The 134,185-nt window shown below is 43.9% G+C and overlaps 3 protein-coding genes across 15 annotated transcripts in view; 1 reads left to right on the top strand and 2 right to left on the bottom strand.

Annotated features, from left to right (window-relative positions):
- Window positions 1-3,078: 3,078 nt before the first annotated feature.
- PRDX6 (peroxiredoxin 6) lies at window positions 3,079-16,287 on the top strand. The gene is made up of 5 exons (XM_002714992.4): window positions 3,079-3,279; window positions 7,607-7,763; window positions 11,994-12,140; window positions 13,211-13,357; window positions 14,634-16,287. Exons 1-5 carry the CDS (start codon window positions 3,185-3,187, stop codon window positions 14,760-14,762), a joined length of 675 nt encoding a protein of 224 aa, XP_002715038.1. The 5' UTR covers window positions 3,079-3,184; the 3' UTR covers window positions 14,763-16,287.
- Window positions 15,430-101,416, bottom strand: SLC9C2 (solute carrier family 9 member C2 (putative)). Of its 8 annotated transcripts, none has more exons than XM_051856934.2 (28): window positions 100,339-101,416; window positions 99,082-99,286; window positions 97,132-97,232; window positions 94,594-94,722; window positions 87,293-87,458; window positions 83,634-83,750; window positions 81,742-81,903; window positions 78,923-79,022; window positions 76,464-76,607; window positions 68,106-68,274; window positions 66,237-66,318; window positions 62,580-62,746; window positions 61,886-61,999; window positions 58,174-58,271; window positions 56,680-56,799; window positions 55,739-55,937; window positions 54,514-54,702; window positions 50,218-50,367; window positions 45,580-45,631; window positions 43,214-43,362; window positions 39,383-39,508; window positions 33,672-33,770; window positions 29,159-29,326; window positions 27,257-27,388; window positions 24,793-24,978; window positions 22,128-22,212; window positions 19,456-19,518; window positions 15,430-18,513 (listed from the first exon to the last, which is right to left on the bottom strand). In XM_051856934.2, the coding sequence occupies exons 2-27, from the start codon at window positions 99,206-99,208 to the stop codon at window positions 19,475-19,477; spliced, it is 3,375 nt and encodes a 1,124-aa protein (XP_051712894.1). In that variant the 5' UTR covers window positions 99,209-99,286; window positions 100,339-101,416; the 3' UTR covers window positions 15,430-18,513; window positions 19,456-19,474. The 8 variants fall into 8 exon arrangements, with proteins under 8 accessions (XP_051712894.1, XP_017201107.1, XP_051712898.1 ...); XM_017345618.3 differs by having other exon boundaries at window positions 99,082-99,289; XM_051856938.2 differs by lacking the exon at window positions 100,339-101,416 and adding an exon at window positions 97,947-98,121 and having other exon boundaries at window positions 99,082-99,220.
- A 4,900-nt stretch (window positions 101,417-106,316) lies between these two features.
- Window positions 106,317-134,185, bottom strand: part of ANKRD45 (ankyrin repeat domain 45) — a 79,610-nt gene continuing 51,741 nt past the window's right edge. For all 6 annotated transcript variants that reach the window (XM_070077134.1, XM_070077137.1, XM_070077138.1 and 3 more), the window contains 3 exons: window positions 126,979-127,073; window positions 124,702-124,840; window positions 106,317-110,407 (listed from right to left, as the gene is read on the bottom strand). In XM_070077134.1, the coding sequence (XP_069933235.1) occupies window positions 110,376-110,407; window positions 124,702-124,840; window positions 126,979-127,073 (266 nt within the window). In that variant the 3' untranslated portion in view covers window positions 106,317-110,375. The remainder of the gene's footprint in view (window positions 110,408-124,701; window positions 124,841-126,978; window positions 127,074-134,185) is intronic.

The following is a 134,185-nucleotide window of genomic DNA, read 5'->3' on the forward strand; positions in this document are numbered from 1 at the left end:
AAGACGGAGGAATCCTTCCTTCCTGTCCCTCGGAGATAATCCTGAGGACGCCAGGGCTCTCTGCCACCCTTTAAGCCTGAACGTGTCTTCTGACACCAGAGGCCTCTAAGCCCTCTTCAGGGTAAATCCCTTCCCAGCCTAGCTCTCCTTCCCACACTCAGGTTTCCCCTGGAATGTCTCTGCTGCCCTCCTCCCTTCCCTTCCCCAGAGCACCTCTCACGAGCCCCTTGGAAAAACAGCCTTAAATTTTCTCCTCTGGAATGAGGCTCAGTCCATGGGGCATGTCAGAAGTTAAACTCCGACCTTGGGTATAGGCTGGAGGTTAAATTCAATTATCTACCAGGGCGAGTCAGCACAGCCTTCTCCAAACTTTGCTTATTAAATACAGAGCATATTTTACAAATATGCCCTATCCAGTTTTTCCTTAAAATACCTGGGCCATTAATCCACCTTTCACTTTCACAATTTTGACTGAAATAGGGGTGCAAGAACTAAGTGGTTCATTTTCCTAATTCTACTGTAACATCACTAAGAGATCTTCTGAATAACGGAAACACACTCTAAGAAGGCTGCTATCCGCCCACTCTTTGCCAGTGGGACACAGATCTTCTGACACATTTTGTGAAAAATCATGTTTTAAAATGCTGATGGAGGGGCCAGCACTGTGGCAAAGTGGGTAAAGCCTTTACCTGTGACTGTGGCATCTCATCTGGGTGCCAGCTTTTGTCCTGGCTGCTCCACTGCCACCCCAGCTCCCTGCTCATGGCCTGGGAAAAGCGGTGGATGATGGCCAACATACTTAGGCCCCTGCCACCCAGGTGGGAGACCTGGATGAAGCTCCTGGCTCCCGCCTGGCCCAGCCCTGGCTATTGTGGCCACCTGGAGAGTGAACCAGGAAATGGAGGATCTCTCTGTCTCTCTCTCTATATATAACTCTGCCTTTCAAATACATAAATAATCTTTTTTAAATGTTGGCAGATAATGTGAAAGAATTTAAAATGCTACAACAGCTAAAGCAATCAAGGTTGTAGAGTGCAGATCCATTGCCTGCATGTAGAATCTGGTACTATAAATTCCAACAGGTGTTCATCCTGTTTTATTATAGTTGCATACTTTAGAGAAGGCAGGTCAGAGATCAGTAATTTGTCAGAGATCAGTAATCTGTTTCCACATTCATTCTTCATATTTATAGTGGATCATGTTTTCTAGTCTAAATCCACAACACATTATCAGTAAGGCCTTAAAGTCAAACTACCCTTCTCTTCTACTTCCTTTCTCCCCAACAAAAAGAGTTAAAACAGTGCATTTAAAACCAAAACATAGGGGCCAACACTGTGACGAAGGGGTACAGCCGCCACCTGCACTGCCGGCATCCCACATGGGCGTCGATTCATATCCTGGCTGCTCCACTTCTGATCCAGCTCTCTACTGTGGCCTGGGAAAGCAGTAGAAGATGACCCAAGTCCTTGGGCGCCTGCACCCGTGTGGGAGACCCCGAAGAAGCTCCTGGCTCCTGGCTTTGGATCGGCGCAGTTCCGGCCGTTGCGACCAACTGGGGAGTGAACCATTGGGCAGAAGACCTCTCTCTCTGCCTCTCTTCTCTCTCTGTGTAACTCTTTCAAATAAATAAATAAATCTTTTTTTAAAAACGTGGAGATTAGATTAGCTTTACAGAGTTTTCTAGAGTGGCTACCAATTTTACCAGTCATCTTACTGCAAGTCCTTGTTGTGAGGAGAACTAAGTATAAATTATACAGAAACACATCACTACACTGAAAACTCAGATCACAGCATTTGACTCCGTACTCTACCCACTGCCATCTTAACCCTGCCACGCCCCACCCAGAGGACTGTCCATCTCTGAACCCTAACCATTTGCATCACATCCCCTCTCCCTACCAACATTCAGCACAGTCTATCCTAACTGCATGTAAATCTGCGGCTGGCGCAGCCCACACATACCAGGAAAGCAACAGTGGCTGCATAGACCATGCTCACCACCCAAACACTAACAGCACTTCCAGAGCGCACACTGAGTAGCTGATCTGCACTCTCCCGGAAGCGTTCCCAGACCACCCACCCAATCCAAAGTCGCTCTGCAGCCACTAACTTACTTTCCTTCTCTAAATAGGCCTGCTGCGGTCTAACACCGTCCTGTCGGATCATGTATCCTTCGCCATCGTCCCCCCGCCTGGTACACAAGCACGCGTGGCACTGATACAGTAATAAGTGAATCTGAATCCCCCGTCCCCTGGGGAACAGAAGCGACCTGCACACGGTGCTCTACATTTCACATTGCGCTTTCAGGACACGCGTGCGGCGTGACTGTCTAAGGGTTCCTAAGGTGGGCGGGCAAAGGCTGAACAAAAACGGAAGTCTGGTTCCGTGGGACTTCGTACGGGAATTTCTGCTGCAATGAGAAAGCCACTTCCTCCAGCACTCGACCCCGGTGTGGCCACTTCCTCAGCCGCAGACGCGGCCGTGCGGGCTCGCGGGCGCGCAGGACTGAGGCGCCTCCGCCAGCCGTGCGGCGGCAGCGGACGGCAGCGCGCGCGGCGACTCCCCTACTTCGGCTGTCCGCCTCCTTTCACCCCCGAACCCGAACCGCCTCGCGGAGTCTAACCTGGCGCACCCCGCAGCCTCCAGGGGGCGGCGTTACCCCAGGCCCGCGTCACGGAGAGACCGGCGCCCGCGTCCGGCGGTTCTCACAGGGCGGGAGGCCGAGAGGCTGCCGGGCGCCCCGCCCCCCGCCCCGCCCCTCGCCCTCGGGCCCCGCCCAGGCCCCACACCCTCGGCCCTCGGACCCGCCCCTCGCCCTCGGGCCCCGCCCAGGCCCCACACCCTCGGCCCTCGGACCCGCCCCTCGCCCCGCCCCTCGCCCTCGGGCCCCGCCCAGGCCCTACACCCTCGGCCCTCGGACCCGCCCCTCGCCCTCGGGCCCCGCTCAGGCCCCACACCCTCGGCCCTCGGACCCGCCCCTCGCCCCGCCCCTCGCCCTCGGGCCCCGCTCAGGCCCCACACCCTCGGCACTCGGGCCCCGCCCGGGCCCCGCCCCGGGCCCCGCCCCTCTCCCACCAGGCCCCGCCCGCCCCGCCGGGCGCGCGCCGCGCCAGTCCGCCGAGCCGCCGGCTGGTTGCTGCCGCAGTCGCGCCTACGCTGTCCCTCCCGCTCCGCCGCTGCCGCCATGCCCGGAGGTCTGCTTCTCGGGGACGAGGCGCCCAACTTCGAGGCCAACACCACCATCGGCCGCATCCGTTTCCACGACTTTCTGGGAGACTCGTAAGTGGCCGCGTCGTCCGGTCCCGCCGGGGCCCGAGGCGCCTGCCTTATTCGGTGCCGGCCACCGGTTCCCGCACGTGCCTCTCGCCCTGCGGCCCCGCGTCGGCCGAGCGCAGGTGGGGGCCGGCCGCCCTCCGGTCACCTTGCCTGGGTCCCTGACCCCTCTCGGCCGCCAGTCGGGCTAACCAGGCTAAAGCGGGGGCAGGGGTGGGGGTGGGAACGCAACTGGGTTCCGCAGGCCCTGGGAACGCCAGGTTTCGTGTGGTTGAATTCCGTTTAGTAACCCGTGCGGGGGGCGGAGGCCGGGCGACCTCGGCGGTCACTGCCTGGGACTGGTGCCCGGGGCCGCACCACCCTCCTCCCCTCCCTCCGGCCTGGAATTTGCTCCCTGGGGAAAGAGGGTGGCCAGGGCCAAAGTCAGAGGACGGAGCTGCGGGCTGCAGGTTCGGGAGGGGCCCGCCCTCGCCTGAGAGTTCTCCTTGTTGCAGTGGTATTTGCAGGCTCCTGGGCCCCAGAGGAGAACCGTAGAGCCGCGAGCTGCCCAGAACACCTCCGCTGGCCAAGATAAAATTTGGCAACAGCTCTAGGGAGGAGCCAGAAACAGCCAGGCTGTGTGTAGCTGTGTCCTTGGTTCCAGAACTTGCAACACCTTCTGAGCGGAGAGCTGAGGTCTTCAGCTGCAGTGGCCTGTTCGCGCCCGGGGAGGGCCTTGCAGGCCGTGGGACGCGTGCACCTCCCCCCATGGAGACCCTTTTGTCTCCCTCTCTCGCTTCTGCCCTCTCTGACTGCCCTGCTAAGGTCTTCAGCTGCAGTGGCCTGTTCGCGCCCAGGGAGGGCCTTGCAGGCCACGGGACGCGTGCACCTCCCCCCGTAGAGACCCTTTTGTCTCCCTCTCTCGCTTCTGCCCTCTCTGACTGCCCTGCCTCCTCTCTGGCATCCAGCACGTGTGATAGCCAGCGTGGTGACCCAGTGTCTGGCCTGGTGGTCGCAGCATCATGATCGGGAGTTAATGGGTGTTGCTCTTGTTTTACAGCCAACTTTAAGTTGCCTGGTGTTCATCAGGAGCATTCCAGACACTTTGGGTAGGAGGTGTCTTCCCGTGGTGTTATGAGGCGTGCAGTCCTCCCAGCCTGTACCCTTTTTAGATACAGTAGCCAGAGACTCACCGGGGAGAGGCAGAGGAAGAAGTTAATGGTTGGACACGGCTGTGCTGAGAACCTGGGAGAGATTTTGTGTGTGTGTGTGTGTGTGGCTACACAGTAATTTTTTTAAAGGTTTATTTATTTTACTTGAAAGAATTGCAGAGGGAGGGATAGACAGAGAGAGGGATCTTCCATCTGCTGGTACAATCCTCAAATAGCCACAGCAGCCAGGGCTGGGCCAGGCTGAAGCCAGAAGCCTCTTACTCCATCTGGGTCTCCCACGTGGGTGCAGAGGCCCAAGAACTTGGGCCATCTTCCACTGCTTTCGCTGGCACATTAGCAGGGAAGTGGAGCAGCAGGGACTCCAACCTGCATCCCCCACTCACTGCAGATGGCAGCTTACTTAACTCACTGTGCCGCAGGAGAGATTGTTATACAACGGGCCCACACTATCCCTAAGCCCCTTCAGCCCAGCCACTGAGCAGCAGAAAAGTAAGCTTTGTCAGAGGAGTGGGATAGAAAGCCACTGAGAAATGAAATATTCAGATCTTGAAGGCAGGAAAAGACTTAACAAATAGAGCTTATGGCCAATGTCGTATTCAGAATCCAGGTATTAGTATTTCTCCCCAACCCTATGGAATCTTCAGAATGTGTTTTCTCCCCTACAACTCTCTCCTCCATGAAGTGAGGTTTGTCTAGATTAAAGGTAAATATGAAAGCTATTTACTGTAGCAACACTGTCAGTATTTAAGCTAACCATCCTTTTCCATTATTGTTTGTTGGCTTCTGGCTCTGTTTAGCTTTAATTGAAAGTGGTACCTTCTCAGGGAGCCACCAGTAAGAAGATGAGAAAAATATCCATGGGGCCAGCATTGTGGCATAGTGGGTAAAGCCATCGCCTACAGCGCTGGCATCCCATATGGGCACTGGTTCAAGTCCTGGCTGCTCCACTTCCTATCAAGCTCTTTGCTATGGCCTGGGAAAGCAGTGGGAGACCCCAAAGAAGCTCCTGGCTTCAAATCAGCTCAGCTCTGGCTGTTGTGGCCATTTGGGGAGTGAACCAGCAAATGGAAGACCTCCTCTCTCTCTGCCTCTGCCTATCTGTAACTCTGCCTTTCAATAAATAAATAAATCTTAAAGAAAAGAAAGAAAATAGGACATGTTTTTAGAAAATCCACATCTGTAATCAGATATGCAAGTCTGCCTATGATTAGACATGTTTCCTGTGCCACCTGGAAGAGATGTGAGCCATTTATAGCATTATAATATACAAATTTTTTACCTCTAATTTTTCTAAACTCTCTGATCTCAAGTCAGACTGTCATTTCTTTTTTTCTTTTTTTTTTTTCTTTTTTTTTTTTTTTTTTTGAGATTTACTTAGTTATTTGAAAGAACTAGAGAGGAAGAGACAGATCTTTCATCTGCTAGTTCACTCCCCTAATGGCCTAGGGACCTACTCCATACATAGCAATTGGAGAGAACCTAAGGATTTCAGGTGCTGCATCTAATGAGTTTATTGAGCCTTAACACTGCTTCTGTAGAAGGAACTACATCTTCACCAAACAGAACATACTTGGGGGGGGGGGGGGGATTTCTGGGGCTTAGTAAGCAGGAAATGTTTTCTTTAAGGAGTAATCCTTTTGTCTTGAAAATGTGAAAGGAAGGAAATGGGTAAATGTGATCGAATTACTCTCAATAGCAGCAGTCAGAAAACTTAGGAGGAAAGAAGCAGGCCAAGGGAAGGCATTGCTGGAGTTTAGCCTGTTTCTAGGCATGTGGCAGGCCGGAGTCTCGCCTTCTGAGGAAGGAGGGGATGCAAAGTGACTTCAAACCAGTGCCTGAGCGTGATTAAGCAACAGGGACTCTGCTGACCCACCAAGAAGCGAAGACTTTTCTAACTTATTACCCCTCTAACAAACTGCCTGTTCCATTTTTTTTTTTTCCTACTTTGGGAGACTTTATCTCGTAAATCTCATGTGACCCTGACTTAAGTTCTTTGCCATAGAATCTAAGGCCTACATTGTACTCACAGCTAGCTTATTTATTTCAAAAAATATATGCCCTTCTGTGGCTCTTTATTAGGAAGTAAACATAACACACTTCTGCCGTTCCTGCCCTAGCACTTCCATCCTGTTTGAAAGTATGGCTTTCTCTTCCTGAACCCTGGGGAGTTGAGCGACAGGTGGAGGTGGGAAGGAGGTGCCCTTGTATCTGTGTTTTTCTTTGTACCCTGGAAAATTTGTCAGACTTTGCAGGGGTCAGCTTAGCATCTAGGCTAAATTTAGTAATTACTAGTTTAGGGTGCTCCCTTGATGTTTTAAACTGATGAGAGTATGGAGAACTGAGTGTTAAATTTTCCTTTTCAGTTGAAAGAGTACTTTGTTCCCAGGGAGAAGGAAATGGGCCTCAGAGTTTCCTGGTGACTCAACTCAAAATGTGCTCCGAATTTGTGCAGGTTTAACCTCAAGGCAATGATGGTTTAGAGATCAGTACTTACCTACGCATCTGTAGTTGTAGAGTCTACATTGTAGCCTCCAGTTTTGTACCTGCCAGGAACTGCAGCTGAACAAGAGGTAGATAAAACTAAGTGCTATTGTTTCGTCAGGGTGCAAACACTGAGTGTCCCGTTTGGCAGATTAGTACATTTGGCAAAAGATTTTATATCCCCTCATTTCAAAGGAGCCAAGTGTCAGCTTGCGTTTTACTTACAAATCGAGGCTAGGTCCTTATTTAGTTCAGGTTACATAATCTGTTTATTGTTGCAGTCAGACATGTGCTTGGATGACACATTCCTTGTTGGAGCTGAACATCAGGGTCTTTGGTAGAAAAAAGCAGACAAAAGGATAAGAAGAAATAGAAAGTTATTTCACCAAGCTGTTAGCTTGGGTAGCACAGATTTTATTAGCTAACAGGAGTCAGAGCGGTACTATAGCTATTAAAAGACAACACCCTAAAATTAGTCTTTTTAAATAGCATCTTGAATTTTCATAATCTTTGAATTGAGCTCTAAACATAGGCTTTGTTGGCGGCGAGAAGATTATAAAGCATCGCCTAAGTAAATATCTTCTTAAGCATTCATTTAAGAAAGAAAACTTTATTTTTGGGGTGAGGGGCTAGAAATTGCAGGTTTTCATTCTACCTGATGTTGGTAACTCTTCATTCAGCTGTGCCCTTCTTCATTTCAGATGGGGCATCCTCTTCTCCCACCCTCGGGACTTCACCCCAGTTTGCACCACGGAACTCGGCCGAGCTGCAAAGCTGGCACCAGAATTTGCCAAGAGGAATGTGAAGTTGATCGCCCTGTCCGTAGACAGCGTTGAGGACCATCTTGCCTGGAGCAAGGTAGCGTACTGTGCTGTGTGAAACATGTATCTGGTCTTCTTCCCATTCCTTATGGAATCTTCAGAGTCCTGCAGGTCTTTTTGTATGCTAAGGAGTTGATTGCTGGCTGCTAGCCCTTAGGTAGCTTCAGCACTGGGGCTGATCGCCCTAAAGACTAAGGTAGGATTCGTGTTTGTAATGAAGCCTCCATAAAAACTCAAAGAAATTGGATTTGAGGAGCTTCGGGGAAGCTGAACATGAGAAGTTCCTGGAGAGGACATGGGAGCTCCACACCCTTCTCCCATACCTTGACCTATGCATCTCTTCATCCCTATTCTTTGTAATAGCCTTCCTAACAAACCAGTAAATATGGTTCTCTGGGTTCCGTGAGCCACTATAGCATATTAATCAAACACAAGGAAGGGGTCATGGGAATACCAGTTTATAGCTGGTTGTTCAAAAACACTAGGAAAGCTACCTGGAACTTGGCGATTGTCATCAGAGGTAGGGACAGTCCTACAGGACTGAGCCCTCAAACTGCGGGATGTGACACTGTCCCCAGGTGGACAGTGTGAGAATTTGACTGAATTAGATGACACCCAGGTGATGTCTGCTGTGGACTTGATAATTGTTGTTGGGGCAAACTCCCCACACAGTACAGTTACAAATTGGGCTAATTGCAAATAAGCTTGTTTGTGAGGTAACGGTAGAGATAGATCTTGGGTTTGCAGTTCACTGATTATTTGAAGGTCTGGCTGGGAGTACACGGTGACCTCAGCATTGCTAAATGGCCAGTCCTCAGCTGTCGTCTTTCTTAGCCTTCCAGAACATTCAGCCCAGCTAATGGCTCTGAGTCCTGAAGGTTTCCTCCATGACCTCCAGAACACCACAGCCTAGCTGCTCCCTCTCGGGCTTACACTGATCCTTCATCTGTTTCCTAAGTTACTCTGAAGTTGGACTGGATTTATTTCTTAGACCTCTTCTCTTGTCTCTGCCCTGTTTCCCTTACTGAGCTCATCCACTCCCATATCTTAATGCCATCTAGACATCACGAGTCTCACATCTCCATCTCCAGGCTAGACCTCCGAGTTCCAGGTTGGTTTAGCCACTGACCCCTCAGCATTCTCCCTGGGATGTCCCGCCATCCCAGACCACACAAGTCTCAAACCAGGCCTCATTCTTAACCCCAGAGTCCTGATCAGCTAACACTAGCCTCACTTTTGTAGCGCTCAGTCAAAAAATCCAAGGAGCCACTCTTAACTCTTTTTCCTGTCACATTTCTGGTTTATCTGCGAACTTGTTGACTGTACCTTAAAAATAGATCAGGAATTGTATCTGGAAGACTCACTTCCCAGAAACATTGGTGTGGCTGGCCTTGAAGTCTCAATTCAAGTGGCAGCTCATAAAGCCTTCTTGTCCAACCACTTCTAAAGTGATAGCACCCCTTCAGGTTCCATGTCCCCTCCCCTTTGCGTCCTCACCAGCTGACTTACTGTGTGTGTTGTGTTGCTTCCTTTGTTGATTGGGTTCTCCCCCGAGCATGTGGGCTCAGCAGGAGCAGATGCTCCTGTTTTGTGCCCTGTTGGAACACTGCTCAGTGCTTAGTAGACCTTAGGCAGTCAGTCAGTGTTTATGGAATGAGCTGAAGGAATTATCTACTTTCCACCTAAGGATTTACTTTGACAGTCAATTTGATGGTGTAAACTTACCTTGAAAACTTCATTTTAAGGACATTGCTACCAAGTGTTACTAAGTAATGGTAGCTACCTTTTGAGGAATGTTTACTGTGTACAAGGCACTATGTCAAGTACATGCAAATGAGTAACAGATGCAGTACTGTTTGGTGAGTTGATGCCCTGAGGCCGGATCCCATGGCCATGCCATACCTCTTAACCCTAGATGTCTGAGATTAGAAGAATGTTGTAGGAGAGAAGGGAAGAGCCGCTACCCATCTTGAGGTGGATTTGTATTCAGTCTTCACTTGGAAGTGAGTGGAATCCAGCAGTTGCAGCGTCGCCACGCTCAGTTTCTCTTTAGATTCTTTCAGAGCCCTGTAAGCCAGGTTTATCATTTCTGCTTCCGTTTTCATGGATGAATTTTTTCTTTTTTTCACTCAGAAAGTTGGAGGGGTTTGCTCAGCATTGTCCAGCTAGAAAATGATGGTGATGTCATTTGAACCTTGATGTCATCTGATACTAGATGATGAAGACTGGGGATTTGCCTGATTTAGGATAGAATAAAGCTAAAGCTTTATTGGTGTTCGGAGCAAAGTTCTTTGGTGATTTTGGGCGTAACACAGTGCCTGTTTATGCCGGTGGCAGGGTGGAGAATTACTGCATGGCAGTAATTAAGATGACAGCTCCTTGCAGGAAAACTTTGTAGCCTGTTATATAATGCCTTTCGAAGTATAGGAGCATACGGAGGTTCATTTTACCTGGTGAACTTCAGCCTTAGAGGTTTTAAAATTGTGATTGTGTCAAATAGAAAACAAGTCCTCACTATCAGAAGCAGTGGCCCAACTTTGACATACAGCTAGTTATGTAGAAAATCTCATGGTGCCGCTAGGGTGAAATCATGTCACTTGCTGTTTAGTTATGGTGGCATAATACACAGCCAGTAACAGCAGAAGCAAAGTTCACATCCTGAATTTACCTGTCGAAATGTGGTGTCCATTTTGAATCCACTTTCCTCTTATCACATCTCTGCTAAGAAGTCCACGGAGGTCTCATATCTTCTGCCATCAACCCCCTGCTTCACTTTCACGGCTCAATGGGAATAATAAACCATATTGCAACTTTATTTTTATTTCTTTATTTATTTACTTGAAAGTCGGAATTACACAGAGAGAGAAGGAGAGGCGAGAGAGAGGTCTTCCATCCACTGGTTCACTCCCCAGTTGGCTGCAACAGCCGGAGCTGCACCTGTCCGAAGCCAGGAGCTTCTTCCCTGTCTTCCATGTGGGTTCAAGGGCCCAAGCACTTGGGCCGTCTTCTACAGCTTTCCCAGACCACATCAAGAGCTGGACTGGAAGAGGAGCAGCCAGGACTCAAACCAGCGCCCATATGGGATGCCGGCACTGCCGGCGGCACTGCTTTACCCACTCCGCCACAGCGCTGGTCCCCGTATTGCAACTTTAAATTGCCTTTTCTTTTACTTCTTGAAACTCCCAGCCAAGTTTCTCACTTTTCTATAATCGTTAATGTACAAACTTGTCTATGTGGCTTATTAATCATGTTCCTCCTCCCAAAACACCTTCCTTTTCCCCATGAAAAGTTATACAGATTCCCTCAAAGGCCCCAGGGGAAGTGCTGCCTTCTCTCGGAGCCAGTACTAACTCAGCAGCTCTACAGATCTGGGGATGTTGGTACACTAGTGTTGGCAGTCTTGCACTTACACATTACAGCCCGGTATTTCCTGCTGCTTCACAGGGGAATTATGGGATCAGATTAGGAGATCTTTTGAAAGCAGGAGCCATTTCTTACTCCTCTGCAGTCCATGTGTGCCTGCTGAGGTGTTTAGTCCACATCTGTGCTGATCACATAATGAACCTGGGTTACACACAAGCCTGCAACAGAGGCTTCCAGGGACAGCAGTGGAGGAAAGACATTTTGCTAGGAGAAGTCCATCATTCTCCTTTGTTTCAGACTTGAATTGCCTTGTCTTCTTTTGGATTTCACCGGGTATGAGTTTAGCTCTGCCTTTTCATCCAGTTAACTTTATACTTGTCCTTAAAGTACATATTCAATTAAATGGGTTTGCTTTGAATATTGTGATGGTGTTTTGTTGCTTTTTAATTTCTCAGTGTCTTCCTTTGGTTTACTGTCTGAGTCAGGGTGCTGTTGAAGCAAGGATAACATCTACAGAATTTTCTTTGCACACTGCCATATATCTACATGTGATGGACTTAATGAGCCCATTGTTTCTGATATTTTTAACAGTATTTGGGCACCCAGAGCTACCTTGTATTGGCATCTTACTCTGTATTATTCAGCTCTTCAAAGCAGGAAGAGCAAGTGTAATTTAAGAGAAGTGGGTGCGACAAGGACTTTGGGCCATGCTTATAATTTCAGCACTCTACCCTACCCTAATTCCTGCCAGTGAATGGTTGGGACAGGGAGCGTTTGGTTTCTTACTAAAATTGCTCAGAAAGAATTGTTGCAATTATTGTCCACTTCTCTGTCTTGGAAGGCATTAGCTGATGAAACTGAGAGGATGCATCAGGCTTAGATTTCTCTTCCCCCTGCATTCCAGGATATCAATGCTTACAATGGAGATGAGCCCACAGAAAAGCTGCCTTTTCCCATCATTGACGATAAGAATCGGGACCTTGCCATCCTGCTGGGCATGCTGGACCCAGCAGAGAGGGATGAGAAGAACATGCCTGTGACAGCTCGTGTGGTGAGTCACTGACGTCTGTTGTGGTCGGTATGACCTGATTAGGCTGACATCTGTGTCAGTACTGGGATCAACGGGAGGAAGCAGGGGAACGGCTACAGTTATGAACTAAATGTTAGAATGATGATATCACTGACTTTCTGTGACACTGGTGCAAAGTAGCTAAAATTTCAGCAAAATCTTTTTTTTAAAAGATTTATTTATTTGTTTGTTTGAAAGGCAGAGTTACAGAGAAAGAAGGAGAGACAGAGATTTTCTATCCACTGGTTCACTCCCCAAATTGCCGTAACAGCCAGAGCTGGGGTAGACCAAAGCCAGGAGTCTGGAACTCCAGTCAGGTCTCCCACGTGGGTGGCAGGTGCCCAAGCACTTGGGCCGTCCTCCAGTGCTTTCCCGGGCCCATTAGCAGGGAGCTGCATGGGAAGTGGAGCAGCTGGGACTTCAGCAAGTGCAGATAGCAGCTTAACCCACTGCACCACAGTGCCCGCCCCTCAGCCAGATTTTTAAGCTGCATGATGTAGAGCTCTGGAAATTCAACAGAAAAATAAGCAGTTTATCCTAAGACATTATCCAAAAGTGAGAATCCTTTTCCATAGCTCTCCTGATAGCCTGCTCTTCAAAGTGATGGGCCATTTCCTTCCGCATGAGACAGCTGTTTTGAATTCTTATTTATTCTATCTTCTACCTCCTGGAGAACAAACCGAGGCTGTCAGTAAAGTACAACCACTTGAGAACTGGTATCAGTTCCCATTCCAATTTACTTTTATGGTAAGACTCCCTGGTTTACGTGCTATCTTCTCTGGGCCTTGCCTAGATGAAATTTAAATTATCAGTGTTTCTTACTGGGACAGCCAGAGCCAAATGAGGTTCCCTTTCAAGTTTAGAAAAATAACATGGAGAAGAAAGTGATCTTTATTCCAGCTGCCCCATTAGCAGTTCGGCGTGTCCTTCTAGATGGTTGCTCTTGCTTTTACACCCCTGGACGTTTTTAATGACTGCAGAGCTTTCCTAAGAGGTTTTACTCTCAGAACAATCCAAGAACATGTACTGGATTTGCCCTGGTGTGCTTGCAGGTGTTCGTCTTCGGGCCTGATAAGAAACTGAAGTTGTCTATCCTCTACCCGGCCACCACTGGCAGGAACTTTGATGAGATTCTGAGAGTAGTGAAGTCTCTCCAGCTGACAGCAGAAAAGAGAGTCGCCACCCCCGTGGATTGGAAGGTAAAAGTGTCAACAGGGCAGGTCCCCAGCCAGCCTGGACGGCCAAAGGGCTGTCCTCCGAGTGGCGGGCTGCAGGGTAGGTGTGAGCTGGGGCTCTGCCTCTGGCGCCGACGTCCATTGGGAGGACCTTTCCATTTTCAAAGTCTTTAAGCCTTCCGTGTAAAATGCAAACTCTCTGTATTGCCTTCTCACTCTTACATAATTCGGACAAATTATGCTGTTTGAATGATTCTTTTTCGTTTTGTTACAAATGCATTTATCGGACCCTTCCCAGACAGCAAACCAGAGTTGACCACTTTTGCTAAGTCGTGGCTGGGAAGCTATTGGGGTAATAGTGTCATGAAGCATTCCATTTCTCTTAAGCTTCAGTCGTCTTAAACTTGCGTAGGAGTCTCCAAAACCTGCTCGTAACTTTCAATCCCTAGGATTCCTGCAAGTAGGTAGGACAGGAGTCTCCTATCACACGTTGTCTTAATGGTTTTTAAATATCTCAACCTGAATATCAGGTTTTATTGTTTTGTTTTGTTCTTTCTTCTGGCCGGCAAATCCTTTAAAATCTGTGTCCATTAATTAAATCGATGCTTACTGAACCCAGACAAAGGGTACTGGGGAGGTGCAGTGAACAAAAAAAGTACAAAAACATCTTGAAATCCATGCATAGTTTTTTCAATGCACTCATTGTCTGCCCTTCTAGAACTTAGGTTCTGGGGTGGAGACAGATAGCAAACAAGTTTGTAGTCTACTGAACAGAGGTAACAGGTGCTACAGAGAGTTAGGGCAGATAGGGCCAGGAGTGGGAGAGGTGGTTTTGAATTTGGCTGGGGAGGAAGGCCTTTCTCTCAAGGGACCTTTGAGAAGGTCGTAGAGGGAAAGGTGACTGATGCATATTTAAGGGAAGAGCTCCACAGGGAGGAGCACCAAGATAGCAAGGAGCTTTCTGTAAAAATGGACTTGCACGTTAGAAAGCTTGAAGGAAGGCCTGAGCCTGGACAGGCAATGGCAGGAGATGGAGTGAAGAGATGAGAAGGGAGTAAGGCAGGGTTTGCAGGCTGTGATATGGACTGAGAATTAAAATTTGAAGTATGGCAGCAAGCCGTTACTGAGTTTCAAACAGGACCGTTTCAAAGACTCACTTGTGAACACAGATTCCTCGGGGAAAATAAAGAACACTAGATTCTCCTCACTAGCACCTATAGCTGCTTTTCTGAAGTTGACTGTTAGACCTTTAAGCTTCACTGTCAGATTGCATCTGGACACTCTCAATGTCTTTCAACAGGATGGAGACAGTGTGATGGTCCTTCCAACCATCCCTGAAGAGGAAGCCAAAACACTCTTTCCCAAAGGAGTCTTCACCAAAGAGCTCCCATCCGGCAAGAAGTACCTCCGCTACACTCCCCAGCCTTAAGTCTCCGAGAGGTCGGGGCTGAAGCGGCGCGTGGAGCACAGTGAGCCAGAGGATGCCAGCTGCCAATCATGTTTTCCTAGAACAGTTCCGCGAGAACATTCTGGTTGAATCACGCCTGGATCTTTAGGTTGCAATACTACCGGCTTATTAAATGGAAATGGCATAAGCGTTTCTTGGGATTCTTTACTCTGTGCCCTCACCAGCATTCTGTCCTGTCCACAGACGTCTGTGCTGTCTGCAGGCTGGCTCTCTGGGAAAGAGCAGTCTGTGTCTAAGACTCAAATCTTGGTGAATCTGCAGTTTTGATTAATGAGGTAGTACCCATTGACGGTTGGGAAAGCTTGCTCCGCTTTATCGTAGAATGACTGCCAGTTTTCTTAGCTGTCCTCACTGAATCCTCTTTTCTACTAACCAGTTTTGGAGAGAAGCAGAACTTGAGGTTCAACTTTCTCTGTAAATATCTAAGTGTATTGCCTGGAACTCAAAAACTAGGAACTTAACCCGGAAGTTCTTTAATCATTGTTTTGATAACAACTGGGATGGCTGTGAGAGGAACTTTATTTCCATACTTTTCTAGTAGATAATGTGAAGGAGGAGGAGCAGGGGGAGGGTCTTCAAATATTTTGCTATTTTTAAAACATGGGATTAATTTCCACCACAGGGGGAGGCTCCCCACATGCCAGGGACGTGTCCCAGAGTGCAGCCAAGACAGATGCCATGTGCCTTCCACACAGATTGTTTCCCTAGGCTGGCCTGCTCTCTCATGACATGCACGCGAAAGGGCTCCTTTTAGAGAGAGGAGAGGATGGCTGAAAGTGTTTCCATGTAGAGTCATTCTTGCGGTGGGTCACTATTTTCTGAATTTTGCATTTTGGAGATCAGCAAATAAAATCCTTTGTTAAAACGGGATCAGAGAATTCTGTTGTCACACGTCGAAGCACTACTTTAGACTTGTGTCCTGAAGAGCAGAGGTGTCCTTACTAGGACTGGCATGAGTACTTTATTCTCCAAAGACAGAGATCTGTGATCGATTTCACACAGTGAAGATGGAGTGGCCGCTGAAGAACATGTGAGTGCACCACATTTTCTTGGCCTTCCTCGTTACATCCCTCATACCCTAACCTGGGCCCTAGAGTCCTGGTTTTGGGATCTCTGGTATGAAGACCTCTCCTCACCTAATACCTTACTGAGATTGCTGGCTTTAAGAAAACCTTGGGGCAGGCATTCGGACACTGCAGCCAACACACCACTTGGGTTGTCTACATCCCATATCTGAATGCCTGGGTTCAAGTCCTGGCTCCCACTCTTTGGATCCAGCTTCCTGCAGATATGCACCTGGGAGGCAGCAAATGGATCAACTACTTGGATCCTTGCCACCTGTGTGGGAGACCCGATTAGGCTCTGTGTTCCTGTCTTTGACTTGGCCCAGCCCTGACTGTTGTAGGCATCTGGGGAGTAAACCAACGATGGAAAGTCTCTCTGTCTCTCTGCCTTTCAGATAAATCAATAAAACTGTAAACTGCTACCTTGTGCCTCAAGTACAGTTTTGTTTTGTGTTTAAAAGAATGGGCCTTGGGGCAGGCACTGTGGCTCAGTGGGTTAACGCCCTGGCCTGCAGCTCTGGCATCCCATGTGAGTGCCAGTTCGAGACCTGGCTGCTCCACTTCCCATCTGGCTCTATGCTATGGCCTGGGAAAGCAGAAGATGGCCCAGGCCCCTGCACCGTGTGGGAGACCTGGAAGAAGCTCCTGGCTTCAGATCGGCGAAGCTCCGGCCATTGCAGCCATCTGGGGAGTGAACCATCAGATGGAGGACCTCTCTCTGCCTCTCCTCTCTCTGTGTAACTCTGACTTTCAAATAAATAAGTACATCTTAAAAAAAAATAAAAGAATGGGCCTAAAGGGCCTTAAGCCTATCCCAGACAACTTTTTACTTAAGAAAAATTAGGGGCTGTCATTGTGGTGTAGTGGGTTAAGCCACCACCTGCAATGCCTTCACCCCACCTGGGTGCAATTCAAGTCCTGGCTGCTCCACTATGACCTCCCTGCTAATGGCCTGGGAAAGCAGTGGAGGATGGCCCCAGTGTTGGGGCCCCTGCACCCATGTGGGAGACCCAGAAGAAGCTTCCGGCTCCTGGCTTAAGCCTGGTCCAGCCCTGGCCAATGTGGCCATTTGTGGAGTGAACCAGCAGATGGAAGACCCCTCTTTATCCCTTTCTCTGTTGCTCTTGCAAAAAAATAAACCTTGAAAGAACAAAGCCCTATGTCTCTGGCACTGGCATCACATTCCTGCAGTGAGCAGCCATGGCTGATGCTTGTGCTCCAAGGACCGCTCTGAGACTACTGCCCTAATAAGCTGCTTATCCACAAAGTTCCTAGTAAATACTTGAAGCTTGACTTCTATTCTTTTTTTAAAGATTTACTTATTTGAAAGGCAGAGCGCCAGGGAAAGGGAGAAGCACGGAGAGTGCCATCCACTGTGTAGAGGGGTTGAATGGGAAGGTGAAGATAGCAAGTTCCCACACCTTTAAGCCCTTCCGCCCTTATCTCTCTGTGCGCCCACATCTCCATCTAGGGGACTAGGGGCGTGGCCAGGCACAGCTGCCTGCGGGTGTGTGGGTGTACGTGGCTATCTGTGGATGTGTGTCCAGCCACCACCGTGGACACAAAGGCAGATCTCTCCTGTGGCCCCGCCACCGTTGTGGGCAAATGGCTGTTCCTTGTGCATTCCTCACCACCCCTGAGGAAAGGAGATACAAATCCACAAACGGCTCCAAGTTCTTCTCAGATCTGTTGGAACCCAAACCTGTTTGTCCCGGGCCCTAAGCCCCAGGCATGCACGTTGGTTCACTCCCCAAATGCTTGCAGTGGCTGAGGGTGGGCCAGGCTGAAGCCAGGAGCCTGGAACTCCACCAGGGTCTCCCATACTGGGTGGGTGGCAGGGGCCCATGGACTTGGGCCATTTTCCACTTTCTCAAGGACAGTAACTGGGAGCTAGATGAGAAGCAGAGCAGCCAGAACTCAATCTGGCGCTCCGGTACAAGATGCCTGTGATGCCACGACGGCCTCTCCTCATGCTCTTACCTCTGGTACAGTGTTTCCTTAAAGCATGAGTATTCTTTCAAAGCCTTATGGAAATGAAAGAATAAATGATTTTAAGCTGAATAAGCCATAAAATTCAATGTTATTTAACTTTTTTTAAAAAGCACTGTAGGATGTAAGAATGTTAATTTTTCCTAAACTTTGCTTTCAGTAACTCAAATCATGGAACATAGTTCTATCCTTCAATATTTAGTAAATTGGGCTGGAAGAATAACTATACTCTGAAAGATATGAGGGAGGGAGTAATTATAGCCATTTCACAAATAAAAGTCACATATCTTGTACTTTAGACAGTAATATTTTCATCGTCAACACATTTGATAACGTACTCTTAGATAACTTGCTCTCTATAGAAATAGCGTGTCTTTTGGTAGGCCATAAATTTTGGGGCACCTTACATTATCTTCAAGAACTTTTGAACACTTCAAGTATAATGCAACTGGTAAAAAAAAAATCAGTTTTTTTACGGCCATTTATCTATTAGTTGTAAAATACATGCAGCAATAAATGTTCCAACAGCTTCTAAGTAAACTCCTTGCCAGATAATCCTTCAGCATTTGAGCCAGGATGTTAATCCGTTCTTAAACTTGACTCCACATGTCATATTAGTATGATCAATCCTCTCTTCAAAAGTGATATCCAGTTTCCAACTACAAAAGAAAGCCAAAAGTAAAATATCAGACTGTGAGCATTACAGGAGAAACTTCTAACCCATCTAATGGAAACAGGAAACTTACTACAAAGTTTCCATTTTATTATCTGGGACATCCTTCATTAAAAGATCTTGCATATTCGAGGTCTTGAGTGATCTCTTAATTGCAGGTGTATCTACACTGTTGTCTTGTGAAGGGGCACTACATTAATGAGTAATCTATCAAAGACACGCTGAAGGAAAAGAGAATTTAATTAACTTTACGACTCATTACAGAGTAACTGGAAACTGTTTTTGTAAATCAGAATGAGAACTTTTTAAATAAGGGGGCCTGGAAAAAGTAACAAGCAGGAAGCTCTTCTGCTCCTAATTAGGTTTCCCACTTGTGAAAGAGGATCCCTGTGAGAGAGGAGAGGATGACCGTAGGACTACTGCCTATGGATCTTTACTTCTTGAAATCAGTCTCAGGGGAACGAAGTGAAGCAAGGCAGAATCACATCTATCGAAAGTCACTTCGGTGATCCAGCATCCCATATGAGTGCTCTGCTTCTGGTCCAGCTCCCTGCTAATGCACTTGAGAAAGCATCAGAAGGTGGCCCAAGTGCTTGGACACCTGCACCCGTCTGGAAGACCCAGATGAAGTCCTGGCTCCTGACTTCTGCCTGGCCCAGCCTTGGCCCTTGTGACCATTTGGGGAGGGAACCAGTGGATGGAAGATCTCTCCTACCTCTGCCTCTCCCTCTCTGTAACTGCCTTTCAAATAAATAAATCTTTTTTTTTTTTTTAATCAATTAGGGAAGCTTTATATCCTGTGTGTCCAAGTTAATGAGTTTCAGCCAGGAGCCTCTTTTCTCACCACTGGAGTTTTGCTATCTGACCTCACAATTTGTTTTAGCTGTGTAGTATAATATTCACGGGGAGGGAAAGCTAATCAGGTTACCTCATATTTCCTCTTGCAGTTACTTTCTCTCCCTTGTCATTCGAAGACCAGTGTTGGCTGAAGCTAACCATATTCATGCAATGAACAGAAAAAGCTAAATTAGAACTTTAAGAGTAAAAGCAGCAGGAGAATATTTCAAAATCTCACTTTGCTTTCTCCCCTTGCCCCTCTCCCTTTCAAAGGGGCTCTCGACTTTGTAGCAGAAGTCTGATAGACCAATTCAAATGCAAATCAGCAAGTCACAGAAACAACACAAGTGGGTGGCTTACAGACAAGAGGATGCCTTGTGGAGAGCGACTGCTCCCTCTGGAAACCAGCTGATGTCCTGCTTTAATTTTTACCACGTACCTCAATGAGAGCTGAGTACTGGCAGACTTTCTCATTTTTTGTGAAGACCTGTATTCAATTATTTGTTTATTCATTCATTTGAAAGCCAGAGAGGGAATCTGCGACCCACGGAGCCAGGGTTGGGCCAGGCTGAAACAAGGAGCCAGAACACAGTCCAGATGGCCCATATCAATGGCAGCGGCCCAACTACTTGACACGCTTGTCCCAGTCCCAGGGTGTGAATTAGCTGGAAGATCAGGAGTGGCGCTGGGTCTCACACCCAGGCACTCAGAGGGGATGCAGGCCTCCCAGAAAGTATCTTGACTGCTATGCCAAACAAATCATTTTTAAAATGTGAAACTTCTATAGGTTTCTACTTAGTAACTAATTTAAAAAAAGTTTTTTAAAGAAAACACCTAAGGGTGCCAAACCTAGAGTGCTGGTCGGATACAGTCCATGGGCCTATTGTTTGTGACTTTTGTCTCAAACCCACCGGGGAGCACAGAGTGATGTGTTTCCATCTCAGTGGTTCCAGAGGGCTGATCGAGGGAGGCCTATGATCCCTACTTCCTGGCAGTGCTTAAGATCTCGGGCTCAGCAGCCCCCAGGGTGTTGAGGGGGCAACAGTAGGCCCGAGCTTCCAGGCTTGCCAGACTCCTGTGCCCCAGGAGTGGTTCCCAAGCAGTGGAGAAACGGATCTGAAGAGACTGTGCGGGTTGACTAAGGGCCATCTCAGTGCTAGCCAACGTGGGCACAAAGTGACCCAGGCACACAGGACCCAGAACTGGGGACGGCAGGTGAACGAGCCAAAAGAATGTCTGAAGCTGGGACAAGGGTTTGGCACAGTGGTTAAGATAGCACTTGGGACACCCACATCCCGTATCAGAGGGCCAATTCCAGCTTCCTACTAAGGTACACCCTGGAAGGCAGTGCTGATGGCTCAAGTACTTGGATTCCTGTCACTTACATGGGAGACTCAGCTTGAGTTCCCTGTTCCTGGTTTCAGGATGGCCCAGCTACACTATTGTGTCTGTCTCTGCCTTTCAAATAAAAAGTAAATAAACAAAAATTTCAAAAGTATATATTAAGTAAAAGAATATCAAAGGTTTAAATTGTTAGTAGGGGAAAAAAAGTTACTGATCGAAGGTCTTGTCTCTCCTTCCCACAGGGCAGAAACTTTGGTTCACCAGCCAATTAGCACTTAACACAGTCCCCAGCACACAGCGGGGTTTCGTTTTATAACAATAACACTGGGCTGGCGCTGTGGCATCATGGGCTAAGCCTCCACCTGTGGCTCCGGCATTCCATATGGATGTTCATGTCCTGGCTGCTCCTCTTCCCATCCAGCTCCTGATAGTATGCCTGGGAAAGCAGTGAAAGATGGCCCAAGTGCTTGGGCCCCTGCCACCCACAACGGAGACCTGGATGGAGTTCCTGGCTCCTGGCTTCAGCCTGGTCCAGCCCTCTCTCTTTCTGTCTTTCCCTTTCTCTCTGTATCTCTGACTTTCAAATAAATAAAATATTTTTTTAAAAAAATTATACAAATGGGAGAGAGTAATATAAAGCATTAATTAAATCACACTTCATATACCCAATTTAAAATCATGTAATCTTGTCCCCATATTAACAGTTCCGTAAGAATTCCATAGTATCTAACCGCTGGGGTCACATGAGCTATGAACAGCTGATTAGAGTTGCAAAGCAAAGCAACTCTGTGTTGAAGCTGCAGAAGCTGGGCGTGGTAAGGTAGGGCTGCTGGTCATTCAACGGGAGGTCTTGAGTGCGCTTTCTCTAGAGCAAGGGCTTCCTGTCCAGTCTCAGCAGCGTATGCACAACTAGGGGCTACTGTGTTTAGTGACTCTCAAAGTGCACCCAAAGCAAGGCGGTTGACTATGACCATGGCTTGGAATTCTCAATGACCTTGGGCCAAGTTCCATATTCTCTTCAGTTGCTGAGAGCAAACCAGTTCCCCACATCAGCATCCACTGTGGGAAAGTCTGTCCCCCACTCCCCACCTCCCACATTCCTGCATTGCTTCCAACAGCACTCAGTGGCTCCGGCCTACCACGTCAAGAACAGAGCATCTGACAGAAGCTGCTCCCTCTGTCAAGGGTATGAAGGGAGGGACATGGGGGAGGAAGGAGCCAGGATCTCAGTGTCTGGCAGCCTCTGATCTGATCTCTGAACTCCCGAAAGCAGTGTGGCTGCCAGGCCGGCCTGGGGATGAAGACCAATGAGAAACCCACACGGGGCCTCACAAATCACTTTCTAGGGATGAAATGAACTTAACATGTGTCGGAGTTCCTTCTCAGTGGTTTTCCTACCACTCAAGTGCTACCCCTTACCCCTGAATTTGGAGTCATTTTCATTTTTGTCAGGATCAGATGCCAGGATTATCAGCACTTTGCTTAAATCTGAAGTTCCCTGAACCTAAAGAGAATACATCACAATTAGTCAAGATAATATTCTTTGATTCTTAAAGTGGATGCTTCCCAATCTTTCCAAAGAGGATAAGAAATAAACCAAAACCATGCGCTAAGTCTCCAACCTAAGCTCTACCATTTTAATCAGAGACCCTCAGAGATGTTGTTTTAAGAAATCTTGGCCCAGTAAATTGTCTTTTGCATATTTAGAGACACCAGAAAGGAAACTTCTAAACTTACCTGTAATTGGACTAAAAATTCTCACTTTGGAAATCAGGGAATCCCCAGCATCCCATGATTGCTTTTACTCCAGCACTGCTGCGCAAGGGCCCAGGGACAGCACGCCCAGCATGGCAGGACTTTCTTAGAGCTTCCCCCCACGTGCCACAAAGTCTGCCTCTCAGAACACAAGTAGCAGCAAGTGAAAATTATTACTGTCATTTCTAGAGCCACACAATGCCATTTATCCTCACAATAACCTGATGAGACAGTCGCTTCCATTATCCCCATCTAATTAAGGATTTGTGGAAACTGAGGACCAGAAGAGTTAAGCAATTACTCTGAGCTCACGCACCTGGTGGGTACAGGGGTCAAGTTTTCAATCCAAGTATACCTGACCCTGAACCTCTCTTAACAACTAAACTGTTGCTACTGCTCCTAGTGATCACTTATCTCTACTTACTGTTTCAAAACTAAAGGGATTTTCAGTTGCTAAAAACATTTAAATTACTTTCATTCTCTTAATTACTGAAAGGTACCAAATAAGAATGTGGTAAAAGGGGCAGATACAGTTTTTAAGCTTAAGAACTTCCTCTGGACAACAATTTTTGCTTAATTAGGGTCAGTGTGGTGGCACAGTGGGTTAAGAGACACCTGCATTCCTGCATCCAGCCCTCCACCTGCCCTGTGGTCCAACAGCAGGAGGGCGGGCCTTGCGTCTGCCCTGTAAGTGCAACCACACCCAAGTGTTCACACCTCCCCTGCCCTTACAGAAGCAGGAGATGACCAGGCCCGGCCTGGAGCCCACCATCAGCTGTCACCACCTTTGTGGCAACAGAGGGAGGGAGCTCCTGCTTGACTCCCTTCTAATCAGCAGGGCAGATGTTTCCAGAGCCATGCTGAGTTCAGCATCGCTGCCTTGCTGTGAACTGGGAGACACGCACTGCATCCCCTCCTGCAGGGCACCCCCTCCTGCAGGGCACCCCAATCTGCACAGTACCCCCTCCTGCACAGTACCCCCTCCTGCACAGCACCCCCTCCTGCACTGCGCCCCTCCTGCACAGTACCCCCTCCTGCACAGCACCCCCTCCTGCACAGTACCCCCTCCTGCACTGTACCCCCTCGTATACAGTACCCCTCCTGCACAGTACCCCTCCTGCACAGTACCCCCTCCTGCACAACACCCCTCCTGCACAGTACCCCTCCTGCACAGTACCCCCTCCTGCACAGCACCCCTCCTGCACAGTACCCCTCCTGCACTGCACCCCCTCCTGCACAGTACCCCCTCCTGCACAGTACCCCACCTGCACAGTACCCCCTCCTGAATAGTACCACTCCTGTACAGTACACCCTCCTGCACAGTACCCCTCCTACACTGCACCCCTCCTGCACAGTACCCCCTCCTGCACAGTACCCCTCCTGCACAGTACCCCCTCCTGCACAGCACCCCCTCCTGCACAGTACCCCTCCTGCACAGTACCCCTCCTGCACAGTACCCCCTCCTGCACAGTACCCCTCCTGCACAGTACCCTCTCCTGCACAGTACCGCTCCTGTACAGTACCCCCTCCTGCACAGTACCCCTCCAGCACGGCACCCCTCCTGCACTGCACCCCCTCCTGCACAGTACCCCTCCTGCACAGTACCCCCTCCTGCACAGTACCCCCTCCTGCACAACACCCCTCCTGCACAGTACCGCTCCTGTACAGTACCCCCTCCTGCACAGTACCCCTCCAGCACGGCACCCCTCCTGCACTGCACCCCCTCCTGCACAGTACCCCTCCTGCACAGTACCCCTCCTGCACAGTACCCCCTCCTGCACAGCCCTGCATCGGGACACATGGCCTGGGTAGCAGAGGGCAGACTCTGGCCCTCTGTTCCCTGGTCACACCCTTATGTAAGGCACCTGCACAGTACACAGAAATCCTAAGAACATATTTTTTACCTCTCTAATAAGGACAGCTAAGAACTGCAGATTTTTTCCAGGTTAAGTTTCTTTTTAAGAGGACCAGTTGAGGTTTGTCTTTTGTTTTGTTTTGTTTTTGTATTCTTATTTTATTCACTATATCTATTATCTCTGTATTTTTATTCTTTTAAAATTTGTTATATATTTAAAGATTGTAGTTGACATATAATTGTGTGTATAATGGCATACAGGGCAACATTTCAAATCATGAACACCATGTGTAATGATAAGGTCAGCGTGACGGGCTTATCTTTTACCTCGAATATGTATCATTTCCTTGTGCTGGGAGCATCCAGAACTCTCTCTACTGGCTACTTTAAATATATGATTGCTACCAGTTGAGTTGTAAAGTCACCTGTGGGGCAACATGGAAACAGACAACGACCACAAAGGATCTTCCTTACCTGCTCACAGGTTTTTGGTATGATGTAAGGTGCGAAATATGGCTCCTCTGTCTTAGTATTGATTACACTGCCATACACAATAATAACAAATTTCATGGTCACGTTATTGATAGCCAGTTCATTATAGCTCGATAAAGTCTCCACATATGCATGATTGTGCAGCACACACTTCTGAAACTTCAAGTCCTATAAAAAATTCACTAAATCACACAAACTGACACAGAGTTCCTAGAAGAAAGCATATTCATCCCTCTGCTGTTATTTGAGGCAAGCAAAAGGCACAAGAACCCTGGTACCAATAGACAGATGCAGTTAGAGTTCCGGATGGCCCCTGACTAGTGTCTGAATTCAAAGTTTCGTATTGTCGTTATTTGGTGACACTGGACAGGGCTGCTCAGCCGGACTTACAAGCTCCCGGTCAGCTGCAGCTTGTCGGTCAGCACCCCCTTGTTAGAAACCTATTAGCACAAGAGCCAGAATCTTCAAGATTTCTGGGTTTTACCCAGCCATAAGCAAACGTCCCACTTGACAAGTGAACAAGCAACAACAAAAAGCCAAAGCAAAATAAAGCACAGAACTGAGTGTGAGCCATACTCTGAGGTTCAGGAAGGTGGTCACCTACAAGGCAAGAAGGTAGAACACATTCCTACAGCGCTCGGCCAGAACCAGGCCTAGCCACACCTCGATTTCACATTTCCAGCCTCCCAAACTGTGAGACAGTATATTTGTGTTGCTTAAGTGTGTGGCACTTCTTGACAGCAGCACTGCCAACTGTGACGCCGAAGCTTGGAGATCAGGTCAATGACAGGAACCTTCTGGACAGTGTGCACTGGCAAATGGTACCAGTCCAATCTGAACATCTCAAGCCCCAAGGAGCACACAGCTCTGTGAACCAGCCCTTAGATGTCCGCCAGGGACAAGCAAATCAAACACCTACTTGTTCAAGGCACCAATACAGCTGGGGCACCAACCTCATAAGAAATTGGCAACGTGTGTAGAAATTTGCAGCCAGAAAATCCTACTGAAAATAACCTGCTCTGGGGGCAGCATTGTGGCCCCGTGAGTTAGGCCACTGCCTGCAATGCTAGCATCCATATTGGAGTGATGGTTCAAGTCCTGACAACTCTGCTTCTGATCCAGCTTCCTGCTAACGTGCCTGGGAAGGCAGCAGAAGATGATTCAAGTATTTGGGCTCCGGCCATGCATGTGGGAAATAAAGATGGAGTTCCTGATTCCTGGCTCTGGCCTGTTCCAAATCTCTATTTAAAAAAGTAACTTGCTGGGGCCAGCGCTGTGGCGCAGTGGGTTAACGCCCTGGCCTGAAGCGCCGGCATCCCATATGGGCACCGGTTCGAGACCTGGCTGCTCCACTTCCTGTCCGGCTCTCTGCTATGGCCCAGGATAGCAGTAGAAGATGGCCCAAGTCCTTGGGCCCTTGCACCCATGTGGGAGACCTGGAAGAAGCTCCTGGCTCCTGGCTTTGGATCGGCGAAGCTCCGGAAGTTGCGGCCATCTGGAGAGTGAACCATGGGATGGAAGACCTCTTTCTCTCTCTCTGCCTCTCTTCTCTCTGTGTAACTCTGACTTTCAAATAAATAAATAAATCTTTTTTTTTAAAAAAGTAACTTGTTTTGGTTTGTAAATGCCTGTACCTTTTGAGTTCTACGATTTAGAGGAGGGTGGGCAGACAGCATAACCTTATCAGTGCTTGGGTATTCTAAAAATTCCTAACTGGCAATTCTCTGATGGAAAAGACGCGAAAGAAATAAACCAGCCCTTCAAGTAGAGATTCTCTGGGAAGTAAAATTTGGGATAGGTGGTTATTATCATTTTTAATGTTTTACATCTGTCTTTGCTCATTCATATAATGAATATGTGTTGCTCATGAATTTTAACATTGTAAAGGACATTGACTTTATTGCTGTGTCAAATCTGACTCCATTGGTCCTAATTCTCTCCTCTGAGTCTCATATCAGATTCTAAATTTACATGAAGGATACAAATATGAGATTGTAAATTGTGGCAGATCAGAGACAGACTCGACCCACTACCTTTTGGAGGGAAAGTTCCTAGAAGAGGCTCAGATTAAAGATTTTGAAAAGGCAAGAGATTTATATCACTGTAGGAAAAGTACATGACAATAAATACCAGACCGGTGTTCATAAAGCCACTCTGATTAATGCTGTGCTTGGCTCTTGGGAACTGCCTATTTAATATCTGCTGAATTGGCTTCCTTTTAATTTGTAGGGATGACAGCAGGTAGCTTGAGAAAATTAGCTGTGCCAAGAAGATTGACAACCTGGAGGAAGCCAGGGCAAGATAGAGCTGTTAAAATTCCAGCAACCCCATTTTAGAGAAATAAAACATAAGCTTTTTGTTGTTTGAAAAATATGAAATGCATTTTGTGAAAAATACAGAAAATAAAGAACCTAAAAGGCATTCATATTTTAATCACGTAACTAACCTCATCCACCAGACTTGATTCAAAATACTGACAGGCAGTATCAAGAGCAAGCTTTAGCCATATTTTATATTCCAGGGATGGCCAGAAGACATCAAAGCCTTCATATAAATCCTCCAGGGAGATGAAAAAGGCCTGAAACGACAAGATGCCAGGTCACAACCAGCTGGGTCTGGAGCTCAGTTACAAGACCATCCAAAAATAGGATGCCTGCCTTACCCCAGAAAGAACTGACCATCAGTCTACATAATTATCACACTCCATTGTTTCAACACATTGGGCTGTGGAATGGTGGGTTGCTCTGTATTAGATGGTCAAATTTGTGGTCTAATTGGAGCTAAACTCAATAGACCAGGAAAATTCCTATCAGTCCATGCATATTATGAAGGGAATGACTCAGGAACCCAAGATTCAGGAACTAAGATATACAAATATATCTCTTTTCTGTCGCAGTAGGTGAAGTGGGCTCATCCACACCGTCTCCAGAGACAAACTGCTTACCTGAATAAGGAAGACTGTTCCTTCAGATTTCAAGTTAAATAAACTGTAATGACTGCAATTCAGTCTTCCGACTAAAAGCGAGCCTTCTATCCTCTCCCAGAAACAACACTGTGCTAAACTGGCAAAGCACAATCCCTCTGCGCCACACACCCCTAAGACTCCAGATCCCAATCCCTCTGCGCCACACACCCCTAAGACTCCAGATCCCAGTCCCTCTGCGCCACACACCCCTAAGACTCCAGATCCCAGTCCCTCTGCGCCACACACCCCTAAGACTCCAGATCCCAATCCCTCTGCGCCACACACCCCTAAGACTCCAGATCCTGCTGTGCTGCATCCAGCAGCCTCCAAAGAGGGAGGACCCTTTGTAGCAGCAACTCTGGCTCACTTCTGTTCGAATTCTCCACAGCTAGGACAATGTCAGACCACTTACTGTCCAATAGATAACTTCTTACTTGGTGTGAAAATAGAAGAAAAGAACTTTAAAAACAAATATTCTTCAAACACTCGGTCCCCATAACGGTAGTCATTTACTGAGCATCTGTGCAGAGTGCCAGACACAGATATTGTCATGCCCTTGATGACACCAAGAGGGAGGTATTCTCCCTACTGCATAAATAAGGACATTAAGACTTGAAGAGGGGGCCGGCGCCGCGGCTCACTAGGCTAATCCTCCGCCTGCGGTGCCAGTACCCGGGGTTCTAGTCCCAGTCGGGGTGCCAGATTCTGTCCCGGTTGCCCCTCTTCCAGTCCAGCTCTCTGCTGTGGCCAGGGAGTGCAGTGGAGGATGGCCCAAGTGCTTGGGCCCTGCACCCCATGGGAGACCAGGAGAAGCACCTGGCTCCTGCCATCGGATCAGCGTGGTGCGCCAGCCGAGGCGGCCATTGGGGGTGAACCAATGGAAAAGGAAGACCTTTCTCTCTGTCTCTCTCTCACACTGTCCACTCTGCCTGTTAAAAAAAAAAAAAAAAAGACTTGAAGAGGCTCAAATAATTTGCTCCACATCCCACAGCCATGGTATGGGAGAGCTGGCATGCGAGACACTGAACCTGCCTTTTCTTAGCTGGTTCACAGGCTAAAATAATGGAAACAGAGTTGAAAGATACGTCGCTTTTGGTGCAACTAATTTTGAAATTCATGCACATGAGAGGTCTTCAAAATGTTCACAGAAAATGTGAGTCATGAAAAAATATGCATGAATTTCAATATATATATTTGCACCCAAATAAACATCTTTTAATTTCATTTTTCTAGACCGTTTGAAGTACCCTTGTACACTGCCTCCCTATAGCTGGTTAGGTGACAGAATAAGATATCAGGACCAAAAGGAAGAACAGACGCTGACATTCCTTATTTACTTGAGGACAAATTAACTAACAACCCATAACAGAAGCACCTTCTTACCTGTAAAATCGTTTCGCAGATGGCAGTATATTCAATTTCACGCTTCAGCAGACAGCTCAGCTCTCCCAGCACATCCCCACTGGTACAGTACTCGGTAAACAGGGTTTTGGACTCCCTATCAGGCCTCAGGCTACTGTCTATTCCAAAGGTAGGAGATGAACTGTGCAGCTGCAGAGGGGAGAGTATGTGCAAAAGTAAATAAAAACTTTGAAGCTTTCTGATCAAACCATAGGCCCTTCCATTATTCCTTACAGTGGAAGGCAGAGATCCTACCATGGGCGAAGCAGAATAAACCTGCACAGAAATCACGTTTCTTTCACATTTCAGTTCCCCAGGGCAAGGTCTTTTTGTTTTTATTTTAAGATTTATTTATCGATTTGAGAGACAGAGTTACAGAGGGAGGAACAGAAAGGTCCTTATCCGCTGGTTCTACTTCCCAAATGACCCCAATGGCCAGAGCTGGGCCAATCCAAAGCCAGGAGTCAGGAACTTGCTCTGGGTCTCTTTGTGGGTGCAAGGGCCCAAGCATCTGGGCCATCCTCCACTGCTTTCCCAGGCACATTAGCAGGGAGCTGGTGGGAAGCGGAGCAGTGGGATTCAAACTGGTGTGTGCATATGGGATGCAGGCGCTGCAGACAAAGGCTGAACCTACTAAACCACAGCGCTGGCCCCCAGGGCAGGGTCATGCTTTCAATCTTTACTTTTGTAGATAAGCCCTATTTACAACTCTTGACTTAAATCTTTCCTAGGTAAAAGTCCCATCTTAATTAGCAATTGCAGCCCACAGCCAATGGGATTGTCCTCTCTGAGCCCATTAGAACTTCTTACTATAAAGGGTTCATGCCTCCAGCAGAAAGTAACATTTTATTGCATGGGCAGATAACACAAACTAACATGTTTCCTAAACCAAGTTAGAATTTCAGTAAAATCCTTGTCTCCTTTTAAAATGGTTAAGAGTAACTACCATGAAATAGCAACAGAAAAAGTTCAAAGGTTAACACAGAATGATTGAATTACTTCAGGAAGAGAACTGGTAGACATCAGTGAAGAAAGATGAGAGAGATCCAATTTTAGAGGAATTGAAGGACTCAAGCAAAAGGATCACAGAATTTTCTGGAAAGCTTAGTTATGGAGATCAAAGAGAATGGTGGTCAAAACGGCAACAGGAAGCAAATGACCATGGAAGAAGTTACTGTGAAAAACTGCATCCTCTTCTAGCACTTACCGCTCAGACTTCTCACTTTCTAAAACAAACTGGAGGGGAGGCAGCATCGTGGGTGTAGAGGGCAAAGCCGCCACCTGCAGTGCCAGCATCCCATAGGGAACCCCTTCATGTACTGGCTGCTCCACTTTCCATCGTACTCCCTGCTAACGGCCTGGGGAAAGCAGCAGGAGATGGCCCAAGTGTGTGGGCCCCTGTCAGCTTTGTGGGTGACCCGGAAGAAGCTCCTGGCTCCTGGCTCGTGGCTTCAGCCTGACCCAGGGCTGGCTATTACAGCTATCTGGGGAGTGAATTAGCAGATGGAAGATTACTCTCTCTGTTTCGCCTTCTCTCTATAACTCTTTCAAATAAATCTTTAAAAAAAAAATTTATGTGAAAAGCAGAGAGAGAAAAACAGACAGACAGACAGACAGGTTTTTCCATCCATTGGCTTACTTTCCAAAGACTTGCAATAGCCAGGGCTAGGCCAGGCCAAAGCCAGGAACCAGGAACTCCACCCAGGTTTCCCATAGTGGGATTAGGAATGCAAGTATATGAGCCATTGCCTGATGTCCACCAGGGTCTGCAACAGGAACCTGGAACCAGGAGCAGGCACTCTGATGTGGGACATGGGTGTCCCAAACGGCATCATTACAGCTGCACCAAAGACCCATCTCGATGCAGACTTTTCAACGCATTCATGCTTCCCAAAGACTGCAGTTTTTTTAAAAACGGAGGCGGGCATTGTGGCCTGGCAGGCTAAGCCACAATTTGAGACACAGGCATTCCGTATTGGAGTGCTCATTGAGTCTCAGCTACTCTGCTTCTGATCCAGCTTCCTGCTAAGATGTCCCAAGTACTTTGGCACCTCTCACCCATGTGAGAGATCAGGATGGAGTTTCTGGCTCCTGGCTTTGGCCTGACCCAGCCCCAGCTGGTGTAGGCATTTGGAGAGTGGATCAGTGGATGGAAGATAGCTCTCTCTCTGTTAGTCACTCTGCCTTCCAAATAAATAATTTTTTTAAAGATTTATTTTATTTATTTGAAAGTCAGAATTACACAGAGAGAGGAGACAGAGACAGAGAGAAAGAGAGGTCTTCCATCCGTTGGTTCACTCCCCAGATGGCCACAACAGCCGGAGCTGTGCCAATCCAAAGCTGGGAGCCAGGAGCTTCCTCCGGGTCTCCCACGTGGGTGCAGGGGCCCAAGGACTTGGTCCATCTTCCACTGCTTTCCCAGGCCATAGCAGAGAGCTGGATTGGAAGAGGAGCAGCTGGAACTGGAACTGGCGCCCATATGGGATGCCGGCGCTTCAGGCCAGGGCCTTAACCTACTGTGCCACAGCGCTGGCCCCCCAAATAAATAATTTTTAAAAAATGTTTTTAAGTGACCATAATTCTGACTGCAGTTTGAAGCACCTTGAGCAATAAAGATGTCTCTATAGCAAACCAAGAAAAGATGACATTGGAAGCAGGCAGCATTCTAAAGAAGACCCTCCAAGAGTGCAGTCCACTACGCAAGCCAGCACTAATCCAGGTACTGCCAGGTACTGCTGTGAAGGGTTTGCATACGGATTGAGGCTACTAGTGAGCTGGCCTTAAACCAGCCATCTTGGATTGTCCTGGCAGGCCCAGTGTGATCACATGACCCCTCGAGAGAAGAAGTGAAAAGCAGAAGAGTCTGCTTTAGGATGCAGCTCTGTGACGTGAGGGCCACAAGCAAGGACCAGAGAGGGGCTCTAGGAGCTCACAGTGGGCCCCAGAGGAAGCCTCCCAAGAAGCAGGGCTGCTGTCCTGCTGGAAGGAGCTAGAATCTCAAGACTCCTTTGAAGAGTCTGGAAATGGATTCCGCCCCCAAGGCGTCCAGCAGTCAGTCTTACCTTTAAAAAATTATTTATGTATTTATTTATATGAAAGGAACAGTCTATATACCGTTTTAAGAAAACACTGATACTTCCCACCCTTCCTCCCTTCCTGCCTTGCTCCCACCCTCTCACCTCCTTCCTTGCTTATTTCTCTTTTAATTTCTAATTTCTCTTTCAATTTACTTTATAATCATAAGCTTAATCTTCTACTAAATGAGGAGCTCAACAGGTAGTAAACAGAAGAACTATTGTTCCTCAGGAGTATAGACCAGGGCTATAAACAATAATCTATTTTCAAGATGCCAACTTCACTCCTAGACATTACTTTTTCTGGTACTCTATAGATTAGTTACCACAAACCAGAGGAAAACATATAGTATTTGTCTTTTTAGGACTGGTTTGTTTCACTAAGCATAATTTCTCATGAACTTCTAGAAGTACTCTTGTACACTTTATATATATATATACACAAATATATAAAGGTAATTTTATACAATATTTCTAGTGTACTTACATTCTGACCTACAGAACTGTAAGATACTAAATCTAAGCCATTAAATTTGCGGTCATTTGTTATGGGATCAATAGAATACTAATATAATCTTTTTGTCTGTTTTGTCAATCCCATGTCTTGAATGAACAGTGCCTGCTACATGGTAGCAACAAAGTAAGTATTTGTTGAAAGAAAAAATAAAAATTACTGAGGACAGTTCCAGATACCTATTAAGTGTTATATTGTGTTAGTGTTACACCTATTTTAATAGTTTATTTCCATGGTATTTTCATTCTCAAACCAGGAAGCCAACAATAAGGGTTTGTCACTTATGACTATCATCTAGGAGTAAGGAATTATTTGGATCATAAACTGGGGCTCACCCATATTTTAAGCTATTAAATTACTCGCCTCCTTACAAAGGAGTCTTGTCCCTACTACTTTGCTGGAACCAGGAGCTGGAGCCAGGAATCAAATCTGGGCACTTTGATGTGGAATGTGGGCATCTTAATTGGCATTTTAACCAGCATCTGAACCACCAGGCTAGACATCTGCTCCAAAGGTTGAATTTGGGATCATCATCCCATTTGACCCCTCTGAGGATCTGACTTTGCAGCCTGCCTCCTCATTCTTGAGCTCTCATTTCCTTTAGATAATTTAACCCACATCAAGTACTGGTTTCCCATCTGAACGTCCTGAAGAACACTGCTTCCTCCCAGGACTTCTGTAAGGACTAAGTCATGCTGACGGCAGCATTTTGTAAATAGGAAACACATTCCAGAGGTCGGATGTTACTATCTCTTAGCTTCAGTGCTCACTTGGAGCAGAGATGGTTTCATTGGGAAAAGAGATCATGTTAAAAAAAAAATTAAACCTTTTCAGTTCCCAAACTTATCCTTATGTTACGGTCGCACATTTCAAATACATTTTAGGTAAAGAATGAGCAGTCCCTTACACTTGCCATTCCTGAAATAATTAAGTAGATTCCTTGCGGCATTTCACCTTCTCTGCAGATGACATCTCCGTAGTCAAAATACGCAAGTTTGGTTCTTTCCTGAGTGGAAAACAAGGAGGGGCGTGGGGAGGGGGTAAAAGGAGGGTCAGCACAAAAGCTTCATTGTATTCTTTTCTAAGTAGAAGTAAGTTTTTAAAGCTAAAGATGGCTTCCAAGTAGCCTAAACACACAAACTATATTCTTGGTTTGTTGATGAGTTCTAGCATGCTGTGCCCCATCACCGTTTAGGAATAAACAAACTGTAGATGGTGATTAGTGTCCAGCACAATAACTGATAGAAACACTCGATGAATGCTTACAGTGGGGCCAGCGCCGTGCACAGCGCATTAAGCTATGACTCTTGATGCCGGCAATCCATGTTTGAGCACTGGTTTTAGCACCAGCTGCTCCTTTTCCTATACAGCTTCCTGCTAATGTGCCTGGGAAAGCAGCAGAAGATGGTCCAACTATTTGGCCCCTACCACCCATGAGGGCAACCAGAATGGAAATTCATGGCTCCTCCTGGCTTCAGCCTGGCCCAGCACTGGCCACTGAAGCTGTCTGGGGAGTGAACCAGAGGATGGAAGATCTTTGTCTCTCCCTCTCTCTCTGTAACTCTGCCTTTAAAAAGAGAATCCTAAAACAAAATAAATGCTTACGGGAAGAATAAGCAAATTAATGAATGTAAACTTTTTTTTTTTTTTTTTGAGTACCCCTCTGGACCTGGGCTATAATGGTAAGCTAAATAAACCCCCTGCCTACAGAAGAACTTCTAGTTAGGAAGGGTCAATATTTACAACAAAGTGTGACAATTATTACAAAAGAGACAGAGGCAGGGTATTGTGGAAAAATGCAGAAAAGCCACAGAACCCTGTCTTGGTTGTTCAGTGAAGTCTTTACAGTAGGAGGGACAGCTAAGCTGAGGCCTGATAGAAGAACACCAGGTTAGCCAGGGTAAGATAGCTGAAGACCATTCAGGGCGGGAGATTCCGAATACGCAGACCCAGAAGCAAATAGAGACCTGCAGGTGGGGTAGCTGCAAAAGGTTCCATGTGTCTCAGGTAAGAAGGGATAGAGAACAGGCATGAGTTATCCGTCAGACATCAGTCGGCACAGGGCCTAGGATTCCTGTACTTTAATGGATCACGATGTTTTAAATTCTGTTGAAATCAGAAGGCAGGGTGCAGGAACACTGAGTATTTGGTGTGGCAGTCAGATGCCACTTGTGACACCCGGATTCCACGTTGGAGTGCAATGGTCCACGGCCTTGTCCACTCCCATTTCAGCTTCCTGCTGATGCGCAAACTGGGAGGGAGCAGGTGATGACTCGGGTACTTGGGTTCCTGCCACCCACCTGGGAGATCTGGATTGAGTTCCTGGCTTTGACCTGGCCAGTCTCAGCTTATGCAGGCAGCTGGAGAGTGAACTAGGGGATGGAAGATAACACTGTGTGTCTGTCTGTCTGTCCATGTCTCTCTGCCTTTTAAGTAAATATAAATAAATAAGTAAATCTTAGTAGAAAAAAAGAAAATAATAAAAAATGCAAAAGCAGAAGCAGAAAAAAGAACTTTTAGGGAGAAAAAATATTTCAGTATATATAATGCTGATATAGTCATCTTTGTACTAACACAGTCATAAAATACATATTTTTTGCAGGTTTTTTTTTTTTTTATGGAGGAAGAGGCCCACAAAGGCAAAACTGACAAGGAACCTCAAGAGCCATGAAGCAGTTCTGATGGCGGCAGGTCTGGAGGGGTGAGCCAGGGCCAAGTCTGGAAGGGTCCTGGAGGCCTACTAAAGAGTTTGGGCTCTTCTAAAAATGAGACAGGAGCCACTCAAGGGTTTTTAACAGGAAAATTATGGTGACTAAATTGCATTTGTAAAAGATGTGCAGGAAACATATTTCTAAATTTTCCATGAAGGATATCTCTGATTACAGGGAAGAGAAAAAATAGCTCTCTTTTCCCTTTAAAAAAAAAATGGGGGCGGGGCTGGCACTGTGGCATAACAGATAAAGCTGCTGCCTGTGGTGCTGGCATCCCATATGGACACCAGTTCAAGTCCCAGCTGCTCCACTTCCAATCCAGCTCCCTGCTAATGAGCCTGGGAAAGCAGTGGAGGATGGCCCAAGTCCTTGGGACCCTGCATTCACACAGAAGACCCAAAAGAAGCTGAGCCAGTAGATGGAAGATCTCTCTGTCTCTCCCTCTCTTCTTCTGTAACTCTGCCTTTTAAATACATAGACAAATATTTAAAATATTTACTTATTTATAAGAGACAGAGTGCTTTCATCTGCTGTCTCACTTTCCAAATGCCTGCAGTGGCCGGGGTTGGACCAGGCTGAAGCCAGGAGCCACAAACTCAATCCAGGTCTCCCACACGGCTAACAGGGACCCAACCACTTGAGCCATCACAGGTTTCCCAGGCTCTGCACTGACAGGAAGCCAGAGTCAGGAGCCAGAGCCAAGTATCAAACCTTATATTCCAATGTGGGACATAAGCAGGCCAACCAGCACCTTAACCTATAGACCAAACACCCACCCCAGTTTTCACTTTGTGTACTTCTGAACTGAGCAGTGTTGAAATGATCATAGGTAATGTCACAATTTCTTTTCAAAGGCTCACCAAAGGCCAAATATCTCACTTATGTATTATTCAAGTTTAATTTTCTGTCATATTCTTCCCACTTATCTTTATAAACTTACATTTTATTTAACTACACTATTTGAGGGATGAAAGAAGGAACAAGTAGAAAAAAATTAACATCAAAATTATTCCTTGTAGTTGTTATGGAGACCAATCTGGAAATTATAGTCTACTATAACATGAGAATAATACCTGTGTATTCCCAATTCATCATAGTCTTCACCCTAGTGAAGTCTCGTTTAATGTCTATCAAAAACCAGTATATTAAGGAAAAAGATGATTTGAGCGAGGGTACGACTTGAAGAGGGTCGTGGAGTCAAGTCTAACAATTTTGCATGGATAATGGCAGTAGCATTTTAAAACCAAACCCACAAACTTGTGGCACAACAAGTCTATGGATGTGTTGTGCTTAGCCTGTATTTAAAACACTTTTAAACTTGTTCTAAAATTTGCCAATGGGTTGCCAAATTATAAAAATCTAGAAATCTCACGTAGTTCATATTTATGGCTTCTCCTGAAAAAAGGATCTGGCCTCTGCTTTACTAGTATAATAGCTGACTTTACTTGATCTCTCAGCCTCATTTCACATGGTTTCATTTTCTCCCTCTTAAATACTACCTTGACTCCTGGGACACCACTCTCATTAGGTCCCTCTTACCTAACATACTCTTCCACAATTCTTTTGGATGAATCTTCATCTCCCCACCACTGGAAGTTGAACAGCCCAGGACTCAATTCTTGGTTGTCTCTCCTCTACCTACGCTCATTCCTTAAAGTATCTCATCAAATTTCATGGCGTTAATATTATTCTAATGTTGACAACTCCAAAATGTCAGTCTCTGGTCTTGGGATTTCACCTGAATTCCACACCAATATTCAACTGCCTACTCAACACCTCTACTTGGATGTTAGTAGCTTTCTCACACTTAATTTATTCAAAATCAAAGATTTCCTCTCCTGCCAGCATATAAATTTTTCTGTTTCCCATTTTAGTAAAGAGTAACGCCAGACTATGTTGGATGGAAATCACAGAAGTCATACTTTCCCTCCCTTTCTCTCTCTTTCTCTCTCTCTCTCTCTCTCTCTCCCTCAGCATCTACTAGCTGTGTGTTCACAAATAAATCAAGAGTCGGCCTCTTTTCACCTCTCTCACTAGTTCAAGCCACCATTTTTTCTTGCCTCATGATTGGTTTTCTTGACTTGCTCTTGACCCCTTATAGGCAATTCTTAACACAGCAGCGGAGTGATCATTTTAAAATCTAAGTTAGGACTTGTCACTTCTCTGCTCAACACTATCACTTTCCATTCAACTCAGAGTAAACACCGAAGTCCTTACAACTCAGAGTAAACACCAAAGTCCTTACAATGGCCCACACAGTTGTACACATTCAGGCTCTCCATAACTCATCTGGCTTCATCTCCTCCATCATTGCACCTGCCATGGGACCTCTGTCATGCTCCTTGGACACACCAGGTAGCCCCCATCTCAGGGCCTTGCACTTGCTATGCCATTTGCCTGAATGCTCCCCTCCAAGACATCTACGTGGCTCTCCCTCACTTTTTCCAGATCTCTCTTCAAATGGCATCTTTTCGAGCAGCCTCCCATGACCACCATATGTAAAATGGTTGCCCACCATGTTCTCTTCTCTCACCCTATTTTTCTCCACAGCACTTAACACCGTTTTGGCAGACTACATATTTATGTGTTGGTGCATTTATTGTCCATCTATGTCCATGTAATACAAGGTCCGTGAATGTAGGGACTTCATCTATATTGTTCACTGTCATATTCCAAAACCTAGAACAGTCTGGTACACAGAGGATATTCAATAGCCATGTCTTGAAAGAGTTCAAATTTCTTTAGCACTACCCAGCAGACTTTAGACAGAGCATGAACACTTGAATATATCACAATCCTTACTATTCCCTGTTATACTATACTCAGTTGGTTTTATTTTTATATTATCTGCCCAACTGGTATAGTATTTATATTAGTTTGTTAATATTTGCTTCAGAGGCAGAGATACACACACAGAGGACAGTGGAAGGTTGGGGAGGGTAGGAGGGAAAGAGAGACAGAGAGAGTGCCCCAGCTACTGGATCACGTCCCAACAGCTTGAAATAGCCAGGACTGGGCCAGGTCGAAGCTGGGAGTCAAGAACTCAATCTAGGTCCACCTGTGGGTGGCAGGTACCCAGCTACTTGAGTTATAGACTGCTGCATCCCAGGGCACAAATTAGCAACAAACTGGTGTCAGGAGCAGAGCCAGAGCTGCGCCTCCAACCCAGGTGCTCTGATATCAGACGCAAGCATATTTTTTATTTTTTTGACAGGCAGAGTGGACAGTGAGAGAGACAGAGAGAAAGGTCTTCCTTTGCCGTTGGTTCACCCTCCAATGGCCACCGCGCTGCGGCTGGCGCACCGCGCTGATCCGATGGCAGGAGCCAGGTACTTATCCTGGTCTCCCATGGGGTGCAGGGCCCAAGCACTTGGGCCATCCTCTACTGCACTCCTTGGCTACAGCAGAGAGCTGGCCTGGAAGAGGAGCAACCGGGACAGAATCCGGCACCCCGACCAGGACTAGAACCCGGTGTGCTGGCGCCGCTAGGCGGAGGATTAGCCTAGTGAGCTGCGGCGCCGGCCCAAGATGCAAGCATCTTAACCGCTGGGCAGATGCCTACCTCCTGTGTGGGAATTTAAAGTGAGACCTTGCCCTGAGGACTGTGTTTTCCAGAGTATGCATCTAGAAATTCAGAACAGAATGGGGTTATCAACAATTAGGAAACCCAGATAGTTCATCCTAAGAAGATACGCCACTCTGAAAAGCTACCTTTGCTGATGGACTCAATGAGAACTGCTTTCGCTCTGGGCTTGGCCAGGCCTCTGTTCTGCTTTACCCTGCATTGACCAGTACAGGGTTTGTTCTTGGATGTGCTTTTCTGCCAGTCTTGGTTTAAGGAAGAGGAATAGCTGGAAAATAATAGTTAGCATCAAGCCTGAACCTGAGTGGAAGACTGACTCTTTACCTTGAAGAACTCAATGAGAACATCTTTATTTTCCAACCAAATGATGTTAGGAAGGTATTTGTCAGGAGTAGGGGGTGGGATTGCCATTGGAAAGTTATTCAGTGCTTTTATTTTTGTAAGAAGGACCTAAAAACAAGCAATCAAAATAATAGTGATTAGATTCTGTAACAGCAAGGGGCACAACTTCTGTTGTGCAAATTTAACCTTGATTTTTGACTTGTACTTCTCTCACCCTATACAAAATATCCTCTTACCCTTTTTGTCCCTATTCTCTCCTTATTACTATTTTCAGTGATTTATTCACTATAGTGAACCCATCATCTTAATAATCCAATTAACACTGTATCTACATTGTTATAATCTAAAATTTTCTAAAATTCATAGTTGATTGCTACATGATTAATACCACGTTCTCTCAGTTTCTTACAAGTGTGTGGTGTACTTCACTAACTTCTCCTAATTTTGGAGGATATGGCCTAGAGGCCTCTAAGGAGCCCTTCTCTGGCTTCTCTGGAGAGGTAATGAAAATCACTTTGTCTCCCTTATTCCCACGGCAGCGCCTACATCTCCTCATTGGGGAACTCATTACATTGCAGTACTGTCCTTACTTACATGCCTCCCCCTCCTTATTCTGCAACTTGGTGGTTGGATGAATCAATGACTAAATGAAAGAACAAGGGGGAGTCCAAGGACTTTGGAGTCAGCGTTGTATTCCTTCAGTGTCCCAACCACCTTAGCATCAGGGCACTTAGTCAGAATCTAACCTCCATTTATTGAATTGATTGAATAGACTTTCCTATCTCCTTAGACCTGGGTTAGAGAATTATAGCCTTTAGCTGACAACTAGGCAAAATTCACAGGCATTCAATAGGTAACTGTTGAATGACTGATTTATGTATTACCATCCTAAACAAACCTATATTAAAGAAGTAAGTCTCTCTCTTCATAAGAGCTATTATTTACTTATGTTAACTAAGGAGCCTCAAACATTTGATTGTTTCATATTGTCTTCAAAGCGATGAATGAACAATAAATAGAATAGAAAGCACAACATGCTTAGAGCTGTAACTTGAAGAATAATGTAAAGTAACTCTTCCTTCCCTCGACAGAGATTAAGGAGAAGCTATTATCCATGTGTAGTCCTTTCCTGTGATGTTATAGAGACTAAAGAGATAGGACCTTAAAGGAGAAAGCGGACCTATCCCATGTCTACTTCAGTTATTGGAGTCAGGGAGAGGGAACCACGCCATGTAACGATCGGTGTAGAGTGGATGGCGGTCCTCGGCTGGGGGCTGGCAGTGCCAAGGAAGCACGCATAGCATCCGGAACAGCACAGCAGTGAGCAGCACACACGGATCAGGGAACCAGAGCTTCCACTTTCACTATATGCTAGAATCAGAGCCCAGGATGGCAGGAGAAAGAACACAAGTATTTCACAGACATCCCAGGTTGTGTATGTGATCGAGTGGCGGGATGTCACGTGGCTTTCTCCCCGACACACTCCTAAATTTTGGCCAATACATTTATAATTTATCACAAGCTCATTTATTAGTCAACCAATTTGGGCATTTCCACGGTTCCTACCTCTCAGAACTGCCCCCTCTCCGACTCCCACTAAAACACACACACACACACAAACACACTCACACAGGTCCATCCCTTCTCCACATACACACACACACACACACACAGGTTGGTCCCTTCACACACACACACACAGTTAGTCCCTTCTCCACACACACACACAGAGGTTGGTCCCTTCTCCACACACACACACACACACACAGATTGGTCCCTTCTCCACACACACACACACACACAGGTTGGTCCCTTCACACACACACACACACAGTTAGTCCCTTCTCCACACACACACACACAGGTTGGTCCCTTCACACACACACACACACACACACACAGTTAGTCCCTTCTCCACACACACACACAGGTTGGTCCCTTCACACACACACACACACACACACACACACAGGTTGGTCCCTTCACCACACACACACACACACACACACACAGGTTGGTCCCTTCACACACACACACACACACACACACAGGTTGGTCCCTTCACCACACACACACACACAGAGGTTGGTCCCTTCTCCACACACACACACACACACACACACACAGGTTGGTCCCTTCTCCACACACACACACACGCACAGGTTGGTCCCTTCCTCACAATGCTAATATTATGAGTCTCCCTCTCTCTTGCAGAGTTACTGAGATGGGGCAGTACATGTTCCATACTGGACAGAGAAACAGGAAAATCTAATTAATGAGTGCAGAGAGGGAGCCAATCTGAGATTCGACATTGGGCAATTGCTATGGTTTGGATGTGGTTAAATGCCTCCCCCAGAGCTTTGTGTGTTGAAATTTAATCCCCATCCTGAGGAATTAAGAGGGTGGAATTTGAATCCAATTGTAGTGCTTAGAGGTGGGGCCTTTGGGAGTGGATGAGGATTAAGGTCATTAGGGTGGAGCCCATGATTGGATTAGTGACAGCATAAAACAAAAAGGGAAAAAGACCAGAAGAGACACACACATATGCCCCATCCCTTGCCATGTGATGGCCTCACTACGTTAGCACTCTGCTAACAAATGACCATTACCAGACATGGGCCCTAGACCTTGTACCTCCAGAAATATGAGCCACTATTACCTTCTCCTTAAAACCTACCCAAGTCTGTAAAACGTGTTCATAGCAACGGAACAAAAACAAAAGCAGCAACCGTGATAGGAAGCAGGAGTCTGGAGAGCTCTCTCTAGGTCTTTGTCCAAGCCATTTCCTGACGTAATGTGGCCTGTACGTGGGCTCTGCAAGACTTATGTGTCTTTTTAATAAGTCCCCCAACCATATTTCTTTATTAAACTTTGCTCGGTCGGTGCCGTGGCTCACTAGGCTAATCCTCCCCCTGCAGCGCTGGCACCCCAGGTTCTAGTCCCGATCAGGGCGCCGGTTCTGTCCCAGTTGCTCCTCTTCCAGTCCAGCTCTCTGCTGTGGCCCGGGAGGGCAGCAGAGGATGGCCCACATGCTTGGGTCCCTGCACCCACATAGGAGACCAGGAGGAAGCACCCGGCTCCTGGCTTCGGATTGGCACAGCACCAGCCGTAGCGGCCATTTGGGGAGTCAGAAGGAAGACCTTTCTCTCTGTCTCTCACTGTCTATAACTCTACCTGTCAAATAAAAAAAATTTCTTCAATTGTTCTCTGTTGATCGCATAGTTTTTTTATTATTTTTTTTTTATTTTTTTGACAGGCAGAGTTAGACGGTGGGCGAGAGAGAGACAGAAAGGTCTTCCTTTTTCCGTTGGTTCACCACCCAATGGCTGCTACGGCCGGCGCTCTGTGGCCGGCGCACCGTGCCAATCCAAAGCCAAGAGCCAGGTGCTTCTTCATGGTCTCCCATGCGGGTGCAGGGCCCAAGGACTTGGGCCATCCTCCACTGCACTCCCTGGCCACAGCAGAGAGCTGGCCTGGAAGAGGGGCAACCGGGATAGAATCCGGTGCCCCTACCGGGACTAGAACTAGGGGTGCCGGCGCCACAGGCAGGGGATTAGCCTATTGAGCCGCAGCGCCAGCCGATTGCATAGTTTTGACTAATGGAATGCACCAGATAATATTGGCATTGGTGGCCACTGGCATTAATAAAGACTACAGGCAGTTAATTAGACTAATTAATTAATTAGAGAAATTAGACTGCTGGTAAACTGTTCTTTTCCAATCTCCCTCACTCATTACACTTTGTTAAACTTACAGTGCAGGTTTGGGTGTTGTGCTGATGGAATCAGGCAAAATGGGAAGTTACTTTATTACCTTATTCATCTCGATACCCTCGTGTTTATCGATAATGCCTCTTGACCAAAGAAAGGTGAGATTCTTCAGAGCCTTAGCAATCACATTCCGAATTGCCTGCTTAGTCTTCAAAGCAATGACAACATCACGACCTTCATGCTCTATGAGTCCTAAAGCAAATAAAAGTAAGTAGGCAACCAGTACAATAACCACAATAACAACTAAGAGTTGTATAGTTAGTTCATAATTTCCAAAGTACTTATACAACTTCCTTTTCATGCTAGCTGCACCTTGAACTTGTAAGGCCAGTGGAACTAGAATTATTTTCATTTCCATTTTATGGATGTGAGAATTGAAAACAGGCTTTCTCCCACCAGCTAAGAGAAAAATCACTTTCTCTCCCTTGATTCCATGGCATGTCCTACATATCTCTATGGTAGAAGTAATTTCATTATAGAAGTTTTTATTTAGCTGTCTCATCCTCATACTACGTGATTTTCGTTGGCTGGATGAATAAGTAACTAAATGAAAGGGTGAGAGTGTCCCTGGACTTCGGCAAGTGGGTCTGAGATTAAGCTGCAAACACTTCCCATTTTAGTAAACACACAGTCACAGTCTGGACCGTGAGTCAAGGTGAAAGCTGCCGTCTGTTTTTTAAACAGTTTTTTAAATCCCAACTGTGAGCAAAATGCATCACAAATGGAAAGCATTTGCTCACCCATTTTTTTTTTTTAGCTGAAATGAATTGGAACAAGAGTCAGGACAGGAATCAGAGGAAGGTTCAGAGGATACAGGGCCCCTCCGGTAATGTGGGGAATTCCTTACCCTAGCTGGGAGAGCAGCCTGGGCTAGTAAGCAAGTTTGACAATGAAGGAGACATACAGAATTGTGTTGATTAGTCAGAAGAGCAGGCTGTGGTGTCAAGGCCACTTAGAAAGTCAAGCGGCCTGAGTTGTCTGTGACCACTCTCCGGAGTCCGGGGAAAACAAACATGTCCCCTGTGAGTGTTTGATGCTTTGCATATAAAAACTCCTAGCGCAAGATAGGAGTGGAACTCCCTTCTCCCTCCTGGCTGTATTCACTAGCGTCTCGTCTCTTTTCCAACAAACTCTTTTTGCTAAAATCACCTTCTCATGTGTTCATCTGGTTAATAATTTCGTTGCAGACAGAGCAAGTGCCCAGGGTTCATCTCAGCTGTAACAAGCTGACCAGTCAAGTTAAGGATAGCATTGATCGACACTGTGGGTTTCAGTGCCAGATACACCTGGCTTAGGGACCTGGCTCACTCCTCACCAGCTATAAAGCCCCAGGCAAGTTAGCTTCTCTAAGCCTCAGCTTCATCACCTGTAAAATGAAGCTGATAATCACATTTGCCTTGTAAGAGTAATTATAAGGAATTAAATGAAGAAGTGCCTACGAAGCACTTGACAGTTCCTGGTGTAATAACCATTCAATACCAGTTGCAGTAACCATATGGAAAAAGGCTCTCTCTTTCACAGGACTTTGCGTGAGAACGTTGTCATATTCCATACTTGTCTAAAACATCATGTACAGCAGCAGTTCACAGGCCTCTACTCCCTAAAAGCACAGAAATACAGGTCTGCCAATATGTAAACTGTGACGACAAGTCCTGGGTTCTCTCAGTGCCAAATCAGCCTGACCTGTTGTCACCAACTTCCATGCTTGTTCGTTAGACCTCGTTCTTTCCACTTTGACTGGGAAAGCAGGATCCCCGGCAATCTACGTGGCATTTTACAACGTGATGATACATACAAAGTGACTTCACTTTATTCCTTTTCTGATAATGCCCACTTACCAATGACATAGGTATGCTGGGCCCTCAACCAGATACCTAGCTTGGAGTGAAAGCCTGGCCCATCACTCCCGTAGTAGGAGAGCAGATCCGGGAAGCTTTCCATTCAATCCTTGGCCTTCTGTTTGAAGTAGAGTAGCTAGGTGCGCGAGATATAACATCCCTTACAGCCTACCTCCCAGGAGATGTTGGAAAAAAACCCTTTGTCTAGGGTAATCTTCACATCTTTTTCCTTAAATCTTAAGAAACCCGACCTTGCCACCTTAACTCTGTCCATACTCCTCCCGTCCTGTTCCTGCTTCTGTGTTCCCATAGCGACTAACAGGCCTCCTCCAACTTTCTCCAGTTATCTACTGACACGCTCATACACTCCATCAGACTCTGCATTTTTTAACCATTCCTGTATACCCATCTTTGTTTTCCCAAATATGGTCCATTGTATGTGTTCACTAAATGATTGCTGATTGAATGAATTGAGTGAGCGAATGAGTGAACGAAAGCAAGAACTTGTATTTCTTTGGTTAAATTATAAGATAGCAAGGTGTGATTTCTAGAAATTAGATACTCCACCTACCTAGTTCTTTCACAGCATCTCGTTTGTTGGTTTCCAAAATTTCATATAATTTCTGTAAGAAATAAAAAATTCTGTGAATTTTTTTTTATCACATCTGTTGCATTTCAGACCCTAAATACCCTAAATTCTAAGGGGGGGGGGAAGGGGAGAAATATGCTAGAGGAAATCTCACTTAGTTTAATTTAGGAGAGCTACTTGGCTCAATTCTGCTATTTCCCCCGTACTCATACTCAAATTGCAATGAATATTGTGCAGTGAACAGTCTGCATAACTACTGTGTCTAACAGTTCTCAGAAAAGATTACCATGTACTGCACTGTACACCCAGAGGAATTCTCATAGGAAGATCCTGAAACGGGGTGAACCAGCTGAGCAGCTATCGAGGAACCAGACTTTTGAGAGCACAAAAACAAGTGGAATAATGAAAAAATCCAGTGCCAATTAGTTGATGCTTCCTTCTGATAATTCCTTGTGTAACTGAAGAAATAACTCCATTGCAGGGCTAATTTCTGTTCAATCGATTACATGACATATTTGTCAAATTCCTCCTACAACCCAGGCAGTATTCTTCATAAAGCTTACTCTTAAATTACTCTTTCTGGAACGTGTGCTTGGCCACACCAATAGCTCTAGGACAAGCAACTGACTGTTCCCTGGGTTAGCAAGTAAGATGTCTGAAACTCTGCACCCAAATCATGTATGATATAGTGCTATTTACTGGAAACAGCTGGCTTGTTATCTAAAGTTTAAGCAAACTCAAGTTTTTGTTGGTTTGGTTTGGTTTAGAAGAAAATCAGATGTAATAAATCCCTCTTTTGAATATCAGAATGTAGTATATAATTTTTATTAAGTTGCTTTTTCTCACTTAATAACATTGAATCAGTATTGAGAAGATGCCAAATTATTAGCCTGCTCTAACATACTGTAGTCCAGCCCTGCTTGAATAGGCGCATACATAGAGCTGGCCGCACATCCTACAAAACCGGACTTACAGCCACATGGTAAGACGCTCTGGGATGACCATGCACAAGAGAACATGGGAACTGATTCCTACGAACAGTATAAGCGTAGGAGCATGAACACGTACTCACTTCTCTAAAGGAAAGCTGCCACAGGCCAGTTTTCAGACCCCCACCACTTTCAGAATAACTAACATCTCAAAAACCCGATTCAACTATTTTTGAAGACTCTATCACAAATTCCAAAAGGATGTCAGGCATTTACCCTAGAAGTTAAGATGCCTGGGTTCCATATCAAAGTACTTGGATTCTACACTCAGCACAACTCCAGACTCCGATTTCCTGCCAGTGCAGATCGTGGGAGGCAGGGATGACGGCTCAGGTACCTGAGTTCCTACCACTTACGGGGGAGACCTGGAGTGAGTTCTCAGCTCCTTGCTTCAGCTTGATCCAGTTCTAACCACTGTCAGCATTTGGGAGCGGAACAGCAGAGGAGCATTCTCTCACTCATTAGCTTGCTCGCTCTCTCTCTCTCTCTCTGCTAAGAGTCTGAGATAGCTCATTCTCATCACGCAAAAAAGGCTCCTGAAGACATAACCTCCAACCCATCCATGGCTTTATGTGTACACACACAGCATCACTATTATCTAGGGTTTAAAATCACCATCAGATTAAAAATCAGGAATCTCGTTCGGGCTGAGCAAAAATTCCTTTCAATTATTGATACTGTTTAGTTTAGATCTCATCTATACACATTGTAAAATGCAGGAGAAAACCATGATGTAAGGAGTTATTGAAGAAGCATTTCAAAATGGAACTAAGAGATCGTTAGGGGATTAGCATTTAGACACATCACAAGCTGCTGCCTGGGATATGAACTCTTGAACTGGACCAAGTTTAACAAGAGCCATCGGTAGCCTTTAATGAATGCTATACCCACAACTGTCACAAATGAACTTTACATTGAGAGATGGCCATCTGGGGACTGAACCAGCAGATGGAAGATCTGTTTCCTTCTCTGTGTCTCCCTCTCTCTGTCACTCTTCCTTTCAAATAAACAAAATAAGTCTTTAAATTGATTGAAAAAAATGAAATCATAATCAAAATAACCAACCACTGGGAAGAAAAAACAGAATGAAATACAGGAATGTGGGACACAAATAAGAGAACAAACCCCAATGAAGTATAAGGAGAGTCAAGATAATATACTAATTTTTTAAATAAAAGAAAAAAAATTGCTCTATAAAGAAACAATCCAATGTTTTAAGATCAAAAAGTATTTGTCAAAAAAAAAGTAAAGGTAGTTAACAGCAGAATGAATACAGTTCCAGACTGAATTAGCAACCTGGAAGATCAAGTTGAGGGAATCTCACAGCAAAGGGCAAAGAGTTAAAAGCTATGAGAAAAATAAATAAATAAAAGTTATGAGAAAAGTTAACAAATACTAAGTCAGAAATTCCAAAATTTGTTTAAAAGGGTGGCAAAAGGAGAAAACACAACAAAAGAGACAAAATGAAGAAATAATACAAGAAAGATGGTCATCTGCAGAGTAGACGCTGACAAGTGCTGCATGGATAACTTATTTTTAATCTCATCTAGACATATCCCAATGAGATTTAAGAACTCCAAAGATAAAGAGAAAATCCTAAAAGCCTCCAAAGAGAGAAAAAAAACACCTGCAAAATCAAAAGTGAAATTAGACTTTGATGAAAAATGCTGAAGACAGAATGACAATATCTTCCAGTTCTGAACAAAAAAACATGGTTTTTGAGAGTCAAAGTATTAATTACAAGAACAAAATAAAAGCAATTTTGGACATATAAGCCCATGAAGAGGTGATACACATAGTCTAGCATAATGCAATGGAAAGTTGTAAACAGAGGTTCACATGGGATTCAGGGAAGAGTGGCTAAGGAATATGATTAAGCGAAGACAGAAAAGGTACTTCTTAATCCATTTACTTTTTTCTTTACAAGAATCTCAGGCTGTAAACTTTTAATGACATTGGGTCATTTTCCCTTTGTCAGAGGTGAGTCAAATGATAGGTTATACATTGAATATATATATATAGTCATAAAAAAGGATTTTTTGTTTTTCCATGTATAGTCATTTATTAAAAGGAGTGAAGATTTAATTATATTTACAAAACAGAATATGCAAATATTATAAACCTTTTCCCTGATAAAATAATAGCTCCAAAAGGTTTAAACAGAGAGAAAAAGAAATGTACCCGCATGGGAGACTGGAAGCCTGCTCTCTGCTATTGCCTGGGGAAGCAGTAGAAGATGGCCCAAGTCCTTGGGCCCCTGCACCCACGTGGGAGACCTGGAAGAAGCTCCTGTCTCCTGGCTCCTGGCTTTGGCCTGGCCCAGCCATGACCATTGCAGCCATTTGGGGAGTGAACCAGCAAATGAAGATTCCTCTCTCTCTCTCTCTCTCTCTCTCTCTGCCTCTGCCTCTCCTTCTCTGTAGCTCTGACTTGCAAACAAAAAATATTAAGTACAGATACATATTTTGAAATAATTGTGGAAGCAGTAGAGTAATTTGATACAGGAATGATTACTAGAAACTGTATCTGGGTAATGGTAAAGAGATGGGGAGAATACTTATACTTACTTTATTATGTATTTCCACATTGTAAATTATGAGTAATATTTTTAAAAAATTATTTATTTACTTATTTGAAAGGCAGAGTGAAAGAGAAAGAGAGAGGGAGATACACACACACACACACACACAAACACAATTTTCCATCTGCTGGTTTATAATGGCCAGGGCTGTATCAGCCTGAAACCCAGAGCCAGGAATTCCATCCTGATCTCCCACGTGGGTGGCAGGAGCCAAACACTAGGGCCATCTTCTGCTGCCTTCCTATTAGCAGGCAGCTGAATCAGAAGCACACCAGCCAGGACTCCAACAGGCACTCTGATATGGGATGTCAGCATAGCAGGCGGCAGCTTAACCCACTGTGCCACGCCATCCACTATGAGCATTTTTTGCTTTTTCTATGTTCTTGCCTATATGTACAGTTATAATAGACCTTACAATTTAGACCATGTGGAGCCATTGAATATTCTTCATCAGAAAATAGATGTGAAATTTAAAATGGCACACTTAGAAATATCACTAAATTGCCAAGAGTGGCCTGGAGAGGATGACTGCACCAGACAGCCCAGTTAGGAAATCACTCACTCGACCTCCAAACTCCCATTTGGTGCTTATTGGATACTGCCTGGACATGTGCAGGGGCTTGAGTCATAAATAAGTCATACTACCTACCACTCCGCGGTGCCAGGACTTAAAATTTTCTATTCCTTTCCACTTAAGATCTATCTTCTCTATCTTCTTTGAAGCCTTGTTCAAGTCTCAGCTCCAGAATAAAGCCTTTTCCAAGTGTCCTATCTTTCAGAGAGTGTTACAGAGACAAGTGGAGTCTCCTCTTTATTCTGCACTCAGAAAATGAATCAGGTATGTTCTGCTATGAAGATAATGAGTTCTGTGATAATAACTGAAATGTAAAGACCAGAAACCTCTCTGCAATACCTTGTGTAGCCTGATAAACAACCAAATCCCCTTCAGCTGGTGGAATGTGTCTGTCCGGGAGAAATGGCCTTAAAAGAAATTAATGCACCCAAGTGTGTTGGTGTGTTTTCCCCAAACGGCTGGCGCTTGCTTCTCACCTGGTATATAGATTCGCGGCCAGAAATTTGTTTTACTAGAAGTTTGGCATCTTCCTGACTTTTGACATATCCTTTTGTAATATTATACATCAGACTGAGGCGCTTCTTGACCTGCACTTCTGCTATCTTTATCAGCACTGGTATTATTACCTGAAATAATAGGGAGTGAAAAAGACTTTAAATTTGATGAGGACAAGTACCTTCCAGGGCAGAGGTTCTCTCCAGCCTAGCAGAAGCAGAATCCTGAAACTCTTAGAGAAGCAAACGCAGGGCCTCAGCTGAGAGCCACAGAGCCGGACACTCTGGGTGGGGCCCAGCAAACAGTGTTCCAACAAGTCCTCCAGGCGACCCCCTGCATACTCAAGTCTGAAATCCGCCTTCTCAAAAAGGTAAAAGTGGATGCATAACTGCTGGTAGCTGTCAGGGATGTACAGGGTAAGTTTGCTGCTCTGCGTTTTCCTTCATTCTTGGTACCCGAGATTTCAGGCGGCAGGAGCCTGGGTCACGCTGACCTAACAGAAGGCATCATCTCTGGCCGCAGTTTCACCACTTGTAAGAGGAGGCACTTAGGGATATGTGCGGTCTTTGTTAGCACTCAACTTGACTGATCATACACTGAGGCAAGCTGTTACAGGGACTTCAGAGTGAGATTTTAAATGTAAACATCCCTGGAGTCAAGCACCAGTTCCCCTGGCCACAGGCTCAGTGAACGTGATCAGTAACTTAGTGACTTTGAGGCCTCAGTTTGCTCTTGTGTGAAAAGGGGATAATCCTAAATACTAGAACCCCAGTGGTGCTGCTCCACAACTCACAGTCACACAGATGGGGCCTCCCATTGGGACAGATGGCCAGGGACTGAGTGAAAATGCAGAAAAGATGGAAAAAAATAGCATCCTAGTGAAGGGATTAGAAGGGCAGAGAGAGATTCTTTGAGCCTTTTTTTGATTATGAAACTTTGGGCGAAGTGTATGATATTAAAGAAGTTTTCATTTTCCACTGACACCCACAGAGCTGTCCCCTGTGACAACTGAAGGCCTCCAGTATTCTTCCAAGCTTTCTAATGCAGATTTATTTCCTTTTTTTTTTTTAAGATTTATTTACTTATTTGAAAGGCAGAGTTACAGAGAGGCACAGGCAGAGGCAGAGAGGAAGAAAGCGGTCTTCCATCCTCTGGTTCACTCCCCAATTGGCCACAACAGCCGGAGCTGGGCTCATATGAAGCCAGGAGCCAGGAGCTTCTTCCGGGTCTCCCATGCGGGTGCAGGGGCCCAAGCACTTGGGCCATCTTCTACTGCTTTCCCAGGCCACAGCAGAGAGCTGGATGGGAAGTGGGGCAGCCAGGACTTGAACTGGCACCCATATGGGATCTGGCACTGCAGGCAGTGGCTTTACCTGCTACACCACAGTACCGGCCCTGATTTGTTTCTTTTGAAAGCCAAATTGTGCTGAGATTGGCTCTCAAGGCACCTAACTTTATATAGCAATGACATTTACCACACATGACTGTTGTAATAATTTAACTAAACAATATATGTAAAGTGCTTTGCACAGTTCCTGAAAAACAAGAAGTGCTCAGTAAAAAAGCTAACCATCATGGGACAGCAGGAACGCACACATCCCATATCCAGTGCCTTGGTTAAAGTCCTCTTCTGATTCTGGCTTACTGCTAATGCACACCCTGTAAGGCCGCGGGTGCTAGCTAAGTTCTTAGATCCCTGACACCCACATGAGAGACCCAGATTGAGTTCATGGCTCCTGGCGTCAGCCTGGCCCAGCTCACTGGCGCTGGCTGTTGTAATACGCATTTAGGGATGTACCAGCAGATGGGTGATCTCTCACTCCTCTCTCTTCTCTCTCCCTGCCTTTCAAATAAAAATAAATAAGCAGGGGCCGGTGTTGTGGCGTAGTGGGTAATGCCACTGCTTGCAGTGCAGGCATCCCATATGGGTGCCGGTTTGAGTCCCGGCTGCTCCACTTCCGATCCAGCTCTCTGCTATCGCCTGGGAAAGCAGAAGAAGATGTCCTAAGTCCTTGGGCTCTTGCACCCAAATGGGAGACCCGGAAGAAGCTCCTGACTCCTGGCTTCGGATCAGCGCAGCTCTGGCTGTTGCAGCCAATTGGGGAGTAAACCAGAGGATGGAAGACCTTTCTCTCTCTGCCTCTCCTTCTCTCTCTGTGTAACTCTGCCTTTCAAATAAACAAACCTTTAAAAAAATAAATAAGCAAACAGATAATTTTAAAGCTAGCCATCATAACATATTAAACCGTGAGTACATTTCATTGAGATTTGATATTTGTCAGAAAATGTTAGACAGAAGGGGCAACTGCAGGCCATACCCTAAATGAACTAGATTTCCACGATAATGTATCTTGAAGTCTTCATTTCATTTTAAATACTTTTGACAAAGTATTACCTCTAAGGTAATTATTTTACATTCTTCTGCATCAGATCTCTGCATAAAAGCTGATTATCTAAGAAACGTCCACCTTTCATTTCAAGTCATAACCTCAAGTCCACATCCTGACTCCTAGAGTAGTTTGTATTGTGGTACAGTTACATCCTACACTGGCACTTCATGCTAAACACTTAGAGAACAAAAATCATATAGAATAAAACTCTCCCCTGTGCAGTAATTCTTACAAACACTAAAAGTACATAACGCTAATATAGAATAAAGGAAAGAACAGAAAAGAAAATTTACAAAAACAGTTGCCCATTCAAACAATTCTACCTTAAAAATAACTTTAAGAAAAAGATAACAATTAATGGGCAGGTGTTTGGTGCAGTGTTTTTAGGAAGTTGGTTGAGAATGCCTGCATCAGATATCAGGCTGTTCAAGTTCTGGCTACTCCAGTTTCCATGCAGCTTCCTGCTAATGCTCACTCTGAGAGGCAGCAGGTTATGGTTCAAGTAATTGGGTTCCTGCCACCTACACTGAGAGCTGGACTGGGTTCCTGGCCCCTGGGTTTGGTCTGGTCCAGCCCTGGATGTTTGGGGCATTTGGTGAGTGAACAAGCAAATGGAAGATCTCCCTCCTCCCTACCCTGTGTGTGTGTGTGTGTGTGTGTGTGTCTTTCAAATAAAATGAAAAAAAAAATTTAAGCAAATATCTGGGTCCCTGCCACCCATGTGGACGACTCAGACTGGCCCAGCTCTCTGCTACTGTGGACTTTTGAGTGAACCAACAGATAGACAATTTCCCTTCTCTCTCTCTCTCTCTCTCTCTCTCTCTCTCTCGATGTGTGGGTATGTGTGTGTCTTTAAAATACAATGAAAATAAATATTAAATGCCTTTTAAAAACAAAGATAATTTTCTCAGAAAATGGGAACTAGGGGGAAGACTTTTATGTATCTATTTAGCCATCAGGGCTTACAGGCTTTTTTTAATGTTAACTTAATATAACTTCAACATATACTAGTAGACTTATTTCATATAATAAGAACTAAGTAAGAAATGGGATTTTGATTCTGTACGGTTTTTGTCTTATAAGCTGAGTTTGCTGTGAAGTGATCAAGTTAGATGTAATTGCATTATAATACAAACCACTATAGGGTTCAGAATATATAATGAGACTTATTTAATATAATAAGAATTAAACAGCAGGAAAACAGACTGGCAAATAAAGCCACCTGAAGCTCCTATTTTAAAAGCATGTAATCAGATATTGCAGATCATCTGGAAAGACAGAAAGGAGGCATAAGAGTTGAGACTGAAAGTATAAAAGTCGACCTTTAAATCAAACCCAAAGACACAGAAAGAAGAAATAGTAATCACTGTGAAGATTGAAGGCCACACGCAAATTAACTTCCATAGACCAAATACAGTGTGAGTATGAGGCTGCAGAGAACATATTTTTGTTTCTGCACAATTCAGCTATGAACACATTTTACTTTTTTCTGGGGCTCCCTGCTCCTAGTGGCACCAAGATTTTTTCCCATTTCTTGACTAGGTCCTGTTCTAGAGTCATAGGTTACATCAGTGACCAAAGCCAACATCCCTATCTCATGTTGAATGCATACAGCATATGGAGAACAGGTGGTAAGGACGATGGGAAGAGACATAAAGCAGAGCAGGTGGAGAGGAAGCAGGCGGGTGGGAGGAGAACTGGGAATGCAAAGGTGGACTGCTATGTCACAGTGGTCAGGGAAGACCTCTTTGACACGGTGAGACTGGCACACTGACTCGAAGGAGGTGGGGGTGTGAGCCCAGCAGGCATCAGGTGAGTGTTCAACTTTTCTTAACTCATTTAACAATGAAGAACACAATCCCAATATTTAAAACTCTGAAGTCTTACCTTGAAGATAGGTAGAAATCTAATTATTCTTAAAAATCCTATCATTACTGTAAACTGAATAAGAAGCAAATTGTCTGGTCTCAGTCTGACAAAGTATATACAAATTATATCTGCAATTCCAACAACTATGATGAGGAATTCCAGAATATTCCAATGTTGTTTAAAATATTTCTTTTTCATAATTATTATCTGTTTAGAAAACAAACAGAATATGTTATTTAATAGCACCTGAACAGTGACATGGGAGGGGATATTTTAAAATTAACATTGAAGTCCTAACTACAAATGAGCCATATTCTGAAAGTAAGTTGTGCTTTAAGTTACTCATTTGGGATCCCCAAAAGATTCTTTTCAATCTCCAACATCAAAAAATATATAATGTTATTCAATATATATCATGTATAATAAAGCTGGAATGCCCAAAAACAAGCATTGGAATACAGCAGTAAACAGGTTCATTATGGGGCCGGCGTCCTGGCTCACTTGGCTAATCCTCTGCCTGTGGCGCCGGCATCCCATATGGGCGCCAGATTCTAGTCCCGGGTGCTCCTCTTCCAGTCCAGCTCTCTGCTGTGGCCCGGGAAGGCAGTGGAGGATGGCCCAAGTGCTTGGGCCCTGCACCCCATGGGAGACCAGGAGAAGCACCTGGCTGCTGGCTTCGGATCGGCGCAGCACCAGCCATAGCGGCCATTTGGGGAGTGAACCAACGGAAAGAAGACCTTTCTCTCTGTCTCTCTCTCTCACTGTCTAACTCTGCCTATTAAAAAAAAAACAAACCAGGTTCATTATAATACCACTAATAACAAAGGATGAAAATAGCAGTACTAATAAATCATCTTTGAAGCATTGGTCCTGAGAGGTGTTCTCACAGCACAACCAGGACCCTGCAAACCAATTTGTTTCCACTCAGTTACTTGTATCTTGCATCACTGCAGAAAACACCTGAGGGCAACCTCCATGTCTGGGTTTTCAATTCTCTTCCACCTGACACTTGAGCTGCACTCTACTCTTACCGATATTTACCTGATGTCCAAACTATGACTATGATATTCCGATTTCGCTTTTAAACTCAGAAAATTCAAAAAGGCTACCAACATTCCAGTATCTCATCAATTATCATGGCAAATGACTTCTGGTATCAAGTTGTCCCAATAATAGTAATCAAAATGCATTAAAACTATCTAAATAAATCTTTTGACAGGATACATTTCTACCTAAACAGTACCTTCAGTGAAGACTCTAATATATATAAAAACATATAATAGTAGTTTAATGACATCAGTGCTGATACATTTAACTCTCTTGCCATTGGCCACAGATGTATTATTAGAGGGTACATATACATTAATGTTACAATATGTCCTGCATATTCAAATTCTTCCGAAAATACAATGTGATATACAAAAATCAGGAATTTATTACTCCTGAAAAAAATAAGATCAAATAAAATGTCAGTCCACACTTAAAAGTATAACAATTAAATAGTTGAACATCTGTTTAAACATACTATTAAAATTCATCTGACGAAGACTGTGTATAATACAAAACAACAGATAAGCAAAAGTCAAAAATCATTTTCTATACATAAAAGTCATGATGGAAAAGGATAAAAATATTACTCATTAATCTGTATCATAAATAGGGAGCACTTTTTAAAAGCAAGGCTGTGTACATAGGAAACCATGCAAAGACTGATCAGTCAGGGAGCTGGCACTGTGGCACAGCAGGTTAAACCACTGCTTGCAATTCCAGTATCCCATATCAGAGTGCCAGGTCTAGTCCTGACTGCTCTGCTTCCCATCCTTCCATGGAGGAGATAAACAGAGATAGGTCTAGTCCACCAGTTAGATTTGTCTCATCCTTACTCCCAGAAGAAAATGCAAGCAGCCCAGTATACATCGATCCTAGGACGCAGCAACTTCAAACTTGAAGGATTATAACATCAACATCCTTTTCTTCTTGCTGTTCACTCTCTAACGTGGATGTCAATGAAGCTGCTAAAACAGAATGCAGGAAGAGAAGCAGCACTCCATTCACCTAACAATCTGTAAGAGTCAGCCATAATACTCGTCTATGTTTAACAAGGAAAATCAGGGCAATCTATTCTGACAACGTAGAAATGGCAATATTTTAAGAATATTGCTATGAAAGTTTCACAATACTTACCCAGGTAGAAAATATGGTGTCCTTTCTTTGTGATATTCCAAGTAGGTTAACATGTTTTTAAACTTCATAAGCCAACTTCTAGCTCTTACATAAGTTGAAACATCATAAATACTCATGAATCTAACAGAGAAAAATATACATAGGCATTATAATAAAAAATCAAGTGCTACACTTTGGTAAATATAAAAGAGGAATTTATAATAGATATACATTTGATAAGAACTAAATAGTCTCAGTCAGTACCAAGCCTCAGCATCCACCTAGCAGCCACCATGGTCACACTTCCAGCGGGAGACTTCTGCTGTGCCTGTTCCTGGAGCCATTCCTGACCTGAGATGGACCATAACTAAAGCTTTTCCAGACGAGTTCTCTGGGGTTCAAAATCAAACTTCCATTCGTAATGTCTTGCCTAACGCAATGTCCTACCCTTCCCAAACTTCATCCCAGGGACAGGTGAGAAAGCGCCCATGCAGATTACCAGGTGGTTGAAAAGTTAACCATCAGGCCGGCATTGCGGCTCACTAGGCTAATCCTCCGCCCGTGGCGCCGGCACCCTGGGTTCTAGTCCCAGTCGGGGCACCGGATTCTGTCCTGGTTGCCCCTCTTCCAGGCCAGCTCTCTGCTGTGGCCCGGGAGTGCAGTGGAGGATGGCCCAAGTGCTTGGGCCCTGCACCCCATGGGAGACCAGGAGAAGCACCTGGCTCCTGCCATCGGATCAGCGTGGTGCGCCGACCGCAACACGCCAGCCGCGGCGGCCATTGAGGGTGAACCAACGTCAAAGGAAGACCTTTCTCTCTGTCTCTCTCTCTCACTGTCCACTCTGCCTGTCAAAAATAAAAGGAAGGAAGGAAGGAAGGAAGGAAGGAAGGAAGGAAGGAAGGAAGGAAGGAAGGAAGGAAGGAAGGAAGAAAGAAAAAAGAAAAGTTAACCATCAGCCAGCAAATATCTCCCATCGCTGCTGCCCCGGTGACTGTGGCTACATGTTGATACATCCCCAAGGCACCGGACTTTTTCCACCCACTTCATTGCACCTATTAGCATCAGCAGTTGGGTCAATCACTTCAGAGCCAGCTGCACCCCAGAGAGCAGCCTGATGACAGGCTCCAATCTTCTGCACCTCCTCTATCCAGTAATTTAGTGAATACAATAGAAAGACAAAATAATTATAATAGAAATTGAAGTTACCTGATTACATCATAAGTAATATAGGACACTGAATAATATACGTTCTCTTATCTGATCACATTGCAATTAGAACGTCCTCCAGAATCCACTAATTTCACCAAGATTATAAAACTGCAGGAGTGGGGGATGTGGAAAAGTAAAATACAAAGTAGATGGCTGGCTGGCTGGCTGGCTGGATGCATCGACAGACGGATGTGGGTAAGTGAAATAATAGATTGATAAATGCGGGGATTGCATGCTCAGTTGGTCCATTCGTTATCACATATCTTTCACTTTGGGAAACACCCATTACAGAAGAGTTACACTTACTTTCCTTGGATGGGACAGTAGCTTTTCGTTGCACCAATTAATATCCGGGCCGCCTCTGTTCCAAGGATCCCATCATTACACTGTTTTTCAAAGCTACTCTAAATGTACAGTTTTAAATGAAAAATACAAAGGATTAAAACACAAATGGATGACCTCTTTTAACCTTTACACTTTTATTATTGAACTGAATATGTGAAAATATATTGTTACCAAAAGAATTCTATAGCAGGAAATAAATTTCATTTAATTCAAATATTTAATGTATGATTATTTTTTACAAAGCATGGTACTGGATATTATAGATACAAAGGTTCCTAGGATCAAGAAGCTCAGAGTTTGGGGCCAGCACAGCATAGCAGGTAAAGCCACAGTCAAGAGTACTGGCATCCCATAGGGGTGCCAGTTCAAGTCTCAGCTGCTCTACTTCCCATCCAGCTCCCTGCTAGTGGCCCGGGAAAGCAAAAGAAGATAGCTCAAGTGCTTGAGCCCCTGCACCTGTGAGGGAGACCCTGAAAAAGCTCCTGGCTCCTGGCTTCAGCTTGGCCCAGTCATAGCTGTTGTGGCCATTTGGGGAGTGAACCAGCAGATGGAAGCTCGCTCTCTCTCTCTCTCTTTCTCTAGCTCTCTCTCGATAACTCTGCCTTTCAAATAAATAGAATAAATCTTTTAAAAAAGAAGCAGCATCTCAAAAGCTACCAAACTAAAAGCATTTTCTTCATTAATGCCAAACATCATCAGTAGCATCATGTTTCTACAGCACACAGAGAGTGGAAAGTATTCACTCAAATGTGACTAAGCATCTCTGCACACAAGGGCTTCTCAGAAGAGAAAGATGGCCTGGATTCTTGCATCACTTCCTCCTCAAAATAGGAGAAAAGTTACCTTTGGGGTGCCACTGATGCTAACCTCAGAGAGGAATATTACTCCCTGCTTAAATTTTCTTCCTCACATGTTGACTGTGGACTCTTGCCCTCCATTATTTATAAATGTTGTCTCCAACCTCCACTGCATTTAGCGTATTTTCCAAAGTGTTATAATTCTAGAGAATTCATGCCACCTATACCTCAAGGCCCTGGTCATCCATTCACCAGTTTCTTCCCCAGACATAGAAAGAGTATCTGCCCCTAGCATCTCTGACAAAGTGTATGCAGACTCTGAAACTGCCTTCCAAAGCATACGGGGCAGTGACCAAGCTGTCCTTATCCTGAGGACCAGTGGGGCACTTGGTGGGTTTCTCCACTTTGTAAACCTCCAAGATGGCCCTGGATGCCCGCAATGGAAGAAAGGAACATCGCAGAGGTTCAGCCCTGAGGCGTACTCATGAATGAATTATTATTATGCTTACAGTGACTCTAGGCCTGCACAACTAGACGTAGTTCTGGCTCAAGGAAAGTGTGATTAACTACTATGATGGAATGTTTGTCTATTTCTTAACTCGTCCTTTAAGCAAATATGTATTTAATGTCTACTCTGTTTCAAGCCCCGTGCAAGGACAATGGAAGTACAATCCAAGGCTGAAGGAGCTCGCAGTCGAGCGGGCAGGCGTGTTAGACACATGCAGCTAGCAAACAGTGTGGGAACTGGAAGAGGATGAAACAAGCACACCAGAGCACTGATCGAGCCTGCCGTGGAGACGAGTCAGAGGGGAGCTTTTAAGGAGATGAAACTTGAGCTCGTTTGGAAGGAGCACTGTGGTGGCCCAGAGGAAGGACAGAGGTGGAGAAGCAGAGATGGAGAAGGAGGCAGACTTTAAAATGAACACATATCCCATCTATGAGACATGAATTTATGAAGACGCATTTTATCATCAAGTCAGCATTTGATGTTACTAAGAAATCATTAATTTTAGGTGTAATATTTATATTTTACTGTGCCTTTTAAAATATTTTAGACCTGGCCAGTGTCGCGGCTCACTAGGTTAATCCTCCCCCTTGCGGCGCCGGCACACCAGGTTCTAGTCCCGGTTGGGGCACTAGATTCTGTCCCGGTTGCTCCTCTTCCAGGCCAGCTCTCTGCTGTGGCCAGGGAGTGCAGTGGAGGATGGCCCAGGTGCTTGGGCCCTGCACCCCATGGGAGACCAGGAGAAGCACCTGGCTCCTGCCATCGGATCATCGTGATGTGCCGGCCGTGGAGGCCATTGGAGGGTGAACCAACGGCAAAGGAAGACCTTTCTCTCTGTCTCATCTCTCACTGTCCACTCTGCCTGTCAAAAAAATATTTTAGACCTTAGAGAAGCACAGTGAAATATTTACCCATGAAATGACATTTAGGATTTGTTTCAAAATGGAGGTGGGGGAGTCAATGGGGAAATGTATGCACAGGGCAAGGCTGGAGAAGTGTGGATGTTTCCAAGGCTGAGTAACAGGTGTGTGGAGTTCACTGAACTCTTCTGTACACTTTTGTGTATGTTACAAATTCTTCCTAACAAATAAGGTTTTTTTAAAAAAATATTTATTTATTTATTCTTTTATTTGAAAGGCAGAGTGTTGGAGAGAATTGGAGGGACAGACAGAGAGAAGACAGGGACAGATTGAAGCCAGGAGACTGGGACTCCATTCTGGTTTCCTACCTTGGGTGGCAGAGGCCCAAGCACTTTGGTCATCATCCATTGCCTTCCCAAGTGAATTAGCAGGAAACTGGATTAGAAGCGGAGCAGCTGAGACTCAAACTGGCACTCCAATATGGGATACCAGCATTGCAAGTGGTAGCTTAATCCTTTGAACCACAATGCCAGCTCCTTAACAATATAATTTTTTAACAGCACAGCTACTTTTATTTTAAAAAATATGTATTTATTTATTTATTTGAAAGGCAGACTTACACAGAGGCAGAGGCAGAGAAAGAGAGAGGTCTTCCATCCGCTGATTCACTCCCCAAGTGGCCACAATGGCCAGGAACAGGGCCAATCCCAAGCCAGGAGCCAGGAGCTTCCTCCAGGTCTCCTACATGGCTGCAGGGGCCCAAAGATGTGGGCCATCTTCTAGTGCTTTCCCAGGCCATAGCAGAGAGCTGGATCAGAAGTGCAGCAGCCGGGACTCAAACCAGATCCCATATGGGATGCTGGCGCTGGAGGCAGCGGCTTTACCCACTATGCCACAGTGCCAGCCCCCAACAATATATTTTAAAAAGAAAGTAAAAAAGAAGAGCTATGGATATGGAAAGTATCTTATATACTTGTTATTGTGAATTATACTTGTTCTATTAGAACATAAACCCAATTGAAAATGTCCAATTTGATAAGTTGATTGAAACTTGTTTTACTTAGAATTCTTTCTGTTTATATCAGAATATTTAAATATTAGTATTACAACATTTTAAGAGAATTTCTGATTCTCCAAGCTCATCTTACTTTCTGCATTTCTAAGAATTCATTAAGAGCTTGAGAGAATTTTCTTTCCAAAAGTTTGACTCAAATATGTTAAATTTATAAAAGAAATTTCAAATATTTGAAGGTACTTAATTATCAAAGTACGCAAATGGCACCAAATATTATTCTAAGGACCCTCAAAAGTAACTGCTAAGATTTGCTAGACTTAGGATAATAAGATTTGTCACTTAAATCCTTTATTTTTTAGCTTTAATAAATCAAATATTCATTTTAGTAACCAATAGACTACCAGAACATGAAAAATGTTTTCTAGAAATCATATGTAAGGATTAATGGTGCTGAAAGATAAAAAGTTTCAAAGCAGATTAATTGAGCAGTACCAACCATTTGTATTATGGCTACATGCAACCTGGCTTCTTCTATCAGAACTTCATCTGTTGGAGACTCCTCTCGCTCTTTTCCATCTTTCGAAACACGGGAAAACTGATCATTATCAGACTGGATTTTAAAACATAAAAAGATAAAGCATTTAATTAAAAATATTGGGAGTCAGTGAGCATTACCTTCAATAAGGATTCCACAAGCTGAAAGGATAGGCTATGTGTGACTTGGATAATGTTTCACATATAAGAAACGCTGCTTTCCATTGTAGCAAATTACTTTGTATTGATTTGGAGAGATTTAGAAGCCAAATTCTTCTCCAGCCCTGTCTATGTTGGGCAGTTCTCTGAAGCAGCCCATGTTTTCTGCTGCTTACTTACATATACAGGGAGAGCTATCTCAGGACTTCAACCTACCGGAAACATGTTGGCAAAGGCCATTGGTTGATACACAACCAGCCAGTTAGTAAAAACACCCATTCTCTTGATATTTGACAAATAATGCTGGATCGCCAAGACCACCTCTTCTGAGACATAATTCAAAGAAAAGTCATTTCACCCAGATAGCAAAGCTAGCAAATATCTCCCCTGTTTTCTGACATTTGGCTGACAGAATCAGGGTCTTTATAACAGACTGAAGCAAGAGAGGCAGACCAGGGAGAGAAAGGAATAGCACTTTTTGCCAGGTATCAACTCACGGGAGTCACGTATTCCATCCTTGTTTTTTCTTCCACTAAGACCCAGTTAACACTTGTCAAAATTTTTTCTGTTTTAAACAGAGTGATTGTGTTCTGAATGATGTCCTGTATGTGCTGAAAGGCATTCTGCATGGCCATCTGTCTCGGGAGGGAGATAGCACACAGACCTGTGACAAAGACAGCAGGGAATTGAGAGTGCTGTGCAGACCCCTGGGAAACAAACAACACTGCACAATTATGGAGTGAAAACAGCCCAAACTGAGCGCTCAAACCTAACATTTTGCCCCAGAATTTTCCAAAAACTCACCCAAATATCTCCTTCCTTTTGGTTGTAAAACAGCTTTATCAGATTTAACTGCTAAAGACATGACTACTTCAAGGCACCTAAGCAGAATTTCTCAGTCTAAGCAGCTACCCTTATCTTCTATAGTAGAAGGGCTGTGGAAACTATACAAATCACACCCCCAGAATCTGACTGGCCTCAGAATTCGCATTTTAACAAGTTCTCCAACTGTTTCTGATATTTAATAAACTTTAAAGGGCACTGTACTAGGCGTTCCTCAAATTCAACATCCCTGTTTCCTGGCCATCAAATGTACATGTCTAAGATGTGTGGCAACTTCGTATTCTCTTCTTTGAGGCATGAATTTAAGTCATGGCCATGAGGCCTGCTGAATTTCACTAGTGAGTGACCCTGGCCTCCTCACTTACAATCTCGTCTCATACAGGTGCTCTCTCCCTCTGAGTGCAAATGAAAAGTCTCAGAAGGGGTTAAAATGATCTCTTGATGTTTCAGTTTGCCATTCTTGATAGGACACACTGTGTGCAACTGAAATTTGGGGGATTCAGAGGGGTCTGGTGGTATATTCTTCTCAAGGACTAGATCTGTTCACTACGAGCCAAGGCAAAATCGCACTTGACCGCATGCTGAAGAGGTAGCAGTTGCTGTGATTTTAAATTCCCATGGCTGAGACCAAAGAGAAAACGTACTCATCTTCCCACTTGGACTCTACTCATGTGATGGGACAAAAGCCACTTTCCAGGGGAAACATGAGCGTATGTGGGTCTCTTGGCGGCACCAATGCACTTGATGCACTCCTAGTGTTTAAGATGACCCTGGGAGGGGTGGGTGCTGTGGCATAGTGGGTAAAGCCGCCACTGGTTGCTTCACTTCTGATCCAGCTCCCTTCTACTGTGCCTGGGAAAGTGGTGGAATATGGCCCAAGTCCTTGGGCCCCTGTGTCCATGCAGGAGATGTGGGTAAAGCTCCTGGCTTCTGGCTTCTGGCTTCAGCCTGGCCTAGTCCTGACCACTGGAGCCACCTCTCTCTCTCTCTCTCTCTCTCTCTCTCTCTCTCTCTCTCTCTCCTTCTCTCTCTCTCTTTCTGCCTCTACCTCTACCTCTCCTCTTATGTAACCCTGACTTGCAAATAAATAAATCTTAAAAAAAGGATGATCCTGGGAGTGTCTGAGGAGGAAACCTCTTAAATTAGACCACATGAATAGAACAGTATTTTGCCAAGTACCTGTTAAGTTCATGCCACACAGGATGTCTAGAAATCATGAGCAGTGATTCTGAGTGGATAAAGTATTTTTTAGATTTTACTTATTTATTTGGCAGGTAGAGTTACAGACAGAGAGAGGGAGAGACAGAGTGAAAGGTCTTCCTTCCGTTGGTTCACTCCCCAAATGGCCACAATGGCTGGAGCTGCGCCGATCCGAAGCCCGGAACCAGGTGCTTTTCCTGGTCTCCCATGCGGGTGCAGGGCCCAAGCACTTGGGCCATCCTCCACTGCACTCCAGGGCCACAGCAGAGGGCTGGACTGGAAGAGGAGCAACCGGGACTAGAACTGGTGCCCATATGGGATACCAGCGCCACAGGCAGAGGATTAACCTAGTGTGCCACAGCTCCGGCCCCGATAAAGTATTTGCCATATAATTTTTACTCTACAGCAAATTAAATAAAACTCTAAAGTTGTTGATATAAACAGAGATGTACAGTAAAATCCTTTGTTGATCTCTGTTTTGAGTTCCAGAGTAGGAGAAATCACAAGAAAGCATAAGAGAAACACAGATATTATATCCTGAGCAAGTAGAGCTCTGGATCCCTTGGAATCACAGGAAAGTGGTGGAAAGGAAAGTGTGGACAACCCTCAGGGATCAACAGAACTTCCCTCGTGCTCCCATGTAGAAGCTTGCTCACCACGCACACTCCTGCAAACAGGACGAACCATAACAGGAAAACAGGAGGACTGGCAAAAACACGCCCCACCGCTGGCCCCACTCACGCGTCAGAGCCCTTGGCCTTGAGGTGGACAGATAGTGGGAACTCTGCAACAGTCCCAGGAATGGCCTTATGGGTAATGCTGGAAGAACGCCTCCGGGTGCTCCCCATGTAGAGGAAGCTCCTTCCACCCTCACTGTGACAAGTCAGGGTTATCCAGGAAATCGGCATTCAGATAACAACGGCAAATGTTTCAGACATAGAAGGAAATCATCATCATAGGAATTAGCAAACTGATTCTCTGGTCTATCTGTGAATATGTGAGTGTGGTGCGTGTAAACCTCCAGCGATCTGAGGACTTCTAGATACTCTGACACAATCAGGTCTCTGCGCCAGCAAAGCTGAGGACCAGGCCATGGCTTACGGGACAATACTAAGACGCTCCTCTAAGACTTTGCCTGGCCCTACCCAGCTGCTCCCACTCGCCATGACCCACTGCTGCCAGTGACCATACTCTGCATCTCCCTACGGACTGTTTCTGTTTTATCAAGTTTACACCTTTTGTTACAAATAGCCTGGAGTTCCTTTTCCAAAGCGGCAGCTGTGGCAGAGCTTGCTGACTGGAGCCCGGTATGCATTCTCCCCTTCCTGTTACCAGAGCATGAGTTTTGACTGCAAGCTGCCCTTCCCCACATGTGCCTATGTGGCTAAAAGACTGTGAAGGGTCGGCGCCGCGGCTCACTAGGCTAATCCTCCGCCTAGCGGCGCCAGCACACCGGGTTCTAGTCCCGGTCGGGCCGCCGGATTCTGTCCCGGTTGCCCCTCTTCCAGGCCAGCTCTCTGCTGTGGCCAGGGAGTGCAGTGGAGGATAGCCCAGGTGCTTGGACCCTGCACTCCATGGGAGACCAGGAGAAGCACCTGGCTCCTGGCTTCGGATCAGCGCGGTGTGCCGGCCGCAGCGCGCCGGCCGCGGCGGCCATTGGAGGGTGAACCTTCACCGGCCGCGGCGGCCATTGGAGGGTGAACCAACGGCAAAGGTTCACCCTCCAATGGCCGCCGCGGCCGGCGCGCTGCGGCCGGCACACCGCGCTGATCCGATGGCAGGAGCCAGGAGCCAGGTGCTTCTCCTGGTCTCCCATGGGGTGCAGGGCCCAAGCACCTGGGCCATCCTCCACTGCACTCCCGGGCCACAGCAGAGAGCTGGCCTGGAAGAGGGGCAACCGGGACAGATTCCGGCGCCCCAACCGGGACTAGAACCCGGTGTGCCGGCGCCGCTAGGCGGAGGATTAGCCTAGTGAGCCGCGGCGCCGGCCAGAATGAATGATTTTCTAAACCAACTCCTTGAGTACCATAAGACATGTCCCGCTGACCCCCAGTAATAACCTATTTGCATTTTCCTCCTGAGGTAATCAGTGAATGATACAAATACTTTACCTAATGTCCTGGCGCACTGACTCATCATGTATGAATTTATGCCCATCGTCAATAACGATATTACTTGTACATAGAATACAAACTAAAAAACAAAGCACACAGAACAGAAACATTAGACAAGTTCTCTGGAAGTAATTTTTGTCCAATTAATTACCAACAAAATTTTGTCTTCATCTACAATTTTTGTCCTCCTTTTGATAAGTACGTTGAATCGATACAGCTGTTTTGTGGACACTGCTTGAACACAGTACACAGGAGCAGAAATTCATTTTCAATCAGCACGAGTAAAAACAATAGATTGTGTAGATCCTGGCATAAGGACACTGAGAAAAGAGCTCTCCACAGCTGCTACCCTTGGCAACAGTCATGCAGAGCTGGCACGGTGGCAGCCATTGAGACCCGGATGTAGGAACACAGGCTGGAGAGAAATCCTAGCCACATCTGTGAGCCTTCCCTGCCAACAGCATTTATCACGGCTGCACAAGAAACTCTCAGAGCAGTCTGTGGTGTGGCCCAGAAAGGCACTATGCACAAGCAGACACACAACCACACTTGCAGGCCTTGGCTTTGCCATGTATGGGTCATGTGATTTGGGGCCATTTAATCCCCCTGAGCCTGGGTGTCCTCCTTCACTGAGAAAGGCAGTTGATAACGGTATTTCCTCCATAGCGCTTTCCCAGACTCAACTGGTGCCAACAGTCACCTGAAGAGCCTGTTAACTTACAGACTCTCGGGCCTGGTGCTGTGGCATAGCAGTTAAGCCACCACCTGCAGGACTGGCATCCCATTTGGGCACAGGGTTCAAGTCCCAGGAGCTCCACTTCCAATCCAGCTCCCTGCTGGTGTGCCTGGGAAAGCAGCAGAAGACAGTCTAAGTTCTTGGGCCCCTGCCCATGTGGGTCCAGAGGAAGCTCCAGGCTCCTGGCTCCTGGCTTCAGATCAGCCCAAGCTCTGGCCGCCGTAGCCATCTGGTTAGTAAACCAGCAGATGAAAGATCTCACTGTGTCTCCCTCACTCTCTAACTCTACCTTTCCAATAAATAAATAAATATATTTTTTTAAAGTACTCGACTCCTTGGACCTTCTGGGACAGAAAGAACACAGCAAAAGAAAAACACCCTGAGCTAGAAAGCAGATAACATCAGGCCTCGCCTGCCCTACAGATTCCTTGGTGAGAGGGCAGGTCTTGTGTTGTCCAAGTGGACTTTGCCCCTCTCAGGAGAAAGTGTGGGGTTTATCTGACTGGGAGGTGGGATGAGGGGGCAGGTCCTGAGGGCTTCTAGCAGTGTATCCAGCTCACAGGGAATTTAAATTTCATTTCAACAAGTTCAATTTTAAAATTATCGTTGAAGACATATAAATATAGCTAGATCCCTGACTCAGCATTTTGTAGTGTTTGTTTCACTAGTACACTTAGCCAGTATTTCAGGTGTCATTGTAGCAACACGGATTAGATGTTCTCTTCAAGCACATTATTTTTTCATGCTCTCTGCCAGCTATTGAAACATAGCATTTGTGTGCTAAGCAACATTTTATTGAGCATTTATTCAGTATGGGATATTTCATTAATCATCACCTCAATCCTCAACTGGAAACAGAGGCTAAGGCAAGGCTCAAGAACTTCCCCAAGGTTACTGGAATATGAATGGTGGAGACAGGGCTGGGCCCCAGGTCTGTCCAAGACCCACAGCCATAATTGCTACATGACTGTCGGTCCCTTTCACATTGTCAACATACCTAAGCTTTCCTCAGAGTTCCTTTCTACAAAAAAAAAAAAAAACACTATAAATCTAACTCAAAACTCCAACAAGTGCTATAAAGTAAGTAAAAATGAATGAAACAACTCAGCGTGAGACAAGAGCTCTCCCACCATGTGTGGTGCCTCCACTTTCTTTTCAGCCAGATTATAAACATCGGGAGCCAGGAGTATGCTGAAGACGCCTTTAATTCCAGACCACGTGATAACAACTCCCCATCGCCAGTTGTATTCATAACTCCAGTACACCAAAATAGGGCTCACTAGAAAAACAGTAAGCAACCTGTGGAGAGAAAAACATTACAAATAAAAAATCACACGGTGAGTACTAAAGGCAGTGTTGAAACCAGACACTCAATCTAAGTTCTCATTTACATTTTTCAGTAGGGAGAAGACAGTGCATTTTACTGAGGAGTCACTCATACTTTCTGAAACTAAATCTACTGTCTAAAGTTTGTATATTATACTCATCTTGAAAAATCAAAGAAGTTCTACACAAATGCAAGGAAGTATCAACAATCCTAGTGCATACAGTTTGGATTTTGGAAGTAGATTCCAGCTGGGAAACTTCTTCAAAGAACAATGACGGGAGCCAGCGCTGTGGCTCACTTGGTTAATCCTCCACCTGCGGCGCCAGCAGCCCATATGGGCGCCGGGTTCTAGTCCCAGTTGCCCCTCTTCCAGGCCAGCTCTCTGCTGTGGCCCGGGAGGGCAGTGGAGGATGGCCCAAGTGCTTGGGTCCCTGCACCCGCAGGGGAGACCAGGAAGAAGCACCTGGCTCCTGGCTTCGGATTCGTGTAGCGCTGGTCGTGGCGGCCATTTGGGGAGTGAACCAACAGAAGGAAGACCTTTCTCTCTGTCCTCTCACTGTCTATAACTCTACCTGTCAAAAAAAAAAAAAAACCCAATGACAAACTCAATCTATTCTCTGAATGGCCATAAAATGACTGGAATCAGAAATTAGAATAGGAAACTGTATAGATCATGGCCTAAAATAAAATTATTATAGACACATTCATACTTTAATCCAACAAAACTTTTCTGGAGTGCCAAAAGAATCATACACTGGCCGGCCCCGCAGCTCACTAGGGTAATCCTCCGCCTAGCGGCGCCGGCACACCGGGTTCTAGTCCCGGTTGGGGCGCCGGATTCTGTCCCGGTTGCCCCTCTTCCAGGCCAGCTCTCTGCTGTGGCCAGGGAGTGCAGTGGAGGATGGCCCAGGTGCTTGGGCTCTGCACCCGCATGGGAGACCAGGAAAAGCACCTGGCTCCTGGCTCCTGCCATCGGATCGGCGCGGTGCGCCGGCCACAGCGTGCCGGCCGCGGGGGCCATTGGAGGGTGAACCAACGGCAAAGGAAGACCTTTCTCTCTGTCTCTCTCTCTCACTGTCCACTCTGCCTGTCAAAAAAAAAAAAAAAAAAAAAAAAAAAAAAAAAAAAAAAAAGAATCATACACTAACTGTTTTGCAAATAATTTCAATTTGTGTCTTTTTGCTTTCCAGGTCATATTTCCATAAGAAGATGGCTGGGGATGAGGGTGGCATTGTGGCATAGCAGGCAAAACTACCAGCTTCAATGCCAGCAAACCATTTGGGTGCCAATTTGAGTCCTGGCTGCTCTACTTCTGATCCAGCTCCTTGCTAATGGCCTGAGAAAGCAGTACTTGTGTCCCTGCACCACAGGGGAGACCAAGAAGAAGCCCCTGGTTCCTGCTTTCAGCTGCCCGCCCCCAGCCCTGACTGTTGTGGCCATCTGGGGAGTACATCAATGAATGGAAGACCTTTCTCTCTCCCTCTCTCTCTCTCTCTCTATCTGTAGCTCTGTCTTTCAAATAAATAAATAAATCTTGAAGAAGAGGGAGGAGGAGGAGAAGGCAAAGAAGAAAAGGAACAAAGGAAAGAAGGAAGGAAGGGGGGGTGGAGAAAATGGCTGAGGAGATCATTATCTGTCCTAAAATTTAGACTCTCCTTCAAGAATCTGTACCAAGCGAAGTATCAGCACTGTGCTTCAAATGATTTAGAGCAAATGAGTTTTCAGCAAAATAAAATCAGACATATTCTTAGCCTCAAAAAAAAAAAAATAGGAACTGTATCAATTGCTCAGCTAGAGACTGCACAAGTCAATTCAGAAAAGTCCCATCACTGGGAAACAGAAAATATGTAACTACGGCCTGTACTCTATGTAGTTGATTTCAGCAAACTCCTCTGCCTCACATTCAAACCTTTCCCAAAGCAACTCTTAAACAATCCTTCCAGCTTTACTAAATAATCTTTCCCTAAAATATCACCAAGTCCAGCGCCAGTGCCATGGCACAGCAGGTAAAGCCTCTGCTGTGGCACCAGCATCCTATATGGGAGCCAGGTTTGAGTCCCAGGTGCTCCACTTCCGATCCAGCTTCCTGCTAACGTGCCTAGGAAATCAGCAGAGGATGTCCCAAGTGCTTGTTCCCCTGCACCCACATGGGAGACCGGAATAAGCTCCTGGCTCCTGGCTTCAGCTCTGGCCACTGCAGCCATTTGGGTAATGAACCAGCAGATGGAAGATCCCTCTATCTCTCTCGCTCTCGCTCTAACTCTGCCCTTCAAATAAATAAATCTTTAAAAAATACATATCATTGAGTCCAGCCAAAACGAATGGCAACGTAAGTCATTTCCTGGTATCAAAAGCAGAGAGGCAGCATGACAAGACTGAAGTCCTTCTACCTGGAGTAACTTAGGCTTTCCCTTTACAAACTACATAGACTTAAGCAAGTCATTTAGCCTCTTGGTTCCTCGGCTTCTTTTTCTGTAAAACGAAGGTGATAATAATAACTGTACTTGCCTCAAAGGGTTGTGGTGAACATTCCACTAAATTAATCAGCACTCAGGGCTTAGAATGACGCTTTGAAAGTAGTCAGCACTCAAGACATAATCATGCTTATACACAATAGATTTATGTCTCAGGACATAATAGTCAGAAGTGGTTATTAAGTCTGTGCCTTCCCATTTCTTTGTCTTGGCTCACCCTCTCTGAAATGTTTGTCTCAACAAGTCACTCACGGAGAGGCCACCCAGACTTCGAGAGCCCACTTAAAGATGAGTCCATCCTTTAAATCCTCTCCCCTAGTGAGGTGGAGACAAGTTCAGCCACATGGCCTTGGGCAAGGGGTTTAGCTTTTCTTTGACAATCTTGTCGTCTATGAGATGGAGGCAATAGCTCTTACATCCTAGTGTATGAACATGAAGATGACATGAGATCATGGATGGATAGCTGAGTCAAACAATGTACAAAAAGCTGTGTATTTTTCCTTAAACTCTGACTAGTCTCAGCATGCAAGTGGGTTCCCATGGCAGAGAGCAAGGCAGACTTTCAAAGTAAATAATTCAGTTTTCTTGTCATTTAAAGGGTTCTTTCAATCTGGTTTTACCTGTGCAAATAGTCAACTTAACGTTTCCTGTAAAGAGTGGTTTATCCTGTTTCACAAGATGTTTAGCCCTGCCCCCCCCCCCCAAGATGGGTGTAGGAGGAAATTAACATGACTCCTGGCATCAGGGCCAACTTTGCAAACAGTTGTATATTCAGTTAGGTATCTTGAACTACTTGTGTTAGAACTTTGGCCCCTGGTGGTTTTTTTTTTTTTTTTTTTTTTTTTTTGACAGGCAGAGTGGACAGTGAGAGAGAGAGAGACAGAGAGAAAGGTCTTCCTTTGGCGTTGGTTCACCCTGTTTTTAACACATCTACTCACAAGTGTTCTTGGTCGACTTTTCTCAGGCCAGTGCACAGTGATCCCTAGGATTGCCTGACTGTCTCCTCCTGCAGAACTCCCGAAGTCTGTGACCACACCCATCTGATCCTAGGTCTGTATGGTCTCCTATGCTATGCTCAATTACAGGGGCACTTGGAGACCCCTCTGGAAAACTTAATCTTCTGAATTCCCCACAGAGAAGAAAATAAGGTCTGGACTCCCTCCACATCACATACAGACTACGTAGGGATTGAAGGGTCTATCCGAGGCCTATTTTCCATTTACCCATGCTAACCTACCATTTCTACTCAGTAGCACTAGCCTTGTATTGACCGTTGCTCAACTCATTCCATTAAGCTTGTGTTTTCTCAGCATCCAAGAAATGGTGAAGGTGAAGTGGCCTCTCCACCTTGTCTCAACCACTTCTCATCTCTATTTTTAGCAAAGGTTCTACAGCCTCTTCTCTTCCTGTTTGTCATATTATCCATCACCTATACTATGGTTAAAATAAAAACATGCAATGATCCTAATCTACCAAGCGTGCCTTCTGATAAGGAAAAAAGACTGCTTTTAGAATTTAGCAAAATATTCTCTTCTTTAGCAAAATTTGGCTTTTAGGACTGTTATCTCATTGTGAGTTTGCAAAAATATGTGAAAGTCAAGAGCTAAATATGGACCCTTTATTTCTTTTTCTTTTTTTTTGTTATTTGACAGGTAGATTCATAGACAGTGAGAGAGAGAGAGAGAGAGAGACAGAGACAGAGAGAAAGGCCTTCCTTCCATTGGTTCACTCCCCAAATGGCCGCAACGGCCGGCGCTGCACCAATCCGAAGCCAGCAGCCAGGTGCTTCCTCCTGGTCTCCCATGCACTTGGGCCATCCTCCACTGCCTTCTCAGGCCACAGCAGAGAGCTGGACTGGAAGAGGAGCAACCAGGACTAGTACTCAGTGTCCATATGGGACGCCAGCACCACAGACGGAGGATTAACCTAGTGAGCCACAGCACCGGCCTGGACCCGTTATTTCAGCATTCCATTTAAAATCTTCATTCTCCCTCTTTGGGCTGTATTGAGAAAAGGTCATATATGGAGTGGTGCAAAAATTAACAACACGTAAACCTATTACAGAAAGAGCATCCCCAATATAGTGGATGCTATCATGTTCCATCCAGGCACCTTCTTCAGGGTTCACACATCCATCCCTCTTCTAATAGGAATTTAAAGTTTTAAGTCACAGCAGACGTTTGATGCCGTGGTTAAGACACCACATGGTATGCCCACATCCCACATCCAAGTGCCTGGGTTCAAGTCCCAGCTCTGTTCTGATTCCAACTTCCTGCTAGTGCACACCTTGGGAGGGTGCAGCTGATGGCTGAAGTACTTGGGGAGTGAAGTAGCAAATAAAAGATCCTCTCTCTCCCTCCCTCCCTCCCTTTCTAATAAATAAATGAAATTTTAAAAATAAAAACAAAATTTTAAGTAGAGTCTCATGGATCCAGTCCCTCGTGGCACATTGCTCTGAGCCCTAGGAACCAGCCCCACTCAGAGCTGTTCCCCTCTCAAGGGACAGCCCTTGGCCAATGGTTGCATGATGCAGGAATACAAAAGACTGTCCCCTTGTCTCAAGGTGGGACAGTTCCAAAGGGCTGTCCTAGCTCCACAGCTCTACATAGATCAGCTGAGGCTTAGCTGAAACTGTGCTATGGGGTTAGCTTCTCCCTCTGCCCAAACATCAGCCTTCCCCTATTGCCCGATAAATCTGCCCACAACTCACAAAACTCTCCCTCCCAGAGTTTGTTTCCAGGAAGCTCAATGACTCCTTGAAATATGTGAATCCAGCACAGAGCAGACATTCTACAGAACCCCGCAACTTGGGGCTGGCTGTGGCACAGTCACCATCCTCTGTGTCTATTCAAGTCCCAGCTGCTCTACTTCTGATTCAGCTTCCTGCTAATGACCCTGGGAAAGCAGCAAAAGATGGCCCAAGCACTTGAGCCCTGCCATCCATGTGGGAGACCCAGAGGAAGCTCCTGGCCCGGCCCCAGTCATTGCAGCCATTTGGGAAGTGAACCAGCAGATGGAATATATCTCTGTGTGTCTATAACTCTGCTTTTCAAATAAAAATTAACAAAAAAGAACCCCACAACTAGCTATGAAGTCCTGAATATATCATTTAAGCATCCTTTATGAAGTACGCATCTCTGTATGTAACAATTGTTTCTCTCACATATTCCGCTAAATAGATTGTAAACTTCTTGAAGAGACATAGTGAGTCTTAACCATCTCTTTGAACCCTGCGATTTCAAACAGGAAATCCTATTTGTGTTCACACAGATAGACTTTCAAGTTTTATACGCAGTCACATCCATTAACAGATTAGTAACAATTTTTCTGTTAGGCTTAAAAATATACACATCAAGGGTAAATGACTTTATAAAAAGAAAGTACAAGATTCTCTTGTCCACAATTCACACTCCTCAGTTGGGTATTTTAGCGTTTGTACCTTTTCATTGCTATGGATATCACTCCAATGAAGCCCTTTTGAGTAAATCATTGTCCACATTTAAAAAAAAATAACAGCTTTACTGAAGTATACAGATGCACATACTTAGCACGTTGCCCACAGTTTTTTTTTTTTTACTTAGTAAATAAAATTTTCAAAGTACAGTTAATGGATTACAATGGCTCCCCCCCCATAATTTCCCTCCCACTCACACCCCTCCCATCTCCCGCTCCCTCTCCCATTCCATTCACAGCAAGATTCATTTTTAATTATCTTTATATACAGAAGATCAATTCAGTATATATTAAGTAAAGATTTCATCAGTTTGCACCCACACAGAAACACAAAGTGTAAAATACTGTTTCAGTACTAGTTATAGCATTACTTCACACTGGACAACACACTAAGGACAGATCCCACATGAGAAGTAAGTACACAGTGACTCCTGTTGTTGACTTAACAAATTGACACTCTTGTTTATGGCGTCAGTAATCTCCCTAGGCTCTAGTCATGAGTTGCCAAGGCTATGGAAGCCTTTTGAGTTCACCGACTCTGATCATATTTAGACAGGGTCGTAGTCAAAGTAGAAGTTCTCTCCTCCCTTCAGAGAAAGGTACCTCCTTCTTTGATGGCCCGTTCTTTCCACTGGGATCTCACTCGCAGAGATCTTCCATTTAGGTCTTCTTTTTTTTTTTTTTCCCAGGTGTCTTACATTGCCCACAGTTTTAGTCACATTCCCAGGAAGGGTGTGATGGTTAATGTTAGGTGTCAGCTTGACTGGGATTTAGGAATTCCTAGAGAAGTGGTAAAGTGTTACTGTGAGGTGTGTCTGTGAAGCTGCTCCCAGAGGAGACTGGTGTGTGAGTGAACCAAGCAGGGAAGATCTATGCTTAACGTGGCAGGCACCCTATAATTCCCAGGTCCCAGAAAGAAAATAAATGGCAGAAAGGTGGTCTCTCTCTTTCTCGCCCATCAGAACCCCAGGCTGTCTGGCTTTTGGACCCCAGGCTTAGGGGTTGGTGCCCATCCTCTTGATCCTCCTGGGTGTTCTCTTGGCCAGCAGCTCATTCTTAGAGGAGCCCTTTCTCTTAATTTTCACATAATTGGTCCTCTAACCTGCTCCCTTGCTCTCCTCTCTCTCTGCTTCAGTGGCAAAAGCCTCCTTGCTCTTTCTGCTAACCAGTCCCTCCCTTAGGACCTGCACACTCACGAATTATCTGCCTTAAAAACTCCCTGGCTATCTGCCCAGCTCCCTGAAGCCTTTAACATCTTCACACACATGTCACGTTCTCAATGGAGCCACCCTGACCATAAATATACATGCACAAACAACGGTTAAAGATGTTGAGACAGAGTCAGAGGGAAGGCAAGATGGCTGCGGACTTGTCAGCTGGATAGGAGTAGCAGGCAGGCGCCAAAGTGAGGCCCAACATGGCACAGTGGGGGTGCGGGTGGCAGGTAGGTCTGTGCACACATCCCTCTGTGTGCCAGTGACGACTGAGCTGCAGGTGGAACCTTCAGAATCAGCAGAGGCTGGGAGAACATTGTATCAGGTAAGCTCCCTTGGCCAGTATCCTGGTGGAAATGGCAGTATTTTTGGAGACATTCTCATGAAACCTTATGGAAGACACCATTACCACTGGCGGTAGGCAACCTCGTTCTGAAGACATGTGCTCAGAGCCAGGTTCAAATCTGCTCTGCCTTTGTAAGTTGAGTGACAGCAAGTTTAAGCTCTCTGAGCCTTGTCTGGAATGATGCAGCAGCAGCTACCTAACAAGACTGCATTCATATCAGTGACATATTGTCGTAGCTGGTAAGTGCTTCGCAAATGGCCTTATCATAGTTACTGATCATAATAAATGAGGCCACAACGAAAACGTTCAGACCCATTCATCTGGTCAAATAGTGCTCAGACGAGAACCGCCTAGAGAACGTGTTCCACTGTTTCCTGGCTCTCCTCTCCAGAGATTAAACCACAGACTGGGATGGGTCCGTGAGTTTGCCTTTCTATGTAGGCCATGGATAATGTCATTGCTGCTGGACTCTGCCCTCTTCTTTTATGGATGAAACCTTGATAAATAAACAGTTTCCTCAAGTCGAATAGCAGGCGATTGCAAGGCCTTGACCACAAGGCAGGTTTCCTGACTTAACACCCAAAGCTCATTTTGTTATCCCCTGTGCTTTCCAAGCCTAATTCTGGGCTTGAGAACCGAAATTCTTTAAACAGTCTCGGAAATGTGATTCTTACCTTACAAAGTTTACTGTTGCAAATAAGATGGACATAAAAGCCACAGTGTGAAAACCAAAATGTTTTGTTTCTCCACATCCAATCACGATGCCAAAGAAAGTGTATATTAAATGCTGGTAGACAGATGACAGCATCACCAAGAACCTAGGATAAATTAAAAAAAGAAAAATGATAATTTAAGCAGTGGAAAATATGCTTTAAATATTTTCCATTTCACATAAAAGCATGTATCTTGTATCTACCACTCTCCTCTTAATAGGAGTGCTTCCCTTGGGGCCGGCGCCGCAGCTCACTTGGCTAATCCTCTACCTGCGGCGACAGCACCCCAGGGTTCTAGTCCCCTCTCTTGGGGCTCTCTCTTACAGGTCACTGGGTAAGTATGTGTGCCCCCAAAACCATCTCCTTACAGATGATCTCAAGAAACAGCCACGTTTTAGTTTGCAGACACGAGCCGCGTTCTCGGATACGGCATTACACCAGTCAAGTACAAGGTCTGGCTGTAGGTGATTCCTCTCTCTTGATTCATGGATTACTACATAGAAAAGATGTGAGCGGGAGGGCCGAAAATTCCAGCGCTTGTTTTTCTGTGAATTCAGCAGTCACGAAATAACTGAGTTGAATACTCTTTTAAAAATCTCTCCACAGGACCTGAAAAATGCCTTACATATAACCAGATCCAAATAAAAACATAATTATTCACATTTATCATTAGTTTCTTATACAGTATGTCTGCCACTTCATAGTAAGTATCTTCTGAGAAGGGACTCATTTCCATAACCCCAAACCTAAAATGTAACATCCAGGCCACAGCAGACATTTTGAGAAAGGGTTGGTTGAGTGGGTGAAACAATAAAAATTGAGTGAATAGAATGTGTAATTTACAATGAAGCTTACAGACAGAGTGACTAAGCCCAGGAAACCGCCCAAATTCAGAAACACCACCAAGTGTACGTGTGTTCTATAAACTAGCTGTTCCTAAACGACTGGATTTTAAAAACCAATAACACTTTATCGACATGCACACAAACAGGTGCCAATTTATTTTATTTTGCCAAGTAGGAAAACAAAAAAAGGACCATCTTATATCCCTGAATTTTCGTAACAGGAAGGACATCTTGGACACCAAAAGTAGGAAGGATGTAATTTCAGAATAAGGGGTAGTTCTTTCAATTAAATAAATTGATTTTCATGGAAAAATTTGAGATTATGGTTTACTTTTCTCATTTCAATATTTGTTCTCATCCAATGAGAGAACTTTTACAACACAGTGGACTGTGATTTGGTAACCAATAATTCTGAAATAATTCTGTAATTCAGCATAGTCTTTCAGAGAATTACTGATTTATTTTTCTGTGAAGACAGCAAATGAACTTGCCTGTGCCCAGAGACAGCCATGGGACATTTCGCCTCACCAGGTGGAAAGGGTAGGTGAGAGCTGTTCTGGTGCTGCCTCTCCAGTATTTTTCTTTCCCAGATTAGAATACTGTCCTTCAAGCATCTTAAGAAGGAAACAAAGGGCCAGCACCGCGGCTCACTAGGCCAATCCTCCGCCTGCGGCGCCGGCACCCCGGGTTCTAGTCCCGGTTGGGGCGCTGGATTCTGTCCCTGTCGCTCCTCTTCTAGTCCAGCTCTCTGCCGTGGCCAGGGAGTGCAGTGGAAGATGGCCCAAAGTCCATGGGCCCTGCACCCGCATGGGAGACCAGGAGAAGCACCTGGCTCCTGGCTTCGGATCAGCGCAGTGCACCGGCCACAGCGCACTGGCCGCAGCGGCCATTGGGGGGTGAACCAACAGAAATGGAAAACGTTTCTCTCTGTCTCTCTCTCTCACTGTCCACTCTGCCTGTCAAAAAAAAAAAAAAAAAAAGAAAAGAAAAGAAAACAAAGGGGGGAAAACTCTTTTTTTTAATTTCCACAATTCAAAGTAATAAAATAATTAATATTGATAACTTTTTGTACCTTAAGTTTTTTTCAAATATAACAACTGGTATCAAAATTAATATTTTTAAGGATGAAAAAACTTAATGGGAGTTTTATTATTGTCCACAAAGGAAGGACTTTTTGTTTAAAAGATTTTTATTTATTTATTTGAAAGTCAGAGTTACACAGAGAGGAAAGGCAGAGAGAGAGAGAGAGGTCTTTCATCCGATGGTTCATTCCCCAATTGGCTACAACAACCGGAGCTGATCCGATCCGAAGCCAGGAGCCAGGAGCTTCTTCCGGGTCTCCCACGCAGGTGCAGGGGCCCAAGGACTTGGGACTTCTTCTACTGCTATCCCAGGCCATAGCAGAGAGCTGGTTCAGAAGTGGAGTAGCCAGGTCTCGAACTTGCACCCATAAGGCATGCTGGCGCTTCAGGCCAGGGCATTAACCCACTGTGCCACAGCACCAGCCCCAAGGAAGGACTTTTTAAGCCCCAAATTTCTTTCTATGAGATTCCAAATACACAGTAGGTAACTTACTTAGTAATTACGAACTCCATCTTTGGTTTAAAGCTTAAGGAATCCAAATTCAGTCCAACAGTGATTAAAGCAACAATGCCTGACATTCCGAAAAATTCCACTGGGGAGAAAAAAAATAAATGAGTAAAACTAAATGCAGTCACATCTGCACACTGAGACACTTAATCTTGACTGAAGAAACTTGGGAGCAGTATTTTTTGGAAGGCTGCCTCAAGGGATTGTCTTCACACTGTCGGCCAGGGGCTGGCAGACTTGTCTGTAAAGGTTCATATTGGTAAATCGTCGGTGGACCACCCAGCACCTGTGTCCACTCTGCAAAAGCAGCCACAGGTAACCGGCAAAGCAATGAGTGTCCCAGACAATCTTACTCACAGACACTGAAACCTGAATTTACATAATTTCCACAAGCCACAGAATATTTTCTTTAGTTTTATTTCAATCCATTTTAAAATACAAAAACCATTCCTAGTTAGCAGGCCACCAAGCCCTGCAGTAGGCTGCCCTTGAGGACAGGGAGTTGTGAACCAAGCTCAGCAGGTCCACAGCGACTGCGCTGCCTGAAGCCTGCTTTTCCTTTGCCTTAGACCTCCCTAATTAAAGCTGCACTTTGCTGGGCTCTACACAAATGCGTGGATATTGTGAACACCAGCAGTCCTAGACCGCAGAGTCTTCAACCAGCACGTTGCCAACACCAGGCAGAGAGGAACGCAAGAACAGGAAAGGTAGAATGGCAGAGTTTCGGAGCAGGGCAGAGCTGGGCGCTCCAGGGACGTGTCCTCCCATCCCCCTCCGTACCCTTTCTTCTGCAGGATAGGAATGGAACAACACGCCTCATCTGCTCTCGTGAGGATGAGCTTAGATCTCATTCAAAGTGCCTGGCACATTTCTAAAGCAATGACTAAATGGTAGTTATTATTGGGCTAGTGTTTTTCTCTATCGATTGCCTACTAACCTTGTAGATCTCACATTCCACAGCTATTAAATGTTTAATTAAATCCCTCATAGAATCAGCTGAAAAGCTTTTACGGTGCTGTTCAGTTAGCACAAAATAATCAGACCTCTTAATTCCGAAATACATTTGGATAAACAGTTGATTTTAACTGAATAGAGCTCAAATGATGAACTTCTTGGCTGCATATCTGAATGAAAACATAAAGAATCCCTGCTGTTTCATTAGATGACTTCCCTATATCAACTGGAAAAGCGGCATTTGAGGGTCAGGAGGCTTCTAATATGCAAGTAATGCTACAAGATTTAGGAAACCCCATTCCAGCCCTCTGCTTTCAACTCACAGAAGCACCTAAAGATTTTCTGCGAAAAGGGGAAAGGAACAAACACTATTTTACTGCTCTACCTTGAGCCCTGTAGTGGGCTGGTAAATGTTTAAAACCAGCTCCCTGGAGGTAAAACAAAAACAAACCATTTTCATTTGCGTATCTTTCAATTTCCATGGTGTAAGAATTCCCCCAAGACACCAAACACGATGTCACTGGAACCTAGAGTTGAGAAGAGATGTGCAAAACCAACTTTCGCAAGCCAGAAAAAGTTACCTGCAACACACCTGCAGAGTCACATAACACATATCATCTCATCAGTTCCTGCAGTACCTTCTGAAAATTATATCACACTTATGGCTGAAGAAACTGAAGCTTAGAGAAGTCAAGTGGTCTTCCCAACGTCGCTAAGCAGGTAAATGGTGCCCCCGTGATCTGAACTCAGGTCTGCCTACCCAAAAGGTCTCCAAGGACCATCGTCAGCTTATTCAGCCAGCATGTGTTCAACAGCTACCGGGTATGTCCAAGCCCTGAATCTGGCTGAGGGGAGATGGAAAAGAGAACAGGAGACAGACGGTTAAGCCAGAGCCTCCAGCTCAAGGAACTCGGTGTCTAGTAAAGAGATAGCCCGATTCAGCTTTTAGATTTTCTTCAGACTTTTAAGGCATCCTAAGAGCTTCACAGGGAAAGAAAAGGAGAGAGTTTTCAGTGAGTCATTTCTACAATTGCACTAATGCAGGACAGTGACACTGAGGTAGCAATTTGTCTGAAGAGGAAGCAGTGCCTCTGGGTAACTGATGGTGAAAAGAGGGGCAACTAGCCTCTTGCTGGCACCTGAGGTCTCTCACAGATAGCAGCCGCTTCCCTGGGAGCTGAGAGCAAAGGTGGACTTCCATGCTTGGGCCCCGGGTGCCGTGGGCCATGGGAACTGGTTACCTCCCTCAGGCCTGCTAACACGCTCATTCACAGTTTCACTGGGCTGAACGCTGAAGACGGCCCACCAGAGCTGGGTACTCTTACTCCTGCTTCTCTTCCAGACACAGATATACCCGTTTCTCCCTCTCTGCTCCTCCTCCTAGCCGCAGATAAGCATCACCGTTGTCACAATCTCCTCAGTGTGGTGCCCATGGAATTCAAGGCTACTGAGCTGCAAAGTCTCATTTTACAGGGGCGGTGCTCAGGGTCAGAGCGGCAGCGAGCAGTGTTGGCTCCTCTTCTTGGGCTTTGCCTGTGACTGTATATAAGGTCAAAGGGTAGGGCTCACAACAGAATAAGGAATAACCACAGAGAGGAATGCCAAGGAGGAGGGGCATGGAGTGGAAACAAAAAGAATGTTCAGAGAGCAGGAGCGAGCTAGAGATTCCCATCTAAATAATTGTTACCCAAGAATTAACAGAAGATGATAGTACAGCAGTAAGACTATGACAAGACACATGGAGGGGTCACAAAAAGAGAGACGTTGTTAGGAAGAAGCCACCGGATTTAAGGTCACAGGGAACTATAAAGTCTAAAGACAGCATTTCTTAGTATTTGTTTCTGCCTTACCAACGAAGAAAGTCATGTACACCATTGAAAAGCAAAGAATGACGTTAGTCAGCGTATTGCTAAAAAGGTCAGTCAATATGAACTGGATGATTCTTGAACACCAGTATCCACATATTGTACTTCCAAAGATGTCCAAGATGAGTCCCATGACTACGTGCAACTCTAAAAACAAAAGAAAATGACAAACAAAAGAAACTGAGATGTAACTTTGGTGTCTTGTTTATGGCACTTTGTCACTCCCCCTCTTCACAGAGGAACGACACAGGACCCTGCGCTGTTCTTTGGTCTGCTCGGCCCTCCCCGGGTTTGCTGCTGGTTCTTCCCGGGTTGGCTACCGTCCCTCCACCTCCGTGGAAGGGCAGTTCCCCCTAGCCACTTTCCCCACTTCCGCGGGGGAGAGGCACACCGCCGGCCGGCTCTCTCGGGGGCTGCTCAGGTGTTCCTTCTGATAGATGTTCCTGGTGCATGTTGTCTCTCTCCTCCTTTATAGTCCTCTTCCGCCAATCCCAACTCTGCTACCCACATGCCGAGTACGCTGCTCTCCTCCAATCAGGAGCAGGTCCTACAGTTTATTGGTTGAACTGGAGGCAGCTGTGTAGAAGCTGTTTCCTCCTCTCCCAGCGCCATATTGTGGGAGAGCAGATGCATAGAATAAGTCTTAATTCCAGTAACTTAGTCTAGTCCGAGTTGCTCCCCACAGCACTTCAGCCTGCTCTTGAGAGTTTGAGCTCTTCAGCAGAAGAGTGTCCCATGAAAGGGCTGGCAAGAGAGGCTCTCTCCGAAGACCCTTCCCCTACAGCCTACAGCTGGGCCTTTGTCCATGGACATCAGAGTTAAATATCCCCTGGGAGGCAGGCAGGAATAACAAACATGAGAACCCTGTGACAAACGGGAAAGTGAATGTCCAAACAGAAGACATCCAAATTCAGGTTTTTTTTTTTAATAAACTACAGCAGGAACAAGAAAACCACATTCAAGGTTCCTGCCAACCTGCAGTCAGTTTGTGACCTGTGCTCCCAGCCCAAGAGAATCTGGGAAGTGAATAGGAGAAATTTTCACAATAACTAAGGACACCAGCAGTAGTGAACATCAGGGCAGTGCCAAATGACAGGGTCCTAACTGACAAAAGTCGTCCCACTCCTAAATGTCTACACCTCTCATAGAAAAGCACGTCATACTTCTCCTTATCTAATAATATCTTTTCTCCTTTTCAAACTTTAAAGTTTATTTTCATTTTTATCTGAAAGGCAGAGAGACAGAGACAGAGAAAGATCTTCCATCCACTAGTTCATTCTCTGAAGCTCACAATGAGCCAGAGATGGGGCAGGCCAAAGCGAGGAGCCTGAAACAATCCAGGTCTCCCCCAGAAACCTATTAGGAGGACGCCTTTTCCTCCCTCATTCTGTGATTACCACCACCATCCCCCACCCCTTACTTGTCTACTAGTATCACATCTGGAAACCTAGCAAGGAAACACTGTCCATATCCTAGTGAGCTTTAGCCAATGGAATCCAGTGGTCACTTTGAGGGCCTGACTGGTCAGTTCTACATGAACCACTCTGCTTTCACCCTCACACCCAAATCCAGGGTCAAGCCTATTACCAAGATCCACTCCTTGAGATGCAGACTGACCCGGGAAAGCAGTAAATCCGAGCCAGTGATCAATAGTGTGTGTACACGCATGCATGTATGCACAGTGAAGGAGGTGAAAGGGAGAGTCTCTCAACATGTAAGAAACACAGAGCTGAGAACTGTTTTCTGCTACCTGATACAGCATGTTAATTGATCCAATAGTAAAACAGGGAAAGCTGTAAAATCTAGACATCTTGAATGCACTTTCATTTCAATAAGAATGATTTTAGAACACACACAGATCCAAAACATTCTCCTACCTCTAAACAGAGTAATGTGCATTGGGCTGCTCCGAAAAATTCCAAAAAAAATGGCTGTGAAACCACAAATGACCAGTGATTCTCCTCTAATGATATCAGTATACATTTTAGAGACTCCTGGAAAAAGAAATAAAAAGCATAATTAATGAAGAACATGAGAATTATGCTGTCACACGAGAAACAGGAAAAGGACTAGACCAGGAGAGAAGAAGAGCGCAGCCTTGACTGGCGCGCTGTTAGACAGCTCGGTCACCAGCGCTGAGCCTCTCCTTTGTGCCTGCTGCTTCCCGGATGGCAAAGGGACAGGGCAGTGCCCGCTTCGTGCTGCCCAGCGCCGCACTTGAGTTTCAGAATGAGACAAATGCTCCACAGGCACAGCGTGTGGCTCGAATAAACAAGAAGCAGACTCCAGAAGAAACTCGTTTTAGTCATACATACAAAGAATGGCTCAGCAAAATTCTACTCCTAGGTTTTCACAAAAGAGAATTGAAAATACATGTCCCCGGCTGGCGCCTCGGCTCAATAGGCTACTCCTCCGCCTTGCGGCACCGGCACACCGGGTTCTAGTCCTTGTCAGGGCGCTGGAGTCTGTCCCGGTTGCCCCTCTTCCAGGCCAGCTCTCTGCTGTGGCCAGGGAGTGCAGTGGAGGATGGCCCAGGTGCTTGGGCCCTGCACCCCATGGGAGACCAGGAGAAGCACCTGGCTCCTGGCCTCAGATCAGCGCGGTGCGCCGGCCGCAGTGTGCCAGCCGCGGCAGCCATTGGAGGGTGAACCAACGGCAAAGGAAGACCTTTCTGTCTCTCTCTCTCTCACTGTCCACTCTGCCTGTCAAAAAAAAAAAAAAATCACTAAAAAAAAAATACACGTCCCCACAAAAACATGCTCATGGAAGGTTTCTAACAGCGTTGTTCATAGCAGCCAAAATAGGGAAACAACTCAGTGTCCATCAGATGTTGAGTCGATAAACACATTCTTCCACAGAAAGAAAGAACTTAGCAATCCACTTTACAGCACGGATGAACCTGGAAGACCTTACAGTAAGTGAAAAAAGCCAGACACAAAAGCCACACACAGTAGTAGTCCCTGTGACCTAGTTTTGCTCTCCACAATTTCAGACACCTGCAGTCAACCGTGGTCCAAAAATATTAAATGGACAATTCCAGAAAAAAATTCATTCATTTTAAATAACTTACTACAGTATATCATTATAATTGTTTCATTTTATTATCGGTTATTATTGTTAATCTTTTATTGTGCCTAATTTATAAATTAAGTTTTATCATAGGTATACATACACAGGAAACATATTTTTAAAATTTATTTTATTTGGTTTGACAGACAGAGTTACAGAGAGAGGTAGATACAGAGAGAGAGAGGACTTCTAACCACTAGATCATTCCCCAAACGGCCACAATGGCCGGAGCTGAGCCGATCCAAAGCCAGGAGCCAGGAGCTTCTTCTGAGTCTCCCACGTGGGTGTGGGGGCCCAAGCACTTGGGCCTTCTACTGATTTCCTAGGCCATAGCAGAGAGCTGGATTGGAGTGGAGCAGCCAGGAGTTGAACCAGCGCCCATAAGGGATACCAGTGCCACAGGCCAGGGCTTTAACCTACTGTGCCACAGCGCTGCCCTGGAACAATTATTAAGAGTAAACTATCATCTGCAGCTTCAGGCATCCACTGGGGTCTCAGAAGGTATCGCTCACAGAAAGGGACATGACTATATTGTATGGCTCTATTTATATGAAGTTTCCAGAATATACGAATACATAGAAACCAAAAATAAATTGCCAGGGGCTCGAGTAGGTCAAATTCCACATCCAAATTTCCATCTGATGCCATTTTACTTTGGCCTAAAGGACTTCCTTTGGCATTTTCTGTAGTGCTTTTGAATGTCTAAGATAGTCCTTATTTCTCCATCATTTTATTTATTATTATTATTATTTTATTTAAAAGCAAAATTTATTTAAGTCAGAGACTTCCTGGTGGAGTGGCCAGGAGCGTGGCTCCAAGAAAGGCAAAACCCAAAGGAGCTGGTGGTAGTGGGGTCTTTAAGCGCGATTTTGGGGGGAAAAAAAAACTTAACAATCAGTTACAAGGCAGGGACAAAACCCATCAAAAGACTTGATCTGCTGCTGTGGCCCGGGAGTGCAGTGGAGGATGGCCCAAGTGCTTGGGCCCTGCACCCACATTGGAGACCAGGAGAAGCACCTGGCTCCTGCCTTCGGATCAGTGCAGTGCGCCGGCTGCAGCGCACCAGCCACGGCAGCCATTGGGGGATGAACCAGAGGAAAAGGAAGACCTTTCTCTCTGTCTCTCTGTCTCTCTCTCTCTCTCACTGTCCACTCTGCCTGTCAAAAAAATAAAAAAAAAAAAAAAGACTTGATCTGTAATCTTATTTAGTCTTATTTGCCGAGAGATGGGATACGTGATACGTAACTTGTTTTTGCAGTAAACCGTGAGCTCAGAAGGATGGAATAGCAGCTCTTTTGCTATTCTCATGGTAAAGCTGGAAGCTCCCAAGCAGTGGGGCAGGCACTTTGGCCTTACTGAAGATAACTTTTGGAGGAAGCAAGCATTTTGCACTCACAGTTTCCACTGGGACCAACCTGATTGCTTATTAACCTGTCTGACTCCTCACATTCTCTCCCCCAAAAGAATGGACCCTAACTTCTGTTAGGGGGTATGGGACAACTGACTGTGCTGGCTTCTTCAAGCTGAGTAGGGGCAGAGTAGAGATCAGCAGTAAAGACAGGGTTCTGGCAGGAGGTTCACCTTCACTTTCAAAGATATTTTGCTTGGGGCCAGTGTTGTGGTGTAGTAGGTTCGAGTCCCAGCTGCTCCACTTCCTATCCAGCTCCCTGCTAATGTGCCTGAGAAATCAGCCCCTTCACCCCCATAGGAGCCCCAGATGAAGCTCCTGGCTCCTGGCTTTGGCCTGGCACAGCCCCGGCTGTTGGCCATCTGGGGAATGAAACAGCAGAGGGAAGATCTCTATCTCTGTAATTCTGACTTCCAAATAAATAGACAAACCATTTTTTAAAAGAAGATGTTTCCTTGATTATAGAGATTTAAAAAAAAAAAAAAGACTTACTTATTTGAAAGTTAGAGTTATACAGAAAGAAAAGGAGAGGCAGAGAGAGAGAATGAGAGAGAGGTCTTCCCCTTGTCTAAATAAGCTCGAAGTCAGTGAATTCAAGAGGCTTCCGTAGCCTTGGAAACTCATGACTAGAGCCTAGGGAGATTTCTGACGCCATAAACAAGAGTGTCAAATTGTTAAGTCAACAACAGGAGTCACTGTGTACTTACTCCTCATGTGGGATCTCTGTCCTTAATGTGCTGTCCAATGTGAATTAATGCTATAACTAGTACTCAAACAGTATTTTACACTTTATGTTCTGTGTGGGTGCAAACTGATGAAATCTTTACTTAATACATACTAAATCGATCTTCTGTATATAAAGATAATTGAAAATGAATCTTGCTGTGAATGGAGTGTGAGAGGGAGAGGGAGATGGGAGGGGTGCGGGTGGGAGGGAAGTGTACAAGTGGCCCGGGAGTGCAGTGAATAACTGTACATTCATTCAAGAAAAACACAATCAAAGGAATATCCTGCTTCCTCCTGTCTGCAGGAGAAGTGAAAGAGACCCGTCCGACATACCGATGGTTCTCAGGGAGTTCACGGAGTGAAGAGGGTCTGTAATTCCCAGGATGATGCTAAACAGGAGGCAAGACTGCAGATCCCACGAATCGACATTGAATTTCAGGACCACATAGCCAATTATGATGAATGCTGTAGAAAAGCTGATTAACCCAGTTAGCAAGACCTGTGAAGCAATGCATGAACACATATTGAGTAACATCTAAAAATGGCAGGACTGCATTGATGCTTGTTCAAAGAATCAGATATGGGTTACATGTACACAGCTCCTCTGGAAAATAAGCTTTTAAGGTGGTCTAGCTTAACTGCTACCTCCGAGAAACCACCTCAAACCAACAGAATTCAGTCTTACTGTTGAAAAGATCAATTCAACATCTTGTTGCTATTTCAGTTAAGTAACTCTCATTATCAAAATGTTCTAAAACAATGCTTCCGTATAAAACATATCCTAGTTTCTTGAGTTGAAAAAAATTATTGCTGGCGTTATCATGCACAGCATATGATTCACACTTGAACAGCAAAGAACTAAAATATTCAGGAAAGAGCCCTCCTTTACCTTTTACCAACCTTTACTAAGAGTGAGGTCACGAAATGCTGAGATCAAGTGACTTATTTACTGTTCTCTAGTTTCTTTGAACACATTATTTGTGCCCAAGTAATAGAAAATGTTTATTTTCCAAAATTATCACTCAGGAAAAAAAGTACTATGTTATCCAGTCCTTTTCTTATTTTCCCTGTTTTTGTTCTACTTTCTATGAGGTTTCCAGGTACCCACAACTTTCCTCTTAAACCCTTTTGTTGAGTTACTTTATTTCAGATATCATATTTTCACTTTTCAGGACACTTCTGGCTCTTTATATCTTTTTACACCATCATGATCTTACTCCTTATTGTTTCTGTAAGTCTATTAGTTATATATATTTGAGAGTCTTCTCCTGTCCCTTACTTTTACTCAGAATGAATGCTGATTTTTATCAAATGTTTTTTCTATATTTATTGTGATGTCACGTGGCTTTTCTTCTTAAATCTCTTAAGAACATTATGAAATTCTTTAATGTGAAAGTAACCTTATATTTCTGATATAAATATAACTTGATGATACTTACTTAAAGCTTTATTTATTTAGGAGGCAGAATTACAGAGAGATAGGGAGTGCAGTGGAGGATGGGCCAAGTCTTTGGGCCCTGCACCCCATGGGAGACCAGGATAAGTACCTGGCTCCTGGCTTCGGATCAGTGTGGTGCACCGGCCGCAGCGCACTGGCCACGGCAGCCATTGGAGAGTGAACCAACGGCAAAGGAAGACCTTTCTCTCTGTCTCTCTCTCTCACTGTCCACTCTGCTTGTCAAAAAAAAAAAAAAAAAAAACCACTAGAGGAATACAGTTAGAGCAATGCGTAATGGTAAATGTATAACTTTAAATGCATGTATTAGACATTATTAAAGATAAAGTAACTTGAGGCCGGCACTGTGGCGCAGCAGGTTAATGCCCTGGCCTGAAGCACCAGCATCCAATATGGGCGTCAGTTCAAGAGCCGGCTGCTCCACTTCCGATCCAGCTTTCTGCTATGGCCTGGGAAAGCAGTGGAGGATGGCCCAAGTCCTTGGGCCCCTGCACCCACACAGGAGACCTGGAGAAGCTCCTGGCTCCTGGCTTCAGATCGGCACAGCTCCTGCCATTGCGGCCAACTGGGGAGTGCACCAGAGGATGGAAGACCTCTCTCTTTTTCTCTCTGCCTCTCTCTGTGTAATTCTGCCTTTCAAATAAATAAATAAATCTTTAAAAAAAAGTAACTGGAGAGAAACTAAATTTGAGGAACTGATACAGAGCACAACAAAGATAAAAAACATGCAAAACAATATATGAATACCATACTATTTAGTATATGCTTATAAAAACTGTCTTCATTGAGTTATACAATCATACCCCTTAATAATATATCCTTCTTTCCTCAATTTATGATCTTTGTCATGAATCCCACATTATTGATAGCAATGTATCCACTCCTGCTTTTCAAAAAATAGTATGTATGTGTGTATATATATATTTACATATGAAGCATATATGGCAAAATATTAACAATTGTTAAATATAAAATAAATTAATAAAATGAAATAATTTAACATACAACTAATGAGAATTCAAGACTGAAATAGGAGTATGGAAAATATTTCAGAGATAATGACCAAAATGTGTTTACAGTCAATAAAATACATTAACCCTCAGATTTGAGAAACACAAAACTCCCAGTATGAATAAATAAAAAGATAGCAACACTCACGAACATCATAGTGAAACTACAGAACACCGAAGAAAATGACACAGTCTTAAAAGAAAGAGAAGACAGGTACTTAGCAAAAGAATGACAATAATATTGATAACCATTTTTTCAAAAACAACAATGAAACTGCTACTATTCAAATTGAACAGAAATAGCACCTATCTTCTCAATAAATTGGGGGTTTTATATTCTCAGGTAATCGTTAAGTCCAGAATAAGCAACTTCACAACGGTATGCTGACGCTAATCACCTCCTACACCCAGGTTCTTCTTTTTTTCTCCTTTCTGAACAGCTGTCTTTAAGTGTGCATCCTCATTTTCACTATCTCAATCCCAGAATGAACCCTCCTCTTCCAGCCCACTAGAGGGCTCCAGGCAGACAGAGAGGTGGAAGTCAAAAACCACACGCCAGCTGATCGGGCTGCCTTATGGAGCTTTCTAAAAGTCTTATTTAGCAAACTTTTTTTTTTTAACTTTTATTTAATGAATATAAATTTCCAAAGTACGATTTATGGACTACAATGGCTTCCCCCCCATACCTTCCCTCCCACCCACAACCCTCCCCTTTCCCACTCCCTCTCCCCTTCCATTCACATCAAGATTCATTTTCGATTATCTTAATATACAGAAGATCAGCTTAGTATACATTAAGTAAGGATTTCAACAGTTTGCTCCCACACAGAAACATAAAGTGAAAAATAATAGATGATTTTTTTTAAATGATGATGAAATCAGATCAGACCTATTGTCATGTTTAATCCCAATGAGAGTCAAGTTGGGAGTTGATAATTTCTTTTCTTTTTTTTTTTTTTACAGAGGATCAGTTTAGTATGCATTAAGTAAAGATTTCAACAGTTTGCACCCCCATAGAAACACAAAGTGAAATATATTGTTTGAGTACTCGTTATAGCATTAAGCCTCAATGCACAGCACATTAAGGACAGAGATCCTACATGAGGAGTAAGTGCACAGTGACTCCTGTTGTTGACTTTACCAATTGACACTCCTGTCTATGGCATCAGTAATCTCCCTAGGCACCAGTCATGAGTTTCCAAGGCTATGGAAGCCCCTTGAGTTCTCCGACTCTTATCTTGTTTAGACACGGTCATAGTCAAAGTGGAGGTTCTCTCCTCCCTTCAGAGAAAGGTACCTCCTTCTTTGAAGACCTGTTCTTTCCACTGGGATCTCACTCACAGAGATCTTTTGCCAGAGTGTCTTGGCTTTCCATGCCTGAAATACTCTCATGGGCTTTTCAGCCAGATCGGAATGCCTTTAGGGCTGATTCTGAGGCCAGAGTGCTATTTAGGACATCTGCCATTCTATGAGTCTGCTGAGTATCTCACTTCCCATGTTGGATCACTCTCCCCTTTATTTATTCTATCGGTTAGTGTTAGCAGGTACTAGACATGTTTATGTGCTCCCTTTGACTCCCAGTCCCTCCACCATGACCAACTGTGAACTGAAATTGATCACTTGGAATAGTGAGATGGCATTGGTACATGCCACCTTGATGGGATTGAATTGGAATCCCCTGGTATGTTTCCAACTCTACCATTTGGGGCAAGTCAGCTTGAGCATGTCCCAAATTATACATCTCTTCCCTCTCTTATTCCCACTCTTATGTTTAACAGGGATCACATTTCAGTTAATTTTCAACACTTAAGAATAACTGTGTATTAATTACAGAATTAAACCAGTCATATTAAGTAGAACAGACAAAAAAACTACTAAGAGGGATAATGTATTAAGTTGTTCATTAACAGTCAGGGCTATGCTGATCAAGTCACTGTTTCCCATAGTGTCCATTTCACTTCAACAGGTTTCCTTTTTGGTGTTCAGTCAGTTGTCACCGATCAGGGAGAACATATGGTATTTGTCCCTTTGGGACTGAATTTAGCAAACTTTTATACACATTTCACCAGCCAAAGTGCCTTCAGAGGCTACTATAGCTGTCAAGGATGTGAAAAATATAGTATTTTACAGTGACCTACTGCTATAACAAGAATTGTAAGTTTCTGAAAAATTGTAAGTTTCTGTTGGTGAGAAAGAGAGCAAGAAAGCACGTTGGGTAAGCCATCAGCAGTGTTAGAAGTGTCTGGGCCGGAGCCACGGCTCACTAGGCTAATCCTCCGCCTGCGGCACCAGCACCCCGGGTTCTGGTCCCGGTTGGGGCGCTGGATTCTGTCCCGGTTGCCCCTCTTCCAGTCTAGCTCTCTGTAGCTCTCTGCTGTGGCCCGGGAGGGCAGTGGAAGATGGCCCAGGTCTTTGGGCCCTGTACCCACATGGGAGACCAGGAGGAAGCACCTGGCTGCTGGCTTCGGATCAGTGCAGTGTGCCAGCCATAGCGGCCACTTGGAAGGTGAATCAACAGAAAAAGGAAGACCTTTCTCCCCTCTCTCACTGTCTAACTCTGCCTGTCCAAAAAAAAAAAAAAAAAAAAAAGTGTCTGCCACAAAAACAGAAATACAACGTAAAACTTCTAAACAAGTAAAAGGTACAAGAGAATACAGAAAAGTGAATCAATTCAAGTGACTAAAAAAGAGAATAGGGAAAAACAGATAAAGCACGGTATATACAAAATATAAAATGTATGAGGAAAAACCCTTATCTATTTATTTGAATTTTAATTTATTTTAACGCACATACAGTAGCAGTGGCTCTTTCGGCGTTCAGTTATGTGAGTTTGGTATATGTACGTGCAGTCACATGATGACAACCAAGATGAAGAGACAAAACAAGATTAATAAGAGAGCTGTCACTCTCCAAAATTTCCTCAGGTAGTAGTCAATTCCTTCCCTTGCCGCAAGACCCTGATAATCAATGATTTTTTTTTTTCTCCAGACCTATGGTTCTGCTTTTCCTAGAAGGTCTGTGAATGGGACTACGCATTAGGTACACTTCTGAGTCTGGTTTCTTTTTCCCAGAAGAATGCATTTTAAATTCCCCCACGTTGTACCTGTAACGTTCCATTCCTTTACTATCAGAGTAACACAGTATTCCCATATAAGATGACCACACTGGTTTCTTTCTTCACCACTGAAGACTATAGGAGTTGTTCCCTGACTTTTGAGATTATGAATAAAGTTGTCATAAAGATTCACATGGAGGTAAGTTTTCACTTCCCCTAGATAAGTACATAGGACTGGGATTGCTGGATCATAAAAGTATATGTTTAACCTTTAAGAAACTCCTAAACTGTGTTCCATATGGTTTTGCATTTTCACCAACAATGCATAAGTGCTTCGAGTTCTCCGCAAGCTCTTCAGCACTTGGTGTTACCACGTTTGCTGCTGTTGTTGCCAATCTAACAGGCGTGTTGTGGTAGCTCATTGCAATTTTGTCTCTCCCTAATGACTTAGGATGCCTGTATTACAACACATCTTCCTTGTTGTCTCAAATCTGTTTAAATCTTTTACCCTTCTAAATATATTTCTAATCAGTATTTAAAAATTTTTTCCATTTATTTTCATTTTATTTGAAAAGCAGAGAGATGGAGAGACAGAGACTGACAGAGAAACCCAAAACCTGCATAATCCAGGCCGGGACATGCCAAACCCAGAGCCAGGAGCTCAGTCAGGGCCTCCCATGTGGGTGGCAGGGACCCAAGGATTGAGCCATCACCTCCTGCCCCCCAGGTGTGCACTAACAGGAAGGTAGAACTGGAAGCAGAGATGGATATGGATCAGGCACTCCAAGTAGTGTCTTAACCACTGCACCAAATGCCCATCCCCACAATAAGATTCTGGATTAAAACTAGTGTAGTTTTTTTTTTTTTTAATAAAGAAGAGATTCTCAACCTGAGTAAAATAGCAAACTATACCTGTATGCTGTCAGAAAGAAATCTAAACATAAGAACACAAAAAACTTGAAAATAAAAGAAGCAAAAATTATAGCAAACAAACACTAGCCAAAAAAAAAAAAGTTGATTATAACTACAGTACTACAAGATAAAATTGACTTACGACAAATCATATTGTTTGGGATGAAAAGGTAACCAAATAGTGAAAAAAAAATTAACTGGGAAATAATACTGTGGGCACTTAATCACAACCTCTATTTATACAGAGTAAAAACTGACACAATTACAAGTCACTGATGAATCCACAATCATGGCGAAGCTTGTTAGATTCAGTTGAAAACAATCTTGGCAAACATATAAAAGACTGAACCTCATACTCAAAAAAACCCTGCTGTACAAATTTATAGTCCTGTATTAAACAATTAGAGAACATACATTTCTGGAAAATAAACAGAATACTTGGGAAATGTGATCATGTATAAAGCTATAAAGCAAATCTCCACAAATCACAAAAGTTGATATACAAACCACATGCTCAAATTGCAATGTGGTAAGAAAAATGATAATAAAAATTTATAATTGGAAAATTTAAATAACTTCTAAATAATTAATGAGTCAAAAGAAAGCATAAAAATTTAGAATTAAATTATAATCAAAAAATAAAAATGTGTAGGATGCAGCTAAAATAAATTGCATGAAATATCAAATATTAAAATATCAAAAAAGCCAAAAATCAATCAAATAGTATTATTTAAAATGTCAGAAGAGCAGAATAAAAATCAGAGAAAGTTAATGTTACAGGAAATCAAAAACAAAATAATCCAACAAGCAGGAAGAAGAAAAAAAAAAAAGAGAGAAGGCACAAATAAAATAATTTTAGCAGTAAAAACAGGGGCAAATCTATGGATACAGTGGAGATGGAGTCAAGTGTGGGCTAGCATCCCGGTTCTGCCACTCATCAGCCTTGCTTGTGAATTCTGACATCGGTTTGCACAATGGAGAGATTTCTTCACGTACATGGTCACAGTGGTCACTCAGTAAGTATTAGCTCCATTCCCCTCCTCTCAATTATTTTTTAGCTAGTAGTTCTGCAGAATGAAGAGAGTATAACAACTAAAAATAGAAGGGTTTTGAATTATTACTCTTTTGTATAGACAATAATACTCTCCATCAACATGAATAGCAAAAATCGACCATAATTTGTTTTAAAATGTGTTGTTACCTGCCAAATTATATTCTTGAGTATATAAAAGTCCACTTCAAGGGCAGCCATAAATATAATTATAGGCAAAAAATAAGAAAAAAGTGAAAAGCTTGGTGTTCTTAGAAGAGGGTAGACAATTTGGTGCACCTAAAATAACAAAGGCAAACAAGAAATTAGATTACTGCCATTTTCAAGTACTAGAAACTAGGTTGATGCTATGGCAACCAATTTAAAATTTAGAATATTCTTATTTGCAATTAATGAGAGATTATCTCCTGGGGGTTCTATGAAGACTGCATGATTTACCTGTCTAGGTGGGTTATATGTATAATCCTCTATTCACCAGAAAATTCTGTGAGTTATGGCTACATAACTCATTGTTTGTAGTATATAATCAGTGTTCTCAAAATTTGGTATGCCTATAATTGATGATTTCTAAGATGATTTCCACTGATTCACAAAATTTTTTAAAGATTTATTTATTTATCTGCAAGGCAGAGATACAGACAGAGATGGAGAGAGGAAGAGACAGAGAGAAATCTTCTATCTGCTGGTTCACTCCCTGTCGGGGACCACGCAGCATGTGACCTCTTAGTTGAGAGACAGGGCTGGACAGGCCAGACCTGATAGTACTGATAACGCAATCTTGTGTGACCTTGTGCCTTAAGGCTTTGTAACCTCTCCCCTACTTGCATTAGCATTGCAGCTACAAGATAAGCCCCTCCTCCTTCCCCCTCCCGATACCCTGCCTCGATGATATATAAGTGTGTGGTTGAAAAATAAAGTCGCAGCTTGATCGGCACCTGTCTTGCTGCCATCCTTGTGTCTCCTGTCCCTTTCATTTCTCCTTCTAGGTGCTCGGCCCCAGTTGCTGTCCCGCGGGACGGGACAACTCCCCAAATGGCCACGATGGCTAGGGCTGGGGCAGGCCAAAGCCAGGAGCCAGGAGCTCATTCCAGGTGTCCCGCATGGGCGCAGCGCCCCAAGCACTTCCACTGCTTTCCCAGTTGCATTAGTAGGGAACCAGATCGGAGATGGAGCAGCTGGGACTCAGGCTGGTGCCCAGACCGGATGCCGGCACTCCAGCCGGAGCACGGCACAGCCCCTCACAAAATTTTTTTATTTGTGAGATACTTATTTTAATTTGTATTACATTGGGCAAAGAATCTTACATAGATGTTTGTTGTCTTACAATCATTTGCTTAGGACTTTAAAAGCTTTCTACTGACAGGAAAATAATACTTAGGGCCGGCGCCGTGGCTCACTAGGCTAATCCTCCGCCTTGAGGCGCCGGCACACCGGGTTCTAGTCCCGGTCGGGGCGCCGGATTCTGTCCCGGTTGCCCTCTTCCAGGCCAGCTCTCTGCTGTGGCCCGGGAGTGCAGTGGAGGATGGCCCAGGTGCTTGGGCCCTGCACCCCATGGGAGACCAGGAAAAGCACCTGGCTCCTGGCTCCTGCCATCGGATCAGCGCGGTGCGCCGGCCGCAGCGCGCCGGCCGCGGCGGCCATTGGAAGGTGAACCAACGGCAAAAGGAAGACCTTTCTCTCTGTCTCTCTCTCTCTCTCTCTCTCACTATCCACTCTGCCTGTCAAAAAAAAAAAAAAAAAAAGGAAATAATACTTAGAAAACAGTATGGTTTGTATATTTTGGACATATCATGAAGGCTTTACACCGATTAATAGAAAACACAACAATGATTGACGTGCTGCAGATATTCTGTCCTAAAAAATTTATTCTGAGCCAATCAATTGGGTAACCTTCATTACTTAACAATCTCTTTGGGTCTCAACTTCCCCATCTGTGAAATGGAAATAGAATGCCTATTTTCACTGTGTTGCTGCACGAACACAAGAGCTAATATGTTAATAAACTAATACAAAGCACTAAAAAGGAAGCCTGGCACATGGCAAATACGAGATGTTAATAGTAGCAGCAGCAGCAGCAGTAGCAGTAGTAGTAGTAGTAGTATTTCAGAAGACTGAGAAAAGCTTTTACAATCCATTTTAAAAATTCAATTAAGAAAATAAAAGGATGGGTGGAGGTAATGTACTATGATCACATTGCTCTGCAGTTGAAAATAGGAGTTAAAACCAACTTGAGACATTGATGAATTTTTCCATGTGTCTATATTATATGTTATATAATGTATGATTTACATTCGATACGGTAGAAAAGAGTAATCACACTTAATCACAAAATTAACTGTTGGCTTTGGTGACTAGGGTCTCTACAAGTGTTAAAGAAAATGGCAGAGAAGCCAATGTCATGTACAGGCAAGAAAAGAGCAAGTTTCCAAGCGCGCGTGATGAAGAACCTAAAAACCAAATAAATCTTCCTCGCTTCTGGATCACTGACGTATCTGAAGCTGTCCTAACTTATGTCCCCTTTATTGTGTGGCCTTTCATTTTTAAAAATTTTAAGGCCAGATGAAATTTTTTGAGTAGGTCTTCACACACACACACACACAAAATACTCCATACATTCAAAGGTGGTAGAGTGAGAGTAGACCTTCTTCTGGGTATTTGTCCTTTAACTTACTCTCCAATTTACAGTACCTCAACCAAATGGTAGGCCAGTTGTCCTATCACAAATCCTGATAGAGAAAGAATCGTCAAGACAATGACTTCTGAATTCTTTAAACATATCCTCAAAAACCCTAAAAAATATACAGGTAAGTGTTAAACATAATTTCAGAATAGTTTCATTAACATCACTGTGTCTAGCTATTTAATTTTAACCTTCCTCTGTGACGTATCATTGTGAATGAGTGATCGACCAGTTATAAATGCTATCTCTAATTATAAGACACATGTAATGAAGCACCTCTCACAGATGAACTTGGGAAATATTGAAACTTCCAGTCTCCCATTTGTTCACCTACTGACACGTTAGGATCACTGTATGAGATTCTTACCAATGGATCTGATGATGAGAAATTATGAAAAGCCAAACTTCATATCTATATAGTATATCTTATATTGATAATACTCATTCTAAGCTAGAGCAACATATTTTGTAATATTCCTTAGATCCATAAATACTTTTTTTTTTTAAAAAAAAGGCTTACTTGTTTATTTGAAAAGAAGAGTGGCAGGGAGAGACTCCATCTACTTTATCCATCTACTGGTTCACTCCCCAACTGCACACAACAGCCAAGGCTTGGCCAGGCTGAAGCTGAGAGCCAGAGTCCATCCAGTTTGCCCATTTCTGAGCCATCATCTGCTGCCGCACAGGTGCACTAGCAAGAAGCTGGATCGGAAGTGGAGGAGCTAGGACTCTATATATCCCAGGCACTCCAATATGGGTTGCAAGTATCCCAAACCATGGCTAAGTCCACCACACCACAAGGCCCAACCCCAGAAATACTGACCTCTGATTGTATGGGGAACAAAATGGCCTTTCCCATAAAAGTGACACACTTCCTTGTCTTGAACTCTCTACTCTATCCAGTGTTATTCAGTTCACTCCCTCCAGAGAAAATATATAGACTGTTATGATCAGGGCAAGTCATTGGTATCCCAGATTCTCCATTTCCTGTCTTCAAGCTGCAGGTCAAACCAAATCAGTATATATCTATGCATACTTTTTATGTATAAAAAAAGAAACGTTCACACTATTTCTGCAGTGCCCTTTTTTTTTCTATGAAAGGATCTAGAACTGCTGAAGCTCATTGTCATCAGCACCTTGTGGTACCTAAATGCACCAAGGTCATTAGTAAACATTTCACTCCCTAATATAATGGGTAAAACTAAAATAGTTGTTTATGTGTACTTGGTTCTTGTTTGTTCCTTAATAGCCTTCCTAGTTCCAGACAGAATTCTAAACTAGCTTACATTTCCCCCACATACATTTTTCAAAAGGGGTCTAGACACTGTAGTCACTAGCATCGAGTCGTGGAATAAAGCACATGTGTGGTGGACAATGTGAATATTAGCCACTGAAATGCTGAACTCCTAATCATTATGTAAGAGGCCCTTATCTGCGGAGCCTTTTCCCTAATTTCCTGCTGGAGGATAGGTGGGTAGTTCATCTTTCCTGAAGAAAAAGCACATCAAAACCATGAGAAAGCAGACAAGATTAATGACGTCCATTATGTATATTGTGAACTGTTAGGTCAGGGCGCTCTCGGTCTGTTTGCCCAGTTGTCCTCCTATCCTCTCAGCTACCTTGATCAAGTTAGGCCTGGCCAGGCACGCAGCTAAGACTTGCCTTCCTCCTCACTACCAGGGAAACCTGGTCACACTGGGTAGCTCTACCCACCACTCTGCATCCTAACTGTTTGTTTGCCTGTCTCCCCACGAGAGGGCTTCTTGAGCTTAACAATGATCTTATGTGCCCACAAACTGTTACTGAATACAGGAGCACAGAATAGATGCTGGACTGATGGCATTTCCTCCCATCTTATTGTTTCACTGGGCCCCTTCTGATGTAGTTGTGAATGCTTTCTGCACGAGAAAATGTTCAAGGAGTAGAAGAGAAATGCATTTCATCAAATAACCACCTACCTCCCAAGACAATAATGGAACACACAAGCATGGGGAAATGTTCCTTTTTGACAAGGTAGTCAGCTGACCTCCCACAGAGTAAATCGGGTCTGTTAACATCTTTCTGTGACCAGAAGGAAGAATTCATTTTTGCCACGGCTTTCCCAGATCTTACTTGGTGGACTCGTACATGTTATTACTGACACTCTCACTACAGCAGACTGACCTGCTACAAACACACACAAAAAAGAGAAGAAAATGAAACCTGAAAGCACCTAACTCATGTACACTCTTTCTACCTAAGAGCGTACCAGTCTTAGATCTTAGCACATCTCTTCCTGTCACAGGGCACACGTGAACTTCTCCTGTGCCTCCTGCTCTGAGAACATTTTATAGGCACATGACAGCAGTGTCAGTACACAAATATGGGAGAGGGGCTGCATGGATCGCAGCACCTATGCTTACGCATTATCCATTAGATGATGTGTTTGCCTTCCCTAGAAGACAGGGAGTTGCTCAGAGGTCAAGGGTGAATGCTAACTTTCTTAAGTCTACGTGCATGGTTTATGGCCCAAGAAAGGCTCTCCATAAATGCCAGATGAGCTGAGCTCGTTGTAGGGGAAGCAGCAAGGATAAATGTCATGTCCCTCATTCTCTCTAGCTGCAAATCACTCTGGAATTTCATTTTTCCTCTCTGCCCACTTCAAACCCAAAATGGCCAGTGAGAAACAAGGTCAAAGTAGTCACCCCAGTGAAAGTCAGGAATGAGACAGGGGCAAATAAACCTGAACACAACGGAAAAGGCGAAAGCCGAGGTTTGAACACCTAAGTGTCTGAGTGAATTAGAAAAAGTCCCCGTCCTCGGAGCAATGAACTTGATGCTGGTGCACATGGCTTGGCACGTGACCAACAGGCTGAATTTCAATACCACTCTCACCTGGTTCCCTGGTACAGGACGCAGGCTGCACAAATTAGTAGTAGTTCTGAAAAGGATTTGGTCCAACTTATTTTTCCTTGCAGTCAGCCTTAACCTGAAAACTCCTAGAGGTTCCTAAAGTATCTCCATTAATATTTAAAGCTTTTCTTGGGTCCTATTTTGTACTTGTTTGGGTCTAAAGGTCACAATGATTTGAAGCAGACAATATGCCAGAAATGAGATTTAAAATGTCACATCTTCAAATCATGTCACTTGTCCCTCAACAAACCTTTCAGTGCCCTGGCAGCTTCAAACCCTGCTTCCTACTTGTTGATGACCCTCAGACAGGTTCTTCAACCTACCAGATCAGAGGCACATTCTTCCAAACCTAAGCTGATTCAGAGTTGAAATCAAGATAAAAGCTCTCAAAGTCCCAAAGAACGATATTCAGCTCTGTGTCTGTTTGCCAGGAACAACATCACCAACTGCTATCATGCCAAGAGCAATTTTCATGCTTACTTCCTATTGGCTTCTGGTCAACCTGCTTTCATTCTGATTGGCCACATTCACAATCCCCACCCCCGATCCAGAAGAAGCCAAGTGATCTAGTTCCAGGGAAGTTTGTATGTCTCAATGCCTAAACTGGGTCTACACCAGCAACTGTTTTAACTGATTTCTTCTGCATGACATAATGACATAATAGTTGAAATAATAAAAGATATTAAGCATGTAGACAAAATCTCCTTCTGTCTATTTTATCTACATACAATCTCTTTTTCTTATGCCATTCCTATTAGGTTCAGCCATTCAACATGGACCTGTCTCCTCTCTTTTGCATTCAACCTTTTCCATTTCCTTTTTCTACCTTTTCCATTTCCTTTTTCTACCTCTCCTTCCTTTTCAGTGTTTCTCACACCCATCTTCCTCCAACTCCTCTTAGTCTTTGACTTCTTGTCTTTAATTTGAAAACAAATGCATCCCAAATTCTGTGATGCCTCAAATCTAATCACTACAAACAAATATAGCATAAATGCTAAAAAATGATCATTAATTCTCAATTTATCTGTTACTTTTCAAAGAAGTTATTACTGATCATGAAATGCCACTCTCATTCCTGTGTCTCAGTAATCAAGGTGGCTGCACGTCCTCTTCTCAGGGCGTCCAGGAGAACATCACAGCAGCAAGATTACAAAATCTATCAGTCTTCTCCATCACTATGGATTAAGGAATCTCTAACAAATGGAAGCCCCAATTTCTATTTCAGGCTAACCAGAGTTTCAAGCAACAGTTATACGTCTCCCACAGACTGTAACCATGACCTTTGGTGCCATATACTACACCTCAAAATTTTCTTTTTTGTACAGATGGGTATAGTTCTTTTAAGCCCCTGACCCTAGCACTGCCATAAATTTCAAGAACCATGCAAAAAAAAAAAAAAAAAAAAACAGTTGTCTCATTCTAAGGCTCTCTCCTGAAGGATCTATTCCTTACTCTTTCCTACTGCTTTTCCTTAATTCAACCAATTATCAACTTCATTATCCTTGTTCTCATTTTCATCTCCACCTTATATATATATATATATATATTGATTGTAACCCTGACTTCTCTCTACATTATTTTTGACTCTTTCCTCAGCTACACTGCCTCAACATTCCAGCTTCTACATAGTTCCTAACCTACTGATCCAATTGGCTCACCTAATCCTAACATGTAAGACTCCTGTGGCCTTAATTTAAGTTTCAAAATTCAGATTCCCCACTGCATTTAGAAAAGTTCTCAGACTCAGGAAAACTCAGCCAGAATTCAGAGTCCTCTAGTCTACATATGGTTCTGAAAGCTAGAGATGGCACATAACTAAAATGGAGACATGACCAAATTCCCATATATTACAACCTTTACCATACAGTTTTAAAAAGGCAAAAAAGAATTTACATTTCACCATTTTTGATAGAATCAGCTGAAATAGACTTTGGTAGCTCTGGGGAGTTGAGGGAGGTTTCCCCAGTATACTCCTTCAAACCCACATCTTCTGATAATAGACTTTACTATTTGGCTGAGATAGGCATATAACATAGATGGGTGATACTAGTTTCCTATCCTCTTTATGCTCTGATTGGTACAAAGGTGGGCATGGGACTCAGGATCAATCACATGGTTCCTTGAGTTGACATATTCCATTAATTCAAGAGGGCTGTTCTACTTCAATTTGTAGTTAGCCATGAAGATTACTGTCTAGTGCAGCCAGAGGTCAACTCTCCGGCTGCTTGGAAAAAGTCCACCTAAAGTCAGGAAGCTTCTGTGAGGCCCCACCTTATATATTTCTCAGGTCTTAAAAAATGACCTTACAGCCTCTCCCAGGATTTTATCTTTTCCTGCAAGCCATTTCTCAATTTTAAAACATTTGCCAATCTAGAGAGGCTAGGAATGAGGAGCAATTTTATTTTCAAACCCAGTTAAGTACTGGTTCCTTTACATCTCTTTTTCCTCCAGAAATGTTTTATTTAAGGAATACAAACTTCATGCATTTCATAATTACAACTTTGGGAACATAGTGATTCTTACCACTATACCCACCCTCCCACCACACTCCCACCCCCATCCTCCTCCCTCTCCTATTCCCATTCTTATTTTTCCCTAAAATTTTTTTTTTTTTTTTTGACAGGCAGAGTGGACAGTCAGTAAGAGAGAGAGACAGAGAGAAAGGTCTTCCTTTGCCGTTGATTCACCCTCTAATGGCCACCACGGCTGACGCACCGCACTGATCCGAAGCCGGGAGCCAGGTGCTTCTCCTGGTCTCCCATGGGGTGCAGGGCCCAAGGACCTGGGCCATCCTCCACTGCACTCCCTGGCCACAGCAGAGAGCTGGCCTGGAAGAGGGGCAACCGGGACAGAATCCGGCGCCCCGACCGGGACTAGAACCCGGTGTGCCGGCGCCGCAAGGCGGAGGATTAGCCTAGTGAGCCGCGGCGCCGGCCAAGATTTATTTTCAATTAACTTTATATACATATGATTAACTCTACACTAAGAAAAGAGTTCAACTAAAGGTACAAAAAAAAAAAAAAGGGTTTCTAACAGTCGAGACAAGGGCTGTTCAAAGTTGTTGCATCTCAGAGTGTCACTTCTATGGATTACCTTTTAGGTGCTCTGTTAGCTATCACAGATCAGGGAGAATATGTGGTTGCGACCAGCTTATTTCACTAAGTATGATGTTTTCCAGTTTCATCCCTTTTGTTGTAAATGACAGGATTTCATTTCTTTTAACTGCTGTGTATCATTCCATGGTGTACATATTCCATAATTTGCTTATTCAATCTTGAGTTGACAGGCATTTGGGTCGATGCCATGTCTCAGCTACTGTGAGCTGAGCTGCCATAAATAGAATCAGCATTCTTTCAGATGCTGATTTCTTTTGGTTAGGTAAATTCCCAGAAGTGGGATGGCTGGGTCATATTGTAGGTCTGTATTCAGATTTCTCCATACTGTCTTCCACAGTGGCTGTGCCAGTTTACATTCCCACAAACAGTGGATTAAGGTACCTTTTTGTCAACATCCTAGCCAGCATTAGTTGTATGTTCATTTCTGTATGAAAGCCATTCTAACAGGGGTGAGGTGAAACCTTATTGTGGTTTTGATTTGCATTTCCCTGGTGGATAGTGATCCTGAACATTTTATGAAGTGTCTGTTGGCCATTTATATTTCTTCTTTTGAAAAATGCCTGTTTAAGTCCTTTGCTCATTTCTTAACTGGGTTGTTTTGTTGTTGTTGAGTTTCTTGATCTCTTTATATATCTTGGTTATTAATCCTTTATTGGTTGCATAGTTTGCAAATAATTTCTCCCATTCTGTCAGTTGCCTCTTCATTTTGCTGAGTATTTCTTTTGCACTGTAGAAGTTTCTCAATTGGATACAATTCCATTTGTCAATTTTGGCCTTGATTGCCTATGCCACTGGGGTATTTTCCAAGAACTCTTTGCCTATGCCAATTTGCCTGCACAATTGCCTATGCAATTTCCCCAATGTTCTCTAAAAAGTTGATGGATGGTATTTGGTCATAGATTTAGGTCTTTAACCCATTTTGAGTGGATTTTTGTGTAAGGTGTAAGGTAGGGGTCTAGTTTCATACTTCTGCATGTGGAGATCCAGTTTTCCCAGCACCATTTGTTGAAGAGACTGTCCTTGCTCCAGGAATTGATTTTAGCTCCTTTGTCAAAGGTAAGTTGGTTGTAGACACAGGGATTGATTTCTGGCATTTCTATTCTGTCCCATCGTTCTATCCAACTGTTTTTGTGCCAGGACCAAGCTGTTCTGATTATGACTGCCCTGTAGTATGTTTTGAGTCCAGTATTGTGATGCTTCTGGCTTTGTTGTGTCGAAGGACATTGCTTTAGCTACTCAGGGTCACGTGTGTTTCCATATGAATTTCAGCATCATTTTTTTGAAGATACATTTTTTTGAAAGGCAGAGTTAGAGAGGCAGAGAAAGACAGAGGGGTCTTCCATCTGCTGACTCATTCCCCAGATGGCTACAACTAGGCTGCAATCTGAAACAAGGAGCCTGAAGCTTCCTCCACGTCTTCTATGCGGGTTCAGGGGCCCACTGGCTTGGGCCATGCTCCATTGCTTTCCCAGGCCAGACAGAGATGGATCAGAAGATGAGCAACTGTGACGTGTACCAGTGCCCATATAGGATATCAGCACAAGAGGCAGTCTTACTCACTATGCCACAGCACCAGCCCCTCCGCATCATTTTTTCTGTATCTGAGAACAATGTCCTTGGTATTTTGATTGGTATAGCACTGAATGTGTATATTATTTTTGTTAGTATGGACATTTTGATGACATTGATTCTTCCAATCCATGAACATGGAAGATTTTTCCATTTTTGGGGTCTTCTTCTGTTTCTTACTTGAATATTTAGTAATCCTAATTGTAGAGATCTTTGAATTCCTTGGTTAAGTTTATTCCAAGGTATTTGACTTTTTTGTAGCTATTGTGAGTGGGATTGATCTTAAAAGTTCTTTCTCAGCCATGGCATTGTCTGTGTATACAAAGGCTGTTGATTTTTGTGCACTGATTTTATATCCTGCTATTTTACCAAACTCTCCTATGAGTTCTAGTAATCTCTTAGTGGAGTCTTTTGGGTCCCTATATATAGAATCATATCATCTGCAAACAGGGGATAGTTTGACTTCATCTTTATTGATTTGAATTCCTTTTGATTTCTTTTTCTTGCCTGATGGTTCTGGATAAAACTTCCAGGACTATATTGAGTAGCAATGGTGAGAGTGGGCTCCGGATCTCAGTGGGAATGCTTCCAATTTTTCCCATTCAATAGGACGCTGGTTGTGGGTTTGTCATAAATTGCCTCGTGTTGAGGAATGTTCCTTCTAAACCCAATGTGCTTAGAGTTTACATCATGAAAGGGTGTTGTATTTTGTCAAATGCTCTCTCTGCATCTACTGAGATAATCATATGATTTTTGTTCTTCAGCTTGTTAATGTGATGTATCACAATGGTTGACTTGCAAATGTTGAACCATCCCTGCATACAAGGGATAAATCCCACTTGGTCCAGGTGAATGATCTTTCTGATGTATTGCTGGACTCAATTGGCCAGAATTTTGTTGAGGATTTTTGCATCTATGTTCATTAGGGAAATCGGTCTGTAGTTCTCTTTCTCTGTTGTATATTTTCAGGTTTAGGAATTAAGGTGATGCAGGCTTCATAGAAGGAGTTTGGGGAGGATTCACTCCCTTTCAATTGTTTTGAATAGTCTGAGAAGAAATGGAATTCGTTCTTCTCTAAATGTCTGGTAGAGTTCAGCAGTGAAGTCATTCAGTCCTTGGATTTTCTTCGCTGGCAGTCTTTATTAATGATTCATATAATTCCTCGAAATCATGTTTGTAGGTTGAAATGTTCATTTTTAGTACATATCTTCCCCTCTCACATTTTGGTAGAAGAAGCAAGACAGCATTTGAACACTGCATCTGGAAGTATCCTTAGCAAGACCATTAAGTTCATTTCTTAAACAACAGTATGGCCAAACTTATCACCAACTCACAACAGGGCTTTTTCTCCAATTTCCAATAACATGTCCCCTCTTTCCTTTAAACTCCCACCAAAAGCCTGCTAGAGGCCCTTAGAGCTTCTACTAATGTTCTAATTGAAAGTCTGTAGGCTCTCATTCTCACTCTTCTCTAGACCTTTCTGGCTTCTGCCTACCTTTCTGTCCCAAACTCAAGGCCACATACTTTAGGTTTTGTTATGTGAGTCTCACTTCTGGATTTTAAAAATATGTATGTTATAAGTTGCTGTTTGGTAAACAAACACAAAACCAAGTAGCTTAAAACAGTAACAATCCTTTATTTTACTTACACATCTGCAATTGTACAGAGCTCAGGAAAGAAGGCTTACCTGCACCCCATGTGGCATCAGATGGGTGACTTGACTGGGAGAGATCCATTTCCAAGATGGTCTACTTATATGGCATGGAAGTTGAGGGTAACTGCTGGCTGGAGCTCAGCTAGGGCTATGGGCTAAGGCCTCAGTTCTTTCCATGTGGGTTTCTCCATGGGCTGGTTTCTGAGAGTGGGTAGCTCAATAGGACTAAACAGAAGTTGCATCATCTTTTATGATCTAACTTTGGAAATAACATGGAATCACTTGCAGTATAGACACAAGTCCATCTAGATTCAAGAAGCAAAAACAGAGATCCACCTCTCTGTGTGAGGCAAGTCCTGAGCACATTGTAAGGAAAGCATGTGGGATGGGAGATAAAAATTACATTGAACACTGGGATAACAGTCAGTCCTTTACAATGTGGGGCATAATGTGAACCTAAATAGCAGTTTTCCTGCTTTAGCTTAATCTGGAGCAGTAGTTCTTAAAGCTTTGTTGATAGACCAATTCTAATTCAAGACTAAAGTTCCAATATACATAGCAAAATGAGAAAAAATAACATAAAATTCTATAATAAAGCTTAATGTTTTCAGTTAAAAGACTACAGCCATACATTGAGATTACATCTCCCCTTATTTCTGCTGCTAAAGCATCTTTTTAAAAGATTTGTATATTTATGCATTTATTTGAAAGGCACAGTGACAGAGACAGAGAAACAGAGAAATCTTCTGTCTGCTGTATACTCCTCACATCATGATAGTAGTTGGGGCTGGGGCAGACCAAAGCCAGAGCCTGGAACTCCATCCAGGTCTCCCACATGCGTGGCAGAGACTCAAGTACATTAACCATCATCTGTTGTCTTCCCAGGTACACTAGCAGGAAGCTGGATCAGAAGTGGAGTACCCAGAACTCAAACTGATACTCTAATATGGGATTCAGGAGTTCCAAGTGGTGTCTCAACACACTTCACCACAATGTCTCTCCCTAAAATGTCTTTTATTAAACTATAATGATAGTAGTTACTTAGCACATCAATTCAATCATCTCCCTTTTCTTTATGCTTCTCTGATCAATTAATTACAAAAGTCTAAGGAACCACTGTCTACAAGTTATCATAACATAGTCTAGGTTTTGATTGACTATATATTGAATACCGTGGAGGCTTTCTTAATCTACTACTATATACTTTTTAAAATTTTTTTATTTTTATTTATTTATTTATTTTTGACAGGCAGAGTGGATAGTGAGAGAGAGAGACAGAGAGGAAGGTCTTCCTTTTGCTGTCGGTTCACCCACCAATGGCACCACGGCTGGCGCGCTGCGGCCGGCGCACCGCGCTGATCCGAAGGCAGGAGCCAGGTGCTTCTCCTGGTCTCCCATGGGGTGCAGGGCCCAAGCACTTGGGCCATCCTCCACTGCCTTCCTGGGCCACAGCAGAGAGCTGGCCTGGAAGAGGGGCAACCGGGACAGAATCCGGTGCCCCGACCGGGACTAGAACCCGGTGTGCCAGCACCGCTAGGTGGAGGATTAGCCTAAGGAGCCGCAGCGCTGGCCAACTATATACTTTTAAATAGTAACTACTCTTGGATGTTCAGAAAAAGTCATGCAGCTACCTCTTAACTCTCCTCTGAATATACCTATAATTCAATGCAACAAAAGGTAAAAAGAAGTAGCATGTCTCTCAAAACACCCTAAAATTATAGATCCATAGATATAAATAAATGTAAGGATCCTCACATCAAAGGGATCTTTAAAGTGAGATCCAGGAATGCCTTAATAATTGTGAGGTTCACATGCCTGAAAAGTCAACGTGGCATTCAGTATGAAGGCTTAGGAAACGAAGGTCAGAAGAGAAACTAGACACGGAGTCCTAATGTTGCCTGTGTGTGTAGCAGTTCTGCTGGAAGAACTGGAGTTGAAGGGTGCACTGGCACAAGCAAGATATGCAGATAAGCTTTGGAAGTCATTTTTATAAAGGTGAATGAGTCCCGCAAGTGAATGAAAAGTTACTGAGTTCTATGACTATGATAGTACTAAAAGAGATTCACTCAACTATAATTTACTAACTTAACATCTTACAGACACTTGGAATACAGTTAGAAGAGTAAAATGCTATCTACAAAATGCTCGTAATTATTATGTAATGACCAACATGTGAGCAATTAAATAAAATGCAATATGAGACTATTAGCACTATGAATGCCCCAAAGAAGGAAGGATTAGTTCTTTGTAATATTGAAGATATGGAAGGTCATGGAGTAGAGAATTAAAGATTGCTTCACCAAGGGTCAGGACTGAATTTTGAGAAGTTCCCACAGCTGTGGGCAAGAGGAAGCAGAGTAACTGGTGAAGGAGAGAAGCTGTGTATATAAAAGCAGAAGAATCCGGATTGGCATAAAGGTGTGCCAATACAAGGAGTTTTAAAAATATACTATTAGTATATTACTGTATCAAAGGCTTTCAAAATTTCAGGATAAAGATTCAGAGATAAAGAACGAGAAGGAGGTTTATTTTGTACTAAAGGTCTCCAAAAATGCCTTGGTCTTATTTAGGAATCTTTGAAATACAATCTAGGAATCACTCCCTAAGCAACAAGAACACACACCTGTAAAGTAATGTGCTCAAGATCAAGACTCATGAACAACAAATGGCACCTGGTCTCTTCCCAAATCATTGCAGTGTGAAGAGCAGTGGACTTCTCATAATGAACTGTAGTAAGAGCATGGCAAGCCCAGCTGTTCTTGGTACTACTCCAAACACTCCCACCAGATCCACCAAGAAGGGGAGGAGAGTTAACTGCCCTATTCCAGCATGGCAAGCCCAGCTGTTCTTGGTACTACTCCAAAAACACCCACCAGATCCACCAAGAAGGGGAGGAGAGTTAACTGCCCTATTCCTTTGCTTTAATACAGTTGGAAGCGGAATTCCTAGTCATTAAAAAGATTTCAAGACTTAAAAATCTGGGAGGCAGGGTTATATCAAAACCCACAGTGGAGAAAATGTCAACTGACAAGGAATGACTGCATTGCTTGCTTCTTTTCTCTGCCTCCCTATAATGACAGCCCAGCTTTCAGGCTAGTACAAAGAAGGGAAAGTCATAAGAACAAGGAATAATATTTTAAAATCTAATATTTTCTTTTCTATAAAACTTTTCCAAAAAGTACAGCACAATAGTAGGTTCAGGGATTTGATGAACTAAACTTGATAAAAGGGCTTTTCAAATCACCAATATGAAATAAACTAAGACATTTTAAAACAGGGAAAGATAAAACGGGACAGAAGCAAAGAAAGTATGGAGTCCAGATATCTATCTATCTATCTCTATATATATGTATATGTAGTGAGAACCACAGAATAGCGGAAATCTTCTAAATGTAAAGCTATACAGATTTGTGCTTGTTAAAGTTACAAAGAAGTCAAAGATAAACAAGGGTTTTACTCAGAGACTGTATCTCACCTTAAAGGTGAATTTGGACATAAAAAGTAGTAGTTATAACCAGAAGATCCTGAGCCAAACAAAATTTAATATACCCTTACTCCAGAATGTAATTGAATAGATTTCCTTTTGAGAGAGAGCAATTTTTCCCCCAGAACTACATATATGTGTCTTTTTAAAATAAACTTCATTGGTTGAATGGAATGTCCTGCCTCAATTATACAGAAAATTATTAGATTCTCTAGGTAGTTTTAAAGTCTCCATAAAGATCTTTATGAGCGACTTTTTTACTGAACTGCTTTCCTCTGGGAGTACATGGAACTCACAGGGGGCTGTGCTTAGAGGAGAATCAAGTCCACAGTCTGGATAAGCATGTTGAACAGGAGAAAACAAAACAGGGGTAATTGAATTTTGTACCCGTACATTTTTATAAAACCCCACATCTATTGTCTTGCTTTCTACTGGCATGAAAAGGTTTATTTTTACAGATACTAAAAGAAAATGTGGCCTTGTACAAAATAAATGCTCAATAGAAGGTATAATCTTGACTTTTCTTCTGACCCAGGCTTAGATTACAGATTTGGCACTTTTCACTTGACCTGAAAGGAAGCAGATTTTAAAGTTACATTTAATTAGCTTGCAATATGAAACAAAACAAATTCCACTGTTTAAAACAATGGAGAATAAATCAGTATGTTCCAGTCTGAAACCGTCACTAATTAAACCCTGGTGTTGTTGATCTATCCGTTCCAATATTCCCTATCCTTTCTCTCTCTCTCTCTTTTTAAGAAAGCTTTATTTATGAATACAAATTTCATAGGTACAACTTCAGGAATATAGTGGTTATTTCCCCCATAACTGCCCTCCCACCCCCACTGCTGTTCCACTTCCATCTCCCTCTCCCATTCCATTCTTCATTAACATTCGTGGTTTTTGGTTTTTTGTTTTTTTGACAGGCAGACGGGACAGTGAGAGAGAGACAGAGAGAAAGGTCTTCCTTTTTGCCGTTGGTTCACCCTCCAATCGCTGCTGCGGCCGGCATATCACGCTGATCCGAAGCCAGGAGCCAGGTGCTTCTCCTGGTTTCCCATGCGGGTGCAGGGCCCAAGGACTTGGGCCATCCTCCACTGCACTCCCGGGCCACAGCAGAGAGCTGGCCTGGAAGAGGGGCAACCAGGACAGAATCTGGCTCCCCGACCAGGACTAGAACCCGGTGTGCTGGCGCCGCAAGGCCGAGGATTAGCCTAGTGAGCCACTGCGCCAGCCAAGATTAGTTTTTAAATAACTTTATATACAAAAGACCAACTCTATACTAAGATTTCAACAATTTTCACACACAGACACCCACACACACACAGAGTATAAAGTACTGTTTGAGAACAAGTTTTATGGTTAATTCTCATAGTACAACTTAATAAGGACAGAGGTCCCACATGGGGAGTAAGTGCACAGTGACTCCTGTTGTTGATTTAATAATTAACACTCTTATTTATGACATCAGGGATCGCCTGAGGCTCTTGACATGAGCTGCCAAGGCTATGGAAGCCTCTTGAGTCCACAAACTCCATCAGTATTTAGACAGGGTCATAAGCAAAGCAGAAGTTCTCTCCTCCCTTCAGAGAAAAGTACCTCCTTCTTTGATGGCCCCTTATTTCCACTGGGGTCTCACTCCCAGAGATCCTTCATTTAGAACATTTTTTTTTTTGCCACAGTGTCTTGCCTTCCCATGCCTGAAATGCTCTCAAGAGCTTTTGAGTCAGATCTGAATGCCTTAGAGATGATTCTGAGTGCCGTTCAGGGCGTTTGTCATGCTAGGCGTCTGCTGAGCGGCCTGCTTCCCATGTTGGAACATTCTCTCCTTTTTTAATTCTACCTATGTTATTACCTGACACTTGATCTTATTTATATGATCCCTTTGACACTTAATCCTATCTATATTATCAATTACACACTGAACATGATCACTTTAACATGTAAGATGGCATTAGTAACACCCAGCTTAATGGGATTTGGGAGTCCCATGGCAAGTTTTTAGCTTTACCCTTAGGGCTAAGTCTGTGGGAATGTGTGCAGAACTGTACAGCTCCTCCCTCTCATATTACCACTCTTATTTTTTTTTACTGGGATCTATTTTCAACTGACTTTATACGCCTATGATTAACTCTATGTTAAGTAAAGAGTTCAACCAATGGTATTAAATAGAAAAAATAAAAATACTTTTAAAATAAAATAAAATAATAAATTATTCCTTGACAGTCAAGACAAGGGCTGTTCAAGTCATTGCTTCTCTAAGTTTCAATTTCACTTCTACGGGTTACCTTTTAGGTGCTCTGTTAGTTATCACAGATCAGGAAGAACATATGGTATTTGTCCCTTTGGGACTGGCTTATATCACTAAGTATGATGTTTCCCAGATTCATCCATTTTGTTGCAAATGACCACATTTCATTTTTTTTTTACCACTGTGCAGTATTCCATAGAGTACTTATCCCATAATTTCTTTATCCAGTCTTCCACTGACAGACATTAAGATTGATTCCATGTCTTAGCTATTGTGAATTGAGCTGCAATAAACATGGGTGTTTACTGATTTCACTTCCCTTGAGTAAATTCGGAGCAGTGGTATGACTAGGTTGTGTGGTAGGACTATATTCAGCTTTCTGAGGTATCTCTAAACTGTCTTCCATAGTGGTTGTACCAGTTTCCATTCCCACCAATAGTGGATTAGGTACCTTTTTCTCCACATCCTCGCCAGCGTTTGCTGTTTGTTGATTTCTGTATGAAATCTGGGGCCAGCACTCCGGCACAGCAGGTTAACACCCTGGCTTGAAGCACCAGCATCCCATGTGGGTGCCGGTTTGAGAGCCGGCTGCTCCACTTCCAATCCAACTCTCTGCTGTGGACTGGGAAAGCAGTAGAAGATGACCCAAGTCCTTGGGCCCCTGCACCCACGTGGGAGACCTAGAAGAAGCACCTGGCTACTGGCTTTGGATCGGCGCAGCTCTGGCCATTGTGGCCAACTGGGGAGTGAACCATCAGATGGAAGACCTCTTTCTCTCTCTCTCTCTCTCTCTCTCTCTCTGTGTAACTCTGACTTTTGAATAAATAAATAAATCTAAAAAAAAAAAAAAAAAGAAAGTCAGTCTAACTGGAGTGAGGTGAAACCTCTTTGTGGTTTTGATTTGCATTTCTCTGACGGCTAGTGATCCTGAGCATTTTTTCATGTGGCTGTTGGCCATTTGGATTTCCTCTTTTGAGAAATGTCTGGTGAAGTCTTTTGCCCATTTCTTGACTAGACTGTTTCCTTTGTTGTTGTTGAGCTTTTTGATTACTTTATATATTCCTGTTATTAATCTTTTATCAGTTGCACAGTTTGCAAATAATTTCTCCCAATCTGTCCGTTGCTCTTTTCTTTCCTGTTTCTTTTGCAGTACAGAAACTTCTCAATTTTATGTGATCCCATTTGTTAATTTTGCCTTTGACTGCCTGTGCCTCTGGGGTCTTTTCCAATAACTCTTTGCCTGTACCAGTGTCTTGCAGAGTTTCCCCAATGCTCTCTATTAATTTGATGGTATCGGGTTGCAGTGTTAGGTCTTTAATCCATTTTGAATGGATTTTTGTGTAAGGTGTGAGGTAGGGGTCCTGCTTCATACTTCTGCCTGTGGAGACCCAGTTCTCCCAGCACCATTTGTTGAAGAGACTGTCCTTGCTCCAGGGAATGGTTTTAGCTCCTTGGTTGAATATAAGTTGGTTGTAGATGTTTGGGTTGATTTCTGGCATTTCTATTCGGTTCCATTGGTCTATCCATCTGTTTTTGTACCAGTAACAGGCTGTTTTGATTATAAATGCCTCTCAGTATGTCTTGAAATCTGGTAATGTGATGCCTCCGGCTTTGTTTTTGTTGTATAAGATTGCTTTAGCTATTCAAGGTCTCCTGTGTTTCCAAGTGAATTTCAGCATCATTTCTTCTGAATCTGAGAATGTCTTTGGTATTTTGATTGGTATGGCATTGAATCTGTAAATTATTTTTGGAAGAATGGACATTTTGATGATACTGATTCTTCCAATCCATGAACATGGAAGATTTTTCCATTTTTGGGGTCTTCTTCTGTTTCTTACTTGAATATTTAGTAATCCTAATTGTAGAGATCTTTGAATTCCTTGGTTAAGTTTATTCCAAGGTATTTGACTTTTTTGTAGCTATTGTGAGTGGGATTGATCTTAAAAGTTCTTTCTCAGCCATGGCATTGTCTGTGTATACAAAGGCTGTTGATTTTTGTGCACTGATTTTATATCCTGCTATTTTACCAAACTCTCCTATGAGTTCTAGTAATCTCTTAGTGGAGTCTTTTGGGTCCCTATATATAGAATCATATCATCTGCAAACAGGGGATAGTTTGACTTCATCTTTATTGATTTGAATTCCTTTTGATTTCTTTTTCTTGCCTGATGGTTCTGGATAAAACTTCCAGGACTATATTGAGTAGCAATGGTGAGAGTGGGCTCCGGATCTCAGTGGGAATGCTTCCAATTTTTCCCATTCAATAGGACGCTGGTTGTGGGTTTGTCATAAATTGCCTCGTGTTGAGGAATGTTCCTTCTAAACCCAATGTGCTTAGAGTTTACATCATGAAAGGGTGTTGTATTTTGTCAAATGCTCTCTCTGCATCTACTGAGATAATCATATGATTTTTGTTCTTCAGCTTGTTAATGTGATGTATCACAATGGTTGACTTGCAAATGTTGAACCATCCCTGCATACAAGGGATAAATCCCACTTGGTCCAGGTGAATGATCTTTCTGATGTATTGCTGGACTCAATTGGCCAGAATTTTGTTGAGGATTTTTGCATCTATGTTCATCAGGGAAATCGGTCTGTAGTACTCGTCCTCTGTGTCTTTTTCAGGTTTAGGAATTAAGGTGATGCAGGCTTCATAGAAGGAGTTTGGGGAGGATTCACTCCCTTTCAATTGTTTTGAATAGTCTGAGAAGAAATGGAATTAGTTCTTCTTTAAATGTATGTTAGAGTTCAGTAGTGAAGCCATCTGGTCCTGGGCTTTTCTTTGTTGGGAGGGCCTTTATTACTGATTCAATTTCTGTCTTGGTTATGGGTCTGTTTAGGTTTTCTGTGTCTTCATGACTCAGTTTAGGTAGGTTGTATGTGTCCAGGAATCTGTCCATTGCTTCTAGGTTTCCTAGTTTGTTGGCATACAGCTGTTTGTAGTAATTTCTCATGAATCTTTTTATTTCTGTCGTGTCTGTTGTTACATTTCCTTTTTCATCTTTAATTTTCTTGATTTGGGTCTTCTCTCTCCTTTTCTGGTTAAGTAGGCCAATGGTGTGTCAATTTTGTTTATTTTTTCAAAAAACAGCTGTTCATTTTGCTGATCTTTTTTGTATTGGTTTTTGTTTGTTTGTTTCAATTTTCTGTATTTCTTCTCTAATTTTAATTATTTCTTTTCTCCTACTAGTTTTGTTTTGGTTTGCTGTTGTTTTTCCATATCCTTGAGGTGCTTGGAGAGCTCATTTCTTTGGTTGCCTTTCCAGTTTCTTGATGTAGCCACCTATTGCTATAAACATTCCTCTTAACAATGCTTTTGCTGTATGCCACAAATTTTGGTATGTTGTATTGTTGTCTTCATTTACTTCCAAAAATTTTTGATTTTTCTTTTGATTTCTTCTATGACCCACTGCTCATTCAGGAGGATGTTGTTCATTCTCCATGTGATTGCCTATGATGTAGAGATTCTTGAGTTGTTGATTTCCAGCTTCATTGCATTGTGGTCCAAGAAGATGCATGGTATGAATTTGATTTTTCTGAATTTGCTAAGATTTGCTTTGCGGCCTAGCATGTGGTCAATCCTAGAGAAAGTTCCATGTACCGGAGAGAAAAATGTGTATTCTTGTGGCTATAGGGTGGAAGGATCTGTAGATATCTCCTAGGTCTATTTGGTCTATGGTGTCGATAAACTCGAGTGTTTCCTTGTTGTTTTCCTTGTTAATTACAGTTTTACAATTTTGTGAAAATACTGATGATCACTGAATTGTACCCTTTAAAAATGGGGGGAATTTAGGTTTTTCAAGATGGCAGGTTAGGGATCAACATCCTGAGCTGGGCTAGCAAAATAAAGGGGGAAAAGTGTCAGAAGTACACTCTCAGGGGAGAACTGGAGAGGAAGCTGCACTGGAAATCCTACAAGAGGAAGAGCAATGCTGTGGATGTGTGTGGAGGGTGTGGACGTATGTGGAGGGTGCAGGTGGACAGCATGAACATGAACAACTGCAGAAGCTGAGAGCCAGAGCAGGAGGTGGCTTGGTGGCCACTTGAAGACAGAGGTGAGACCAGACTGCAGCAACCCATGGCAATACAGCTGGAGGGAGAGTGTGACTGTCTGGACTGGAGCCCTGGGGGCTAGTAGTTGCTAGCGGTTGCCCAGGGACCCAGTGGAAGTAGAGGGGGCAAGTGTATCTCTCCCCAAATTCCCCACAACAGCACACACTGCCAGGCTGAAGAAGGGCAGCACCACTTTGGATTTTGCAGCTTCGGAAGCCTAGGTGTGCACACACAGCAACTGGCTGAGACAGGACACGTTCTCAGCAGTACTGACAGCAGTGGCAGAGAGAGAACAACATTTGTCCAGGGACACCTCTGTGGCTTAGCAGGTAAAGCCACCGCCTACAGTGCCAGCATCGCATATGGGCACCTGTTCGGGATCACGCTACTGCACTTCCGATCCAGCTCTCTGCTGTGGCCTGGGAAAGCAGTGGAAGATGGCCCAAGTTCTTGGACCCCTGCACCCATGTGGGAGACCTAGAATAAGCTCCTAGCTTCTGGTATCAGATTGGCTCAGCTCCAGCCGTGGCGGCCATCAGGGGAGTGAAAACACTGGATGGAAGACCTCTCTCTCCCTCTCTCTCTCTACCTCTGTCTCTCTGTAACTCTTCCATATAAATAAATAAATCTTTTTAAAAAATTGGCCAGTGGCTCTTGTGTACGTGTGTGATCCGGAGATTGCAGAGGAGGGAACAATGTGCAGTCCCCACTGCCTTTGAGCCTGGCTGGGAGGTGGCTGGGCACCCACATAGAACTGTAAGGTACCCCCAGCCTCCAAGGATCAAGACGCCTAGGTGGGCCAGCGCTGTGACTCACTTGGCTAGTCCTCCACCTGTGGTGCTAGCATCCCATATGGGCGCCGGATTCTAGTCCCGGCTGCTCATCTTCCAGTCCAGCTCTCTGCTGTGGCCCAGGAAGGCAGTGGAAGATGGCCCAAGTGCTTGGGCCCTGCACCCCATGGGAGACCAGGAAGAAGCACCTGGCTCCTGGCTTTGGACTAGCGCAGCGCCGGCCACAGCGGCCATTTGGGGGATGAACCAACGGAAGGAAGACCTTTCTGTCTCTCTCTCTCACTGTCTAACTCTATCTGTCAAAAAAAAAAAAAAAAAAGACACCTAGGCAGAGCTGGCTCGAGGAACATCTGCCTCTCTGTTGACTAGGCAGACTGGCAGGGAAAAGCCAAACCTCTGCACATAGCAACTATGGGAGCCTTGTGTGCTGAGACCACAGGGACTCGGTGGTCATGTGAGAAGGTGCAAGGTGTGGCTGGGGCTCAGGGCAATCATGCTCAGAGCTGCAAGGTAACTGTGGCAGAAACTGCTCATAGGGAGGATGCACGGATCAAGTGTATGGTTTATATGGTGGCACTGATGACGTTGAACACACTGGGGGCTAACACCCAGGCATTACTCAGCTTAGAAGAGAGGAGGTGAGGGGGTGATCACACCAACAGAGGTGATCATTCCCCTACTTCTGAAAACAACATGCTCAACTTACCATGCTCAACACGAGAGTTATCCTGGGTACTTGCCCCTCCTACAGCACTGAGCAGGGCTCCCTGGCCACATCTCCCACACCTCTTGGTATTCACTGAAAGTGCAGACATTCCACTAACCCACAGAAGCATAGCTCAAAGATAAAAGCCATCAAAGAAAAAAAAATCAGCTCCACAAATTCCTAAAAACAAATTGAAGAAACAAGAATAAGGAAGATGGCTGGCACCGCAGATCAATAGGCTAATCCTCTGCCTATGGCACCAGCACACCGGTTCTAGTCCCGGTCAGGGCGCCGGATTCTGTCCCGGTTGCCCCTCTTCCAGGCCAGCTCTCTGCTGTGGCCCAAGAGTGCAGTGGAGGATGGCCCAAGTTCTTGGGCCCTGCACCCACATGGGAGACCAGGAGAAGCACCTGGCTCCTGGCTTCAGATCAGTGCAGTGCACCAGCCACAGCATGCTGGCCACAGCGGCCATTAGAGGGTGAACCAAAGGCAAAGGAAGACCTTTCTCTCTGTCTCTCTCTCTCTTACAGACTTTCCACTCTGCCTGTCAAAAAAAAAAAAAAAATAAGGAAGACACCATGACCTCCCCTAAAGAACACAGCATTTCAATATTAGAATTTGAAGATGAAGAGATTAAGGAAATACTGGAAATGGAATTAAAAAACTTGATGATAGGATTACTCAAAATCAATCAGTAGCAAATCTATGAACTAAAGAATACCATAGATGACATGAATGAAAATATTTCTCATGAAATTGAGATTTTAAAGAGAAATCAAAATGAAATATTAGAAATGAAGAATTCAATAAATCAAATAAAAAATGTAATGGAAAGCCTTTAACAGCAGACTTGGCAAGGCAGAAAAAAGAATATCTGAACTAGAAGACAAATCTATGGAAACTCTACGGTCAGGCCAAAAAGGAGAAAGAAGTAAGAAGAAAGAAAAAAGAAAGAAGAAAGAGGAAAGAAGAAGAAGAAGAAATTAGGAAATGTGAAACAGTGTTGGAAATTTAAGAGATATGGTCAAACGACCAAACATACGGGTCTTAGGAGCTCTTGAAAGTGTGGAAAGAGAGAATGGACTGGCCGGCGCCGCGGCTCACTAGGCTAATCCTCCGCCTTGCGGCGCCGGCACACCGGGTTCTAGTCCCGGTCGGGGCGCCAGATTCTGTCCCGGTTGCCCCTCTTCCAGGCCAGCTCTCTGCTGTGGCCTGAGAGTGCAGTGGAGGATGGCCCAAGTCCTTGGGCCCTGCACCCCATGGGAGACCAGGATAAGTACCCGGCTCCTGCCATCAGATCGGCGCGGTGCGCTGGTTGCAGCGCACCGGCCGCGGCGGCCATTGGAGGGTGAACCAAGGGCAAAGGAAGACCTTTCTCTCTGTCTCTCTCTCTCACTGTCCACTCCTGCCTGTCAAAAAAATTAAAAAAAAGAGAGAGAATGGACTAGAATAGAAGGCATATTAGTGAAATAATTACAGAAAACTTTCCACGTTGGAGAAATAAAGGGACATCCAACTAGAGGAAGCACGTAGAAGTCCAAAGAGACATGACTAGAAAAGATCTGCACTGCAACACACTGTAGTCAAATTTTCCACAGTAAAACATAAAGAAAAGATTCTAAAATGTACACAAGAGAAGTTGCAGATTACTTTCAGTAGATCTCCAATTAGATTCACAGAAGACTTCTCATCAGAAACACTACAGGCTAGGAAAGAATAGTGAAATATAGTCCAATACTTAAGGGAAAAAACTGTCAATCCAGAATACTGTACCCTGCAGACTCTCATTTATGAATGAAGGTGGAATAAAGACCTTGCATAACAAACAGAAATTGAATTGGTCACCACTTGCCCAGCCATACAAAAGATGTTTAAGGCACACCACATACAGAAATACAGAAACATGGTCTTCACTATGAAAGAAGGTAAAGACAAAAAATCTCCAGTAAAGGTACAAATGAAATCCAAAGTAAAAAATAGGAATATTTATTGGAAAATGCAGGGCAAAGTCATTACTTATCAACAGTCACGTTGAATATAAATGGCCTCAACTCTCCAGTTAAAAGACACAGACTGGCTAAATGGACTAAAAACAAAACCCATCTATTTTCTGCCTAAAAGAAACATATCTCACCAAGAAAGATACATGCAGACTGAAAGTGCAAGGATGGAAGAAGATATTCCACGCTAACAGAAAGCAAAAAAGGGCAGGTGTTGCCACCCTAATATCAGATAAAATAGGCTTTAACACAAAAAAAAAAGACAAAAAAGGGCACTATGTAAAGATTAAGGTTTCAATTCAGCACATAGATGTGACTAAAATAAATGTATATGCACCTGATTACAGGGTGTCTGGCTATTTAAAAGAAATGTTAATGTATCTAAAGAAAGACATAGATTCCAACAAAATAGTAGCGAGGCTTTTTTTTTTTTTTTGACAGATATAGTTAGACAGTGAGAGAGAGACAGAGAGAAAGGTCTTCCTTTTGTTGGTTCACCCGCCAAATGGCCGCTATGGCTGGCACTGTGCTGATCTGAAGCCAGGAGCCAGGTGCTTCTCCTGGTCTCCCATGTGGGTGCAGGGGCCCAAGCACTTGGGCCATTCTCCACTACCTTCCAGGCCAAAGCAGAGAGCTGGACTGGAAGAGGAGCAGTCGGGAATAGAACTCGGTGCCCATATGGGGTGCCGGCACCACAGGTGGAGGATTAACCAAGTGAGCCATGGTGCTGGCAATGGACAGAAAAACTAGACAGAAAATCAACAAAGAAGCAACAGAGCTAACGAAAACACCAAATGGATCTAACTGATCTCTACAGAACTTTTCACCCCACAGTTGCTAGGCCATAAAGCAAGTCGCAGCAAAATCAAAAAAAATCAAAATCATATCATGCATCTTCTCTGACCACAATGGAATGAAGCTGGAAATCAACAACTCAGGAATCTCTAGAACATATGAAAACACATGGAGACTGAACAATGTGTCCTAAGTGAATAGTGAGTCATGGAAGAAATCAAAAGGGAAATAAAAAAATTTCTGGAAATGAATGCAGATGACAATACATCATGTCAAAACTTATGGGATACAGAAAAAGCAGTGTTAAGAGGGAAGTTTAGAGCAATCAGTGCCTACCTGAAGAAACTAGAAAGGTAGCAAATAAATGAACTATCAATGCATCTCAAGGACCTAAGAAACAACAACACACCAAACCAAAATTACCAGGAGGAAAGAAATAATCAAAATTAGAGAAGAAATAAACAAAATTGAAACCAAAAGAACAATACAAACAATCACTGAAATGAAGAGCTGGATTTCTGAAAAAAAAAACAAATTGATACAACACTAGCCCAAGTAACCAAAAAAGAAGAGGGAAAAGACCCAAATCAATAAAATAAGAGATAAAAAAGGAAATGTACAACGGATACCACAGAAATAAAAAGAAGCATCAGGAATTACTACAGAGATATATGGCAACAAATTGGGAAACCCAGAAATGGATAGATTCCTAGACACATACAATCTATCAAAATTGAGTAATGAAGACATACAAAATCTAAACAGACCAAAACCAAGATGGTAATTGAATCAGTAATAAAGACCCTCCCAATAAAGAAAAGCCCAGGACCGGATGAATTCACTGCTGTATTCTACCAGACATTTAAAGAAGAACTAATTTCAATTCTTCTCAAACTATTCTAAACAATTGAAAGGGAGGAAATCCTCCTGAACTCCTTCTATGACACCTGCCTCACTTAATTCCTAAACCAGAAAAAAAAAATACAACAGAGAAAGAGAACTATGCACCAATATCCCTGAAGAACCCAGATGCAAAAATCTTCAATAGAATATTAGTTAATTGACTCCAACAATACATTAGAAACATCATTCACCCAGATCCAGTGGGATTTATCCCTGGTATGCAGGGATGGTTCAACATTTGCAAATCAATAAATGTGATAGATCACAAAACAAAGAGCAAAAATCATATGGTTGTCTTAATAGATGCAGAAAACTTTTGATAAAATACAACATCCTTTCATGATGAAAACATTAAGCAAATTGGATTTAGGAGGAACATTCCTCAACACAATCAAGGCAATTTATGACAAACCCATGGCTAGCATCCTATTGAATGCCCACTCTCACTATTGCTATTTAATATAGCCCTGGAAGTTTCAGTCAAAGCCATCAGGAAAGAAAAAGAAATCAAAGGGATATAAATTGGGAAGGAGTAAATAAAACTATCCCTATTTACAGATAACATGATCCTATATATAAGACATTCAAAAGGATGGATATAAAGTCAACACAGAAAAATCACTACTATACACAGACAATGCCACAGCTGACAAAGAACCTTGAGGATCAGTCCCATTCACAATAGCTACAGAAAAAATTAAGGAGCCAGCACTGGGGTGTAGTGGGTGGAGCTACCGCTTGCAGTGCCGGCATCCTATAGGGGCGCCGGTTTGAGTCCCAGTTGCTCCACTTTCAACCCAGCTCTCTGATTTGGCCTAGGAAAGCAGTTAAAGATGGCCCAAATCCTTGGGCCCCTGCACCCACATGGGAGACCCCAAAGAGGCTCCTGGCTCCAGATCGGTGCAGCTCCGGCCATTACAGCCAATTGGAGAGTGAACCAGTGGATGGAAGACCTCTCTCTCTCTCTCTCTCTCTCCCTCTCTCTCTCTCTCTCGGCCTCTCCTTCACTCTCTGTGTAACTCTGGCCTTCAAATAAATAAATAAATCTTTTTTAAAAAGCATTAAATACCTTGGAATAAATTTAACCAAGACTTCCAGGATCTCTATGATGAAAATTACAAGACACTAAAGAAAGAAATAGAAGAAGACATTAAAAAAATGAAAAATCTTCCATGTTCACAGATTGGAAGAATCAACATCATCAAAATATCCATACCACCAAAAACAAGATACGGATTCAACGTGATCCCAATCAAAATACCAATGACATTCTTTACAGATACAGAAAAAATAATGCTAAAATTAGTATGGACCACACAAAGGGCCCTGAATAGCTAAAGCAATCTTATACAACAAAACAAAGACACAGGCATCACAATATCCGATTTCAAGACATATTACTGTGCAGTTATAATCAAAACAGCCTGGTACTGGCACAGAAACAGACTTGTAGACCAACAGAACAGAACAGAAACTCCAGAAACCAATCCATGCATCTACAACCAACGTTATCTTTGACAAAGGAACTAAAATCAATCCCTGGAGCAAGGACAGTCTCCACATGCAGAAGTATGAAAGTAGACCCCTACCTTACACCTTACACAAAAATCCACTCCAAACAGATCAAAGACCTAAATCTACTACCCAATATCAGAGAACATGGGGGAGACTCTGCAAGATATTGGCATGGCCACAGACTTCTTGGAAAAGACAGCAGGAGCTCAAGCAATCAAAGCTACAATTCACCAATGGGATTACATTAAAATGAGAAGCTTCTGTACTGCAAAAGAAACACTCAGCAAAGTGAAGAGGCAACTTACAGAATGGGAGGAAATATTTGCAAAATATAAAACTGATAAAGGGTTAACATCCAGAATCCATAAAGAACTCAGGAAACTCAACAACAACAAAACAAACAATACAATTAAGAAGTAAAGGACTTGAACAGGTATCTTTCAAGAGAGGAAATTCAAATGCCAACAGACATTTGAGAAAATGCTCAGGATCACTAGCCAACAGGGAAATGCAAATCAAAACCACAAACAGGTTTCACCTCACTCCAGCTGAATGGCTCACAATACAGAAATCAACAAACAACACATGCTGGTGAGGATGTGGGGGAAAAGGTACCCTAATCCTCTGTTGGTGGGAATGTAGACTGCTGCAACCACTGTGGAAGGCAGTATGGAGATACCTCAGAAATCTGAATACAGACCTACTGTACGATCCAGCCATCCCACTCCTGGGAATTTACCTAACCAAAAGAAATCAGCATCTGAAAGAGTTATCTGTACCTCCGTGTTCACTGCAGCATAATTCATAATAGCTAAGATATGCAGTCAACCGAGATGTCCATCAACTGTTGACTGGACAAAGAAATTATGGTATCTATACACTCTGAAGTACTAGGAAGGAAGGAAGGAAGGAAGGAAGGAAGGGGAAATCCTGTTTTGCAACAAGATGGATGCAACTGGAAAGCATTACACTTAGTGTCATAAGCCAGTCCCAAAAACACAGATATCAGAAGTTTTCCCTGATCCAATAGAGAACCTGAAATGTAATGAATCAGAGTGAAATGGACATTTTGAGATTCGATGACTGTTTACAGCCCTGTCTCTTCTGTTCCAGAACAGTGTTGTTGTTGGTTTTTTCTTCATACTATTTGTTGAACACTTTTACTTCATGTAGGGTTAACTATACAATCATTAAGTAAACTGAAAATAGATCTTTGTAAAAATTAAGAGTGGAAATTTAAGAGGGAGGATTAAGACAGGTTGCAGCATGGGTGGGAGGGAGGATGGGGGAATTATCACTACATTCCTAAATCCGTATATATCAAATACATGAAACTTGAATAACTTAAAAGAATTTTAAAATACATAAGTAAATAAAGATTAAATTAAATGGGGGAAATTAATGATATGAGAATTATGTGTTTATAATGCTATTATTTTAAAATATTTGCATGCCTGCCACCAATATTCTGGTATGTGAACCTCCTCAATCTCAGGATGGTATTCCCACAATCGGCTTTCCCCCAAATTTAATTTATACTACTGAATATGCTTTTTCAACTTCTGCCACCCTATCTCCAGAAAGGCATAATAATTGTATAAACTGTAATGACTGATCACAGTAATACTAAGATTAGTATTAGGTATTCTCTACAGAAGGAATTCAGTTATTATTAGCAGCTATCAATTCTAAAACTAACAATGAAACCAGGGAGCTATATCATGAGTTAGTGTTCATAACAAGGTTAATGACTACTTAACGAGGTTGTTCCAGTATCTCAAAAATAACAACACTGAACCTGATTTTCATTTTTTTCTGACATTCAAATCACTTTTCATCCAATACTTACGGGGTGTAGCCATTTTTGTGAGGATAGGAGTCACAATATCTTCTAATTGTTGTCTCTGCTCAAAGAGCTCATTAATAGAAGCATCCGCGTGCGTTTCCAGCCATTCATTTTTTGCACGGCATGCGTTGAGGATGGTGTTCTAGGGACAGAAATCAACAGTTTACTTCCCACTTATTTATTAAAAAATAAAACTCCATAGTGTATCTAATTCTGTGATGATGGAAATATATATATTTCTATCTGTATTGTCCAATTCTGTAGCCATTGTATATATAGCTTTTTTTTTTTTTTTTTTGACAGGCAGAGTTAGTGAGAGAGAGAGAGAGAGACAGAGAGAAAGGTCTTCCTTCCGTTGGCTCACCTCCCAAATGGCCGCTGCAGCCGGAGCGCTGAGCTGATCCGAAGCCAGGAGCCAGGTGCTTCTCCTGGTCTCCCACGCGGGTGCAGGGCCCAAGCACTTGGGCCATCTTCCACTGTCTTCCCGGGCCACAGCAGAGAGCTGGACTGGAAGAGGAGCAGCGGACAGAACCGGCGCCCCATCCGGGGCTAGAACCAGGGGTGTCGGCGCCGCAGGCGGAGGATTAACCTAGTGAGCCTCGGCACCGGCCATATATATAGCTTTTAAGTATTAGAATGTGGATGGTATGACTAAGAAACTGAATTTTTAATTTTATTGAATTTTAAATAATTCTACTTTAAATAGCCACATGTGACTAGTGGTTACTGCATCGGACAGCACAGCTATAACGTTAGTGGGATGTCAGAATACTAAAACTCACCACAAAGAGTCATAAAGCCTTAGGGCAGTCTACACTCTCTCCCTAATATTTATTTTCACTGATCCCTGTGACAAAGAGAAGTGCTTCCAAAGGCTGGCAAAGAATTGGATGGTGTGAACTCTGTGTAATTAAGTAAATAATGCTGGGGCTGGCACTGTGGCGGAGGTTAAACTTCCACCTGCGGCACCGGTATCCCATATGAGGTGCTTTTTATTTATGCCAGGAAAATTTCGTTTTGCAGATCTAATGGCTCCAATAGCTATTCTAAAAGAATTTTGCCTATATTTTGTTTCACAAGAGATAATGGAGTATTTTATAAGATATAGGTGCTATATGTAACTGATCAAGTTCTTAGACTTAATGATGTCTTTTTTTAGCAATACCTAATTCTTTTCATCTACTTTATGAGTCACAGAAAATTCACAGAGTATCCTGTATAAAAATGCAAGAAACACTTGAAACCAAAACATTTGTGACACCTTAAGCATGTTTTTTAAATGTACATCCTAAGCATCAAACTAGTCCATAGGCTAGAAATCATAGTTGTGATAAGCTAGCTTTACAATAATTATCTTTACATTTGTTTCTTGTTTCTCATTATGTAAAATTTGATAATTAAAATTAGCCATATACATATACAAGTACACTAAAATACATAATGTACATCTAGGTTGTGATTCAACATACTGACATAACAAAACAAAAAGTACTATTAACACAATTTCTGTGTCTCTGTCCTGTCTCATTACCTGCCGGCTTCCAAGAGATAACCTCAATGTGTGCTTAACCCTTTGCTATTTAATAGTTGTATGTCACTATGTAGGCATCCTTAAACAATAGAGGGACATATTGATAATTTTGAGTTTTATAAATATGTAATCTTCAGTAGGTTCTGTTTTTCCACTCAAAACTACATTTCATGGGGCCAGCGCTGTGGCGCAGCAGGTTAACGCCCTGGCCTAAAGCACCGGCATCCCATATGGGTACCAGTTCTAGTCCTGGCTGCTCCTCTTCCGATCCAGCTCTCTGCTGTGGTCTGGGAAAGCAGTAGAAGATGGCCCAAATTCTTGGGCCCCTGCACCCACGTGGGAGACCTGGAAGAAGCTCCTGGCTCCTGGCTTCGGATCAGCACAGTTCCATCCATTGTGGCCATCTGGGGAGTAAACCATTGGATGGAAAATCTCTCTCTCTCTCTTTCTCTGTCTCTCTCTGCCTCTCCTCTCTCTGTGTAACTCAGACTTTCAAATAAATAAATAAATCTTAAAAAAGAAAACTACATTTCTAAGATTCACCCATGTTGCTGGGTGTGACACTCAGTATATCTTATTACACTCTTTAATACTATGGGAAGAAGAGAGGGAGGCAGAGGGGAGGGAGGGAGGGAGGGAGAGGAGGATCAGTAAGGGCCAACACCAACCTCTAGAGTATCAGCTTACATTAAGATGTAAGACAAAATTTTCAAAAGGCGTCAGAACAAGCATTGGGCACAATGCAGTACCTTATCTTCCTTGAAGAGCTTCCCTGGTCCCTTTTCAGTGTCAGTAACAGCCAAAGTGGCCTTTGCGATATATTTTTTCAGAGCCAGCCTTGCATCTGAAAAAAACAGGACAGTAAAACACACAATGACAACATAAAGAACAAACAAAAAAAGTTCAACTGTTTGTGATATACTCTTATATGTCCAGCACTTTATAAAGACCTTATGTAGAAGACTTGCTGTGGATATGTGAAATTCAAAAGAAAATTATGATAAAAAGGAGCACCTTTTAGAGAACATTTCAGGGACCTGTGCTGTAGCACAGAGGGTCAAGCAGCTACTTACAAAGCAAGCATCACATATGGGTTCCAGTGTCTCCAAGGTAGCTGCTCTGCTTCTGATTCGGCTCCCTGCTAATGGTCTGGGAAAGGCAGGGGAAGATGGCCCAAGTGTTTGGGGCCTTGTCACCCTTATGGAAGACTCAGATGCAGTTCCTGGCTCCTAGCTCCTGGCCTGGCCCAGCGCTGGTCACTTGGGACATCTGGGGTGTGAATCAGTGGATGGAAGATATCTCTCTGTCTTGCCCTCTCTCTCTGTTAACTTTTCCAAAAATAAATAAATCTTTTAAAACAAAGAAAAATGGCCAGCGCCACGGCTCACTAGGCTAATCCTCCGCCTTGCAGCGCCGGCACCCCGGGTTCTAGTCCCGGCTGGGGAGCCGGATTCTGTCCTGGTTGCTCCTCTTCCAGTCCAGCTCTCTGCTGTGGCCCGGGAGTGCAGTGGAGGATGGCCCAAGTCCTTGGGCCCTGCACCCACATGGGAGACCAGGAGAAGCACCTGGCTCCTGGCTTCAGATCAGTGCAGTGCGCCGGCCGCAGCGGCCATTGGGGGGTGAACCAATGGAAAACAAAGACCTTTCTCTCTGTCTCTCTCACTGTCCACTCTGCCTGTCAAAAAAAAAAAAATCCAAAATGGAGTCAGGAGGACGTCAGGGGACAAGGGCCTACCCATGTATTAAATGGCTGCCTGGGAAAGCGAACTCTTAAACTGGGAACAAAAGAAAATGACACAAGAATGCCGACCATTTAACTAGGCCAAGGCCTGCAAAGCTATTAACATCTTCACTGGAGGTTGTAACTGAACAACTGTCACAAAGGACCAATGAACTTCAAATCAGAGGTAGACCTAGCAACCAACCCCGTGTTCCCCTGTGATGCACAGCTGAGAGTTAGAGCCACTTCTCTGCACTGTCCACTTTCTTTACCTGGGACTTACGGGACTTCCTGTGCTCAGCTTCCCCATCCTGTCAAGGACCTGGACCATCTGAGTTTCTTCAAAGCACCCATTCAGAGTCACCTGAATCTGTGCTACCCCCAGTTCCAGTCCTCAGGCCCCAAATAAAGCTCTTTAGCTTTCACAGTTTCTGAGTTTGAACAGATTGACAGTTTTCATTGAATTTCAGAAAGATAATACTCAATCAGCACATTGCTTTGGGGCTCTTGGTGTGTTCCTCGAGTTCTACTAGAATTTTTGAAAAATAAGTAAGATACAAACACGACACCTGAACTGGAGATGTCAAGATGGCTGAAGAGAGGTGCCCAGCACTCACCTCCTCCACAAAGAAATGACAAATGAATACCTGCATTTGGAGGGGAGTACACAAGGGATAGCACTGGAACTCAGCAAGGTCTAAAAGACACAGAAACCCAGGAGGGTAGCACAGAGAGAGGAACCAAACACACTGTGACACCCCCACCACCACCGCCGCCGCCAGCTCCCTGGCCAAGGGAACACCCCTCTGCAGGGGAAAGAGTAAATGGGCAAGTTCATCACCATGAACACCAGCAATGTTAGCTGCAGGTGAGCTCCACTGTCCTCCCAGGCTTAGAGCCCAGTTGGAGGAGCTGCCTGGAGTCCACACAGCAGCGTTTCTGCAGAGAAGGAATTCAGACTGTCTCCCTCCAACCCTCAGAGCACAAGCTGCTACAGCGCAGTGCCAGCTTTGAATGAAGCCACAGCTGAAATCCATACTGCCCGAGGGAAGAGAAGCTGCTGCATACCACAACCCTAGAGATGTAAATACGCCACAAAACTTGCACACAAGGCTGCTTCCTCACAAACCCAGCTGCACTCAAAAGTGAAAGTCTGACCCTGGCATTCCAGCCCAGGCGGTGCCCGGTGCTCCAGGGAGTAAGTGGATCGGCAAAGGGGAGAGTGAAGAACCAAGGAACCTAACCCTGGAGCCGGGAACCCACCTAACTCAGACCCTCGCACTGCTGCTGTTTCCTCACACCACATCAGGGCTGAGGTTACGCCTCCTGCAGTCCACGCCTCTGCCTAATGTCACCACTAACAGGCACCATCGCAGGCATCACAGAGGAGCCTGGGGACACAGCTCCTGCTGCCTCCTGCTATTGGCAGCACTCACCCTTCAGTGACCCAGGATACAGCACTGTCCACCACACCCCAGTGTCTCCAAGGCAGCTGCCAGAAGTCACCACTATCAGGAGGTGTCACCGCTTTGAATCCTGGGGATTCAATACTCCATGCCTCCAGAACTGCCATTGACATTGCCAGAGAATCTGCTGACAGCACAACTCACCCCAGTGGTGCCTAAACATCCACCACGTCCCACATAACCAGAGCCGCTACTTCCATTGTTCGTGTGGCCCCTCAGTGGGTACCCCACCTCCACTGTGTGTGTACTGCACTTGCCTGGGCAACTGTAGTACCTTCCTTGTACAATCCTTAGAGACACCACGACCGCATGCACCATGCCCCAAACCATCAATTATAGTTGAAAATGCTACAGGGAGACCACACTCAAGCATACAACTGGAATCAAAGCCAATGTAGCCTACCTAAATAACACCTTAAGACATCTTTAAAGAAGGTCTTTTATTGCATAAAGAACCATATGATTCTAAAACTGATAGAGACAACTGATTCACCAAATACACAAATATTTTTTATGAATAAGCAAGGTAACACTTTCAAGGGAACATAGTTCCTGGCAACAAGTGCCAAAGAAAAGACTACTGATACAATGACTAAAAAAGCATAGAAAAGAATGTTTCTATGGAAACTCAATTAGATACTAGAGATTACAGGCAGATAGTTCAACAAAATTAGGGAGGAAATCACAATATGAAGGAGAAATCACACTATGAAGGAGAAATTAAACAAAGAGACAAAGATCCTGAAAAAAAGAACCAAACAAGAACTTGGAACTGAAAAATTCAACAAGGCAAATAAAAAACGCAATTGAGGACCTCAACAATGGACCACATCAAGCAGAAGAAGGAATGTATGAATCTGAAGACAGGTCTTTTGAAGCATCCCATTAAGACAAAAAGAAAAAAGGAAAAGAGTGAGCAAAATCTCCAAGCTTAAGAGATACCATTAAACGAATAAATATATTAAAATTATAGGGATTCCAGAAAGTGAAGATAAGGGAAAGGCATAGAAAATCTATTCAATGGAATAACTGCTGAAAACTTCCCTCATGGGAAAGATGTAGATATTCACATCCAGAAGGTTTGACCAAAAAACGTCCTCACTAAATTATACAGTCAGAATGTCAAAAAGAAAAAAAAGACAAAGAAAGCTTTCCAAAAACATCAAGAGAAAACACCAACTCACATGTAAGGGAACTCTCATTAGACAAACAGCAGATTTCTCAGTAGGAACTTTACAGAACACGAGGTGATGGGATGGCATATTCAAAGTCCTAAAAGAAAAAAAAATAGCAAAGCTAGCCCTCAGAAATGAAAGAGAAATGAAGGCTTTCCATGACAGGCACAATGAAGGGCATTTATCAGTAGACTAGCCCTACAACAAATGCTTAAAGAAGTCCTACATTTGGAAGTGAAAGGAGAGTAACTACGATCATGAAAACACGCAAAAGAATAAAATTCACAGGTACACATATATTCACTGAAAGAAACATACACGTATCCAGACATGGAGCACTCAATTATATAAAGCAAACTTTATTAGATTTAATGGAAAAGATAGACTCCAAGGCAATAATAGCTGGCAATTTCAAAATCCCATTTTCATCAATGAAAAAAAAATAAAGAAACACAGAAGTTATAGTATACTATAGAGCAAATGGACCCAACAGACATTTATATAACACTTCATCTAATAGCTAAAGAATTCATATTCTTCTCATCAACACATAGAATATTCCCCCATGATAAACAATATGTTATGGAGTAGGTGCTATGGCGCAGCGGGTTAAAGCCCTGGCCTGAAGCGTCAGCATCCCATATGGGCGCCGGTTCTAGTCATAGCTTCTCCTCTTCTGATCCAGCTCTCTGCTATGGCCTGGGAAAGCAGTAGAAGATGGCCCAAGCCCTTGGGCCCCTGCACCCACGTGGGAGATCTGGAAGAAGCTCCTGGCTCCTGGCTTTGGATCGGCACAGGCTACTGAGGCCATCTGGGGAGTGAACCAGCGGATGGAAGACCTCTCTCTCTGTTCTCTACCTCTCTCTGTAAGTCTATCTTTCAAATAAATAAAATTAAAAAAAAAAAAAGCAATATGTTAGGTCATACAACAAGCTTCAACAAATTTTAAAAAAATAAATCATACCATGTATCTTCTTAAATCATACCATGTGTCAGTGAAATAGTTATTTTTTAAAAGATAAATAAAATTGATAAGCCTTTCAAAGACTAACCAATAAAAAAAAGATCCAAATTAACACAATCAGAGATGAAAAAGAAGACATTACAAATCACACCCCAGAAATACAGTCATTAGAGACCACTATAAGCAAGCATATGCCAACAAAATCTAGAAGAAACGGACAAATTATTTGACACATTTAACCTACCACAAGGTAATCATGAAGACCAAGAACACCAGAACTGAGCAATAATGAGATAGGAGACCGAATCACTAGTAAAACTCTGCCAACAAAAATAGTCCAAGACCTGATGGTTTCACTTCTGAATTCTATAGAAAGGTCTCCTTCCAATTTTTCTCAAACTACTCCAAGAATTAGAAAAGAAGCACTACAGGGGACAGTGCTGTGGCACAACGGGTTGACGCCCTGGCCTGAAGTGCCGGCATCCCATATGGGCGCCGGTTTGAGACCCAGCTGCTTCACTTCCAATCCAGCTCTCTGCTATGGCCTGGGAAAGCAGTAGGAGATGGCCCAAGTGCTTGGACCCCTGCACCCGGGTGGGAGACCTGGAGGAAGTTCCTGGCTCCTAGCTTCAGATCGGCGCAGCTCCAGCTGTTGTGGCCATCTGGGGAGTGAACCAACGGGAGGAAGACCTTTCTCTCTGTCTTTCCCTCTCATTATCTGTAACTCTAACTCTCAAATAAAATAAATAAAATCTTAAAAAAAAAAAAAAGAAAAGAAAAGAAGCACTACAAACACATTCTACAAGACCAGCATTATCCTAATACAAAAACCAAAGACAAAACAACAACAACAAAAAAGAAGACCACAGTCTAATATTCCTTGAAAAATATAGATCAAAAATTCTAAACATAATACTAGCAAACCAAATCCAACAGCACATCAGAAAGACTACATCATTTCAAATGAAATTTATCCAGGGAGGCAAGGATAAAAATCAATCAACATTATACAGCACATCAACAAACTGAAAGATAAGATCATTTTAATCACCCAGGGCCAGTGTTGTGGCACAGAGGGTTAAGCTGCCGCCTATGACCCTGGCATCCCAAATCAGAGGGCTTGTTTAAATTCTGGCTGCTTTACTTCCTATCCAGCTTCTCTGCTACTGTACCTGGGAAAGCAGAAAAAGATGGTCCAAGTACTTGGGCCCCTGCACCTACCTGGGAGACCAGGATGAATTGCAGGGCTCCTTCTTTTGGCCCAGACCAGTCCTGGCAATTGCAGACATTTTGGTGAGTACACCGGCAGATGTCAATCTGCCTTTCAAATAAGTAAATAAATCTTAAAAATGATCACCTCATCACTTGTGTTTGATAAAATTCAGCATCCCTTTGTACAAAAAAGACCCTCCACAAATTTAGATTTGAAAAGAGCAGATCACAACACAATAAATGCAAACATCACGCCAAACAGGATGAAACTGAAAGCATTTCCTCAAAGGTCTGGAACAAAACAAGGATGTCCACTTTCACCACTCCTATTCAACACAGTATCAGAAGTCAGTTAGAGTGATTGGGCAAGAGAAAGAAATTAAAAGGGATCCAAATTGGAAAACAGGAAGTCAAATGATTCCTGTTTGCAGATAACATGATCTTATATGTAGAAAAACCTGAAGACTACCAAAAACAAAAACAGTTGGAATTACATACAAGAAGATTGCACTATACTAAATGAACAGACAAAAATGTGGCATTTTTATACACCAATAATAAAATTGATGGTAAAGAAATTAAGAAAGCAATCCTAGGGGAACACATTTGTCCTAGAAGTCAAAGATGCTACTTGGGACACCCACACCCCATATCAGAGTGCCTGGGTTGGTGTCCTGCTCCTGTTTCCATTTTTCTGCTGACATGCACCCAGGGAGGCAGCATTCACATGAGAGATGAATATTGAATTTTAACTCCCAGCTTCAGCCTGGCCCAGCCACAGCTGTTGCAGGGATTGGGGGAGTGAACCAGCAGATGGGATTTCATGTTCTTTCTCATTCACTCACTCTCTCTCTCTAAATTAAACACACAAAATAAATTCCATTCACTACACACACGCCAAAAGGGGAATAAATTTAGTCAAGGGAGTGAAATATCTCTACAATAAAAATTATAGAGGCCAGTGCTGTGACGCAGCAGGTAAAGGCACCGCCTGCAGTGCCAGCATCCCATGTGGGTGCTGGTTCAAGTCCCGGATGCTCCACTTCTGATCCAGTTCTCTGTTATGGCCTGGGGGGGGGGGGGGTTAGATGGCCCAAGTCCTTGGGCCTCTGCACCCACATGGAGGACCCGGAAGAAGCTCTTGGCTCCTGAGTTCGGATTGGCGCAGCTCTAGCTGTTGCAGCCAATTGGGGAGTGAACCAGCAGATGGAAGACCTCTCTCTCACTCTCCCTCTCTTCCTCTCTCTCTGCCTCTTCTTCTCTCTGTGTAATTCTGACTTTCAAATAAGTAAATAAATCTTTAAAAAAGAAAAATTTATAAAACACACAAAAAATGGGAAAATATTCTATGTTCATGACTTAGAAAAATTAATATTGCTAAAATGTCCATTCTATTCAAAGTGATATACAGGGGTCAGC

The sequence above is a fragment of the Oryctolagus cuniculus genome, chromosome 7 (genome assembly GCF_964237555.1).
Source record: "Oryctolagus cuniculus chromosome 7, mOryCun1.1, whole genome shotgun sequence".
Lineage (NCBI taxonomy): Eukaryota > Metazoa > Chordata > Mammalia > Lagomorpha > Leporidae > Oryctolagus > Oryctolagus cuniculus.

Excerpts from the sequence above, each read along its gene's own strand:
- SLC9C2 (XM_051856934.2), bottom strand. The coding sequence starts at position 99,208 with ATGAATTCTTCCTTCTGGTCACAGAAAGATGTTAACAGACCCGATTTA. Across the intron at positions 33,771-39,382 it reads TTCTCATTGAGTTCTTCAAG|GAAAGAACCAAACTTGCGTA; the intron begins GTAAAGAGTCAG and ends TTTTCCACTCAG. Across the intron at positions 24,979-27,256 it reads AATCAAGTCTGGTGGATGAG|GACTTGAAGTTTCAGAAGTG; the intron begins GTTAGTTACGTG and ends AATTTTTTATAG.
- PRDX6 (XM_002714992.4), top strand. The coding sequence starts at position 3,185 with ATGCCCGGAGGTCTGCTTCTCGGGGACGAGGCGCCCAACTTCGAGGCC. Across the intron at positions 7,764-11,993 it reads ACCATCTTGCCTGGAGCAAG|GATATCAATGCTTACAATGG; the intron begins GTAGCGTACTGT and ends CCTGCATTCCAG. Across the intron at positions 13,358-14,633 it reads CCACCCCCGTGGATTGGAAG|GATGGAGACAGTGTGATGGT; the intron begins GTAAAAGTGTCA and ends GTCTTTCAACAG.